Consider the following 144179-nt stretch of genomic DNA (forward strand, 5'->3'; position numbering starts at 1 on the left):
CACCCAGGACACGTACAGCACGGGGTTAGATACAGAGTAAGTCACTCTCTAAACTGTCCCCATCAAACTCTCCAAGGACAGGTAAATAATGGGGTTAGATGCAGAATAAAGCTCGCTCTAAACTGTCCCCATCAAACACTCCCACGACTGGTACAGCATGGTGTTAGATATAGAGGAAAGCTCCATCTACACTGTCCCCTTTAAACACTCCCAGGAAATGTACACGACGGGGTTAGATAGAGAGTAAATCTCCCTGTCCACTGTCCCCATCAAAACTCCCAGGACAGGTACAGCACGGGATTAGATAAAGAGTAAAACTCCCTCTACACCGACTCCATCAAACAATCACTGGACAGGTACAGCATGGTGTCAGATATAAAGGAAAGCTCCCTCTACACTGTCCCTGTTAAACAGTCAAAGGACAGGTACAGCACGGGGTTAGATACAAAATAAAGCTCCCTCTACACTGTCCTCATCAAACGTTCCCAGGACAGGTACAGCACGGGGTTAGATACAGAAAAAAGCTACCTCTACACTGTCCCCATTAAACACTCACAGGACAGGTACAGCACGGGGTTAGATACAGAATAAAGCTCCCTCTACACAGTCCCCATCAAACACTCCCAGGAAAGGTAGAGCACGGGGTTAGATACAGAGTAAATCTCCCTCTACACTGTCCCCATTTTACACTCCGAGGACAGGTAAAGCACAGGGTTCGATACAGGGTAAAGCTCCATCTACACAGTCCCAATAAAACAATCCTAGGGCAGGTACAGAATGGGTTTAGATACAGAGTAAATCTCCCTCTACACTGGCCTTATTAAACACTCCCAGGGCAGGTATATCACGGGGTTAGATACAGAGTAAAGCTCACTCTACACTGCCCCATCAAACACTTTCAGGATAGGGTCAGCACGGGGTTTGATACACAGTAAATCTCCCTCAACACTGGCACCATTAAACGCTCCCAGGAAAGGTACATCTCCGGGTTAGATAGACAGTAAAGCTCCCTCTACACTGTCCCCAACAAACACTCCCAGGACAGGTACAGCACGGTGTTAGATAGAGATTAATTCTCCCTCTACACTGTCCCCATCAAATACTCCCAGTCCAGGTACAGCACGGGGTTAGATACACAGTAAAGCTCTCTATACACTGTACACATCAAAAACTCCCAGGACAGGTACAGCACGGGGTTAGATACCAAGTAAAGCTCCCGCTATACTGTCCACATCAAACGCTACCAGGAAAGGTACTGCACGGGGTTAGATACAGAGTAAAGCTCCCTCTACACTGTCCCCATCCAAAACACCCAGGACACGTACAGCATGGGGTTAGATACAGAGTAAATCTCCCTCTAAACTGTCTCCATCAAACACTCCCAGGACAGGTACAACATGTGGTTCGATACAGACTAAAGCTCCCTCTACACTGTCCCTATCAAACAGCCCTATGACAGGTACAGCATGGTGTTAGATATAGAGGAAAGCTTCGTCTACACTGTCCCCTTTAAACACACACAGGACAGGTACAGGACGGCGTTAGTTAGAGAGTAAATCTCCCTGTCCACTGTCCCCATCAAAATTACCAGGACAGTTACAGCACCGGGTTAGATACAGAGTAAAGTCCCTCTACACTGTACCCATCAAAAACTCACAGGACAGGTACATCACGGGGTTAGATACAGAGTAATGCTCCCTCTACACAGTCACCATCAAACGCACCCATGACACTTACAGCACGGGATTACATACAGAATAATTCTCCCTCTAGGCTGAACCAATCAAACACTCCCTGGACAGGTACACCTCGGGGTTAGATACAGAATAAAGCTCCCTCTACACTGAGCCCATCAAACACACCAGGACAGGTACAGCACGGGGTTAAATTCAGAATAAGGTTCCATCTACAGTGTCCCCATCAAACACTCCCAGGACAGATACAGCACGGGGTTAGATACAGAGTAAAGCTCCCTCTAAGTGTCCCCGTCAAACAAAGCCAGGACAGGTAAAGCACGGGGTTAGGTACAGAGTAAAGCTCCCGCTATATGGTCCACATTAAACACTACCAGGAAAGATACAGCACGGGGTTAGATACAGAGTAAAGCTTCCTCTACACTGTCCCCATCGAAAACAACCAGCAAACCTACAGCACGGGGTTAGATACAGAGTAAATCACCCTCTAAACTGTCCCCATCAAACACTCCAAGGACAGGTAAATAACGGAGTTAGATACAGAATAAAGCTCCCTCGAAACTGTCCGCATCAAACACTCCCAGGACAGGTACAGCATGGTGTTAGATATAGAAGAAAGCTCCATCTGCACTGTCCCTATTAAACAGTCAAAGGACAGGTACAGCACGGGGTTAGATACAAAGTAAAGCTCCCTCTACACTGTCCTCATCAAACATTCCCAGGAAAGGTACAGCACGGGGTTAGATACAGAAAAAAGCTACCTCTACACTGTCCCCATTAAACACTCACAGGTCAGGTACAGCACGGGGTTCGATACAGAGTAAAGCTTCCTCTACACAGTCCCAATAAAATAATCCTAGGGCAGGTACAGAATGGGTTTAGATACAGAGTAAATCTCCCTCTACACTGGCCCTATTAAACACTCCCAGGACAGGTACATCACGGGGTTAGATATAGAGAAAAGCTCCCTCTAAACTGCCCCATCAAACACTTTCAGGACAAGGTCTGCAAGTGCCTTGATACACAGTAAATCTCCCTCCGCATTGGCATCATTAAACACTTTCAGGACAGGTACAGCACGGTGTTAGATAGAAAGTAAAGCTCCTTCTACACTGTCCCATTCAAACATTCCCAGTCCAGTTACAGCACGGCGTTAGAAACAGAATAAAGCTCCTTATACACTGTACCCATCAAAAACTCCCAGGACAGGTACAGCACGGTGTTAGATACAGAGTAAAGCTACCACTATACTGTCCACATCAAACACTACCAGGAAAGGTACAGCACGGGGTTAGATACAGAGTAAATCTCCCTCTAAACTCTCTCCATCAAACACTCCCACGACAGGTACATAACGGGGTTAGATAGAGATTAAAGCTCCCTCTCTACTGTCCACATCAAACACTCCCAGGACAGGGACACCATGTGGTTCGATACAGAGTAAAGCTCCCTCTAAACTGTCTCCATCAAACACTCCCACGACAGTTACAGCATGGTGTCAGATATAGAGGAACGCTCCCTCTACACTATCCCTATTAAACACTCAAAGGACAGGTACAGCACGGGGTTAGATACTGAGTAAAGCTCCCTCTACACTGTCCCCATCAAATATTCCCAGGACAGATACAGCACGGGGATAGATACAGAAAAAAGTTACCTCTACTCTGTCCCCATTAAACACTCACAGGACAGGTACAGCACGGGGTTAGATACAGAAAAAAGCTCCCTCTACACAGTCCAGATCAAACACTCCCCAGAAAGGTAGAGCACGGGGTTAGATACTGAGTAAATCTCCCTCTACACTATCCCCATTTTACAATCCGAGGACAGGAACAGCAGTGGGTTCGATACAGAGTAAAGTTCCATCTACACAGTCCCAATAAAACAATCCTAGGGCAGGTACAGAATGGGTTTAGATACAGAGTAAACCTCCCTCCGCACTGGCACCATTAAACACTCCCAGGACAGGTACAGCACAGGGTAAAATAGAGATTAAAGCTACCTCTACCCTGTCCCCATCAAACACTCCCAGGACAGATACAGCATGGGGTTAGATACAGAGTAAAGCTCCCTCTACACTGTACCCATCAAAAGCTCCCAGGACCGGTATAGCACGGGGTTAGATACAGATTAAATCTCCCTCTAAACTGTCCCCATCAAACACTCCCAGGACAGATACAGCACGGGGTTAGATACAGAGTAAAGCTCCCTCTAAGTGTCCCCGTCAAACAAAGCCAGGACAGGTAAAGCACGGGGTTAGATACAGAGTAAAGACCCCTCTACACTCGCCGCAACAAACACGCCCAGGACATGTCCAGCACCTGGTTAGATTCAGAATAACATTCCCACTACACTGTCCCCATCAAACAACAACAGCACAGTTACAGCACGAGGTTAGATACATAGCAAATCCCCTCTACACTGTCCCCATCAAACACTCACAGGACAAGTACAGCACGGGGTTCGATTCAGAATAAAGTTCCAACTACACAGTCCCCATCAAACACTCCCAGGACAGGTACAGCACGGGGTTAGATAAAGAGTAAAGCTCCCTCTACACCGACTCAATCAAACACTCACAGGACAGGTACAGCACGGTATTAGATACAGAAAAAAGCGCCCTCTACACCGTCCCCATCAAACACTCCCAAAAAAGGTGGAGCATGGGGTTAGATACAGAGTAAAGCTCATTCTGCACTGTCCCCATTATACACATCCAGGACATGTACAGCACAAGGATCGATACAGAGTAAATCTCCCTCTACACAGTCCCAATAAAACAATCCTAGGGCAGGTACAGAATGGGTTTAGATACAGAGTAAATCTCCCTCTACACTGGCCCAATTAAACACTCCCAGGACAAGTACATCACGGAGTTAGATACAGAGTAAAGTTCCCTCTACACTGCCCCATCAAACACTTTCAGGACAGGGTCAGCACGGGGTTTGATACAGAGTAAATCTCCATCCTCACTGTCCCCATCAAACACTCCAAGGACAAGTACAGCACAGGGTTAGATACAAAGTAAAGCTCCCTACACACCGTACCCATCAAAAACTCCCAGGACAGGTGCAGCACGGGGTTAGGTACAGAGTAAAGCTCCCGCTATATGGTCCACATTAAACACTACCAGGAAATATACAGCATGAGTTTAGATACAGAGTAAAGCTTCCTCTACACTGTCCCCATCGAAAACAACCAGGACGCGTACAGCACGGGGTTAGATACAGAGTAAATTACCCTCTAAACTGTCCCCATCAAACACTCCAAGGACAGGTAAATAACGGGGTTAGATACAGAATAAAGCTCCCTCTAAACTGTCCCCATTTTACAATCCGAGGACAGGTACGGCATGGTGTTAGATATAGAGGAAAGCTCCATCTACACTGTCCCTATTAAACAGTCAAAGTACAGGTACAGCACGGGGTTAGAAACAAAGTAAAGCTCCCTCTACACTGTCCTCATCAAACATTCCCTGGAAAGGTACAGCACGGGGTTAGATACAGAAAAAAGCTACCTCTACACTGTCTCCATTAAACACTCACAGGACAGGTACAGCACGGGGTTAGATACAGAATAAAGCTCCCTCTACACAGTCCCCATCAAGCACTCCCAGGAAAGGTAGAGCTCGGGGTTAGATACAGAGTAAATCTCCCTCTACACTGTCCCCATTTTACACTCCGAGGACAGGTACAGCACGGGGTTCGATACAGAGTAAAGCTCCCTCTACACAGTCCCAATAAAATAATCCTAGGGCAGGTACAGAATGGGTTTAGATACAGAGTAAATCTCCCTCTACACTGGCCCTATTAAACACTCCCAGGACAGCTACATCACGGGGTTAGATATAGAGAAAAGCTCCCTCTAAACTGCCCCATCCAACACTTTCAGGACAAGGTCTGCAAGTGCCTTGATACACAGTAAATCTCCCTCCGCATTGGCATCATTAAACACTCCCAGGACAGGTACAGCACGGTGTTAGATAGAAAGTAAAGCTCCTTCTACACTGTCCCCATCAAACATTCCCAGTCCAGTTACAGCACGGCGTTAGAAACAGAATAAAGCTCCTTATACACTGTACCCATCAAAAACTCCCAGGACAGGTACAGCACAGCGTTAGATACAGAGTAAAGCTCCCGCTATACTGTCCACATCAAACACTACCAGGAAAGGTACAGCACGGGGTTAGATACAGAGTAAATCTCCCTCTAAACTGTCTCCATCAAACACTCCCACGACAGGTACATAACGGGGTTAGATACAGAATAAAGCTCCCTCTCTACTGTCCACATCAAACACTCCCAGGACAGGGACACCATGTGGTTCGATACAGAGTAAAGCTCCCTCTAAACTGTCTCCATCAAACACTCCCACGACAGTTACAGCATGGTGTCAGATATAGAGGAACGCTCCCTCTACACTATCCTTATTAAACACTCAAAGGACAGGTACAGCACGGGGGTAGATACTGAGTAAAGCTCCCTCTACACTGTCCCCATCAAATATTCCCAGGACAGATACAGCACGGGGATAGATACAGAAAAAAGTTACCTCTACTCTGTCCCCATTAAACACTCACAGGACAGGTAAAGCACGGGGTTAGATACAGAAAAGAGCTCCCTCTACACAGTCCAGATCAAACACTCCCCAGAAAGGTAGAGCACGGGTTAGATACTGAGTAAATCTCCCTCTACGCTATCCCCATTTTACAATCCGAGGACAGGTACAGCAGTGGGTTCGATACAGAGTAAAGTTCCATCTACACAGTCCCAATAAAACAATCCTAGGGCAGGTACAGAACGGGTTTAGATACAGAGTAAACGTCCCTCCGCACTGGCACCATTAAACACTCCCAGGACAGGTACAGCACGGGGTAAAATAGAGATTAAAGCTACCTCTACCCTGTCCCCATCAAACACTCCCAGGACAGATACAGCATGGGGTTAGATACAGAGTAAAGCTCCCTCTACACTGTACCCATCAAAAACTCCCAGGACCGGTACAGCATGGGGTTAGATACAGATTAAATCTCCCTCTAAACTGTCCCCATCAAACACTCCCAGGACAGGTACAGCACGAGGTTAGATTCAGAATAAAGTTCACCCTCCACGGTCCCCATCAAACAATCTCAGGACAGGTACAGCACGGGGTTAGATATAGAGTAAAGCTCCCTCTACACTGTACCTATTAAAAACTCACAGGACAGGTACAGTAGAGGTTTAGATACAGAGCATATCTCCCTCTAAACTGTCCTCATCAAACACTCCCAGAACAGGTATGGCACGGGGTTAGATACAGAGTAAATCCCCTCTACACTGGCCCCATCAAACACTCCAGGACATGTACAGCACGGGCTTCGATTCAGAATGAAGTTCCCTCTACACTGTCCATATCAAACACTCACAGAAAAGGTCCAGCATGGGTTCAGATACAGAGTAAAGATCCCTTTACACTATCCCCGTCAAAAACACCTAGGACACGTACAGCACGGGTTTAGATACAGAGTAAATCTCCCTCTAAACTGTCTCCATCAAACAGTCACAGGACAGGTACAAAACATGGTTAGATACAGATTAAATCTCGCTCTCTACTGTCCCCATCAAACACATCCAGGACAGCTACAGCACGGGTTAGATACAGTTTAAAGCTCCCTCTACACTGTACCCATCAAAAACTCACAGGACAGGTACAGCACTGAATTAGATACAGAGTAAATCTCCCTCTACACTGGCCCCATTAAACACTCCCAGGACAGGTACTGCACGGGGTTAGATAAAGAGTAAAGCTCCATCTACACTGTACCTATCAGTAACACACAGGAGGTACAGAATGGGGTTAGATACAGAGTAAAGCTCACTCTACACTGCCCCATCAAACACTTTCAGGATAGGGACAGCACGGGGTTTGATACACAGTAAATCTCCCTCAACACTGGCACCATTAAACGCTCCCAGGAAAGGTACATCTCCGGGTTAGATAGACAGTAAAGCTCCCTCTACACTGTCCCCATCAAACACTCCCAGGAAAGGTACAGCACGGTGTTAGATAGAGATTAATTCTCCCTCTACACTGTCCCCATCAAATACTCCCAGTCCAGGTACAGCACGGGGTTATATACAAAGTAAAGCTCCCGCTATACTGTCCACATCAAACGCTACCAGGAAAGGTACTGCATGGGGTTAGATACAGGGTAAAGCTCCCTCTACACTGTCCCCATCCAAAACACCCAGGACACGTACAACACGGGGTTAGATACAGAGTAAATCTACCTCTAAACTGTCTCCATCAAACACCCCCAGGACAGGTACAAAACAGGGTTAGATACAGAATAAAGCTCCGTCTCTACTGTCCCCATCAAACACTCCCAAGACAGGTACAACATGTGGTTCGATACAGAGTAAAGCTCCCTCTACACTGTCCCTATCAAACAGCCCTACGACAGGTACAGCATGGTGTTAGATATAGAGGAAAGCTTCGTCTACACTGTCCCCTTTAAACACACACAGGACAGGTACAGGACGGTGTTAGTTAGAGAGTAAATCTCCCTGTCCACTGTCCCCATCAAAACTCCAAGGACAGTTACAGCACGGGGTTAGATACAGAGTAAAGTTCCCCTACACTGTACCCATCAAAAACTCACAGGACAGGTACATCACGGGGTTAGATACAGAGTAATGCTCCCTCTACACAGTCACCATCAAACGCACCCATGACACTTACAGCACGGGATTACATACAGAATAATTCTCCCTCTAGGCTGAACCAATCAAACACTCCCAGGACAGGTACACCTCGGGGTTAGATACAGAACAAAGCTCCCTCTACACTGTGCCCATCTAACACACCAGGACAGGTACAGCACGGGGTTCAATTCAGAATAAGGTTCCATCTACAGTGTCCCCATCAAACACTCCCAGGACAGATACAGCACGGGGTTAGATACAGAGTAAAGCTCCCTCTAAGTGTCCCCGTCAAACAAAGCCAGGACAGGTAAAGCACGGGGTTAGATACAGAGTAAAGTCCCCTCTACACTCGCCGCAACAAACACGCCCAGGACATGTCCAGCACCGGGTTAGATTCAGAATAACATTCCCACTACACTGTCCCCATCAAACAATCACTGCACAGTTACAGCACGGGGTTAGATACATAGCAAATCCACTCCACACTGTTCATATCAAACACTCCCAGAACAGGTAGAGCACGGGGTTCGATTCAGAATAAAGTTCCAACTACACAGTCCCCATCAAACACTCCCAGGACAGGTACAGCACGGGGTTAGATAAAGAGTAAAGCTCCCTCTACACCGACTCAATCAAACACTCACAGGACAGGTACAGCACGGTGTTAGATATAGAGGAAAGCTCCGTCTACAGTGTCCCAATTAAATACTCACAGGACAGGTACAGCACGGGGTTAGATAGAGAGTAAATCTCCCTCTACACTGTCCCCATTTTACACTCCGAGGACAGGTACAGCACAGTGTTAGATAGAGAGTAAAGCTCCCTCTACACAGTCCCAATAAAATAATCCTAGGGCAGGTACAGAATGGGTTTAGATACAGAGTAAATCTCCCTCTACACTGGCCCTATTAAACACTCCCAGGACCAGTACATCACGGGGTTAGATACAGAGTAAAGCTCCCTCTACACTGCCCCATCAAACACTTTCAGGACAGGGTCAGCACGGGCTTTGATACACAGTAAATCTCCCTCCGCACTGGCACCATTAAACACTCCCAGGACAGGTACAGCACAGGGTTAGATAGAGAGTAAAGCTCCCTCTACACTGTCCCCATCAAACACTCCCAGGATAAGTACAGCACAGTGTTAGATACAGAGTAAAGCTCCCTATACACTGTACCCATCAAAAACTCCCAGGACAGATGCAGCACGGGGTTAGATACAGAGTAAAGCTCCCTATACACTGTTCCCATCCAAAACACCCATGACACGTACAGCACGGGATTAGATACAGAGTAAATATAACTCTAAACTGCCTCCAACAAACACTCCCAGGACAGGTACAAAATGGGGTTAGATACAGAACAAAGCTCCCTCTCCATGTCCCCATCAAACACTCCCAAGACAGGTATAGCACGGGGTTAAATACAGAGTAAAGCACCCTCTACACCGTCCCCATAAACACTCCCAGCACAGGTAAAGCATGGGGTTAGATACACAGTAAAGCTACCTCTACACCTTCTCCATCAAACAATCACTGGACAGGTACAGCATGGTGTTAAATATAGAGGAAATCTCCCTCTACACTGTCCCCATCAAACACTCCTAGGACAGATACAGCAAGGGTTAGATACAGAATAAATCTCCCGCTATAACGTCCGCATCAAACACTACCACGAAAGGTACAGCATGGGGTTAGATACAGAATAAAGCTCCCTCTACGCTGTCCCCATCCAAAACACCCAGGACACGTACAGCATGGGGTTAGATAAAGAGTAAATGTCCCTCTACACTGTCCACATCTAACACTCACAGGACAGGCACAGCACGGAGTCATATACAGAGTAAATCTCCCTCTACACTGGCCCTATTAAACACTCCCAGGACAGGTACAGCACAGGGATAGATAGAGAGTAAAGCTCCCTCAACACTGCCCCCATCAAACACTTTCAGGACAGGGTCAGACCGTGGTTTGATACAGAGTAAATCTCCCTCAACACTGGCACCATTAAACACTCCCAGGACAGGTACAGCACGGGGTTAGATAGAGAGTAAAGCTCCCTCTACACTGTCCCAATCAAACACACCCAGGACAGGTACAACCCGGGTTTAGATACAGAGTAAAGCTCGCTCTACATCGTCCTCATCATACACTCCTAGGACAGGTACACCATGTGGTTCAATACAGAGTATAGCTCTCTCTACAAAGTCCCGATAAAACACTCCCAGGGCAGATACAGAACGGGTTTAGATACAGATTAAAGCTCCCTCCACGTTCTCCCCATCAAAAACTCCCCAGATAGGTACAGCACGAGGTTAGATACAGAGTGAAGCTCCAGCTACACTATCCCCATCAAACAATCACAGGACAGGTACAGCATGGTGTTAGATATAGAGGAAAGCTCAGTCTACATTGTCCCCATTGAACACTCACAGGACAGGTACATAACGGGGTTAGATAGAGAGTAAAGCTCCCTCTCCACTGTCCTCATCAAACACTCCCAGGACAGGTACAGCACGGGGTTAGATACAGAGTAAAGCTCCCTCCACACTGTCCCCATCAAACACTCCCAGGACAGGTAAAGCACAGGGATAGATAGAGAGTAAAGCTCCCTCTACACTGTCCGTATCAAAGATTTCAGGACAGGGACAGATCGGGGTTTGAAACAGAGCAAATCTCCCTCAACACTGGCACCATTAAACACTCCCAGGACACGTACAGCACAGGGATAGATAGAGAGTAAAGCTCCCTCTACACTGTCCGTATCAAAGATTTCAGGACAGGGACAGATCGGGGTTTGATACAGAACAAATCTCCCTCAACACTGGCACCATTAAACACTCCCAGGAAAGATACAGCAAGGGTTTAGATAGAGAGTAAATCTTCCTCTACACTGTCCCCATCAAACACTCCCAGAACAGGTACAACCCGGGTTTAGATACAGAGTAAAGCTCCCTCTACACCGTCCTCATCAAACACTCCTAGGACAGGTACACCATGTGGTTCAATAAAGAGAAAAGCTATCTCTACACAGTCCCAATAAAACACTCCCAGGGCAGATACAGAACGGGATGGAGATACAGATTAAAACTCCCTCAATGCTCTCCTCAGCAAAAACTCCCAAGATAGGTACAGCACGAGGTTAGATACAGAGTAAAGCGCTCTCTACACTGTCCCCATCAAACAGTCACAGGACAGGTACAGCATGGTGTTAGATATAGTGGAAAGCTCAGTCTATATTATCCCCATTGAACACTCACAGGACAGGTACAGCACGGGTTAGATACAGAGTAAAGCTCCCTCTCCTCTGTCCCCATCAAACACTCCCAGGACAGGTACAGCACAGGGTGACATACAGAGTAAAGCTCCCTCTACACTGTACCCATCAAAAACTCACAGGACAGGTACAGTACGGGTTAAGATACAGAGCGAATCTCCCTCTAAACTGTCCTCATCAAACACTCCCAGAACAGGTACAGCAAGTGGTTAGGTACAGAATAAAGCTCCCGCTACACTGTCCCCATCAAACACTCCCAAGACAGGTACAGCACGAGGTTAGATTCAGAGTAAAGCTCCCTCTACACTGTCCCCATCAAACACTCCCAGGACAGGGACAGCACAGGGTTTGATACAGAGTAAATATCCCTCCACACTGTCCCCATCAAACACTACCAGGACAAGTACAGCACGGGGTTAGAAACAGAGTAAAGCTCCCTCTACACAGTCCCAATAAAACACTCCCAGGAGGGGTACAGCACGGGTTAGATAAAGCTTAAAGCTCCCTCTACAATGTACCCAGCAAAAACTCACAGGACAGGTACAGCACAGAGTTAGATACAGAGTAAATCTCCCACTACACTGGCCCCATTAAACACTCCCAGGACAGTTGGAGCATGGTGTTAGATAAAGAGTAAAGCTACCTCTACACTGAACCCATCAGTAACACACAGGACAGGTAGAGTACGGGGATAGATAAAGAGTAAAGCTCCCTCTATACTGTACCCATCAGTAACACACAGGACAGGTACAGAATGAGGGTAGATACCGATTAAGTCTCCCTCTAAACAGTCCGCATCAAACACTCCCAGGACAGGGACAGCACGGGTTTTGATACAGAGGAAAGCTCCCTCTCCACAGACCCAATAAAACAATCCTAGGGCAGGTACAGAACGGGTTTAGATACAGAGTAAATCTGCCTCCACACAGGCCCCATTAAACACTCCCAGGACAGGTACAGCACGAGGTTAGATAGAGAGTAAAGCTCCCTCTACACTGCCCCATCAAACACTCCCAGGACAGATACAGCATGGGGTTAGATACGGAGTAAAGCTCCCTCTACACTGTACCCATCAAAAACTCCCAGGACCGGTACAGCCCTGGGTTAGATACAGATTAAATCTCCCTCTAAACTGTCCCCATCAAACACTCCCAGGTCGGTACAGCACGGGGTAAATTACAGAGTAAAGTTCCCTCTACACTGCCCCATCAAACATTTTCAGGACAGGGACAGCACGGGGTTTGATACAGAGTAAACCTCACTCCGCACTGGCACCATTAAACTCTCCCAGGACAGGTAAAGTACGGGGTAAAATAGAAAGTAAAGCTCATTCTACACTGTCCCCATCAAACACTCCCAGGACAGGGACAGCACGGGGTTTGATACAGAGTAAAGCTCCCTCTACACAGTCCCAATAAAACAATCCTAGGGCAGGTACAGAACGGGTTTAGATACAGAGTAAATCTCCCTCCACACTGGCATCATTTAACACTCCCAGGACAGTTACAGCAGGGGGTTAGATAGAGAGTAAAGCTCCCTCTACACTGTCCCCATCAAACACTCCCAGGACAGATACAGCACGGGGTTAGATACAGAGTAAAGCGCCCTCTACACTGTACCCATCAAAAACTCCCAGGACCGGTACAGCACGGGGTTAGATACAGAGTAAAGCTCCTACTATACTGTCGCCATTAAACAATACCAGGAAAGGTACAGCACGGGTTTAGATACAGAGTAAAGCTCCCTCTACACTGTCCCCATCCAAAACACCCAGGACACGTACAGCACGGGGTTAGATACAGAGTAAAGCTCCCGCTATACTGTCCCCATCAGACACTACCAGGAAAGGTACAGCATGAGGTTCGATACAAAATAAAGCTCCCTCTACAGTGTCCCCATCAAATACTCCCAGGACAGGGACAGCATGGGGTTTGATAGAGAGTAAATGTCCCTCTACACTGTCCCCGTCAAACACTACCAGGACAAGTACAGCACGGGTTTAGATACAGAGTAAATCACCCTCTACACTGTCCCCATCAAAAACTCACAGGACAGGTACAGCACGGAGTTAGATACAGAGTAAATCTCTCTATACACTGGCCCCATTAAACACTCCCCGGACAGGTTCAGCACAGGGATACATAGAGAATAAAGCTCCCTCTACACGTCCCCATCAAACAATCCCAGGACAGGTGCAGCACAGGATTAGATACATAGTAAATTCCCTCTACACTCTCCCCATCAAACACTCCCAGGACATGTACAGCATGGGCTTCGATTCAGAATAAAGTTCCCTCTACACTGTCCATATCAAACACATTCAGGACAGGGACAGATCGGGGATTGTTACAGAGTAAATCCCCCTCAACACTGGCACCATTAAACACTCCCAGGACAGGTACAGCATGGGGTTAGATACAGAGTAAATCTCCCTCTACACAGGCCCCATTAAACACTCCCAGGACGTGTACAGCACAGGGTTGGATACACAGTAAATCCCCTCTACACTGTCCCAATCAAACACTCCCAGGACATGTACAGCATGGGCTTCGATTCAGAATAAAGTTGCCATTACACTGTCCATATTAAACACTCACAGGAAAGGTCCAGCACGAGTTTAGATACAGAGTAAATTTACCTCTACACTGACCCGTCAAAAACACCCCGGACACGTACAGCACTCCCAACCTCCCAAGCTAGGTACAGCACGGAGTAAGATACAGAGTAAAGCTCCATCTACGCTGCCTCATCAAACAATCACACGACAGGTACAGGATGGTGTTAGATATAGAGGAAAGCTCCGCCTACACTGTCCCCATTAAATACTCACAGGACAGGTACAGAACGGGGTTAGATAGAGAGTAAAGATCCCTCCCCACTCTCCCAATCAAACACTCCCAGCACAAGTACAGCACGGGGTTTGATACAGAGTAAAGCTCCCTCCGCACTGGCACCATTAAACACTCCCAGGACAGGTACAGCACGGGGTTAGATAGAGAGTAAAGCTCCCTCTATACTGTCCCCATCAAACACTCCCAGGACAGATACAGCATGGGGTTAGATACAGAGGAAAGCTCCCTCTACACTGTACCCATCAAAAACTCCCAGGACCGGTATAGCATGGGTTAGATACAGAGTAAAGCTCCTGCTATACTGTCCCCATCAAACACTACCAGGAAAGGTACAGCATGAGGTTCGATACAGAGTAAAGCTCCCTCTACAGTGTCCCCATCAAACACTCCCAGGACAGGGACAGCATGGGGTTTGATAGAGAGTAAATGTCCCTCTACACTGCCCTCATCAAACACTACCAGGATAGGTACACCATATGGGTCAATACAGAGTAAAGTTCCCTCTACACTGTCCCAATAAAACACTCCCTGGGCAGGTACAGAACGGGTTTAGATACAGAGTAAAGCTCCCTCTATGCTGTCCCCAAAAAAAACTCCCAAGCTAGGTACAGCACGGGGTTAGATGCAGAGTAAAGCTCCCTCTATGCTGCCCCATCAAACAATCACACGACAGGTACAGCATGGTGCTAGATATAGAGGAAATCTCTGCCTACACTGTCCCCATTAAACACTCACAGGACAGGTACAGCACGGGGTTAGATAGGGAGTAAAGATCCCACCCCACTCTCCCAATCAAACACTCCCAGCACAAGTACAGCACAGGGTTTGATACAGAGTAAAGCTCCCTCTACAATGCCCCATCAAACACTTTCAGGACAGGGACAGCACGGGGTTTGATACAGAGTAAACCTCCCTCCGCACTGGCACAATTAAACACTCCCAGGACAGGTACAGCATGGGGTTAGATAAAGAGTAAAGCTACCTCTACACTGTACCCATCAAAAACTCACAGGACAGGTACAGCACTGAATTAGATACAGAGTAAATCTCCCTCTACACTGGCCCCATTAAACACTCCCAGGACAGGTACAGCACGGGGTTAGATAAAGAGTAAAGCTACCTCTACACTGTACCCATCAAAAACTCACAGGACAGGTACAGTATGGGTTTAGATATTGAGTAAAGCTTCCTCTATGCTGGCCCCATCAAACACTCCGAAGATAGGTACAGCAAGGGGTTAGATACAGATTAAAGCTCCCTCTATATAGTCCCAATAAAACACTCCCAGGACAGGTTAAGCAAGGGTTAAGATACAGAGTTAAGCTCCCTCTACAATGTGCCCATCAAAAATTCACAGGACAGGTAGAGCACGGGGTTAGATACAGAGTAATTCTCCTGCTACACTGCCCCATTAAACACTTTCAGGACAGGGACAGCAAGGGGTTTGATACAGAGTAAATGACCCACTACACTGGCCCATTTAAATACCCCAGGACAGGTACAGCACAGGGTTAGATAGAGAGTAAAGCTCCCTCTACACTGTCCCCATCAAACACTTTCAGGACAGGGACAGCACGGGGTTTGATACAGAGTAAACCTCACTCCGCACTGGCACCATTAAACACTCCCAGGACAGGGACAGGACTGGTTTTGATACAGAGGAAAGCTCCCTCTACAAAGTTCCAATAAAACAATCCTAGGGCAGGTACAGAACGGGTTAAGATACAGAGTAAATCTCCCTCTACACAGGCTCCATTAAACACTCCCAGGACAGGTACAGGACGGGGTTAGATAGAGAGTAAAGCTCCCTCTACACTGCCCCATCAAACACTTTCAGGGCAGGGACAGCACGGGGTTTGATACAGAGTAAACCTCACTCCGCACTGGCACCATTAAACACTCCCAGGACAGGGACAGGATGGGTTTTGATACAGAGGAAATCTCCCTCTACAAAGTCCCAATAAAACAATCCTAGGGCAGGTACAGAACGGGTTAACATACAGAGTAAATCTCCCTCTACACAGGCCCCATTAAACACTCCCAGGACATCTATAGCAGGGGGTTAGGTAGAGAGTAAAGCTCGCTCTACACTGCCCCACCAAACACTTTCAGGACAGGGACAGCACGGGGTTTGATACAGAGTAAACCTCACTCCGCACTGGCACCATTAAGCACTCCCAGGACAGGTACAGCACGGGGTAAAATAGAGAGTAAAGCTCATTCTACACTGTCCCCATCAAACACTCCCAGGACCGGTACAGCACGGGGTTAGGTACAGAATAAAGCTCCCTGTACACTGTCCCCATCAAACACTCCCAGGACAGGGACAGCACGGGGTTTGATACAGAGTAAATCTCAATCTACACAGTCCCAATAAAACAATCCTAGGCCAGGTACAGAATGGGTTTAGATACAGAGGAAAGCTCCCTCTACACAGTCCCAATAAAACAATCCTAGGGCAGGTACAGAACGGGTTTAGATGCAGAGTAAATCTCCTTCTACACAGGCCCCATTAAACACTCCCAGGACAGGTACAGCACGGGGTTAGATACAGAGTAAAGCTCCCGCTATACTGTCCACATCAAACACTACCAGGAAAGGTACTGCATAGGGTTAGATACAGAGTAAAGCTCCCTCTACACCGTCCCCATCCAAAACACCCAGGACACGTACAGCACGGGGTTAGATACAGAGTAAATCTCCCTCTAAACTGTCTCCATCAAACACTCCCAGGACAGGTACAAAACAGGGTTAGATACAGAATAAACCTCCGTCTCTACTGTCCCCATCAAACACTCCCAGGACAGGTAAAACATGTGGTTCGATACAGAATAAAGCTCCCTCTACACTGTCCCCATCGAAAAGACCCAGGACACGTACAGCACGGGGTTAGTTACATTGTAAGTCACTCTCTAAACTGTCCCCAGCAAACACTCCAAGGACAGGTAAATAACGGGGTTAGATACAGAATAAACCTCCCTCTTTACTGTCCCCATCAAACACTCCCAGGACAGGTACAGCATGGTGTTAGATATAGAGGAAAGCTCCATCTACACTGTCCCCATTAAACATTCCCAGGACAGGGACACGACGGGGTTAGATAGAGAGTAAATCTCCCTGTCCACTGTCCCCATCAAAACTCCAAGGACAGGTACAGCACGGGATTAGATAAAGAGTAAAGCTCCCACTACACCGACTCCATCAAACAATCACTGGACAGGTACAGCATGATGTCAGATATAAAGGAAAGCTCCCTCTACACTGTCCCTATTAAACAGTCAAAGGACAGGTACAGCACAGGGTTAGATACAAAGTAAAGCTCCCTTTACACTGTCCTCATCAAACATTCCCAGGACAGGTACAGCACGGGGTTAGATACAAAGTAAAGCTCCCTTTACACTGTCCTCATCAAACATTCCCAGGACAGGTACAGCACGGGGTTAGATACACAGTAAAGCTCCCTCTACACCTTCTCCATCAAACAATCACTGGACAGGTACAGCACGGTGTTAGATATAGAAGAAATCTCCCTCTACACTGTCCCCATCAAACACTCCCAAGACAGGTACAGAACGAGGTTAGATTTAGAATAAAGTTCCCTCTACACTGTCCCCATCAAACACTCCCAGAAGAGGTACAGCACGGGGTTAGATACAGAGTAAAGCTCCTCCAGCCTGTCCCCATCAAACAATCCCAGGACAGGGAGAGCACGGGGTTTGATACAGAGTAAAGCTCCCTCTAAACAGTCCCAATAAAACAATCCTAGGGCAGATACAGAACGGGTTTAGATACAGAGTAAAGCTCCCTCTTTACTGTCCCCATCAAACACTCCCAAGTGAGCTACAGCAAGGTGTTTGATAAAGAGTAAAGCTCCCTATTCACAGTCCCAATAAAACACTCCCAGGACAGCTACAGCACGGGGTTAGATACAGAGTAAAGCTCCCTCTACACTGTACCCATCAAACAATCACAGGACAGGTACAGCATGGTGTTAGATATAGAGGAAAGATCCGTCTACACTGTCCCCATTCAACACTCACAGGACATGTGCAGAACGGGGTTAGATACAGAGAAAAGCTCCCTCTACACTGTACCCATCAAAAACTCACAGGACAGGTACAGTACGGGGTTAGATACAGAGAAAAGCTCCCTCTACACTGTACCCATCAAAAACTCACAGGACAGCTACAGCACGGGGTTAGATACAGAGAAACGCTCCCTCTACACTGTACCCATCAAAAACTCCGAAGATAGGTACAGCAAGGGGTTAGATACAGATTAAAGCTCCCTCTATACAGTCCCAATAAAACACTCCCAGGACAGGTTAAGCAAGGGTTAAGATACAGAGTAAAGCTCCCTCTTCAATGTGCCCATCAAAAATTCACAGGACAGGTAGAGCACGGGGTTAGATACAGAGTAATTCTCCTGCTACACTGCCCCATTAAACACTTTCAGGACAGGGACAGCAAGGGGTTTGATACAGAGTAAATGACCCACTACACTGGCCCATTTAAATACCCCAGGACAGGTACAGCACAGGGTTAGATAGAGAGTAAAGCTCCCTCTACACTGTCCCCATCAAACACTTTCAGGACAGGGACAACACGGGGTTTGATACAGAGTAAATCCTCCTCAGCACTGGCATCATTGAACACTCCCAGGACAGGTACAACACAGGGTTAGATAGAGAGTAAAGCGCGCTCTACAATGTCCCCATCAAACACTCCCAGGACAGGTGCAACCCGGGTTTAGATACATAGTAAAGCCCCCTCTACACTGTCCTCATCAAACACTCACAGGACAGGTACACCATGTGGTTCAATACAGAGTAAAGCTCCCTCTGCACAGTCCTGATTAAACACTCCCAGGGCAGATACAGAACGGGTTTAGGTACATAGTAAAGCTCCCTCTACGCTGTCGCCATCAAAAACTCCCAAGATAGGTACAGCACGAGGATAGATACAGAGTAAAGCTCCCTCTACACTGTCCCCATCAAACAATCACAGGACAGGTACAGCATGGTGTTAGATATAGAGGAAAGCTCTGTCTACCCTGTCCCCATTAAACACTCACAGGACAGGTACAGCACTGGGTTAGATACAGAGTAAAGTACCCTCTCCAGCGTCCCCATCAAACACTCCCAGGACAGGTACAGCATGGGGTTAGATACAGAGTAATGCTCCCTCTACACTACACCCATCCAAAACTCACAGGACAGGTACAGTACGGGTTTAGATACCGAGTAAATCTAGCTCTAAACTGTCCCCATCAAACACTCCCAGGACAGGTACAGCATGGGGTTAGGTACAGAATAAATCTCCACCTACGTTGTCCCCATCAAACACTTCCAGGACAGGTACAGCACGAGGTTAGAATCGGAATAAAATTCCCTCTACACGGTCCCCATCAAACAAACCCAGGACAGGTACAGCACGGAGTTAGATACTAAGGAAATCCCCTCTACACTGTCACCATCAAACAGTCCCAGGACAGGTACAAAACGTGGTTAGATACAGATTAAAGCACCCTCTCCACTGTTCCCAGCAAACACTCCCAGGACAGGTACAGCACGGTGTTAGATACAGAGTAAAGCTCCCTCTACACAGTCCCAATAAAACACTCCTAGGGCAGGTACAGAACGGGTTTAGATACAGAGTAAAGCTCCCTCTACACTGTCCCCATCAAACACACTCAAGATAGATACAGCACGGGGTTAGATACGGAGTAAAGCTTCCTCTACACAGTCCCAATAAAACACTCCAAGGAAAGGTACAGCACGGGGTTTAGTACAGAAAAAAGCTCCCTCTACACTGTACCCATCAAAAACTCACAGGACAGGTACAGCACGGAGTTAGATACAGAGTAAATCTCCCTCAACACTGGCCCCATTCAACACTCCCAGGACAGGTACAGCACGGGGTTAAATAAAGATTAAAGCTCCCACTACACTGTACCCATCAGGAACACACAGAACAGGTACAGAATGGGGTTAGATACAGAGTAAATCTGCCTCTAAACTGTCCGCATCAAACATTCCCAGGACAGGTCCAGCACGGGGTCAGATACAGAGTAAAGCTTACTCTACGCTGTCCCCATCAAACACTCCCAGGACAGTTATAGCACGGAGTTAGATACAGAGTAAAGCATGATCCACACTGTCCCCATCAAACACTCCCAGGACAGGGACAGCACGGGTTTTGAGCCAGAGTAAAGCTCCCTCTACACAGTCCCAATAAAACAATCCTAAGGCAGGTACAGAACGGGTTTAGATACAGAGTAAATCTCCCTCTACACAGGCCCCATTAAACACTCCCAGGACAGGTACAGCACGGGGTAAAATAGAGAGTAAAGCTCCCTCTACACTGTCCCCATCAAACACTCCCAGGACACATACAGCACGGGGTTAGATACAGAGTAAAGCTCCCTCTATAATGTCCCCATCAAACACTACCAGGAAAGGTACAGCACGGGGTTAGATACAGAGTAAAACTCCCTCCACACTGTCCCCATCCAAAACACCCAGGACACGTACAGCACGGGGTTAGATACAGACTAAAGCTGCCTCTATATTGTCCCCATCAAACACTACCAGGACAAGTACAGCACGGGTTTAGATACAGAGTAAAGCTCCCTCTACACTGTCCTCATCAAACACTCCCAAGACAGGTACAGCACGAGTTAGATTCAAAGTAAAGCTCCCTCTACACTGTCCCCATCAAACACACCCAGGACAGGGACAGCACAGGGTTTGATACAGAGTAAATATCCCTCCACACTGTCCCCATCAAACACTACCAGGACAAGTACAGCACGGGGTTAGAAACAGAGTAAAGCTCCCTCTACACAGTCCTAATAAAACACTCCCATGACAGGTACAGCACGGGTTAGATAAAGCTTAAAGCTCCCTCTACAATGTACCCAACAAAAACTCACAGGACAGGTACAGCACAGAGTCAGATATAGAGTAAATCTCCCGCTACACTGGCCCCATTAAACACTCCCAGGACAGGTAGGGCATGGTGTTAGATAAAGCGTAAAGCTACCTCTACACTGAACCCATCAGTAACACACAGGACAGGTAGAGTACGGGGTTAGATAAAGAGTAAAGCTCCCTCTACACTGTACCCATCAGTAACACACAGGACAGGTACAGAATGGGGGTAGATACAGAGTAAATCTCCCTCTAAACGGTCCGCAGCAAACACTCCAAGGACAGGGACAGCACGGGATTTGATACAGAGGAAAGCTCCCTCTACACAGACCCAATAAAACAATCCTAGGGCTGGTACAGAACAGGTTTAGATACAGAGGAAATCTGCATCTACACAGGCCCCATTAAACACTCCCAGGACAGGTACAGCACGAGGTTAGATGCAGAGTAATGCTCCCTCTACACTGCCCCATCAAACACTCCCAGGACAGATACAGCATGGGGTTAGATACAGAGTAAAGCTCTCTCTACACTGTACCCATCAAAAACTCCCAGGACCGGTACAGCACGGGGTTAGATACAGATTAAATCTCCCTTTACACTGTCCCCATCAAACACTCCCAGGAGAAGTACAGTACGGGGTTAGGTACAGAATAAAGTTCCTCTTCACAGTTCCCATCAAACACTCCCTGGACAGGTACAGCACGGGGTTAGGTACAGAATAAGGCTCCCACTACACTGTCCCCATCAAACATACAAGGACAGGTACAGCACGAGGTTATTTTCAGAATAAAGTTCACTCTCCACGGGCCCCATCAAACAATCTCAGGACAGGTGCAGCACGGGATTCGATACAGAGTAAAGCTCCCGCTATACTGTCCCCATCAAACACTACCAGGAAAGGTACAGCACGGGGTTAGATACAGAGCAAATCTCCTGCTATACTGTCCCCATAAAACACTCCCAAGACAGGTACAGCACGAGGTTAGATTCAGAGTAAAGCTCCCTCTACACTGTCCCCATCAAACACACCCAGGACAGGGACAGCACAGGGTTTGTTACAGAGTAAATGTCACTCCACACTGTCCCCATCAAACACTACTAGGACAAGTACAGCACGGGATTAGAAACAGAGTAAAGCTCCCTCTACACAGTCCCAATAAAACACTCCCAGGAAAGGTACAGCACGGGTTAGATAAAGCTTAAAGCTCCCTCTACAATGTACCCATCAAAAACTCACAGGACAGGTACAGCACAGTGTTAGATACAGAGTAAATCTCCCTCTACACTGGCCCCATTAAACAATCCCAGGACAGGTACAGCACGGGGTTAGATAAAGAGTAAAGCTACCTCTACACTGAACCCATCAGTAACACACAGGACATGTACAGAATAGGGTTAGATACAGAGTAAATATCACTCTAAACTGTCGGCATCAAACTTTCCCAGGACAGGTACAGCACGGGGTTAGATACAGAGTAAAGCTTCCTCTACACTGTCCCCATCAAACACTCCCAGGACAGGTACAGCATGGGGTTAGATACAGAGTAAAGCATCCTCCACACTGTCCGCGTCAAACAGTCCCAGGACAGGGACAGCCCGGGTATTGATACAGAGTAAAGCTCACTCTACACAGTGCCAATAAAACAATCCTAGGGCAGGTACAGAACGGGTTTAGATACAGAGTAAATATCCCTCTACACTGTCCCCATCAAACAATTTCAGGACATGGACATCACGGGGTTTGATACAGAGTAAACTTCCCTCCGCACAGGCACCATTAAACACTCCCAGGACAGGTACAGCACGGGGTAAAATAGAGAGTAAAGCTCCCTCTACACTGTCCCCATCAAACACTCCCAGGACAGATACAGCACGGGATTAGATACAGAGTAAATCTCCCTCTACACTGTACCCATCAAAGACTCCCAGGACTGGTACAGCACGGGGTTAGATACAGATTAAATCTCCCTCTAAACTGTCCCCATCAAACACTCCCAGGACAGGTAGAGCACGCGGTTATGTACAGAATAAAACTCCCTCTACACTGTCCCCATCAAACATACCGAGGACAGGTACTGCACGAGGTTAGATTCAGAATAAAGTTCACTCTCCACGGTCCCCATCAAACAATCTCAGGACAGGTACAGCACGGGGTTAGATACAGAGTAAAGCTCACTCCACACTGTCCCCATCAAACACTCCCAGGACAGGGACAGCACGGGGTTTGATACAGAGTAAAGCTCCCTCTACACAGTTCCAAGAAAACAATCCTAGGGCAGGTACAGAACGGGTTTGGATACAGAGTAAATATCCCTCTACACAGGCCCCATTAAAAATTCCCAGGACAGGTACAGGACGGGGTTAGATACAGAGTAAAGCTCCCTCTACACTGCCCCATCTAACACTTTCAGGACAGGGAAAGCACGGGGTTTGACACAGAGTAAATCTCCCTCCACACTGGCACCATTAAACACTCCCAGGACAGGAATAGCAAGGGGTTAGATAGAGAATAAAGCTCCCTCTACACTGTCCCCATCAAACACTCCCCGGACAGAAACAGCACGGGGTTAGATAAAGAGTAAAGCTCCCTCCATACTGTCCCCATCAAACACTCCCAGGACAGGGAGAGCACGGGGTTAGATACAGAGTAAATGTCCCTCTACACTGTCCCCATCAAACACTACCAGGACAAGTACAGCACAGGTTTAGAGACAGAGTAAAGCTCCCTCCACAATGTACCCATCAAAAACTCACAGGACAGGTACAGCACGGAGTTAGATACAGAGTAAATTTCCCTCTACACTGGCCCCATTAAACACTCCCAGGACAGGTACAGCACGGGGATAGATAGAGAGTAAAGCTCCCTCTACACTGTCCGCATCAAAGACTTTCAGGAAAGGGACAGATCGGGGTTTGATAAAGAGTAAATCTCCCTCAACACTGGCACCATTAAACACTCCCAGGACATGTACAGCACGGGGTAAGATGGAGCGTAAAGCTCCTTCTACACTGTCCCCATCAAACACTCCCAAGACAGGTACAACCCGGGTTTAGATACAGAGTAAAGCACCCTCTACACCGTCCTCATCAAACACTCCTAGGACAGGTACACCATGTGGTTCAATAAAGAGTAAATCTCCCTCTACACATTCCCAATAAAACACTCCCAGGGCAGATACAGAACGAGTTTAGATACAGAGTAAAGCTCCCTCTAATTGTCCCTGTCAAACGAAACCAGGACAGGTACACCATGTGGTTAGATACAGAGTAAAGCTCCCTCTACAGTGTCCTCATCAAACACTCGTAGGACAGGTACAGCATGGGGTTAGATACAGATAAAGTTCCCTCTACAGTATCCTCATCAAGCACTCCAAGAACAGGTACAGCATGGGGTTAGATACAGAGTAAAGCTCCCTCCACAGTGTCCCCCTCAAACACTCCCAGGACAGTTACAGCACTATTGGAGGGTCAGTAATTGAGGGTGTGCTGCCCTATTGGAGTGTCAGTAAGTTATGGTGTGCAGCACTATTGGACTGTCAGTAATTGAGAGTGTGCTGCACTATTGGAGTGCCAGTAATTGAGGGTTCACTGCATTATTGGAGGCTCAGTAATTGAGGTCATACAGCACTTTTGGGGGGTCAGTAATTGAGAGTGTGCTGAACTATTGGAGCATCAGTAATTGATGTTGTTCTGCACCATTGGAGTGTCAGTAATTGAGGGTGTGCTGCATTATTGGAGTGTCAGTTATTGAGGGTGTGCTGTACTATTGCAGCGTCAGTAATTGAGAGTGTGCTGCACTATTGGTGTGTCAGAAATTGAGGGTATGCTGCACTATTGGAGTGTCAGTAATTGAGGGTGTGCTGCACCATTGAATGTTCAGTAATTGAGGTTGTGCGGCACTGTCGGAGAGTCAGTATTTGACAGTGTGCTGAACTATTAGATGCTCAATAATTGAGGATGTGCTGCACTGTTGGAGGGTCAGTAATTGAGGGTGTGCCACAGTATTGGAGGGTCAGTAATTGAGGGTGTGCTGCACTATTGGAGGGTCAGTAATAGAGGGTGTGCCGCACTATTGGAATGTCAGTAATGGATGGTGTGCTGCACTATTGGGGGGTCAGTACTTGAGGGTGTGCCGCCCAATTGGAGGGTCAGTAATTGAGGGTGTGCTGCACTATTGGAGGGTCAATTATCGACGATTTGCTGCAATGTTGGAGTGTCAGATATTGAGGATGTGTTGCACTATTTGTGTGTCAGTAATTGAGAGTGTGTTGCAATATTGGAGTGTTTGTAATTGAGGGTGTGCTACAGTATTGCAGGGTCAGGAATTGAGGGCCTGTTGCACTATTGGAGAGTCAGAATTGAGGGTTTGCTGCATTATTGATGTGTGAGTAATTGAGGGTGTGCTGCACTATTGCATTGTCTGTAAGTGAGGGTGAGCTGCATTATTGGAGTGTCAGTAATTGAGGGTGTGCTTCATGGTCGGAGTGTAAGTAATTGAGGGTTTGCTGCACAATTGGAGGGTCAGTAGTTGAGTGTGTGCTGCAGTGTCGGAGGGTCAGTAATCGAGGGTGTGCTGCAATATTGTAGGGTCAGTAATTGAAGGAGTGCTGCACTTTTGGTGGGCCAGTAATTAAGGGTGTGCTGCACAACTGCAGGGTCAGTAATTGAGGGTTTGCTGCACTATTGGAGTGTCAGTAATTGAGAGTATGCTGCACCATTGGGGTGTCAGAAATTGAGGGTGTGCTGCACTTTTGGAGTGTCAGTAATTGAGGATGTGCTGCACTATTGGAATGTCAGTAATTGAGGATGTGCCGATGATTAAAGTGTCATTAATTGACGGTGTGATGCATTATTGGAGGATCAGTAATTGAGGGCCTGTTGCACTATTGGAGAATCAGAATTGAGGGTTTGCTGCACTATTGGAGGGTCAGTAATTGAGGGTATGCTGCACCATTGGAGTGTCAGAAATTGAGGGTGTGCTGCACTCTTGGAGTTTCAGTAATTGACGTTGTTAAGCACTGATGGAGGGTCAGTAATTGAGGGTGTGCACACTATTGGATGGTCAGTATTTCAAGGTGGCTGCGCAGTCGGAGGGTCAGTAATTGTGAGTTTGCCGCAGTATTGGTGGGTCAATAATTGAGGGTGTGGTGCACTACTGGAGTGTTAGTATTTGAGGGTATGGTGCACTATTGGACTGTCAGTATGTGAGGGTGTGCTGAACTATTGGTGTGTCAGTAATTGAGGGTTTGCTGCACCATTGGACGGTCAGTAATTGAGGTTGTGCGGCACTGTCAGAGAGTCAGTATTTGACAGTGTTCTGCACTATTAGATGCTCAATACTTGAGGATGTGCTGCACTGTTGGGGGGTCAGTAATTGAGGGTGTGCCGCACTATTAGAGTGTCAGTAGTTGAGGCTGTGCTGCACTATTGGAGTGTTAGTATTTGAGGGTATGGTGCACCACTGGAGTGTCAGTATGTGAGGGTGTGCTGAACTATTGGTGTTTCAGTAATTGAGGGTTTGCTGCACCATTGGACGGTCAGTAATTGAGGTTGTGCGGCACTGTCAGAGAGTCAGTATTTGACAGTGTGCTGTACTATTAGATGCTCAATAATTGAGGATGTGCTGCACTGTTGGAGGGTCAGTGATTGAGGGTTTGCGCATTATTGGATGGTCAGTATTTGAGGGTGTGCTGCACCGTCGGAGGGTCAGTAATTGAGGGTGTGCCGCAGTATTGGAGGGTCAGTAATTGAGGGTGTGCTGCATGATTGGAGGGTAAGTAATTGAGGGTGTGCTGCATAATGGATTTTCGGTAACTGAGGGTGTGCCGCACTATTGGAGGGTCTGTAATTGAGGCTGTGCTGCACTTTTGGAGTGTCAGTAATTGAGGATGTGCTGTACTATTGGAATGTCAGTAATTGAGGATGTGCCGACGATTAGAGTGTCATTAATTGACGGTGTGATGCACTATTGGAGGGTCAGTAACTGAGGGTGTGCTGCACTTTTGGAGAGTCAGTAATTGAGGGTGTGCTGCACTACTGGAGCGTCAGTAATTGAGGGTGTGCTGCACTATTGGAGCGTCAGTAATTGAGGATGTGCTGCACTCTTGGAGTTTCAGTAATTGACGTTGTGCAGCACTGATGAAGGGTCAGAAATTGAGGGTGTGCACAGTATTGGATGGTCAGTATTTCAAGTTGTGCTGCACTCTCGGAGGGTCAGTAATTGTCGGTTTGTTGCAGTATTGGTGGGTCAGTAATTGAGGGTGTGCTGCACTATTGGAGTGTCAGTAATTGAGGGTGTGCTTCACTATTTGAGTGTCAGTAATTGAGGGCATGCTGGACTATTTGAGGGTCAGTAATTGAGGGTGTGCTGCACTATTGTAGTGTCAGTAATTAAGGGTGTGCTGCACTATTGGTGTATCAGTAATTGAGGGTGTGCGGCACGTTTGGAGTGTCAGTAATTGAGCATGTGCTGCACCATTGGACGGTCAGTAATTGAGGGTGTGCTGCGCTGTCGGAGAGTCAGTATTTGACAGTTTACTGCTCTATTGGATGATCAGTAATTTAAGATGTGCTGCACTGTTTGAGGATCAGTAATTAAGAGTGTGCTGGACTATTGGAGTGTCAGTAATTGAGTGTGTGCTGCACTACTGGAGTGTCAGTAATTGAGTGTGTGCTGCACTATTGGGGTTTCAGAAATTGAGGGTGTGCTGCACTATTGGAGTGTCAGTAATTGACGCTGTACTGCATTATTGAAGTATAAGTGATTGAGGGAAGTCTTCACTATTCGAGGGACAATAATTCAGGGTGTGCTGTACTATTGTAGTGTCAGTATTTGAGGATGTGATGCACTACTGGAGGGTCAGTAATTAAGGGTTTGCTGCACTATTGGTGTGTCAGTAATTGAAGGTGTGCTGCACTATTGGAGTGTCAGTAATTGAGGCTGTGCTACACGATTGGAGTGTCAGTAATTGAGAGTATACTGCACTATTGGAGTGCCAGTAATTGAAGGTTTGCTGCATTATTGGAGGCTCAGTAATTGAGTCTATACTGCACTTTAGCGGGGTCAGTAATTGAGAGTGTGCTGAACTATTGGAGTGTCAGTAATTGAGTGTGTGCTGCACTACTGGAGTGTCAGTAATTGAGTGTGTGCTGCACTATTGGGGTTTCAGAAATTGAGGGTGTGCTGCACTATTGGAGTGTCAGTAATTGACGCTGTACTGCATTATTGAAGTATAAGTGATTGAGGGAAGTCTTCACTATTCGAGGGACAATAATTCAGGGTGTGCTGTACTATTGTACTGTCAGTATTTGAGGATGTGAAGCACTACTGGAGGGTCAGTAATTAAGGGTTTGCTGCACTATTGGTGTGTCAGTAATTGAAGTTGTGCTGCACTATTGGAGTGTCAGTAATTGAGGCTGTGCTACACGATTGGAGTGTCAGTAATTGAGAGTATACTGCACTATTGGAGTGCCAGTAATTGAAGGTTTGCTGCATTATTGGAGGCTCAGTAATTGAGTCTATACTGCACTTTAGCGGGGTCAGTAATTGAGAGTGTGCTGAACTATTGGAGCGTCAGTAATTGAGGGTGTTCTGCACCATTGGAGTGTCAGTAATTGAGGGTGTGCTGCACCGTTGGAGTGTCAGTAATTGAGTGTGTGCTGCATTATTGGAGAGTCAGCTATTGAGGGTGTGCTGTACTATTGCAGAGTCAGTAATTGAGGGTGTGCTACACTATTGGTGTGTCAGAAATTGAGGGTGTGCTGCACTATTGGTGTGTCAATAATTGAGGGTGTGCTGCACTATTGGAGGGTCTGTACTTGAGGCTGTGCTGCACTTTTGGAACGTCAGTAATTGAGGATGTGCTGCGTTGTTGGAAGGTCAGTAATTCAGGATGTGCCGACTATTAGAGTGTCATTAATTGACGGTGTGATGAACTATTGGAGGGTCAGTAATTGAGGCTGTGCTGCACTTTTGGAGTGTCAGTAATTGAGGATGTGCTGCACTAATGGAATGTCAGTAATTGAGGATGTGCCGTCTATTAGAGTGTCATTAATTGACAGTGTGATGCACTATTGGAGGGTCAGTAATTGAGGGTGTGCTTCACTGTTGAAATGTCAGTAATTGAGCCTGTGCTGCACTATTGGAGTCTTAGTAACTGAGGGTGTGCTGCATTATTGGTGTGTCAGTAATTGAATATGTGCAGGACTGCAGAGCTTAGATTTGACCAGTTGGTTGTGGAATTGCCTAGCTCCATGTATTGCATGCTGCTTTCGCTGCTTGGCATGCAAGTAGTACTGTTTTGTAGCTTCACAAGGTTGACCTCATTTTTAAGTGTGTTGCTTCTGGCATGTCATACTGCACTCTTCATTAAACCAGGATTGATCCCCCAGCTTGATGGTAATGGTAGAGTCAGGCATATGCTGGGTCATGAGGTTACAGTTGTGGTTGTTCTGCTGCTGCTGATGGCCCACAATGCTTTATGGATTGTGTTGCTCAATCTGTTCGAAATCTACCCCATTTAGCATTGTGATAGTGCCATGCAACACAATAGAGGGTATCCTTAATGTGAAGATGGGACTTCATCTCCACAGGGACTATACAGCAATCACTGCAGCCAATACTGTCAATGGACAGATGCATCTGTGACAGGTAGATTGGTAAGGTCAGGCATGTTTTTACCTCTTGTTGGTTTCCTCACCACCTGCCGCAGACCCAGTCAAGCAACTATGTCCTTTAGGACTCAGTCAGCTTGGTCAGTAGTGGTGCTACCGAGCCCCTCTTGGTAATCGACATTGAAGTACACCACCCAGAGTATATTCTGTGCCCTTGCCAGCTTCAGTGCTTCCTCCAAGTGGAGTCATGATTCATCAGCTGAGAAGGGGGGCGCGGGGGGGTTTGTGGTTGGTGGTAACCAGCAGGTGGTTTCCTTGCCCATGTTTGACCTGATACCATGAGATTTTATGGAGCCTAGAGTGGATGTTGAGAGCTCCCAGGGGAACTCCCTCCCGAATGTGTACCACTGTGCCGCCACTCTGGTGGGTCAGTCCATGGTGATGGTGGTGTCTGGGACATTATCTGTAATGTTCCCGTGAGTATGATTATGTAAGGCTGTTGCTTGGCTAGCCTGTGAGACAGCTCTCCCAATTTTAGTACTCGCCCTCAGCTAGGAGGACCTAGCCCTCCAGTAAGGAAAATTTTGCAGGGTCGACAGGGCTGAATTTGCACTCTCATTTCTGGTTAGGTTAGTGCTGGTGATCTGTATGGTTCCATTCCTTTTTGTAGGCTTTGTTGTAGTTTTTTATATAACTGAGTGGCTTGCTAGGCCATTTCAGAGGGCATTTAGGAGTCAACAACATTGCTGTGAGTCTGGAGCCACATGTAGGCCAGAACAGGTAAGGACAGTACATTTCCTTCCCAAATGGCTACCTATGAACCAGATGGGTTTTTACAACAATGTTTTCATGGTCACTATTACCAAAACCAGCTTTTTAATTCCACCAGCTGCCACAAAAAACTCAGCAAGTTAACACAGTACCCACTTGACAGCAGAGTTTCAAATGGCTTTTCTCCAACTTCACTTACTTTACGTAGCAAGCTTATGCACAAATGACTGGAGGCTTCTAGAAGACTGTTTCGCACACTTTCTATCACTTTGCTAATGATCAAGAGCAGTAATTGGCTCAGTAGGATTTGTCCATTTTTGTGGATGGGGCATAGTCGAATCGAATTGGCTGAAGACTGGCATCTGTGATGCTGGGGTCCTCAGGAGGAGGCTGAGGTGGATCATCCACTCGGCACTTCTGGTAGAAGTTTATTCAGCCTTGACTTCTTGCACTGATGTGCTGGGCTCCCCCATTATTGCAGATGGGCATATTTGTGGAGCCTCCTCACCTGGTTAGTTGTTTAATTGTCCACCACCATTAAAGACTTGATCTTACATGGCCTTCCTTTCATAGCCTTTCATTCTCCTTTATATCTGTTTCTCTCTCTTTAATATGTAAATTCTATAGTTCCAAGTCTTTGAAACTGTATCTTCTTCATAATATAAAAACTTTCATGTTGCCAATATTGTCAGTAACCTTTGGAAAAATAAACGCACTTCTTAGCCTTGCTTATCTGGCTAGTTGTAAACAGACTAAGATCCCTTTGAAATCCAAACAATCCCTTCATTTATCTAAAAATGCAAATTCGCTCCACACTTTACATGCTAAGCCAGCATCCATGTTTACTCATTAGCATGTCAAGCACATTTCTACACCTAGCTTCTTATGATGATTTCAAGCTTGCAGTCTACTTGACTCCAAATGTAATTAAATCACACAGACAGACCCAACTATAATCACACCCATAAACCTACAGCACAATAAACCAGAAAAATATTATGAAAATTATTATACTTTCATCACATCATGGAGTAAACTTCTAGATAATTGATTTGACAGGTGGTTTCCTAGTCGTATACTGGAATGCTAGGCAGAGTGGTGTCACCTCACATTGTTGGTTCCCAGTCTCAGAAACAGACAACAAATAAAACTAGGTGATTTCCTGGAGGGAGGGGGGAAATATTAAGGGGAGAAACTACTGTGGGTTATTTTCAAACATCTCATAGCAGCATACTAGAGAGGACTGGCAGAGTTTCTGCCCTACTCTCTCTCCTACGAATAAGGTATGCATTTTAGATCCAGGTCCCATTCTAGAACTTGAGCAGACAAACTACACTACAGTAAGATGAAAGCAAAATACTGCGGATGCTGGAAATCTGAAACAAAAACAGAAAATGCTGGAAAAACCCAGCAGGTCTGGCAGCATCTATGGAGAGAGAAACAAAGTTAACGCTTTGACATATGGACTTTTGACTCTTCTTCAGTGTCTGACTGTTGCATGGTCAGGCTGTTAGCTTTCAATCAGTTGCTAAAACAGAACCCTATCTGGCTGTCCCTGAGGTCCTGATGCTAGATTCCATGGCATTATTTAAAGAGCAAGGAGTCCAATGTTCTTGGCCAACATTGCTCCCTCAACCAACATCATAATGTACAGATATAAACAGAGTTAACGTTTCGAGTCTGTATGAAGTTTCAGTCATTTGGACTCGAAATGTTAATTCTGTTACTCGTTATCCACAGATGTTGCCGGACCTGCTGGGTTTTTCCAGCATTTTCTGTTTTTATTTCAGATTTCCAGCATCCACAATATTTTGCTTTTATCATCATGTGCAAGCTAGCTGGTCATTCATCCAGCTGCTGTTTGTTTATGTTGTATTGTCCCTCACATTTATGTACATGAAGTCAATAATTGTATCTGCACCATTTAGGATATCATTTCAGCACCAAAAACATCAAGTCTTTTCAATTTCTTTTAAAAGGGATTTTATTTTTATCATAAATCAATTACAATTAAAAATATCTTGTGTTTAATTCTTAACATAAGATAAAATTTTTTTATATTGAACAATTGTACAACATGTCCTTAAAATAATGAAATGCAAAAAAAAACTTGGGACACTTCTGCAATCCAATTAGAGCAATGTTGGCAGCATTATTTCAAATGGTGAACTTTATATGCTAGGTTATCGTAAGCCTTTGTGTCTATAATTGTTTTGTATACTAATGTACCAGAGCAAATGTAAACACGGGATGCAATCATTGCTCGATGAATGGAATTTACCCTAGCTGTAATATTTGAAGATCAAGGGACATGCTTCCTCGACAATAGTTGGTGAGGTTGCCTCAGTCACACCCAGAAACCAAGTCTTAAGTTTTACAAAATGACCTTAACCATGAAGGATCACCTTGTAGCATTTGAAAAGCAAGAGAATAATGTCTAACATTTACATTGATGGATGTAGTAAGTTGATCAGAGATCTTTGTTTTGGCTAGAACCTTCCTTGTTTAGTTAGTTTCTCTCTTGCTGCCCTGATAACTTAGGTCGAACAATGAAATTGTACAAGCACAGGAAGAGACCATTTGTCTTTTATTTGTGCTGGCTCTTTGCTAGCACATTCAGAAGGCATCATGATAGACCTGTTGCTCCCTCTGCTCACCATATTTACCCACTTTTCCGTTAAAAGAAAAATAAAATGCCTAAATAATTTAAAAGCAATTTACCTATAACCTACAGATCGCCATTTCCTCTGAATGCTAAATGTTGAAAAGGGATTGTTTTTACATTGATAGCTTGCCAAGTGAAATTGTTGACCCAACCACACCCTGAGACCCAGAAATTTGTCTTCAAATTGATTTTTCAGATTGTCTTTCTCCTGCTCCTGAAGAAGTGTTTATGGTACAGATTCAGGGTGGAATCATCCCAAATTTGCACTAACTGTGGTAGCGGATGTGAAAAAAGTTGTTTTATCTGACGGCTGCAATGGCGTGTTTTCGCTCCACATTGCTCCATTCCCAACATGTTCACGGGCAACACTCTGGATCGCTGGCATAAGAGCTCATGTTTGTCTGCCATGCCGTGACCTCAGCACTTCCTCACTCCGGGTATCATATTTAATGTACACCAGAGCGCAGCCTACTTCATGCCCACTGACCAGAATTGCTCCAGGTGACAGATGGCCCAAAAGCAAAGAAGGCAGCAGCCTCCAAATTTAGTGATGCCTCTCTGGGGCACCTGCTGGATGCAGTGGAAGGCCGCCCACTGTCCTCTAGCCCCGCTCAGGCTGCAGGAGGTCCACCAGAGTCACCGATCCAGCCAGAAAGGCGGTGGTAGCTGCGGTCAGCACCACCAGAGCACAGAGGAGGTCATCATCCAGTGCAGGAAGAGGATCAATGTTCTCATCCATTCCACCAGGGTAAGTCAACCACCTCATCACTCTCAACTCACACACTCCCAAGCCTATCACACATCCACAGGGATCTCACACATCAAAGAACAACAGCACTGACTCTCTCACACTCTCACAGCTCCATCAGGCTCATATCATCTCAAGCTCACATACACATCCCGTCAATGGCTCCACTCACCACACAAACATTCCATGCAGTGCCATGCATCTTGCTCACATTCTCTCCATCTGTTTTCATGCAGGACCAGTAGGCTAACAACAGCAGGCAAAGGTCCCAGACCGAGGGTGGGGTGGCCGACATTAGGCCCCCCCCCCACTCACTATGAGGAGTGTGCCATCGAACTGACTGGTGAGGACATGGACCCTGCTTGTGGTGATGGTGAGGTCAGTGGCGAATACCCACATCAGGATCCTACACCACATCATCCCTCTCACAAAGCAACTGTGAGTGCTCTCTCTCCTGCATTTGACTCTGCTGCATGCACAAATCATCTCTACTTTGGTTCACAGGGAGCTGTGCCTAGCAACCGACTCCCTCAGCCAGCCAGTCCCTCAGCTCCATCCAAGTCCTCACCTCCAGTCAAGAGGACACCTCTGCTAGTGAAGAGCTGGACATAAGCAGCCTGGAAGTCCCATCACAGCGTTTACCCACACCCTCCACCAGCGCAGAGACACACACCTTGGTAGGACCTAGATCTAGAGCAGGCTCTGGTTCATAATCTGCTGGTCACTGCATGGGCATGTGTCCGTAGCAAGAGGAGCCAGGTTCAGCCGAGCTCCCCGGCACTTGGAGGACTGCTGGGGAAGAGGCATCTGTGAGGTCCGAGACAGATGATGAACACCTGGATTTGGCCTTCCAACTCATCATGCAGAGTCAGCAGAAAGTGGCGGAACATCACGTAGAGCTGTTGGAAACCCTCAAAACAGTGGCACGCGAGTTGGAGGAGTGTGTCCACCTGCTCTCTGATGGTGCCCACATATGCGTGTATGGAGGTCTCCATGGGAAGGATGGCAGATGCCATGGAGACCCTGGTCCAACAGAACGCGGAGATGTGCACAGACCTGCACTCCATCGCAATGTGGATGGAGTGCCATGGTTGAGTTCCTACACTGACAATGCGAGGGGAAGTGAGGCACCACGACATCCCTCCAGGTGCTCCTTCCCCTCAAGGAGTCAGGCCTTGGGCACCCGAAGGGAGGAGGAGTAGCAGCTGGACAACCATGGGTCATACACTCAGAAATCTCAGAGGCTGTCTGCTCCCCCTGAGTCCCTTTCGCCTGTGACTCCCTCAAACACATTTTCTGTCACCACAGAGGGAGCAGCTGGCCCACAGGAGGACAGGCAAAGCAAACTGGGGCCCTAAAGGCCTCAGTTCTCCAGAGGATCCACGCTGAAGTCATCAGAAGCAACGGAGCCAACCATTGCACAGGTTGTCTCCACCACTGCTGCGTATGTCAGGGCAGCACCGAGAAGAAGTAGGAGGCCTAGAGAAGTTAAGAAATTTTGATCACAGGTGGTTGTACGAGTGAACACATTTTGTCACTTTTTAATTTGAAAATTTATTCCCTTTCACTGAATAACCTGTAATGTAGTCTTTCAGCTGCATTGATGGGCATCGCGAGTCCTCCCCCTGCGTCCCTCCCCCCCTAGCAGTTCAACTCCACGCAGACGGACCACGAGTGATTCTGGAGGGACAAGTGTGTGTGTGTGTGTGTGGCACGGCCTTTCAGGGACTCATGCAAGCACTCCGCATGCAGAGCCTTCATTCATCACACTCATTTCACTGTCCCAGGCATTTTCAATGCTGCCTGCTGGGCTTCTCTTTCAGTTGTCCATCTGATCTGACTTGCATCTCTGCTCACCCACTGACTACACTCCCATGCAGCACCTGTGCCCGTCCAACGAGAGGAACTTTCAAACTTTCACTTTCAATTTCTGCAAAACCATAGTTGTCAAGTTTGTCATCAACTCCCTCATCCTTTCCCCTCCCCCAGTCACCCAAGCCCTTACTGTCGACCCCCCAGCATCACCTTCCACATCCCCACTGTCACCCACCAAGCCGAACCCTTATCTTTCCGAGATGTCCAGGTGAACGTGTGTGTTCCTTACCTTCCTGAGAATCCCACCCCCATCCACATTGACATCGCTGGCTTCCTCCTTTACACCCCCAGGGTCCGTATCTGCCTCCGAGTCACCACCAACCACCCTCGCTGTCCCTTTTACTACTACCGACGCACCCTCACCCTCCTACCCTACAGACTCCCTCTGCCTCTCTCATACTCACCATTCCCTCCTACCATGCTCACCCTCAGTTAGCTCCTCAGTAGGCAGCCATTTATTCCACAGACCCCCCTCTTGCATGTTCACCTGGACTTCCCCCCCCTCTTACTTCCTCCTCCACCCCTACTACCTCCTCTACCCTTTCTCCCTCCTCCCCCGGACACTTTCCTCTCCCCAGACATCTCCCCCCTTCTGAACTCCATGCGAGGCCCAGACACCTTCCACCCTCCAAATTCCCTCCTCCTCTCAGACAGCTTCTCCCCAAAGAACTCCTTCCCCACTCCAAATTCCTTCCCCTCTCTGAATTTCTCCCGCCCTCCGAACTTTCACCTTCCTCCCCACTTACACCTACCTCTCCACTTGCTGCATTCTCCCGTTACAGCCTCTGCACCTGTACTCCCTACTCCATCCTCCCAACATCACCCCCCTGATGCCTTCATCTCCCCCATTCCCAACTTCACCACCCTGACTTCTTCCTCCCCGTGCCCTCCCAACTACACCGCCACCACACCCCACCCCGCCCAGTTCACCTTCCTCTCCCAGTCCAAGCTTCCTCTCCCAACCACCCCCCCCCCCCCCCCCACCCTCACTGCCTGCCTGGTTATCCAGCAAGACAGCTAGACCTCCCTCTCACCCCTCCCCCTCACCGATCATCTGTGGCAGCCCCTGGCCAACACCGTGATGTTCCGAAGCAGATCCAAAGCATCAACACAGACCTCCCACCTTCCGTGAGCTGCTTCGTGGCGCAGCCATATCCATGAGAATCCACCCAGCATGCGATGCACATGTTCCTCCAGAGTCTGACAACTGCAGGGCTCCAGCATCATCTCTTCGGATGTCCGCCATCTAAACAACGCCCTAACGGTAACTCCCGACTTCTGCACGTCACACTTGTCCAGACGTGTTCTGAGTCAAGTATTTTCCCGCCGGCATAATGGAAAATTGGGCCTGGGGGAACGATTCCGGTCAGGCCTTACTTTGCATCCTATTATCGAGATGCAAATCAGGTTCATGCTGGCCTCCAACAGGTCCGTGATCTGCCACTGTGATTTCAGGCCAGCATGAAACCGATTTCTGCTCCTCACGTCGAATTGGCCCACCCCACCTGCTATGGCGCCTGAAGGTAACGGTGCTGGGAAATTCTGGCCTCAATCCAGAGTCAGGCACTGACCTAATCTTAGAACAAAGCAATATGAGACTCTCAGGAGCAGAAGGTACCACATTGGGCAGAATTTTTCCCTTAGGAAAATGACATGCGGTGATGTCAGGCGAGCGTCCCGGCGTCATGACGATATTTGGGAAGGCGGGCGTGCTATAAGTTAGGATGCGCACCCGCCATCAATTGACAGGCCAGCTAAGGCCCTTAAGGCAGCAATTGAATTCAATATTTCGCAGCCCGTGCGATCTTCAGGACATCGCATGGGTGCAACGGGCAGGCGGGTAGGAGACATTTGTATAAACCTCATCCACGGGCAGGATAAGAGGGGTGAGTGGGGTCGCCAATGTGATCTTTCAGCTATTTAAGTGTGAAAGTAATTTTTACTTGCCTGTGTGAGCAGGAAGACTTCAAAACTCATGTCAGCTACTTGGGCAGGAGCAAAAGCCTTGGTCAGGACTCTACAGTAGAAATCATTTCTGGGGCCTACAGCTTTCAGGAAGCCTTCCCTTAGCCTGGGAATGGGAGTTGTGCTCTCCACTGGAGGCACCTCCTGAGGCGGAAGGGAGAGCCAGAATGGGGAGGAGGCCAGGAGTCTGCCTTCAGCCTCCAGGGGAGCCACCTTTGGGAGGAGAGGTGCAGGCACAAGGGGCACAGGGCCAATTTGGGAGGGAGTGGCCAGTTCCTGAACTTGCACCTCCCCAGTTGTCACAGCTTCAACAGAAGCAACGTTGACTGGCAGAGGGGTAGAGGAGCTGCTGCCCTCATCCAGAGCGCCCCGAGAAGAGCTGCTACTGCTGCACCGAGATGAGGTCCAAATCTACCTCCCTGCTCACCGCCAATGCATGGGCACTGAGTGCTGGCGCTTGGTGTCCACAACATCTCCCACAATGGAAAATGCCACCTGTGGCCAGAACCACTGTGAGGGCCTGCCGGTCAGAGCGTAACCCAATCATAATTTGATCCATTTGGTGGAAGCTCCTCTCTATGAGAGTCACCAATCTCTTATTGAAGGAATCCTGATGCTCTGCCCTGAGGGTGGGTTCTTCACGCACACTCTGCCTAGACTCTTCCGTCGCAGAGAGCAACTGAACCATTCCCTCATGCACCCTGCCAGATGCAAATGCATTTCCTACCGCCTGTCCTGCAGCTGCTGCAATGGAGACAACTCCAGAGGCACCTCATCAGTGCTGGACTCAGCATGTGACTCATCCCCTGCAGCCCTCCGGCTGCTGGCACCATTGGCACTCTCTGCCCCTACCATCTCCTCCAACAATCGTGATGTACCCTCTCCACTGTGACCTGGGACACTAACCGAGGCTAAAGTCCCCACCGAGGTGTGTGTGTCTGTGCTGGTGCCTGGCTGGCTGAAATGATGTGCCTCAAGTTGCACTTGTTGGCCCTCAGGTGTGGAGGGGGTTCCGCCTCGTCTGTCCCCAAAATGTCCAGCCCCCTCATCCCGAGACTGTCCCTCCCCACCGGGTGTTTTAGATTCCCCGGGACCAGCTCGGGTACGATCTCTGGGCGTCCACCCTGTCGAACCACTCTTCAGAACCGCGTAGGTCCCGACCAGGTCGCCTCTCGGAGAATGCGAGCGCGGTTTAGGACAACCCCTACCTCCTCCGCTTCCCCCCGGGGACCTATTGAGTAATCCTTCCGCGTCGTCTTAGAAGTGGCTGGTGAGATAGTTGACATGTTGGTTTTAATTTTCCAAAATTCCCTAGATTTGGGGACGGTTCCATTAGATTGGAAAATGGTCAATGTAACTCAAATATTCAAAGGAACGGAGACAAAGCAGGAAACAAGCCAGTTAGAATAACATTTTTCATGTTTAGAAGCTTTATTAAGGATGTTATAGCAATATTCATGTTTAAACAATTTATTAGAGTTCGTTGAGGTTACAGTTGGACCAACCCGCCATCTTATTGAATGCAGCTGTTCCACTGGCATCTGCTGAACTGAACCTCCGCTCTGAAGTACCTCAGCTCGTCGACCTCAGCCCAGCCCAACCCAAAGGGGGAGGTTTCCGTTTTCCCCCTGCCGCCCTGCACAACCGAAGCATCTTGTGTTAACCCATCTGCTTTCTCTCTCCCTGCCAGACGCAGGTGCCTCAATTCAGCCACTTGACTTTGGAGACCAGCCTATGCTTGTCAGGAGTTGAGCACAGTTGGAGTGCTAGTGCAGGGCAGTTTATAATGTACAATAAAAGAAAGTATTTGAAGTCCTCAGTGTGGCACAGGGTCCGGCTACTCACATGGCCTGATCTGAATATGGAGGGCCGGGGGCGCGCAGAGGGCGGGGGCCGAGGGCGGGGGCGCGCAGGGGGCGGGGGCGCGCAGGGGGCGGGGGCGCGCAGGGGGCGGGCGCCGAGGGGCGGGGGCCGAGGGCGGGCGCGCCGAGGGCGGGGGCCGAGGGCGGGGGCGCGCAGAGGGCGGGGGCCGAGGGCGGGCGCGCAGAGGGCGGGGGCCGAGGGCGGGGGCGCGCAGAGGGCGGGGGCCGAGGGCGGGGGCGCGCAGAGGGCGGGGGGCCGAGGGCGGGGGCGCGGGCCGAGGGCGGGGGCCGAGGGCGAGGGCGGGGGCCGAGGGCGGGGCCGAGGGCGAGGGCGGGGGCCGAGGGCGGGGGCCGAGGGCGAGGGCGGGGGCCGAGGGCGGGGGCGCGCAGAGGGCGGGGGGCCGAGGGCGGGGGCGCGCAGAGGGCGGGGGCCGAGGGCGGGGGCGCGCAGAGGGGCGGGGGCCGAGGGCGGGGGGCGCGCAGAGGGCGGGGGGCCGAGGGCGGGGGCGCGCAGAGGGCGGGGGCCGAGGGCGGGGGCGCGCAGAGGGCGGGGGCCGAGGGCGGGGGCGCGCAGAGGGCGGGGGCCGAGGGCGGGGGCGCGCAGAGGGCGGGGGCCGAGGGCGGGGGCGCGCAGAGGGCGGGGGCCGAGGGCGGGGGCGCGCAGAGGGCGGGGGCCGAGGGCGGGGGCGCGCAGAGGGCGGGGGCCGAGGGCGGGGGCGCGCAGAGGGCGGGGGCCGAGGGCGGGCGCGCAGAGGGCGGGGGCCGAGGGCGGGCGCGCAGAGGGCGGGGGCGCAGAGGGCGGGGGCGCAGAGGGCGGGGGCCGAGGGCGGGCGCGCAGAGGGCGGGGGCCGAGGGCGGGGGCGCGGAGGGCGGGGGCCGAGGGGCGGGGGCGCGCAGAGGGCGGGGGCCGAGGGCGGGGGCGCGCAGAGGGCGGGGGGCCGAGGGCGGGGGCGCGCAGAGGGCGGGGGCCGAGGGCGGGGGCGCGCAGAGGGCGGGGGCCGAGGGGCGGGGGCGCGCAGAGGGCGGGGGCCGAGGGCGGGGGCGCGCAGAGGGCGGGGGGCCGGGGGGGGGGCGCGCTGGGGGGGGGGGCCGAGGGCGGGCGCGCCGAGGGCGGGGGCCGAGGGCGGGCGCGCAGAGGGCGGGGGCCGAGGGCGGGCGCGCAGAGGGCGGGGGCCGAGGGCGGGCGCGCAGAGGGCGGGGGCCGAGGGCGGGCGCGCAGAGGGCGGGGGCCGAGGGCGGGGGCGCGCAGAGGGCGGGGGCCGAGGGCGGGGGCGCGCAGAGGGCGGGGGCCGAGGGCGGGGGCGCGCAGAGGCCGGGGGCGCGCAGAGGGCGGGGGCGCGCAGAGGCCGGGGGCGCGCAGAGGCCGGGGGCGCGCAGAGGGCGGGGGCGCGCAGAGGCCGGGGGCCGGCAGAGGACGGGGGCCGGCAGAGGACGGGGGCCGGCAGAGGACGGGGGCCGGCAGAGGCCGGGGGCCGGCAGAGGCCGGGGGCCGGCAGAGGCCGGGGGCCGAGGGCGGGGGCGCGCAGAGGCCGGGGGCCGAGGGCGGGCGCGCGCAGAGGCCGGGGGCCGAGGGCGGGCGCGCGCAGAGGCCGGGGGCCGAGGGCGGGCGCGCGCAGAGGCCGGGGGCCGAGGGCGGGCGCGCGCAGAGGCCGGGGGCCGAGGGCGGGCGCGCGCAGAGGCCGGGGGCCGAGGGCGGGCGCGCGCAGAGGGCGGGGGCCGAGGGCGGGCGCGCGCAGAGGGCGGGGGCCGAGGGCGGGCGCGCGCAGAGGGCGGGGGCCGAGGGCGGGCGCGCGCAGAGGGCGATGATTGGAGTGCTAATCCTCACTCCCACTAACCCAACCCTCACTCAAACACGCACACCTTGCAAACTGTCCCCGTAACTAGCTAAACTAGCACTCCCCTAAAAACTGTGCATGCTGGAAATCCAAAACAAACAGAATTACCTGGAAAAACTCAGCAGGTCTGGCAGCATCAGCGGAGAAGAAAAGAATTGACGTTTCGAGTCCTCATGACCCTTCACTAGAACTGGGTGAATCCCAGGAGAGGGGCAGAACCAGTTTATATTCCACCCGTCTCCTTATATTCACCCAGTTCTGCTGAAGGGTCATGAGGACTCGAAACGTCAACTCTTTTCTTCTCCGCCGATGCTGCCAGACCTGCTGAGTTTTTCCAGGTAATTCTGTTTGTTTTGGATTTCCAGCATCCGCAGTTTTTTGTTTTTAGTGGAATGCTAGTTTAGCTAGTTATGGGGAGTTTGCAATGTGTGGTGTGTGTGAGGGTTGGGTTAGTGGGAGTCAGGATTAGTGGAGTGCTAGTTTAGCTAGTTATGGGGAGTTTGGAATGTGTGGTGTGTGTGAGGGTTGGGTTAGTGGGAGTCAGGATTAGTGGAGTGCTAGTTTAGCTAGTTATGCGGACAGTTTGGAAGGTGTGGTGTGTGTGGGTTGTGTTAGTGGGAGTCAGGATTAGTGGAGTGCTAGTTTAGCTAGTTATGCGGACAGTTTGGAAGGTGTGGTGTGTGTGGGTTGTGTTAGTGGGAGTCAGGATTAGTGGAGTGCTAGTTTAGCTAGTTATGCGGACAGTTTGGAAGGTGTGGTGTGTGTGAGGGTTGGGTTAGTGGGAGTCAGGATTAGTGGAGTGCTAGTTTAGCTAGTTATGTGTTATGGGGATAGTTTGGAAGGTGTGGTGTGGTGTGTGAGGGGTGGTGGGGGTTGGAAGGCAGCGGTCCCCGGGTTTACCTCGTACTCGGGTCCGGGCGGCGAGTGCTCGCTGCTGGAGCTCGATCCCATCCGGTCCACGGGCAGCGGGTCCTGGGACTCGCGGCGGACGTTCCGATGACTGATCGCGAGCGGGCGGCCGGGCTTTGCGCATTTTCTGTCTCTCTCCATCTCCCCCTCTCTGTCTGTCTCTCTCTGTCTCCCGGCTCCTTCCTACCGCTGCAGCACCGAAGGCCCCTCCAACCACAACAAGGACGACCATGACTGACCAACGGCGCTCCGCCCAGCTCCCGACTCCTCTTCCCTCTCCCTTCACCGCAAAGCAGCACCCAGCAAGCTGTATCAACAACTGCTCAACGGCACGACTAGGCCAGCCCACCCCGCCCCCCCCCCCTGCGTTTATAAAGGCCGGCGGAGCCCGGCCCCGCCCTCCCCATTGTTAGGTCACAAACCGATCAAGCCACTCATGGGAGGGATGGGAGAGGAGCTGTGTGGTGATTGGTTAAAGGGGTTGAGGGTGGGACCTGTCGCTCAGAGGGCGGTGTTTGGGGGTGGGGGGGAAGGGTAGCTGGCGATGACACGGACCCCGCTCCTTGAAACGTCACAAGGGGAGGTGGTGTTGGGGGCGGAAATTTTTTGGAGGCCCCACCCCCCTCCATCCCTCACTCATGAGGGAGGGGAGGTGGGGGTGTGGGAGTGGAGAGATTTGCAGTTTTCATTTGGTCGAGGGGGGGGTTCTCCTCCCCCTGCACCTCCCCCCCCACCACCACCATCCCATCACCGTCACTCACCCACATCGCCGTCCGGCGCGCCTACCGACCTCAACCACACCCGGGCCCCACGTTGGCGGCTGTGCGAGTTCCCATGGGTGGCAGGAGAGAGAGAGAGAGAGTTGGGGGAGGGGGGCATATGTCGGGGCGGGAAGAGACGGGCAGCAGGGTCATCCGACCTGGCCGGAGGGAGGGTTGCTGCACCGGGAACTCCAGAGGAATCCCACCTCCACGAGTGCCGCACTCCGTAACACAAGAATTAGGAGCGGGAGTAGGCCCTTCAGCCCCTCGAGCCTGCTCCACACCCCACCCCCACCCCCATTCGATAAGATCGTGGCTGATGTAATTGCGGCCTCGACTCCACTTTTCTGCCTGTCCCTCCCTCCCCTATAACCCTCAACTCCCCTCGTCGATCAAAACTCTGTCTAACTTGGCCTCGGATATATTCAGTGACCCAGCCTCTGCCGCTCTCTGGGGAGGAGAGAATCCCACAGACTGACCACCCTCTGAGAGAAGAAATTCCTCCTCGTCTCCCTCTTCAATGGGAGACCCCCATTATTTTTAAACTGTGCCCCCCCCCTCGTTCTAGATCCCCCACCCCCACATGGGGGGGAAACATTCTGTCAGCATCCACCCTATCACCTCCCAATCTCCCTCAGGATCTTATGTTTCAATAAGATCACCTCTCATTCTTCTAAACCCCAATGAGTACCGGCCCAACCTGCTCAACCTTTCCTCATAAGACAAACCCCCTTCATCCCAGGAATCAGCTGAGTGAACCTTCTCTGAATTGCTTCCAATGCAAGTATGTACCTCCTTAAGTAAGGAGTGCACTGTCGCTGGGTCAAAATCCTGGTACTCCCTAACAGCATTGTGGGTGCACCTACACCACAAGGAATGCACAAGAAGGCAGCTCACCACCACTTTTGTCATGAAAATATAATAATTTTCATAATACTATTGTAATTTAGTGTAAAGGTAAATTCACGGTGGGGTTCGGATTAGTTTCCCTGTGTGAGGTTGTGTGTGTGTGGGCTTTAATTGAATTATAGACAGCAAGTCTGGGTGCTTTGCGTTATCAGAATACAATCTAGGTTTGGAATGCTAAATACGTAAACATAGCTGAAGTTTTAGAATGGGAGGTGTTAAGAACATTCACATTTTTAGATAAACCCGGGTAGTGAATTTCAAAGAGATGGAAAGGTGTTACACCTAGCCAAATGAGGCTAAGCCAAACAGCATGTTTATTTTTCCCAAAGATTACTGATAATATGAGTGCTAAGAAAGATTTATATTATGGGAAAAGTAAAGTTGCAAAGGCATATTGAAACAATGGGATTTACTGTAAAAAGGGAGAAACATGTATAAAGGAAATGAGGCTATGTGTAAGGAAGAAGAAACTCTAAGGACTAACAAGTGTGAAAAGCCTCCAGCCTGCATGTATCAAGTTGCTGCCTATGGCAACCAAAGATAAGAGAATTCATCTTAAATATCACTGCCCAGGGTATTGTGCGCTTTGCTTGGGTTTGTTGAAATCTATGTTGTTTTACTGTTACCTTAACGGAGGTGTAACTGGGAATCAGATTTATTAGGGAAGCCAGGAGTTATCATTGTAATAATTTGTAGACCTATGTAGGTGCTTAAAATCATTTATTTTATGAATAAAGGTTCAACTTAGTTTTGTGAAAAAAACCTCTAAGGCTCAGTTGACTTATTACTACTGAATTCAAGGCACGCATCTCAAATTAAAAATACAAATTGCAAAAACCGTTGTGGCAGCTGTTTCAAGTTTCCCTCTGGGATTTGAGCAGCTCAGCATTTACCATCTGCTGTGCCATAACAAAATTGGAGGCTCCTTGAGGGGTATATTTGAAACCCCTCAATTGGCTTGGAGTTGGTGAATCTTAAGGTTGTGAGCACGAGAAGCACTTTGAATTCAGGAGTTGGCATGAGAGATTTTTAAAATGATGTGACTGCAAAAATGGCTGTATCTATAGCTAAAACCTTTATGGAAGTAGAGGATATAACACTGGTTGGGTTACAAAAAACATCTAAGGGTGAGTTGGCGGATAAGTTGCAGTTGGGGTTACCTGTAGGGGCAAAGAAAGCAGGCAGAGTTGACATGAGAGCACAGCATTTGAAATTTGAAGTGTTCCTGACATTAGTGAGCCACAGCTGGAGTTAGTGAGACTTCCGTTCGAAATAAAGAGGCTTGAAATTGAACAAGGAAAGGAACTGAGAAAACTTGAATTGGAGGCAAACAAAAAGGGAAAAAGGAGTGAAAATGAAAAAAAAACTTGAACTACAGGCAGCAGAAAAAGAAAGGGAATAGGAGAGATTATTTCAAAAAGAAATGGAAATCCGAAAACTTGGTCTCCAGAGGGAGAAGTTAGCAATGGAAGAGAGAACAAAGCAAAGAGACAGAGTATCGACTTAAAAAGCTGGATTTAAAAAAGGAGGCATCAGATTCTGAGGAAAGTTCTGATGAGGAGAAAACCTCTAACCTAAAATCCAGTGGGGAGATGTTTAAATTTGTACAAGCTCTTCCAAAGTTTGAGGGAAGGGATGTTGGAGAAAACCTCTAACCTAAAACCCAGTGGGGAGTTGTTTAAATTCGTACAAGCTCTTCCAAAGTTTGAGGGAAGGGATGTTGGAGAAAACCTCTAACCTAAAACCCAGTGGGGAGTTGTTTAAATTTGTACAAGCTCTTCCAAAGTTTGAGGAAAGGGATCTATCTGAGCAGATAGATAAATGGATGAAATGCCCACAGGAAAACTGGACGTTGTTGTTACAATCCAGGTTGGTTGGTGCAGCACTGCTTCACTGTCAGAAGAAATGTCGATGATCTATGATGTGGTTTAAAAAAAGGCTATTTTGAGTGCACATGAGTTGGTTCCTGAGGCACAGAGGCAGAAATTTAGGAATATGACAAAACAGCCTGGGCAAACTTGTATTGAGGTTTGAGAGAGTAAAACAAAGTAATTTTGACCGGGGGATACGGGCATTAAAGATAGAGATGACACATGAAGCTCTTTGAGAAGTAATTCTCTTGGAAGAATTTAAAGATTCATTTCCTTTGGTAGTGAGAACCCATGTGGAGGAACAGAGAGTTGAAACGGTAAGACAAGCAGCAGAGATAGCTGGCGATTATGAGTTAGTTCATAGAGCTAAATCTTCTTTTCATCATCCTTTTAAATCTGAGAAGGATAGAAAGTGGGAAGGTGAAAGGAAGGTGGGGAGTGAGGGAAGAGAAGGAGTAGGTGGAAATTCCCAGGAATTTTTTTTCTCAGAATAACAAGGAAGGTGCTGAGGGTAAAAGTGATACTCGAAAATTGAGGTGCTTTCATTGTAATAAAGTTGGACACACAAAATCAGTGTGTTAGCAATTGCAGGGAAAATCTGTTGGGGTTATTGGAGTACAGAAAAGTTCTGAAAATAAAGGTATTGTGGGCTCTGAGGTTTCGGCACAGGGGAAAATAAGCAGTGGTTTGTGTATAGGTGAAGCAGGAAGAATCAGTGATAGATAAAGAAGTGGGAATGCATTCACAATTTACCCAAGGGAGTTCTGGGGAGTAGGTTGCAGAAATGTTTAAAGATTTTGTATGTGAGGGGAAGTTTTTCCATGTGTACAGGGTGGAGTAGGTAAAGATATTAAAATTTTAAAGAGACACAGGGGCTAGTCAATCCTTAATGCTGTGGGATAGTGACATTTGTTGTTCAGAGGGAGTATTGCAGGAACAGGTGATGATAAGTGGGGTTCATGGAGGTGCTAAACCCATTAGATTGTGGAAGGTAAATTTAAAGAGTAAGTGGAAAACTGGTGGGGTGATTGTTGGAGTTGTGGGAGAATTTCCCAGTGCAGGGGTTCAATTTATTTTAGGTAATGGGTGATGCCTATGGTAGTTGAGCAGCCTGTAGAGGTGTCTTTGACAGAAGTATTACAGAGAGAGCATCCTGGGTTGTTCCCAGGTTGTGTGATAATGAGATCACAGGCTCACAGGTTGAAACAAGGAGAAGAGGGAGTTAAAAGGCAGGGAGAAGGTGTGGAAGTCCAATTACCTGACACTGCATTTGATGACATTGTTCAGGGAGAAAGAATGGCGAATGCAGCTGAGGTATTTAATTCAAGGCAGTCAGTAGAGTTACAGAAAATGGATCCACAAATAAGACAGTTATATCAGACAGCTTACTCAGAAACAGAGGCAGAACATATTCCAGAATGTTATTACTGTAAGGGTAAAGTTTTAATGAGAAAATGGCAGCCTTATCATGTTTCAGCAAATGAAAGCTGGAGGGAGGTGCATCAGGTTGTTATACCATTTGGATATAGAAATAAGATTCTGAGAACAGCTCATGAAATTCCAATGGGGGGATATTTAGGAATTAGAAGGACACAGGTGAAAATACAAAAAACATAGTTATTGGCCTGGATTGCGTAGGGATATAGTCAAATACTGTAGAACATGTCACACATGTCAGGTGATAGGGAAACCACAAGCAGTGATTAAGCCGGCACCTTTAATTCTAATTCCAGCATTTGAAGAACCTTTCTCTAGGGTCAAAATTGATTGTGTAGGACCTCCAGCCTAAGACTGAAAGTGGAAATCAGTACTTACTGACCATAATGGATCTGCCTACAAGGTTTCCTGAAGTGATAGCTTTGAGAAATAATACAACAAAGAGAATTGTTGAAGAGGTGGCTAAATTTTTTTACACTATGTGGTTTACCAAGGGAAATACAATCAGATCTAGGTTCAAATTTTCACGTCACAGCTGTTTAAGGAAGTAATGAGCAGCTTGGGGATAAAATAGTTGAAGTCAACAGCTTACCATCCTGAGTCACAAGGGGCTTTGGAAAGATGGCATCATACTCTAAAAACTATAATGAGGGCATATAGTCAGGATTATCCACAGGATTATGATAGGGGTTTTCCATTCCTGTTATTTGCTATTAGGGATGCTCCTAATGCATCAACTTGTTTTAGCCCTTTCAAACTAGTTTCTGGTCATGAAGTAAGGGGACCACTGAAATTGATTCTCGAGAAATTGGTGGGTCAAAATTCAGAAACAACTCTCCTGGAATTTGTACCAAACATTAGAGAAAGATTGGACAAAGCATGTGAGTTAGCCTGGGGACATTTAAAGATATCACAGTAAGTGATGAGAGTGAAGGCAGAAGGAAAGCTACAGCTCACAGTTTTGTTTCCCATTTGGGGAAAGGTGCTAGTTCTGTTACCAGTACTGGGTGACTCATTAAAGGCAAGGTTTAGCGGGCCTTACAGGATTCAAAAGAAACTGAGTGAAGTAAATTATTTAATAAATACTCCAGATAGAAGAAAGAAGCAAAGTGTGTGTCATGTAAATATGCTTAAAAAGTACTTTGACAGGGAAGAGGACCAAAAAGAGGTGTTTGTGGTGGTAGATAAAGGGAAAGAGGCAGAAATGCAGGATTCTGAAATTGATTTTCCTCTAATCAAACTGGATAATGGGAAGGGGTGGGGGTGGTACTTGAAAATTCAAATATATTATTGAGTTACCTTCCAGACAAGTGTCAAAGCGATTCAGAAAGGCTATTGCAGTCACACAAAGCTATTTGCGGGAGTAAGCCAGAGAGGACAGATTTAGCTATACAAGGTGTATGTGTAGAAGTTTCATCTTCAATAAGGCAACAAACATCCTTATAAATTAAATCCAGCAAAGTTACCACAGGTACAGAAAGGAATCAAATTCAAGCTTCAAAATGGTATCATTGGGCAGAGTTTTACGTTCATCGGGTGGGCAGGCAGGCGGCCGATTGCCGCTGAAGAAACGGGCCGTGCGCTATTTTCCGCGGGCGGGCCAATGAAGGTCCACCCAGCAGGTTAGCGACTCCTGTGGAGAACGGGAAAATAGTCCCGGGGTTGGGCAGCCTCAGACTGCAGGTTCCAATGGGGAGCCTGCAGCCTGTATAAAGGGTGGCCAGGCAGCCTGCTTGAGGCGGTGTACCATGGCCACTCGTGGAGAGAGGGAGGGAAGTCCGAGTGGACAGCAGCATGAGTAGGAGGAGGGGGGCAGGCTGCAGGAGAGGCCAGCGGGGGGAGGGGAGGCACTGTGGCCCCTGATTTTCCGATGCCTGCCTTGCTGTCCTCCTCCAAGCAGTGTCTATCCGTTGGCACCTTCTGTATCCGGAGGATGGGAGGAGGAGGGTCCCCCAAGTCACCAGCCAGGCGTGGGAGCAGGTGGGTGGCGCTGTAAGCACCCATGATGATGTGCAGCACACTGGCACCCAGTGCAGGAAACGTTTCAATGATTTGCTGCACACTGGGAGGGTGAGTACTGGGTCTGTCTTGGCCATTTGACCCAGAAGGCAGTCTTAGCCTTTGACCCCCTTCCACCATGTCCTGCTTCCGTTACTGCAGAGGGCAACTGTTGCATGCTGGGTGGGCAAATGGGGACTGACCATGCTTACATCAGCCTTAGTGGATGAGGTGAAGAAGGGTTCTTCCCACAGCATATGTTGGTGCTTGTGGCAATTGAGTAGTCTGGGGGCAACCTGCAGGGGAGGCCGCTGGACACATACTCAGAACTCCAACAGATGTCATATTGATGGTAATGAGATGGTGCAAGGGGTGCCTCAAGGTGTTTTGGGCAAGTGCCATCTGCTGGGATTGGCGCCGCACCTAGTTGATCCTCCTTGCCATGGGCGCTAAGACTTGTGTGCTATTCAAAGTGATGGACGCCGAATGTGTTCAAGGTGGCCATTGGGGGAGGGGGTTGGGATCAGCCGTAGTATCTTCTGGGGTCTAATCACCAGTAGTGTGGACAGGATCCGTTGGAGGCCTCAGATGGGCCACTGTGGTTGGAGTGCGGTGTGAGTGTGCAGAGTACATGAGGATCAGCCCTAATAAATCCTCTTCTCTGTTTTGCAGGCAAAAACTCACCACAATGCCCGGCAGTGCCAGAGGACTGGAGATGGGCGTGCCCTCCTGCAGCGCCTCACGCCTTTTGAAGAACAGGCCATGGAGCTGGGCAGGAGGCAGGAGGCCAGGGCGGCCGGGGGCGGTGAGGCTGGGATCCGGCGGGCAGGTATTTGAGGTCCACAGTCCCATCCACTCTGTGTCCCCACCATCCAAACCACTGATGGTTGCTGCAATCATTAATGCTGAAACAATGCTCATTCACAGACTGAGACACTCTGATGTGTGGGTCATACAGAAGGGACCTTCGTCCCCTTGAGGAATCGCGTCTCCACCACCTTCCAAAGTCACCTTATCCCATTTGTGACCACTATCACTCTCCCCACTCCTATGGTTCATAACATGCCACGTGGCATTCCTGAGGCCATCTGACCAGCCGGTCTGAATGTGCGTTTAATGGTTGGGCCGCCTCTTGACTCTTTTTCACCTCACCAATGTTCTTCTCCTTAGGGTCTTGAAGGGTGAGCAACTTATGAGGCTGGGGTGGGGTGAAAGGGATGAAAGGTTGAAGTGAATGTATGCTAACTGATGCATTGTCCTTGTTGTTAATTTCAGCATCACCACCAGAGCGACCTGCACCTCAACCCTGCGGCACCCCCTCCACACTTGAGGGCCAACAAGTGCAACTTGCGGCACATCATTTCAGCTAGCCAGGCACCAGCACAGACACACACACCTCGGTGGGGACTTTACCCTCGGTTAGTGTCCCAGGTCACATTGGAGAGGGTACATCACGATCGCTGGAGGAGATGGTAGGGGCAGAGAGTGCCAATGGTGCCAGCAGCCGGAGGGCTGCAGGGGATGAGGCACATGCTGAGTCCAGCACTGATGACGTGCCTCTGGAGTTGTCTCCATTGCAGCAGCTGCAGGACAGGTGGCAGGAAGTGCATTTGCATCTGGCAGGGTGCATGAGGGAATGGTTCAGTTGCTCTCTGCGACAGAAGAGTGCGCGTGAAGAACCCATCCTCAGGGCAGAGCATCAGGATTCCTTCAATAAGAGATTGGTGACTCTCATAGAGAGGAGCTTCCACCAAATGGATCAAATTATGAATGGGTTACGCTCTGACCGGCAGGCCCTCACAGTGGTTCTGGCCACAGGTGGCATTTTCCATTGTGGGAGATGTTGTGGACACCAAGCGCCAGCATTCAGTGCCCATGCATTGGCGGTGAGCAGGGAGGTAGATTTGGACCTCATCTCGGTGCAGCAGCAGCAGCTCCTCTCAGGGCGTTCCGGATGAGGGCAGCAGCTCCTCTGCCCCTCTGCCAGTCAACGTTGCTTCTGTTGAAGCTGCGACAACTGGGGAGGTGCCAGTTCAGGAACTGGCCACTCCCTCCCAGGCGGGGCCCAGCACAGGCTCCACAGGCCAAAGGACGTCCACCAAGGTCATTGAGGCCAACAGGACAGTAGAGTCAGCAGGCTGTCTCACAAGCCAGTCCTAGCGATGGGGCGGCACCTAGATGTAGCACCCGAAAACGTAAGCATAAGGCACCTTAGGCACACTACAGGTATGTCACTGGTGATTTTGTGTTGGCCTTAGAATAGGGACCTATAAATTTGTGATCACTAACAAGTGGTGTGTGTTTTTGTTTTGGACAGAATAAAGTCCACCTTTGTAACCATGGCTGAGGGTCTTTTGTTTGTGGTGCATTTTTCTTTTTCCCATATTTATCATGCATATTTGAGTGGACACTGATGTTTCTGTACTAAGCACTTATTTGCAGCTGAACAGGTGGAAGATGGAGCACCTAAGTGCCATGTGTGGAAGTTCCAGGCAATGCTGCTCCTGCTGATTCATGTGTGTGGAGCTAGCTGAAGGTTCTTTGGATTAAATTGTCCCGGGTGTCCCTGCCTCCTTGGTGTAGTAGCGGGTCGGCTTGCTGCCCCTCATCATCACCCTGTGCTTCCCCATCCTCTGAGGCACTGCTGGATTCATCATGTGCAGCCTCATCCAGGGCATCAAGGTTTTCATCGTCAACTGCATCCCCCCTTTCCAGCGCAAGATTGTGCAGGGCGCTGCAGACTATCACTATCAGAGAGACGCGATCTGGGGGGTACTGGAGTGCGCCCCCCTGAGCAGTCCAGGCATTGGAAGTGCATCTTGAGAAGACCGATGGCTCTCTCCACCACAGCCCTTGTGATGCCCTGGTTCCTATTGTACAGCTGCTCAGCTTCTGTTCTTGGACGGCAGAGAGGCGTCATGAGCCATCTTCACAGGGGATAGCCCTTGTCACCCAGCAGACAACCATCCAGTCGGGCTGGAGCACTGAAGAGCACCAGCACTTAGGAGTGTCTGAGGATGTAGGCGTCGTGGGAGCTGACTGGGTACCTTGCACAGACTTGTAGAATTAGCATCCTGTGATCACACACTATCTGCATGTTCATGGAGTGGAAGCTGTTCCTGTTGACAAAGGCACTGGGCTCACCTGCTGGTGCCTGGATGGCCACATGTGTACAGTCTATTGCACACTGGACGCGGGGGAAGCCAGCAATGGCCGCAAAGCCTCTGGCTCACTATGTCTGGCTTGCCTGGCCGCTGCAGAAGTGAATGAAGGTGGATACCCGTCTGAACAGAGCATCTGTAACCTGCTTGACACAAGTGTGGACAGCTGATTGGAAAACACGGCAAAGATCACCCATCGAGCCCTGGAAGGAGCCAATGGCATAGAAGTGGAGGGCAACTGTGACCTTCAGAGCCAATGGCATGGGGTGTCCACCCACACAGTTAGGGGAGATCTCAGGGCCAATCATCTGACAGATATAGTTGACTGTCTCCCTTGACAGTCGGAGCCTCCTTCAGCCCTGCACCTCAGACATATTGAGGTAGCTGCTTCGCCGCCTGTATACCCTGGCAGCAGGATAGTGGCAAATTGCACCCTGGGCTACCGCTTGGCCCTGCTCCCCTTGTGCCTGCGCCTGGCCCTCCAAAGGTGGCTCCCTTGGAGGCTGATTGTCCAGTCCTGGTCTCCTGATTCTATCTCTCCCTTCCTCCTCAGGGGATCTGCCTCCACTGGAGAGGTCAGAGCTCATAGCCCCAGGCTAAATGGAGGTCTCCGGAAAGCTGCAAGGCTGAAAAAGAATGCTGTCTGCAGAAAGCTTTCACTTCACACAAAAGCCTCTTGGACATCGATGGGAACTACTAACATTCACACAGGCAAGTTTTAAATACTTTCATCAAATATAACTTTGTGAAAAACATGAACAACCCCTCTGAGTCCACATATCCCGATATTGCAAATGCTTTCTTAACTAATCTGCTACCCGCCTGCCCGTTGGGCCCGTGCGCTGACCCGAAGTTCACGCGGGCCCCTCCAAATCGTAGGCACTTGGCAAGTTAAGGGGCTTAACGAGCCCTTTAATTAATGGCGGGCGAACTGAGCGCGCCCGGCCCACTGAAATATCGCGATGTGCTGGTCCCCAAACCAGGTGGAACACAAAGTCTATGGGCAGAATTTTGCCCTCGGATGGGAGGGCAGGGCCGCCGCTATTTTGAGTGGGCGGGCAAATTAAGGCCAGTCCAGCGGCCTTCCCGACGGGAAGCGCTATGTACTTCCTGTTCAAGGGGGGGCTGTGGAGGGAATCTCCATCTGTCAAAGTGCACTCTTCCTGGCATGCGCGCGAAAGAGCGCTCTGCTCCGTGAGACTAAGTCCTGTCTCAGGGAGATCAGTGGGAGGTAAGTAAAGCCTAAAAATAGAGAAATATTAAAATTATTAACCTGTCCCCCTCATATGACAACGTCACACGAGATGGGACATGTTAATAATAAACACTTAAAATTTATTACATTCTTTAAATCCCGCCAGTGGATTAGGTTTGATGAATAATCTGGAGCCCGCTGGGGCTCCTGGCCTGCCCGCAGCCTTAAGCTTGGACGGGCAGGGTCTTTAATTATCTTAATGACCCTGTCAATGGCCTCAATTGGCCATTGACAGGTCGGCGGGCGGACAGCTGATTTCCCTGTCCGCCCGCCTTCCTGAAAATTTAAAGGGACCAGGATGACGTCGGGGATTCCTCCCGGTGTCATCCCATGTCATTTTCCCCTTGGCAAGCTGGCCCCGCCCCCAAATCACTGAGGGAAATATCCTGGCCTATGTGTGGACTATCAAAAGGTGAACGCAGTGACAAAAGCGGATTTAGATCCCATATCACAGTCGGAAAATTGCATTGAGAAAGTGGGGCAATCAATACTTATCATAAAGACTGCCTTCTTAAGAGAATATTGGCAAGTACCATTATCGGAGAGAGCAAAGGAAATATCGGCTTTTGTGAAGCAAGATGGACTATATCAGTTTAATGTCATGCCTTTTGGCATGAAAAATGCACCTGCAACATTTCAAAGACTGACAAACAAAGCAATCGCAGGACTGAGCAATTGTGCTGTTTATATTGGCGACTTGATAGTTTTCAGTCAAACGTGGGAGGAGCATTTACAACATCTGGAAGAATTATTTAATCAATTGCAAGAAGCTAATTTGGTGATGAACTTGGCTAAAAGTGAATTTGCAAAAGCGCAAGTTACATACCTAGGCCATACCATTGGACATGGTAAGGTGGCTCCAAGAGATGTGAAAGCCAAGGCTATGGTGGATTTCCCTGTGCCTACAACAAAATGCGAAGTTTTGAGGTTTCTGGGCATGAGTAGGTTTTACCAGAATTTTGTACCAAATTTTAGCTGTGTGGTTGCTCCATTGACTGAACTATTAAAAAAGAATAAGGGTTTACAATGGACACAGGAGTGTGGGAAGGCATTTGATAGTTTGAAAACTGTATTGACTATGACGCCAATTTTGGCAGTACCCAATCACGTCAAGCAATTTAAGTTGGCCGTTGACGCAAATGATATAGGCATTGGGGCAGTATTGTTGCAAAAAGCTGACACTGGAGTTGAGAAACCAATGGAGTGTTTTTCATGGAAACTGTATGTACAGCTGTAGGTACAACAATATTCAATGATCGAAAAGGAGACTTATGGACAGAATTTTGCTGTCGCCGAGCAGGGGCAGGGCCCGCTCGCCAACGCACAAAATGACGCGGGATGACGCCGGGCGGAACCCCCGCCCCATTTAAATTTTCAGGAAGGCAGGGGCGCAGCAAAATCTGCTGCGGGCCCGCTGTCCTGTCAATGGCCAATTGAGGCCACTGACAGGATCATTTATACAATTAAAGGACCTGCCCGTCCAACCTTAAGGTTGGCGGGTCGGCCGGGAGTCCCGGTGGGGAATAGAGACAACATGAAACCTCATCCACCGGTGGGATGGGTTTTCATGTAGGGTTTTAAAAAGTTTAATAAACTTATCACGTAAATTATGAACATGTCCCATCTCAAGAGGGGGACATGTTCGGGATATTTTTTCTTTCTATTTTTAATAGTTTTAAAAGTATCAACAATCTCCCTGAGGCTGCACTTAGCCTCAGGGAGATGTGCGCTCTTTTGTGTGCATGCGCGAAAGAGCGCACTCTCACTTTTGGGGAATTCCCACCCCCCCGACCCCCCCCCCACCACCCGCACAGGACATCACGCTGGGTGGGCCTTAATTGGCCCTCCCACATAAAATGGGGGTGGGGCCCTGCTTCTCCAGCGGGGACTGGCTCCCCACCTGCTGGAGACTGGGTCAGGCCCGTCCACCCGACAGGCAGAGAATTCTGCCCTTTGTGTCTGGTGTTAGTGTTGCAGCATTTTGAGATGTATGTGGCAAACAATTCATCAGAAACAATTGTTTATGCAGACTCCAATCCTTTAAAGCTTCTGCACAAATTTTGAGACAAAAGTGCCGATTCAGATGGACTTTATCATTGCAACCATTTTACTCAGAGAATATACATGCGGCTGGTCGGGAAAATCTGATGGCAGATGCATTGTCAAGAGTTTGAAGCTAAAAGGGAAAATAGGACATTTAAAAAATGGGTTAAGGAAATGAAGCCATCGTTTTAAATTATGACGGTTAATTTTCCAGTAAGGAGGGGGTGTCATGAAAATAATATAATTTTCATAATGTTATTGTAATTTTTCATAATGTTGGTTAATAGTGGGGTTTGGATTAGTTTCCCTCTGTGTAGGTGTGAGTTTGTGGGCTTTAATGGAATTATAGACAGCTAGTCTGGGTGCTTTGATGTATCAGATGGGAAACTAGGTTTGGAATGCTAAATATGTAAACCTGGCTGAAGTTTTAGAATGGGAGGTGTGAAGAATATTTGCATTTTTAGATAAAACTGAGTCGTAAATTTTAAAGAGTTGGTAAGGTGTTACACCTGGCCAACAGAGGCTAAGCCAAACAGTGTGTTTATTTTTCCCAAAGATTACTGATAATATGAATGCTATGAAAGATTTACATTATGGAAAATGTAAAGTTGCAAAAGACATATTGGAGCAATGGGATTTAGCTTAGAAAGGGAGAAACATGTATAAAGGAGATGAGGCTATGTGTAAGGAAGAAGAAACTCTGAGATCTAACAAGTGTGAAAAACCTCCAGCCTCTATGTACCAAGCTGCTGCTTATAGGAACCGAAGCTAAGAGAATTCATTTTAAATATCATTGTCCAGGGTATTGTGTACTTTGCTTGGGTCTGTTGAAATCTATGTTGTTTTACTGTTGCCTTAACTGAAGTATTACTGGGAGTAAGATTAATTAGGGGAGCTATGAGTTATTATAGCAGTAATTTGTAGACTAATGTTTAATTTAGTTTTGTAAAAAAAACCTCTAGGACTCTGTGGAGTTATTACTACTGAATTCAAGGTACACATTGCGAAATAAAAATACAAATTGCAAAACAGTTGTGGTGGCTGTCTCAAGTTTGCCCCGGGATTTGAGCAGCTCAGCATTTACCAGCCGCTGTGCCCTAGCACTTTCTCAAGGGACAATTAGGGATGGGTAATAAATGCTGGGCCTAGCCAGCGACGCTCACACCCCATGAAAGGATTTTTTAAAAAACACTGGCTACGGTCTGTGGCCCTGTACAGTTGTAGCAACGCTTCCTTACTTTCATACTCAAATTCCCTTCACAATAAATGCCAACATTTTCTTACACTTCCGAATCCACTGCAAACTCATCCTTCACAGGGTTCCGAGGCTTTGATCTGAGCCACCAAGGCAGGGCAGACCTGTGCGAACGTTGCGTCAATAAAGGTGCAGCATTCTCCCCAGCGCTTTCCGCAGCATGACCCAAGAGGGTCAGCCTAGCTCAGCCATTCAAATCAGTAAAAGGAGAGATACAGGTTAACAAAAAAAGGCCATTAACAATAGTCCTTCGGTAGCACAGAACTTGAGAGCTGCTGAAAAAAGAGACGCATCAAAGCTTTTTGTCTTGCACTCATCAGGATACTTTGCAAGGATACCAATATAAGGAGAAAACTGCCGCACTCGCTCTTTTTGCCGTGTATCAATCCCAAACTAATCCCAACACCCTGCTCTCTCCCCATAGTCCTGTATCAATCCCAAACTAATGCACTGCACTGCCTATGCCCCCTAGCCCTGCATCGATTCCAAACTAATCCCATTGGCCCACTCTCTCCCCATAGCCATGTATCAATCCCAAACTAATCCCTCTAGTCCGCTCTCTCCCCATAACCCTGTATCAATCCCAATCTCATCTCACTGCCCCGCATTCTCCACCTATCCCTGCATCAGTCCAAAACAAATCTGACTTCCGCGGTCCCTCTTTTTGGCCTGTATCAGTCCCAAACTAATCCCTCCGGGACACCCTGGTCCACTCCTCCATCACCCCCTACTCCTCAACCCCCTCCTATGGCACCACCCCATGCCCACGCAAAAGATGCAACTGCCCCTTCACTTCCTCTCTCCTCATCGTCCAAGGACCCAAACACTCCTTTCAAGTGAAGCAGCATTTCACTTGCATTTCCCCCAACTTAGTCTACTGCATTCATTGCTCCCAATGTGGTCTCCTCTACATTGGAGAGACCAAACGTAAACTGGGCGACCGCTTTGCAGAATACCTGCGGTCTGTCCGCAAGAATGACCCAAACCTCCCTGTCACTTGCCATTTTAACACTCCACCCTGCTCTCTTGCCCACATGTCTGTCCTTGGCTTGCTGCATTGTTCCAGTGAAGCCCAACGCAAACTGGAGGAACAACACCTCATCTTCCGACTAGGGACTTTACAGCCTTCCGGACTGAATATTGAATTCAACAACTTTAGGCCGTGAGCTCCCTCCCCCATCCCCACCCCCTTTCTGTTTACCGCTTCCTTTTTTTTCCAATAAATTATAAAGATTTTCCTTTTCCCACCTATTTCCATTATATATAAAAAAACCCCACTAGAGCTATACCTTGAGTGCCCTACCATCCATTCTTAATTAGCACATTCGTTTAGATAATATCACCAACTTTAACTTTAACACCTATGTGTTCTATTGTACTATTGTCGTTGACATCTTTTCATGATCTGCTTCTATCACTGCTTGTTTGTCCCTACAACCACACCCCCCCCTCCACCTCTCTCTCTCTATCTCTCCGCCCCCCCACACACACACCTTAAACCAGCTTATATTTCAACTCTTTCTTGGACTTGAACTCAAGTTCTGTCGAAGGGTCATGAGGACTCGAAACGTCAACTCTTTTCTTCTCCGCCGATGCTGCCAGACCTGCTGAGTTTTTCCAGGTAATTCTGTTTTTGTTTTGGATTTCCAGCATCCGCAGTTTTTTTGTTTTTATCTCTGTGTTTAATTGACTGCCACTGCTCTTCAAGAAATGCCTACCTCCTTGAAGAAGTTCTGTTCCTCTCTGCGACAAGATTTCCGTATCTCTCTGTTGTCTTGCTCACCTTCCTTGCTTTCCATTTCCCTCCTAGTGTTTGACAAGGTGTTTACTAAAACCCATTTTCACAGCCATATCTCCTTTCTCAGTGACTGTCTACGTCTCCGACTTACCCCACGTGGATTTCAACTGAAATTCCACCCCTCATGTTTCGAACCCACCCAGGATTACAGGTATCTCCGGGACATAAAACGTTTCTCGGACTGCTGTTCCCGTCACATTCTGAAATCCACACTCAGTGCCATGCGCCGCCATATGAACACACTCGACCTCTCCCTCCAGCAGTACCGCCGTACGCTTTTTCAAAGCTGCGCGTGCCCCCAGTTTCATTTTATCCTTCAGCTCATCCGACGCCTCAACAAGAAACTTTTTCTCTTTCTCTCAAGTGCTAAGGAACGCAAGCTCCAACAACTCATCGACACCAACACCCATCTAGGACCCTCCACCCCTGCCTGTCCCTCCGTCCCCACCCTTTCTTCCAATCCCAACCCCAGCCGTGTATTCGCTATACCCCCTGACCTTCCCCTCTCCGATGCTGAACGTTCAGTGCTCAGCAAAGGACTTAGTTTCATACCCTTACGCCCTCACCTCAATGAATTTCGGGCTCGGCATGATACTGAACTCTTCTTCCGCCGTCTTCGTCTCCGGGCTCACTTCTTTGGGCAGGAGTCCTCTCCCAGTTCAACGGATCCTTTTACCCATCTCCAATATTCTCCCTCCACCTGGACCCCTCCCTCTGGATTCTTACCTTCTCTCGATCTTTTCATTGAGAACTGTTGGCGCGACATTAGTCGTCTCAATTTCTCTGCTCCTCTCACCCATTCTAACCTGTCTCTCTCTGAACTTACTGCACTCCATTCTCTCAGGTCCAACCCTGACATTGTCATCAAACCCGCTGACAAGGGTGGTGCTGTTGTTTTCTGGCGCACTGACCTCTACCTCGCGGAGGCTGAGCGTCAACTCGCAGACACTTCCTCCTACCTCTCCCTGGACCATGACCCCACCACTGAACATCAAGCCATTGTTTCCAGGACTGTCACTGACCTCATCTCCTCTGGGGATCTCCCTCCCACAGCTTCCAACCTGATAGTCGCCCAACCTCAGACGGCCTGCTTCTATCTCCTACCCAAAATCCACAAACAGAACTGCCCCGGTAGACCGATCGTCTCAGCTTGCTCCTGCCCCACAGAACTCATTTCTCGTTATCTTGACTCCCTTCTCTCTCCCCTTGTCCAGTCCCCTCCCACCTACATCCGTGATTCCTCTGACACCTTACGTCACATCAACAATTTCCAGTTCCCTGGCCCCAACCGCTTCCTCTTCACCATGGACGTCCAATCCCTCTACACCTCCATCCCCCACCAGGATGGTCTGAGGGCCCTTAGCTTCTTCCTCGAACAGAGGCCCGAACAATCCCCATCCACCACTATTCTCCTCCATCTGGCTGAACTTGTTCTCACACTGAACAATTTCTCCTTCAACTCCTCTCACTTCCTCCAAATAAAAGGTGTGGCTATGGGTACCCGCATGGGCCCCAGCTATGCCTGTCTCTTTATGGGGTATGTGGAACATTCCTTGTTGCAGTCCTACTCCGGCCCCCTTCCACAACTCTTTCTCCGGTACACCGATGATTACTTCGGTGCCGCTTCATGCTCTCGTCGGGACTTGGAAAAATTTATTAATTTTGCTTCCAATCTCCACCCCTCCATCATTTTCACGTGGTCCATCTCTGACACTTCCCTTCCCTTCCTTGACCTCTCTGTCTCAATCTCTGGTGATAGACTGTCCACTAATATCCATTACAAACCCACCGACTCCCACAGCTATCTCGACTACAGCTCCTCACACCCTGCTTCCTGTAAGGACTCCATCCCATTCTCTCAGTTCCTTCGCCTCCGTCACATCTGTTCCGATGATGCTACATTTAAAAACAGTTCCTCTGATATGTCCTCCTTCTTCCTTAACCGAGGTTTTCCACCCACGGTCGTTGACAGGGCCATCAACCGTGTCCGGCCCATCTCCCGCGCATCCGCCCTCACGCCTTCTCCTCCCTCCCAGAAACATGATAGGGTCCCCCTTGTCCTCACTTATCACCCCACCAGCCTCTGCATTCAAAGGATCATCCTCCGCCATTTCCGCCAACTCCAGCATGTTGCCACCACCAAACACATCTTCCCTTCACCCCCCTTATCGGCATTCCGTAGGGATCGCTCCCTCCAGGACACCCTGGTCCACTCCTCCATCACCCCCTACTCCTCAAACCCCTCCTATGGCACCACCCCATGCCCATGCAAAAGATGCAACACCTGCCCCTTCACTTCCTCTCTCCTCACCGTCCAAGGACCCAAACACTCCTTTCAAATGAAGCAGCATTTCACTTGCATTTCCCCCAACTTAGTCTACTGCATTCGTTGCTCCCAATGTGGTCTCCTCTACATTGTAGAGACCAAACGTAAACTGGGCGACCACTTTGCAGAACACCTGCGGTCTGTCCGCAAGAATGACCCAAACCTCCCTGTCACTTGCCATTTTAACACTCCACCCTGCTCTCTTGTCCACATGTCTGTCCTTGGCTTGCTGCATTGTTCCAGTGAAGCCCAACGCAAACTGGAGGAACAACACCTCATCTTCCGACTAGGGACTTTACAGCCTTCCGGACTGAATATTGAATTCAACAACTTTAGGTCGTGAGCTCCCTCCCCCATCCCCACCCCCTTTCTGTTTCCCCCTTCCTTTTTTTTCCAATAAATTATAAAGATTTTCCTTTTCCCACCTATTTCCATTATATAAAAAAAAACCCCACTAGAGCTATACCTTGAGTGCCCTACCATCCATTCTTAATTAGCACATTCGTTTAGATAATATCACCAACTTTAACTTTAACATGTGTTCTATTGTACTATTGTCGTTGACATCTTTTCATGATCTGCTTCTATCACTGCTTGTTTGTCCCTACAACCACAGCCCCCCCTCCACCTCTCTCTCTCTCTCTATCACTCCGCCCCCCACACACACACCTGAAACCAGATTAGCTTTCAACTCTTTCTTGGACTCGAACTCAAGTTCTGTCGAAGGGTCATGAGGACTCGAAACGTCAACTCTTTTCTTCTCCGCCGATGCTGCCAGACCTGCTGAGTTTTTCCAGGTAATTCTGTTTTTGTTTTGGATTTCCAGCATCCGCAGTTGTTTTGTTTTTACCAAACTAATCGCACTGCTCCGCACTCTCACCATAGCCAAGTATCAATCCCAAACTAATCCCACTGCCGCACTCCTTCTTTTTGGCCTGTATCAATCACAAACTAATCCCACTGCTCCGCTCTCTCCCCATAGCCAAGTATCAATCCCAAACTAGTCCTACTGCCCCGCTCTCTCCCCATTGCCTTAAATCAATCCCAAACTAATCCCACTGCCGCACTCCCTCTTTTTGGCCTGTATCAATCGCAAAGTAATCTCACTGCCCTACTCTCTCACGATACCCTGTATCAATCGCAAACAAATCCCACTTCCCCACTCGCTCTCCAGAGCACTGCATGAGTCCCAAACTAATCCCACTGCTCCGCTCTCTCCCCATAGCCGTGTATCAATCCAAAACTAATCTCACTGCCGCACTCCCTCTTTATACCCTGTATAAATTCGAAACTAATCCCACTGCCTTGCTCTCTCCCCATAGCCCTGTATCAATACCAAACTAATCCCACAACCCTGCTCTCTCCCCATAGCCCTGTATCCATCCCAAACTAATCCCACTTCCCCACTCGCTCTCCATACCACTGTGTCAATCCCAAACTAATCCCACTACTCCGCTCTCTCCCCATAGCCCTGTATCAATCCCAAACTAAACCCACTGGTCCGCTCTCTCCCCATAGCGCTGTATCAATCCCAAACTAATCGCACTGCCCCGCATTCTCCGCATATCCCTGCATCAGTCCAAAACAAATCCCACTTCCGCACTCCCTCTTTTTGGACTGTATCAATCACAAACTAATCCCACTGCTCCGCTCTCTCCCCATAGCCAAGTATCAATCCCAAACTAGTCCTACTGCCCCGCTCTCTCCCCATTGCCTTAAATCAATCCCAAACTAATCCCACTGCCGCACTCCCTCTTTTTGGCCTGTATCAATCGCAAAGTAATCTCACTGCCCTACTCTCTCACGATACCCTGTATCAATCGCAAACAAATCCCACTTCCCCACTCGCTCACCAGAGCACTGCATGAGTCCCAAACTAATCCCACTGCTCCGCTCTCTCCCCATAGCCGTGTATCAATCCAAAACTAATCTCACTGCCGCACTCCCTCTTTATACCCTGTATAAATTCGAAACTAATCCCACTGCCTTGCTCTCTCCCCATAGCCCTGTATCAATACCAAACTAATCCCACAACCCTGCTCTCTCCCCATAGCCCTGTATCCATCCCAAACTAATCCCACTTCCCCACTCGCTCTCCATACCACTGTGTCAATCCCAAACTAATCCCACTACTCCGCTCTCTCCCCATAGCCCTGTATCAATCCCAAACTAAACCCACTGGTCCGCTCTCTCCCCATAGCGCTGTATCAATCCCAAACTAATCGCACTGCCCCGCATTCTCCGCATATCCCTGCATCAGTCCAAAACAAATCCCACTTCCGCACTCCCTCTTTTTGGACTGTATCAATCACAAACTAATCCCACTGCTCCGCTCTCTCCCCATAGCCAAGTATCAATCCCAAACTAGTCCTACTGCCCCGCTCTCTCCCCATTGCCTTAAATCAATCCCAAACTAATCCCACTGCCGCACTCCCTCTTTTTGGCCTGTATCAATCGCAAAGTAATCTCACTGCCCTACTCTCTCACGATACCCTGTATCAATCCCAAACAAATCCAACTGCCCCGCTCTCTCCCCATAGCCCTGTATCAATCCCATAGTAATCCCACTGCCCTGCACTATCCCCATTACCCTGTATCAATCAAAAACTAGACCCGCTGCCCCGCTCTCTCCCCATTGCCCTGTACCAATCCCAAACCAATCCCACTGCCGCACTCCCTCTTTTTGGCCTGTATCAATCCCAAACTAATGCCACTGCCCCGCTCTCTCCCCCTAGCACTGTATCAATCCCAAACTAATGCCACTGCCCCGCTCTCTCCCCATAGCCCTCTATCTATCCCAAACTAATCCCAATTCCACATTCGCTCTCCATCGCACTGTATCAATCCCAAACTACTCCCACTGCTCCGCTCTCTCCCCATAGCCGTGTATCAATCCCAAACTAATCCCACTGCCAATATCACTCTTTTTGGTATGTATCAGTCCCAAATTAATCCCACTTCCCCACTCCCTCTCCATAGCACTGCATCAGTCCCAAACTAATCCCACTGCCCCGCTCTCTCACCATTGCCGTGTATCAATCCCAAACTAATACCACTGCCCTGCTCTCTCACTATAGCCCTGTATCAATACCAAACTAATCCCACAACCCTGCTCTCTCCCCATAGCCCTGTATCCATCCCACACTAATGCCACTTCCCCGCTTGCTCTCCATACCACTGGAACAGTCCCAAACGAATCTCACTACCCCGCTCTTTTTCCCTGCCTGAATCATTCGCAAACTACTCCCTCTCCATAGCCCAGTATCAATCCCAAACTAGTGCCACTGCCCCGCTCCCTCCCCATAGACCTGTATCTATCCCAAACTAATCCCAATTCCCCACTCGCTCTCCATATCCCTGTATCAATCCCAAACTAATCAAACTGCCCCGCTCTTTCCCCCTAACCCTGTATCGATCCCAAACTAATCCCATTGGCCCGCTCTCTCCCCATAGCCATGTATCAATCCTAAACTAATCCCACCGCCCCACAATCTCCATATAGCCCTGTATCAATCCAAAATTAGTCCCACTGCCCCGCTCGCTCCCCATTGCCCTGCATCAATCCGAAACTAATCTAACTGCCGCACTCCCTCTCCATAGCCCTGTATCCAGCACAAACTAATCTCACTGCCGCACTCCATCTTTATACACTGTATCAATCCCAAACTAATCCCACTGCCCTGCTCTCTCCCCACAGACTTGTATCAATACCAAACTAATCCCACAACCCTGCTCTCTCCCCATAGCCCTGTATCCATCCCACACTAATCCCACTTCCCCACTCACTCTCCATAGCACTGTATCAATCCCAAACTAATCCCACTATCCCGCTCTCTGCCCCTAGCCCTGTATCAATTCCAAACTAATCCCACTGGCCCGCTCACTCCCCATAGCCATGAATCAATCCCAAACTAATCCCACTGCCCTCACTCTCCCCATAGCCCTGTATCAATCCAAAACTAGTCCACTGCCCCGCTCGCTCCCCACTGCCCTGTATCAATCCCAAACTAATCCCACTGCCCTGCTCTCTCCCCACAGACTTGTATCAATACCAAACTAATCCCACAACCCTGCTCTCTCCCCATAGCCCTGTATCCATCCCACACTAATCCCACTTCCCCACTCACTCTCCATAGCACTGTATCAATCCCAAACTAATCCCACTATCCCGCTCTCTGCCCCTAGCCCTGTATCAATTCCAAACTAATCCCACTGGCCCGCTCACTCCCCATAGCCATGAATCAATCCCAAACTAATCCCACTGCCCTCACTCTCCCCATAGCCCTGTATCAATCCAAAACTAGTCCACTGCCCCGCTCGCTCCCCACTGCCCTGTATCAATACCAAACTAATCCCACTGCCAATATCGCTCTTTTTGGCCTGTATCAATCCCAAACTAATCCCACTTCCCCACTTGTTCTCCATAGCACTACATCAATCTCAAACTAATCCTACTGCCCCGCTCTCTCCCCATATCCGTGTATCAGTCCCAAACTAATCTCACTGCCGCACTCCATCTTTATACCCTGTATCAATACCAAACTAATCGCACTGCCCCGCATTCTCCGCATATCCCTGCATCAGTCCAAAACAAATCCCACTTCCGCACTCTCTCTTTTTGGCCTGTATCAATCCTAAACTAATCCCACTACTCCACTCTCTTCCCATAGCCAAGTATCAATCCCAAACTAGTCCTTCCGCCCCGCTCACTCTCCAGTGCCCTGAATCAATCCCAAACTAATCTCACTGCCGCACTCCCTCTTTTCGGCCTGTATGAATCGCAAAGTAATCCCACTGCCCTGCTCTCTCCCCATAGCCCTGTATCAATCCAAAACTAATGGCACTGCCCCGCTCTCTCCCCATAGCCCTGTATCAATCCCAAAGTAATCCCACTGCCCCGCACTCTCCCCATTACCCTGTATCAATCCATAACTAGTCCCACTGCCCCACTCTCTCCCCATTGCCCTGTATCAATCCCAAACTAATCCCACTGCCGCACTCGCACTTTTTGCCCTGTATCAATACCAAACTAATCCCACAATCCTGCTCTCTCCCCATAGCCCTGTATCAATCCCAAACTAATCGCACTGCCCCGCATTCTCCGCATATCCCTGCATCAGTCCAAAACAAGTCCCATTTCCGCACTCCCTCTATTTGGACTGTATTAATCACAAACTAATCCCACTGCTCCGCTCTCTCCCCATAGCCAAGTATCAATCCCAAACTAGTCCTACTGCCCCGCTCTCTCCCCATTGCCCTAAATCAATTCAAACTAATCCTACTGCCGCACTCCCTCTTTTTGGCCTGTATCAATCGCAAAGTAATCCCACTGCCTTGCTCTCTCACCATACCCTGTATCAATCCCAAACAAATCCCACTGCCCCGCTCTCTCCCCATAGACCTGTATCAATCCCATAGTAATCCCACTGCCCCGCACTATCCCCATTACCTTGTATCAATCAAAAACTAGAACCACTGCCCCGCTCTCTCCCCATTGCCCTGTACCAATCCCAAACTAATCCCACTGCCGCGCTCCCTCTTTTTGGCCTGTATTAATCCCAAACTAATGCCACTGCCCCGCTCTCGCCCCATAGCCCTCTATCTATCCCAAACTAATCCCACTGCCCTCACTCTCCCCATAGCCCTGTATCAATCCAAAACTAGTCCACTGCCCCGCTCGCTCCCCAATGCCCTGTATCAATCCCAAACTAATCCCACTGCCGATATCACTCTTTTTGGCCTGTATCAATCCCAAATTAATCCCACTTCCCCACTCGCTCTCCATAGCACTGCATCAGTCCCAAACTAATCCCACTGCCCCGCTCTCTCACCATTGCCGTGTATCAATCCCAAACTAATACCACTGCCCTGCTCTCTCACCATAGCCCTGTATCAATACCAAACTAATCCCACAACCCTGCTCTCTCCCCATAGCCCTGTATCTATCCCACACTAATGCCACTTCCCTGCTCGCTCTCCATACCACTGGATCAGTCCCAAACGAATTTCACTGCTCCGCTCTTTTTCCCTGCCTGAATCATTCGCTAACTACTCCCTCTCCATAGCCCTGTATCAATCCCAAACTAGTGCCACTGCCCCGCGCTCTCCCCATAGACCTGTATCTATCCCAAACTAATCCCAATTCCCCACTTGCTCTCCATATCCCTGTATCAATCCCAAACTAATCAAACTGCCCCGCTCTTTCCCCCTAACCCTGTATCGATCCCAAACTAATCCCATTGGCCCGCTCTCTCCCCATAGCCATGTATCAATCCTAAACTAATCCCACCGCCCCACAATCTCCATATAGCCCTGTATCAATCCAAAATTAGTCCCACTGCCCCGCTCGCTCCCCATTGCCCTGCATCAATCCGAAACTAATCTAACTGCCGCACTCCCTCTCCATAGCCCTGTATCCATCCCAAACTGATCTCACTGCCACACTCCATCTTTATACCCTGTATCAATCCCAAACTAATCCCACTGCCCTGCTCTCTCCCCACAGCCTTGTATCAATACCAAACTAATCCCACAACCCTGCCCTCTCCCCATAGCCCTGTATCCATCCCACACTAATCCCACTTCGCCACTCGCTCTCCATACCACTGTATTAGTCCCAAACCAATCTCGCTGCCCCGCTCTCTCTCCCTGCCTGCATCATTCTCAAACTACTCCCTCTCCATAGCCGTGTATCAATCCCAAACTAGTGCCACTGCCCCGCTCTCTCCCCATAGACTTGTATCTATCCCAAACTAATCCCAATTCCCCACTTGCTCTCCATAGCCTTGTATCAATCCCAAAGTAATCCCACTGCCCCGCACTCTCCCCATTACCCTGTATCAATCCAAAACTAGTCCCACTGCCCCGCTCCCTCCCCATTGCCTTGTATCAATCCAAAACTAATCACATTGCCCTGCTCTCTCCCCATAGCCCTGTATCAATACCAAACTAATCGCACTGCCCCGCATTCTCCGCATATCCCTGCATCAGTCCTAAACAAATCCCACTTCTGCACTCCCTCTTTTTGGCCTGTATCAATCCTAAACTAATCCCACTACTCCGCTCTCTTCCCATAGCCAAGTATCAATCCCAAACTAGTCCCACTGCCGCACTCCCTCTTTTCGGCCTGTATGAATCGCAAAGTAATCCCACTGCCCTGCTCTCTCCCCATAGCCCTGTGTCAATCCAAAACTAATGGCACTGCCCCGCTCTCTCCCCATAGCCCTGTATCAATCCCAAAGTAATCCCACTGCCCCGCACTCTCCCCATTACCCTGTATCAATCCATAACTAGTCCCACTGCCCCGCTCTCTCCCCATTGCCCTGAATCAATCCCAGACTAAACCCACTGCCGCACTCGCACTTTTTGCCCTGTATCAATCCCAAACTAATCCCACTGCTCCACTCTTTCCCCATAGCCAAGTATCAATCCCAAACTAGTCCTACTGCCCCGCTCTCTCCCCATTGCCCTAAATCAATCCCAAACTAATCCTACTGCCGCAATCCCTCTTTTTGGCCTGTACCAATCGCAAAGTAATCCCACTGCCCTGCTCTCTCCCCATTGCCTGTATCAATCCCAAACTAATCCCACTGCCCCGCTCTCTCCCCATAGCCCTGTATCAATACCAAATTAATCCCACAACCCTGCTCTCTCCCCATAGCCCTGTATCAATCCCAAAGTAATCCCACTGACCCGCACTATCCCCATTGCCCTGTATCAATCAAAAACTAGTCCCACTGCCCCGCTCTCTCCCCATTGCCCTGTACCAATCCCAAACTAATCCCACTGCCGCACTCCCTCTTTTTGGCCTGTATCAATCCCAAACTAATGCCACTGCGCCGCTCTCACCCCATAGCCCTGTATCTATCCCAAACTAATCCCAATTCCACATTCGCTCCCCATAGCACTGTATCAATCCCAAACTACTCCCACTGCTCTGTTCTCTCCCCATAGCCGTGTATCAGTTCCAAACTAATCTCACTGCTGCACTCGCACTTTATGCCCTATATCAATAACAAACTAATCCCACTGGCCTGCTCTCTGCCCATAGCTCTGTATCCATTCCAAACTAATCCCACTTCCCCACTCACTCTCCATAGCACTGTATCAATCCCAAACTAATCCTACTGTCCCGCTCTCTCCCCCTAGCCCTGTATCAATTCCAAACTAATCCCACTGGCCCGCTCACTCCCCATAGCCATGTATCAATCCCAAACAAATCCCACTGCCCTCACTCTCCCCATAGCGCTGTATCAATCCAAAACTAGTCCACTGCCCCGCTTGCTCCCCACTGCCCTGTATCAATACCAAACTAATCCCACTGCCACTATCGCTCTTTTTGGCCTGTATCAATCCCAAACTAATCCCACTTCCCCACTTGCACTGCATAGCACTACATCAATCCCAAACTAATCCTACTGCCCCGCTCTCTCCCCATATCCGTGTATCAGTCCCAAACTAATCTCACTGCCGCACTCCATCTTTATACCCTGTATCAATACCAAACTAATCGCACTGCCCCGCATTCTCCGCATATCCCTGCATCAGTCCAAAACAAATCCCACTTCCGCACTCTCTCTTTTTGGCCTGTATCAATCCTAAACTAATCCCACTACTCCGCTCTCTTCCCATAGCCAAGTATCAATCCCAAACTAGTCCTACTGCCCCACTCTCTCCCCAGTGCCCTGAATCAATCCCAAACTAATCTCACTGCCGCACTCCCTCTTTTCGGCCTGTATGAATCACAAAGTAATCCCACCGCCCTGCTCTCTCCCCATAGCCCTCTATCTATCCCAAACTAATCCCAATTCCACATTCGCTCTCCGTCGCACTGTATCAATCCCAAACTACTCCCACTGCTCCGCTCTCTCCCCATAGCCGGATATCAATCCCAAACTAATCCCACTGCCGATATCACTCTTTTTGGCCTGTATCAATCCCAAATTAATCACACTTCCCCACTCGCTCTCCATAGCACTGCATCATTCCCAAACTAATCCCACTGCCCCGCTCTCTCACTATTGCCCTGTATCAATACCAAACTAATCCCACTGCCGATATCGCTCTTTTTGGCCTGTATCAATCCCAAACTAATCCCACTTCCCCACTCGCACTCCATAGCACTACATCAATCCCAAACTAATGCTACTGCCCCGCTCTTTCCCCATAGCCGTGTATCAGTCCCAAACTAATCTCACTGCCGCACTCCATCTTTATACCCTGTATCAATACCAAACTAATCGCACTGCCCCGCATTCTCCGCATATCCCTGCATCAGTCCAAAACAAATCCCACTTCCGCACTCCCTCTTTTTGGCCTGTATCAATCCTAAACTAATCCCACTCCTCCGCTCTCTTCCCATAGCCAAGTATTAATCCCAAACTAGTCCTACTGCCCCGCTCTCTCCCCATTGCCCAGAATCAATCCCAAACTAATCTCACTGCCGCAATCCGTCTTTTCAGCCTGTAAGAATCGCAAAGTAATCCAACTGCCCTGCTCTCTCCCCATAGCCCTGTATCAATCCAAAACTAATCGCACTGCCCCACTCTCTCCCCATAGCCCTGTATCAATCCCAAAGTAATCCCGCTGCCTTGCACTCTCCCCATTACCCTGTATCAATCCATAACTAGTCCCACTGCCCCGCTCTCTCCCCATTACCCTGTATCAATCCCAAGCTAATCCTACTACCGTACTTGCACTTTTTGCCCTGTATCAATACCAATCTAATCCCACAATCCTGCTCTCTCCCCATAGCCCTGTATCCATCCCAAACTAGTCCCACTTCCCCACTCACTCTCCATACCACTGTGTCAATCCCAATCTAATCCCACTGCCCCACTCTCTCCCCCTAGCCCTGTATCAATCCCAAACTAATCCCACTGCTCCGATCTCTCCCCATAGCCCTGTATCAATCCAAACTAATCGCCCTGCCCCGCAGTCTCGACATATCCCTGCATCAGTCCAAAACAAATCCCACTTCCACACTCCATCTTTTTAGACTGTATCAATCCCAAACTAATCCCACTGCCGCACTCTCTCTTTTTGGCCTGTACCAATCGCAAAGTAATCCCACTGCCCTGCTCTCTCCCCATAGCCTGTATCAATCCCAAACTAATCCCACTGCCCCGCTCTCTCCCCATAGCCCTGTATCAATACCAAATTAATCCCACAACCCTGCTCTCTCCCCATAGCCCTGTATCAATCCCAAAGTAATCCCACTGACCCGCACTATCCCCATTGCCCTGTATCAATCAAAAACTAGTCCCACTGCCCCGCTCTCTCCCCATTGCCCTGTACCAATCCCAAACTAATCCCACTGCCGCACTCCCTCTTTTTGGCCTGTATCAATCCCAAACTAATGCCACTGCCCCGCTCTCTCCCCATAGACCTGTATCTATCCCAAACTAATCCCAATTCCACATTCGCTCTCCATAGCACTGTATCAATCCCAAACTACTCTCACTGCTCCGCTCTCTCCCCATAGCCGTGTATCAGTACCAAACTAATCCCATAACCCTGCTCTCTCCCCATAGCCCTGTATCCATCCTACGCTAATCCCACTTCCCCATACGCTCTCCATACCACTGTATCAGTCCCAAACCAATCTCACTGCCCTGATCTCTCTCCCTGCCTGCATCAGTCTCAAACTACTCCCTCTCCATAGGCCTGTATCAATCCCAAACTAATGCCACTGCCCCGCTCTCACCCCATAGCCCTGTATCTGTCCCAAACTAATCCCAATTCCACATTCGCTCCCCATAGCACTGTATCAATCCCAAACTACTCCACTGCTCCGCTCTCTCCCCATAGGCGTGTATCAGTACCAAACTAATCTCACTGCCGCACTCGCACTTTACGCCCTATATCAATAACAAACTAATCCCACTGGCCTGCTCTCTGCCCATAGCTCTGTATCCATCCCAAACTAATCCCACTTCCCCACTCACTCTCCATAGCACTGTATCAATCCCAAACTAATCCCACTGTCCCGCTCTCACCCCTAGCCCTGTATCAATTCCAAACTAATCCCACTGGCCCGCTCTCTCCCCATAGCCATGTATCAATCCCAAACTAATCCCACTGCCCTCACTCTCCCCATAGCCCTGTATCAATACCAAACTAATCCCACACCCTGCTCTCTCTCCATAGCCCTGTATCCATCCCACACTAATCCCACTTCCCCACACGCTCTCCATACCACTGTATCAGTTCCAAACCAATCTCACTGCCCCGCTCTCTCTCCCTGCCTGCATCATTCCCAAACTACTCCCTCTCCATAGCCCTGTATCAATCCCAAACTAGTGCCATTGTCCCGCTCTCTCCCCATAGCCGTGTATCAGTCCCAAACTAATCTCACTGCCGCACTCCCTCTTTATACCCTGTATCAATCACAAACTAATCCCACTGCCCTGCTCTCTCCCCATAGCCCTGTATCAATACCAAACTAATCCCACAACCCTGCTCTCTCCCCATAGCCCTATATCCATCCCACACTAATCACACTTCCCCATTCACTCCCCATACCATTGTATCAGTCCCAAACCAATCTCACTGCCCCGCTCTCTCTCCCTGCCTGCATCATTCTCAAACTACTCCCTCTCCATAGCCCTGTATCAATCACAAACTAGTGCCACTGGCCCGCTCTCTCCCCATAGCCCTGTACCTATCCCAAACTAATCCCAATTCCCCACTCGCTCTCCATAGCCCTGTACCAATCCCAAACTAATCCCACTACCCCGCTCTTTCCCCCAACCCTGTATCGATCCCAAACTAATCCCAATTACACATTCGCTCCCCATAGCACTGTATCAATCCCAAACTACTCTCACTGCTCCGCTCTCTCCCCATAGCCGTGTATCAGTACCAAACTAATCTCAATGCCGCACTCACACTTTACGCCCTATATCAATAACAAACTAATCCCACTGGCCTGCTCTCTGCCCATAGCTCTGTATCCATCCCAAACTAATCCCACTTCCCCACTCACTCTCCACAGCACTGTATCAATCCCAAACTAATCCCACTGTCCCGCTCTCTCCCCCTAGCCCTGTATAAATTCCAAACTAATCCCACTGGCCCGCTCACTCCCCATAGCCATGTATCAATCCCAAACAAATCCCACTGCCCTCACTCTCCCCATAGCGCTGTATCAATCCAAAACTAGTCCACTGCCCCGCTCGCTCCCCACTGCCCTGTATCAATACCAAACTAATCCCACTGCCGATATCACTCTTTTTGGCCTGTATCAATCCCAAACTAATCCCACTTCCCCACTCGCACTCCATAGCAATACATCAATCCCAAACTAATCCTACTGCCCCGCTCTCTCCCCATATCCGTGTATCAGTCCCAAACTAATCTCACTGCCGCACTCCATCTTTATACCCTGTATCAATACCAAACTAATCGCACTGCCCCGCATTCTCCGCATATCCCTGCATCAGTCCAAAACAAATCCCACTTCCGCACTCTCTCTTTTTCGCCTGTACCAATCCTAAACTAATCCCACTACTCCACTCTCTTCCCATAGCCAAGTATCAATCCCAAACTAGTCCTTCTGCCCCGCTCTCTCCCCAGTGCCCTGAATCAATCCCAAACTAATCTCACTGCCGCACTCCCTCTTTTCGGCCTGTAAGAATCGCAAAGTAATCCCACTGCCCTGCTCTCTCCCGATAGCCCTGTATCAATCCAAAACTAATGGCACTGCCCCGCTCTCTCCCCATAGCCCTGTATCAATCCCAAAGTAATCCCACTGCCCCGCACTCTCCCCATTACCCTGTATCAATCCATAACTAGTCCCACTGCCCCACCCTCTCCCCATTGCCCTGTATCAATCCCAAACTAATCCCACTGCCGCACTCGCACTTTTAGCCCTGCATCAATACCAAACTAATCTCACAATCCTGCTCTCTCCCCATAGCCCTGTATCCATCCTAAACTTATCCCACTTCCCCACTCGCTCTCCATACCACTGTGCCAATCCCAATCTAATCCCACTGCCCCACTCTCTACCCCTAGCCCTGTATCAATCCCAAACTAATCCCACTGCTCCGCTCTCTCCCCATAGCTCTGTATCAATCCCAAACTAATCGCCCTGCCCCGCATTCTCCGCATATCCCTGCATCAGTCCAAAACAAATCCCACTTCCGCACTCCCTCTTTTTGGACTGTATTAATCACAAACTAATCCCACTGCTCCGCTCTCTCCCCATAGCCAAGTATCAATCCCAAACTAGTCCTACTGCCCCGCTCTCTCCCCATTGCCCTAAATCAATCCCAAACTAATCCTACTGCCGCACTCCCTCTTTTTGGCCTGTATCAATCGCAAAGTAATCCCACTGCCCCGCTCTCTCCCCATAGCCCTGTATCAATCCCATAGTAATCCCACTGCCCCGCACTATCCCCATTACCCTGTATCAATCAAAAACTAGACCCACTGCCCTGCTCGCTCCCCATTGCCCTGTACCAATCCCAAACTAATCCCACTGCCGCACTCCCTCTTTTTGGCCTGTATCAATCCCAAACTAATGCCACTGCCCCGCTTTCTCCCCATAGCCCTCTATCTATCCCAAACTAATCCCAATTCCACATTCACTCTCCTTCGCACTGTATCAATCCCAAACTACTCCCACTGCTCCGCTCTCTCCCCATAGCCGTGTATCAATCCCAAACTAATCCCACTGCCGATATCACTCTTTTTGGCCTGTATCAATCCCAAATTAATCACACTTCCCCACTCGCTCTCCATAGCACTGCATCATTCCCAAACTAATCCCACTGCCCCGCTCTCTCACTATTGCCCTGTATCAATACCAAACTAATCCCACAACCCTGCTCTCTCCCCATAGCCCTGTAGCCATCCCACACTAATGCCACTTCCCCGCTCGCTCTCCATACCACTGGATCAGTCCCAAACGAATCTCACTGCTCCGCTCTTTTTCCCTGCCTGAATCATTCGCAAACTACTCTATCTCCATAGCCCTGTATCAATCCCAAACTAGTCCCACTGCCCCGCTCTCTCCCCATTGCCCTGTATCAATCCCAAACTAATCCCACTGCCGCACTCGCACTTTTTGCCCTATATCAATACCAAACTAATCCCACAATCCTGCTCTCTCCCCATAGCCCTGTATCCATCCCAAACTAGTCCCACTTCCCCACTCGCTCTCCATACCACTGTGACAATCCAAATCTAATCCCACTGCCCCACTCTCTCCCCCTAGCCCTGTATCAATCCCAAACTAATCCCACTGCCCCGCAGTCTCGGCATATCCCTGCATCGGTCCAAAACAAATCCCACTTCCACACTCCATCTTTTTAGACTGTATCAATCCCAAACAAATCCCACTGCTCCACTCTTTCCCCATAGCCAAGTATCAATCCCAAACTAGTCCTACTGCCCCGCTCTCTCCCCATTGCCCTAAATCAATCACAAACTAATCCCACTGCCGCACTCTCTCTTTTTGGCCTGTACCAATCGCAAAGTAATCCCACTGCCCTGCTCTCTCCCCATACCCTGTATCAATCCCAAACTAATCCCACTGCCCCGCACTCTCCCCATAGCCCTGTATCAATCCCAAAGTAATCCCACTGCCCCGCACTATCCCCATTGCCCTGTATCAATCAAAAACTAGTCCCACTGCCCCGCTCTCTCCCCATTGCCCTGTACCAATCCCAAACTAATTACACTGCCGCACTCCCACTTTTTGGCCTGTATCAATTCCAAACTAATGCCACTGCCCCACTCTCACCCCATAGCCCTGTATCTGTCCCAAACTAATCCCAATTCCACATTCGCTCCCCATAGCACTGTATCAATCCCAAACTACTCTCACTGCTCCGCTCTCTCCCCATAGCCGTGTATCAGTACCAAACTAATCTCACTGCCGCACTCGCACTTTACGCCCTATATCAATACCAAACTAATCCCACTGGCCTGCTCTCTGCCTTTAGGTCTGTATCCATCCCAAACTAATCCCACTTCCCTACTCACTCTCCATAGCACTGTATCAATCCCAAACTAATCCCACTGTCCCGCTCTCTCCCCCTAGCCCTGTATCAATTCCAAATTAATCCCACTGGCCCGCTCACTCCCCATAGCCATGTATCAATCCCAAACAAATCCCACTGACCTCACTCTCCCCATAGCGCTGTATCAATCCAAAACTAGTCCACTGCCCCGCTCGCTCCCCACTGCCCTGTATCAATACCAAACTAATCCCACTGCCGATATCACTCTTTTTGGCCTGTATCAATCCCAAACTAATCCCACTTCCCCACTCGCACTCCATAGCACTACATCAATCCCAAACTAATGCTACTGCCCCGCTCTCTCCCCATAGCCGTGTATCAGTCCCAAACTAATCTAACTGCCGCACTCCAACTTTATACCCTGTATCAATACCAAACTAATCGCACTGCCCCGCATTCTCCGCATATCCCTGCATCAGTCCAAAACAAATCCCACTTCCGCACTCCCTCTTTTTGGCCTGTATCAATCCCAAACTAATCCCACTTCCCCACTCGCACTCCATAGCACTACATCAATCCCAAACTAATGCTACTGCCCCGCTCTCTCCCCATAGCCGTGTATCAGTCCCAAACTAATCTAACTGCCGCACTCCAACTTTATACCCTGTATCAATACCAAACTAATCGCACTGCCCCGCATTCTCCGCATATCCCTGCATCAGTCCAAAACAAATCCCACTTCCGCACTCCCTCTTTTTGGCCTGTATCAATCCTAAACTAATCCCACTCCTCCGCTCTCTTCCCATAGCCAAGAATCAATCCCAAACTAGTCCTACTGCCCCGCTCTCTCCCCAGTGCCCTGAATCATTCTCAAACTAATCTCACTGCCGCACTCCCTCTTTTCGGCCTGTAAGAATCGCAAAGTAATCCCACTGCCCTGCTCTCTCCCCATAGTCCTGTATCAATCCAAAACTAATCGCACTGCTCCGCTCTTTCCCCATAACCCTGTATCAATCCCAAAGTAATCCCACTGCCCTGCACTCTCCCCATTACCCTTTATCAATCCATAACTAGTCCCACTGCCCTGATCTCTCCCCATTGCCCTGTATCAGTCCCAAACTAATCCCACTGCCGCACTTGCACTTTTTGCCCTGTATCAATACCAAACTAATCCCATAACCCTGCTCTCTCCCCATAGCCCTGTATCCATCCCACGCTAATCCCACTTCCCCATACGCTCTCCATACCACTGTATCAGTCCCAAACCAATCTCACTGCCCTGATCTCTCTCCCTGCCTGCATCAGTCTCAAACTACTCCCTCTCCATAGGCCTGTATCAATCCCAAACTAATGCCACTGCCCCGCTCTCACCCCATAGCACTGTATCTGTCCCAAACTAATCCCAATTCCACATTCGCTCCCCATAGCACTGTATCAATCCCAAACTACTCCCACTGCTCCGCTCTCTCCCCATAGCCGTGTATCAGTACCAAACTAATCCCATAACCCTGCTCTCTCCCCATAGCCCTGTATCCATCCCACGCTAATCCCACTTCCCCATACGCTCTCCATACCACTGTATCAGTCCCAAACCAATCTCACTGCCCTGATCTCTCTCCCTGCCTGCATCAGTCTCAAACTACTCCCTCTCCATAGGCCTGTATCAATCCCAAACTAATGCCACTGCCCCGCTCTCACCCCATAGCCCTGTATCTGTCCCAAACTAATCCCAATTCCACATTCGCTCCCCATAGCACTGTATCAATCCCAAACTACTCCCACTGCTCCGCTCTCTCCCCATAGCCGTGTATCAGTACCAAACTAATCTCACTGCCGCACTCGCACTTTACGCCCTATATCAATAACAAACTAATCCCACTGGCCTGCTCTCTGCCCATAGCTCTGTATCCATCCCAAACTAATCCCACTTCCCCACTCACTCTCCATAGCACTGTATCAATCCCAAACTAATCCCACTGTCCCGCTCTCACCCCTAGCCCTGTATCAATTCCAAACTAATCCCACTGGCCCGCTCTCTCCCCATAGCCACGTATCAATCCCAAACTAATCCCACTGCCCTCACTCTCCCCATAGCCCTGTATCAATACCAAACTAATCCCACACCCTGCTCTCTCTCCATAGCCCTGTATCCATCCCACACTAATCCCACTTCCCCACACGCTCTCCATACCACTGTATCAGTTCCAAACCAATCTCACTGCCCCGCTCTCTCTCCCTGCCTGCATCATTCCCAAACTACTCCCTCTCCATAGCCCTGTATCAATCCCAAACTAGTGCCATTGTCCCGCTCTCTCCCCATAGCCGTGTATCAGTCCCAAACTAATCTCACTGCCGCACTCCCTCTTTATACCCTGTATCAATCACAAACTAATCCCACTGCCCTGCTCTCTCCCCATAGCCCTGTATCAATCACAAACTAGTGCCACTGGCCCGCTCTCTCCCCATAGCCCTGTACCTATCTCAAACTAATCCCAATTCCCCACTCGCTCTCCATAGCCCTGTACCAATCCCAAACTAATCCCAATGCCCTCACTCTCCCCATAGCGCTGTATCAATCCAAAACTAGTCCCACTGCCCCACTCGCTCCCCACTGCCCTGTATCAATACCAAACTAAGCCCACTGCCGATATCACTCTTTCTGGCCTGTATCAATCCTAAACTAATCCCACTACCCCACTCGCTCTCCATAGCACTGCATCAGTCCCAAACTAATCCTACTGCCCCGATCTCTCCCCATAGCCGTGAATCAGTCCCAAACTAATCTCACTGCCGCGCTCCCTCTTTATACCCTGTATCAATCACAAACTAATCCCACTGCCCTGCTCTCTCCCCACAGCACTGTATCAATACCAAACTAATCCCACTACCCTGCTCTCTCCCCATAGCCCTGTATCCATCCCACACTAATCCCACTTCGCCACTCGCTCTCCATACCACTGTATCCGTCCCAAACCAATCTCACTGCCCCACTCTCTCTCCCTAGCCCTGCATCATTCCCAAACTACTCCCTCTCCATAACAAAAACAGAATTACCTGGAAAAACTCAGCAGGTCTGGCAGCATCAGCGGAGAAGAAAAGAGTTGACTTTTCGAGTCCTCATGACCCTTCGACAGAAATTGAGTTCGAGTCCAAGAAAGAGTTGAAATATAAGCTGGTTTAAGGTGTGTGTGTGGGGGGTGGAGAGATAGAGAGAGAGAGAGGTGGAGGGGGGGGTGTGATTGTAGGGACAAACAAGCAGTGATAGAAGCAGATCATCAAAAGATGTCAACGACAATAGTACAATAGAACACATAGGTGTTAAAGTTAAAGTTGGTGATATTATCTAAACGAATGTGCTAATTAAGAATGGATGGTAGGGCACTCAAGGTATAGCTCTAGTGGGGGTTTTTTTTAATAATGGAAATAGGTGGGAAAAGGAAAATCTTTATAATTTATTGGTAAAAAAAGGAAGGGGGAAACAGAAAGGGGGTGGGGATGGGGGAGGGAGCTCACGACCTAAAGTTGTTGAATTCAATATTCAGTCCGGAAGGCTGTAAAGTCCCTAGTCGGAAGATGAGGTGTTGTTCCTCCAATTTGCGTTGGGCTTCACTGGAACAATGCAGCAAGCCAAGGACAGACATGTGGGCAAGAGAGCAGGGTGGAGTGTTAAAATGGCAAGCGACAGAGAGGTTTGGGTCATTCTTGCGGACAGACCGCAGGTGTTCTGCAAAGCGGTCACCCAGTTTACGTTTGGTCTCTCCAATGTAGAGGAGACCACATTGGGAGCAACGAATGCAGTAGACTAAGTTGGGGGAAATGCAAGTGAAATGCTGCTTCATTTGAAAGGAGTGTTTGGGTCCTTGGACGGTGAGGAGAGAGGAAGTGAAGGGGCAGGTGTTGCATCTTTTGCGTGGGCATGGGGTGGTGTCATAGGAGGGGGTTGAGGAGTAGGGGGTGATGGAGGAGTGGACCAGGGTGTCCCGGAGGGAGCGATCCCTACGGAATGCCGATAAGGGGGGTGAAGGGAAGACGTGTTTGGTGGTGGCATCATGCTGGAGTTGGCGGAAATGGCAGAGGATGATCCTTTGAATGCGGAGGCTGGTGGGGTGATAAGTGAGGACAAGGGGGACCCTATCATGTTTCTGGGAGGGAGGAGAAGGCGTGAGGGCGGATGCGCGGGAGATGGGCTGGACACAGTTGAGGGCCCTGTCAACGACCGTGGGTGGAAAACCTCGGTTAAGGAAGAAGGAGGACATGTCAGAGGAACTGTTTTTAAATGTAGCATCATCAGAACAGATGCGACGGAGGCGAAGGAACTGAGAGAATGGGATGGAGTCCTTACAGGAAGCAGGGTGTGAGGAGCTGTAGTCGAGATAGCTGTGGGAGTCGGTGGGTTTGTAATGGATATTGGTGGACAGTCTATCACCAGAGATTGAGACAGAGAGGTCAAGGAAGGGAAGGGAAGTGTCAGCGATGGACCACGTGAAAATGATGGAGGGGTGGAGATTGGAAGCAAAATTAATAAATTTTTCCAAGTCCCGACGAGAGCATGAAGCGGCACCGAAGTAATCATCGATGTACCGGAGAAAGAGTTGTGGAAGGGGGCCGGAGTAGGACTGCAACAAGGAATGTTCCACATACCCCATAAAGAGACAGGCATAGCTGGGGCCCATGTGGGTACCCATAGCCACACCTCTTATTTGGAGGAAGTGAGAGGAGTTGAAGGAGAAATTGTTCAGCGTGAGAACAAGTTCAGCCAGACGGAGGAGAATAGTGGTGGATGGGGACTGTTCGGGCCTCTGTTCGAGGAAGAAGCTAAGGGCCCTCAGACCATCCTGGTGGGGGATGGAGGTGTAGAGGGATTGGACGTCCATGGTGAAGAGGAAGCGGTTGGGGCCAGGGAACTGGAAATTGTTGATGTGACGTAAGGTGTCAGAGGAATCACAGATGTAGGTGGGAGGGGACTGGACAAGGGGAGAGAGAAGGGAGTCAAGATAACGAGAAATGAGTTCTGTGGGGCAGGAGCAAGCTGAGACGGTCGGTCTACCGGGGCAGTTCTGTTTGTGGATTTTGGGTAGGAGATAGAAGCAGGCCGTCTGAGGTTGGGCGACTATCAGGTTGGAAGCTGTGGGAGGGAGATCCCCAGAGGAGATGAGGTCAGTGACAGTCCTGGAAACGATGGCTTGATGTTCAGTGGTGGGGTCATGGTCCAGGGAGAGGTAGGAGGAAGTGTCTGCGAGTTGACGCTCAGCCTCCGCGAGGTAGAGGTCAGTGCGCCAGAAAACAACAGCACCACCCTTGTCAGCGGGTTTGATGACAATGTCAGGGTTGGACCTGAGAGAATGGAGTGCAGTAAGTTCAGAGAGAGACAGGTTAGAATGGGTGAGAGGAGCAGAGAAATTGAGACGACTAATGTCGCACCAACAGTTCTCAATGAAAAGATCGAGAGAAGGTAAGAATCCAGAGGGAGGGGTCCAGGTGGAGGGAGAATATTGGAGATGGGTAAAAGGATCCGTTGAACTGGGAGAGGACTCCTGCCCAAAGAAGTGAGCCCAGAGACGAAGACGGCGGAAGAAGAGTTCAGTATCATGCCGAGCCCGAAATTCATTGAGGTGAGGGCGTAAGGGTATGAAACTAAGTCCTTTGCTGAGCACTGAACGTTCAGAATCAGAGTGGGGTAGGTCAGGGGGTATAGTGAATACACGGCTGGGGTTGGGATTGGAAGAAAGGGTGGGGACGGAGGGACAGGCAGGGGTGGAGGGTCCTAGATGGGTGTTGGTGTTGATGAGTTGTTGGAGCTTGCATTCCTTAGCACTTGAGAGAAAGAGAAAAAGTTTCTTGTTGAGGCATCGGATGAGCCAAAGGATAAAATGAAACTGGGGGCACGCGCAGCTTTGAAAAAGCGTACGGCGGTGCTGCTGGAGGGAGAGGTCGAGTGTGTTCATATGGCGGCGCATGGCACTGAGTGTGCCTCTCCATAGCCCTGTATCAATCCCAAACTAGTGCCACTGCCCCGGTCTCTCCGCATAGCCATGTATCTATCCCAAATCACTCCCAATTCCCCACTCGCTCTCCATAGCACTGTATCAATCCCAAACTAAACCCACTGCTCCGCTCTCTCCCCATAGCCGTGTATCAATCCCAAACTAATATCACTGCTGCACTCGCTCTTTTTGGCCTGTATCAATCGCAAAGTAATCCCACTGCCCCATTCTCTCCTCATAGCCCTGTATCAATCCCAAACTAATCCCAATTCCACATTCGCTCTCCTTAGCCCTGTATCAATCCCAAACTAATCCCACTGCCCCACTCCCTCTCCATAGCCTTGCATCCATCCCAAACAAATCCCACTGCCCCGCTCTCCCCAACGCACTGTATCAATCCCAAATTAATTCCTCTGCTCCACTCCCTCTCCATAGAACTGTATCAATCCCAAACTAACCCCACTGGCCCACTCTCTCCCCATTGCCCTGTATCAATCCGTACTCATCCCACTGCCCCGCACTTACCCCATAGCCCTGTATCAATCCCAAAGTAGTGCCACTGCCCTGCTCTCTCCCCATAGTCCTGTATCAATCCCAAACTAGTCTCACTGCCCCGTTCTTTCCCCATAGCCCTGTATCAATCCCAAACTAATCTCACTGCTCTGCTCTCTCTCCATAGCCCTATATAAATACCCAAGCTAATCCCACTGCCCCGCTTTCTTCCCATAGCCCTCTATCATTCCCAAACAATCCCACTGCCTCACTCCCTCTCCATAGCCCTGCATCAATCCCAAACTAGTGCCACTGCCCTGCTCTCTCCCCATTGCTCTGTGTCAATCCCAAACTAATCCCACTGCCCTGCTCTCTCCCCATAGCCCTGTATCAATCCCAAACTAATCCCACTCTCCCGCTCTCTCCCCATTGCCCTGTATCAATACCAAACTAATCCCACTGCCCCACTCTCTCCCCATAGCCCTGTATTTATCCCAAACTAAGCCCACTGCCCCACTCACCCTCCATAGCCCTGTATCAATTCCAAACTAATCCCACTGCCTCGCTCTCTCCCCATAGCCCTGTATCATTCTCGAACTAATCCCACTGCCCCACTCCCTGTCCATAGCCCTGTATGAATCAGCAGTTCACCAAGGCTCCTTTGACAGGGCCTTCCAAAACTCGTGACATCTACCCCCTAGAAGGACAACGGCAGCCGATGCATGGAAACACCACTCCAAGTCACACACCATCCTGACTTGGAAATGTAGCGTTGTTTCTTCACTGTTGCTGGGTCAAAATCCTTAAACTCCCTCCCTAACAGCTCTGTGGGTGTATCTACAACACATGGACCGCAGCTCCTTCTCAAGGGCAGTTAGGTATGGGTAATAAAAGAAGGCTGGCCTAACCAAGGACGCCCACATCCTATGTAAGAATTTTTAAAAAGCCAGCATATATTGCGCTGGAGAAGGTCACGGTGAGCAGCCTTCTTGAACTGCAGTCCATGCGGTGTAGTACATGCACAGAGCTCTTGGCGGATGGGGGAGGGGGGAGGGTGGTGGAGGGGGGTTGGGAGAGAGAGAGAGAGAAGTGTACCAGCGTTTTGATCTAGCGACAATGAAGGAACAGCGATATATTTCCAAATCAGGATAGTGTGTGATTTGAAGGGGCACTTGCATGTGCCTCCTACCTTTATTCATCTAGGTGGTACAAGTTGGGGCTTTGTAAGGTACTGTCAAAGAAGCTTTGGCAAGTTGCTGCATTGAATCTTGTAGATGGTACACACTAGAGTCATGAAGGGAGTAAATTTTTAAGGCAACAGTGGGAACAGAGCAGTGTCATTAGCCATCATCTTTGGGGCACTACTGATGTGCTTGTGCCAGGTGGGGAGCCCTGAAATCCACTCCACCGTATCAGTCTGGGCAGCTCCAGGGACCACACATAATTATACAGCACATGGAATCAGCTACAGATAAAGCTGTGTTTAAGATCCTGAAGGCGGGAAGTTTGGCTAAGCATACAATTGGCATCAAAGGAGAGAATCAAAGACAAATTTTATGCATACATAATTTATAGATTGCCCCATACTTTAGCCATGTGCAATAATATTTACATTTAATTGGACCTTTTAAAAATATCCCAAAGCACTTTGCACAATGAATTTCTATTGAGGTGCAATGATATCCCACAAACAACAAATGAATAAGCAACCCATGAATCTGTTTTGTATTATGAGCATGTCATGTTGGCCACAATACCAGGGGAAACTCTTTGTTCTACTTTGACGAGAATAGTGCCAAAGACTGCCTTACATGCACTTAGAACAACTGATATAACAGGGATAGGGCCTTGGTTTCACACCTCATTGCCAATTCCATCAATGCAACACTCTAGTATTGCATTATTGTCATACATACATACAAACTAGGATCTCTGCCATTCAATGAGATCATGGCTGATCTGACAGTAGACTGCTCCCCATCACCTTTCATCCCCTTGTTAATCAAGAATCTATCTAGCTCTGCCTTTAAAATATTCAGAGACACTGCTTCCACTGCCGTTTGAAGGAGAGACTTTGAAAAACTCGTGACCCTTTGACAGAAAAATTTTCTGTACATCTTAGTTTTAATGAGCGACCTCTTATTTTTAAACCATGACCCCCTATTTCTAGTTTCTCCCGCAAGAGGAAACATCTTTTCCACATCCACTCTGTTGAGACCTTAATCTTAAAGATTTCAATCAAGTTACCTCTTACTCTTCTAAACTCCAGTGGATACAAGCCTAACATGTCCAATGTCCAACCTTTCCACATAAGACAACCCACCCATTCCTGGTATTAGCCTAGTAAATCTTCTCTGAACTGCTTCTACCGCATTTACATCTTTCCTTAAATAGGGAGACCAATACTGTACACAGTACTCCAGATGTGATCTCACAGTGCCCTGTACAACTGAAGCATAACCTCCTCACTGCACTGAGTGCTGTCTTGGGCTACATTTGGATGCTTCAGTTGGAGTTTGGTGAGACAGTGAGTGAGTGAATGAGTTTGCTGAAAGGGGAAGGAGGTCATCCTTTCATATTCTATTGTTCCTCAGAAGGAAGAGCAGAGGCCTTGGTAATTAGGATTTGGTGAGTATTTCTACTGTCCTTAATATTCTCTAAACTAGAGAAAGTAAAAGTAAAGGGAATAATTTATGGCAGGGCAGCTCGTCACGTGGAATGCTCCTTTTGTGCAGGAAGTGTCTCCAGCTGCAGCTACTTGAAATCTGCCTTTCGGGTCTGGAACAGCGGCTGGAGTTGTTATGGAGCATCTGCAAGGCTGAGAGCTTCATTGTAAGGCATATACAGTGAGGTGGTCACACTCCAGGTGAAGAGTGCACAGGAAGAAAGGGAATGGGTGACCACCAGACAGAGTAAAAGCACTAGGCAAGTAGCGGAGTCCCCTGGGTCAATCTCTGTCTCTAACAGATTTTCCATTTTGGATACTACTGGGAGAGATGGTTTCTCAGGGGAATGCAGTGAGAGCCAAGTCCATAGCTTCATGAGTGGCTCAGCTGCACGGGATGGGGAGAAAAGAGTGGGAGAGCAATAGTGATAGGGGGTTCTATCATAAGGGAAACAGGTAGATGTTTCTGTCCTCAGATGTGACATCAGATATTGCCTCCCTGGTGCCAGGGTCAAGGATGATACTGAGCGGCTGCAGGACATTCTGAAGGGGGAGGTGAACAGCCAGAGGTCATGGTCCAAATTGGTACTAGCGACATAGGTAAAAAGAGCGATGAGGTCCTGTGAGCAGAATATAGGGAGATAGGAAATAAATCTACAGAGCAGGACCTCAAAGGTAGTAGCCTTAGGATTACTCCCAGCGCCACATGCTAGTGAGATCAGGAATAGGAGAATAGACTGGATGAATGTGTGGCTGGAGAGATGGTGTAGGGGGGAGGGATTTAGATTCCTGAGGCATCGGGACTGATTCTGGGAAGATGGGACCTGTACAAGCTAGATGGGTTGCACCCCAGCAGGAGCAGGACCAATATCCTCACAGAGGTATTCGCTAGAAAGAAAGAATATACTTGCCGTAGAGGGAGTGCAGTGAAGGTTCACCAAACTGTTTTCTGGGATGGCAGGATTGTCGTATGAGAAGAGATTGGGCCGACTAGGCCTGTATTCACTGGAGTTTAGAAGAATGGGTGGGATCTCAATGGAATATATAAAATTCTGACAGGGCTGGACAGACAGGATGCAGGGATGATGTTTCCTCTGGTTGGGGGCTCTAGAAGAAGGGGTCACAATCTCAGGATACGGGTTAGGCCATTTAGGACTGAGATAAGGAGAAACTTTTTCACTCAGAGGGTGGTGAATCTGTGGAATTCTCTACCACAGAAGGCTTTGGAGGCCAAGTCACTGAATATATTTAAGGAGGAAATAGATAGGTTTCTAGACTCTAAAGGTATGGGGAGAGAGTGAGAGTATGGCTTTGAGATAGGGGATCAGCCATGATCATACTGAATGGCACAGCAGGCTCAAAGGGCCAAATGACCTACTCCTGTTTCTATTTTCAATATATTCAATTACTCTCACAACAAATGACAACATTTTATTAATTTTTTTAATTACTTGCTGTATCTGCAAACTAACCTTTTGTGATTCATGCACTGGCACCCAGATCCACTGAATCTCAGACCTCTACAATCTCTCACTATTTAGGTAATATGCTTTTTTTTTATTCTTCCTACCAAAATGGACAATTTCACATTTGCCCACATTTTACTCTATTTGCCAGGTCTTTGCCCACTCACTTAACCTATCTATGTCTCTTTGTAGCCTCCTTATGTCCTCTTCACAATTTACTTTCCTATCTATCTTTGTGTTGTCAGCAAATTTAGCAACCATTCCCTCAGCCCCTTCATCCAAGTCATTACATAAATTGTAAAAAGTTGAGGCCCCAACACTGATCCCTGTGACACACCATTCATCACATCCCGCCAACCAGAAAAAGACCCATTTATGGCAACCCTCTGTTTCCTGTTAGCTTGCCAATCTTCTAGCCATGCCAATATATTACCCCCTACACCACGAGCTTTTATTTTCCACAATAACCTTTGATGTGGCACTTATCAAATGCCTTCTGGAAATCTAAGCTTCACGAACTTAAGTCTTTGAGCAGAGGCATTCAAACTCACAAGTTTCTGGCCTAGAGGTGAAAACACTAACAAACTGATATCATAGAGATTAAATCTAAAATATGATTTTCAGCAAAAGGTGATGCTTCATTATAAAAAGGGAGATGTAGTTAGCTAAACAATAAAAATAGGATACATCACCCCATCTTGTACTATGTCTATTTTGTCCTACCTCTTATGCTGGACCTATATCAAATGTAATTGATAAATAAAAATGTTGTACACTGATTCTGGATGTAATGTATATCAATTTCTTAACTGAATTATTACTCAACCTTAGCTTGCAGATTATCCTCAATGATGTCCATGTTACAGTTTAGCTTTCTAGATCAAATCAGAAAGTCACTGTCACCCTTAACTGGTGGATATATTTCTGCATTTGGATAACAAGCTGATTTAGGTGAGAATCCAAAGTGTCAAACAAATTCATAGAAATCCAAAGTGTTATCATGACTGGTAATTAAAGTGCTCCAGAATTTTCTGACTTCATCTCTAGTGATTATTGGGTGAATGTCAAATCTGTGTAAAACAATACAGACAATGTGAGCAATTTACAAGTGGAAAAAAATACTCTTTGTAACTATGAATTGCAATTCCATTAATTTTAATAGGAAAAGCAGGAAACATTTCCTTAACTGCTTCAGTAGCTGATACATTGACTCAGGAGAAAATCGTCCGGTGTTCATTTTATCAAGTTTATTAAAGCTTTGTTCTACCATTTCTTCACAAGATCCTGTATAATATTTGAGATCTAGAATGAAATAAGTGATTTATAAGTGACAGTGAAATAACATGGTGAAATATTGTTACATCCAACACTCTTTATTCATATGCTGCCAAAATCAGCTTCCATTGGAAAGCATGTGTTCTCTTCTTGATAGCCAGTGGGTGAAGGAAGAAACCAGAGCCAAACTTTACTTGGTATAGATTTATTCACAGAGTATGTACCTCCTAGCTTGACTCACCCCCTCTGCCAGTAGGTATCCCTTTATATTGTTCAAGTAACCAATCAATGCTGCCCAGCTGTAGATACTTAACCACAATTGATACAATTAACAGCCCACACTTCCCATTAACCAGTCATTAACCTTTTGCCTTAAATACTGAGGTTGGCATTGTCATAGGAACAGTCCAACCTAGTTTTAGGATGTGCATCAGAAATAAAGTATTTTATCAATGCATGCTCAAGATTTCTCAAACTGACTGAAAACTTCAAGCAAAACTAAGTAGATTAGCAGATTAAATAGCTAACAATATTTCACTTAATTTGATATTATCACTTCTCTTCAATAACTCTCAACCTCAGTCAATTTTCTGAAGGCACATTCCTACTGCACACCTTCATTCAACAGGACCGCATACTGGAAAATTGTGTGCAGATCCCCTATAAACTTCCACCCATTAATAGTTTATGGATCTTACCTAACTAATAAATTAACTTGGATACTGGCCTATCAGTCATAATAAACATGTCAAATAAGCTCTGACTCCACCCAAGTCCTTCTATCTGAAGAAGATAATAAGAAAAACTGGTACATCACATCAAATACAAACATTTCAGACAGAAAACAACGGCTATAAATCTTTACCTGATCTGTTGGTCTGTCTAAATTATGCTCTTTGTTTGTTGAATGTTCATTGCTGACAGACTTGTCACACAAAAGACTTTTTGCACCTTTACTATTAAGCAATCAAGACAAATGTCACTTAGTACTTGATCTGTTACTGCATTTTAAATATTAGTGATAATTATATACATTTATATAATATTCTTACTAATCTTGGAATCAGAATTATTTCTGTTTGTCGTTTTCTCCCTATCAGTTTTCATCCTTTCCTGAGACTATTACCTCCTGCAGTGAAACAGCGCTAATGGTATCAGGTGTCCCAAACAAAGGCTAAACTTAATGTTAGCAGACAGTAGGGGGCACTCGTGCACTTACATCAAAGGTTGCTGAATAGCAGTCAGGATTGGGAAACCATATTAATATTCCACTCCTATCCCAGGTTAGCTAAGAATACTTGTAGCAGATGTACCATCAATCAGGATGAAAGTAGATAACTCAGTACAGACTAGAGATTGAACAGTTTCAAGTTTTGCAGCTAATCAGTGCCTTAACCAGCTGAGCTCTTCAGGAAGTTTGCACGATGGACTAATCAAAGAAAAATATATACAATGAGGACAATAAAATACTAAAGGAAAGACCTAACAACTCAGGAGTGGTGAAGTAATCAGTGAGTTATGATAGCCATCTAAATGAGTTAAATTGTGTTATGAGCAGTGGCTCTCATATCACCCTATATAATTTATCACTATCCACAAAGTAGTAATGACTAGTAATGACAAAATTCCACTCTAATTCATTCAGCTTATCGTAAAAACTGTAAACATGACAAAGCATGACCTCAGGCAACTAATTGCCCAACCGTTGTGAAATTAAGATATGGCTTCCGGGGCCGGCTAGATGCTGGGCTTGGCCACCGCCTCCTCATAAAATCGCGGCCTTGGTGTGTGAGAGTGGTAACAATTAAAATACACATTTAGACTGATTTCTGTATCTACCAATTATTCTATAGTATGGCGAGTGAGCCATCCTATTATAGGAGATAGGAATGATGCACAGGAATTTAATGACTCTTCACACTTGGAAAAGGAAAATCTGGTGACATCTGGTGAAAGAGATTGGCACTAAGTTAAAATGCTCAGAGAGCCACTACAGACATGATGGACTGAATGGCCTCGTTCTGCACTATAACAATTCAGTGATTCTGTGATGACATAGATTGAAATCTGCGAGACAGTTTTCCTATAATCTATATGTTAACAATCATGATGAGCATATCTGAACAGTGAATACATTTGGTCAATAAACCAACAGTGCTTAAATTAAAATATTATTGAAAACAAACTAGATCTGAACTTGTATTTCTTTTTAATTTAGACTCTGCAGACTAAAATGGATTTATGGAATGTTGAAATTCAGTAAATGTTGCAGGCCTGGTTCTTTGTGGAGATCCACCAGTCTGTGCAAAAGGTCAGGGTTTTGCCCTTGTCGGGCGGGCTCGACGGGGGTAGGTGGGAGCGGTCGGGAAGCCGACCGCTGCCCGCAATCGGGGGCCGACCGTGATTTCACGCTGGTGGGCCAATTAAAGTCCACTCAGCGTGAAACGCGCACTGCAGTGCTCAGTGATGCCTCTGGCCGGGGGGGGGGGGGGGTCGGTGGGGGGGCGGCGGGGGACAGAGCTGCCTCTGGCGGGGGGGTGGGGGCGGGTGGACAGAGCTGCCTCTGGGAGATGAAGAATTTAAGAATTAAAAATAAGAAATTTTAAATTGTTAAAAAAACATGTCCCCTCATGTGATTCTGTCACACGAGCAGGAACATGTTATTAATGAAATATTTAAATTTTTATTTAATTTTTAATAGCTGATGGAAACGTCATTCCGCTCGTGGATGAGGTTTCCTAAAAAATCCAAAGGCCACTTGGCTTTTCTGCCTGCCCGCCAACTGTAAGGTTGGGTGGCAGCAAAAAATTTAACTCAATTGTGACTTTAATGTCCTTAATGGACCTGTTAATTGTCAGCGGGCTTGCTGCTGACCAACATATTGCGTGCGTGTGCAATGATGTCGGGACGCCTTGCCCAATGTCATCACGCATCATTTTACACTCATTTGGGTCGGGCATATGCCCACCTGACGAGCTAAAAATTCAGGCCAAATATACATTCACAAACTCAATTGTCATAGGGCTATCTTGCGACTAGTGGGATACTATTCACGGTTTATAACTCGAAATGGACCAGGACCCAGCATTCCACGCATAATTATATTCTCTATTGCCGAGGTTTCCAAACCTTGGATTGTGACCCCGTCCCCTCCCCCCAGTGGGGCATGGATGAGGTTTTGGGGTTGCAAGGCCCGAGATTGTAATGGTAGCTGTAGGACGGTCTAATGGAACTCTTGTAATGGGTCACTTTGGTAGAAGTATAACTCCCCAGCATGCGCCGTGGCAAGAGTCCGGCTGGTTATGGCGACATCTGCTGGAGGTGCCCTCTGTTTTGCTGCCTTAAGTTTGATCCAGCAGTGTGCACTATGCTGCCCTCGGGCCACAGGTCTTCCCTGTGGCCCACTTGCCATTTCTCCTGCTCCCTCAATCGCTTCCACCCATCTCGGCGTCCCTCTCCTGAAGCCTCACCCTCCTCCACCCACCACCAGCGCACCTCCTCCCCCCACCCCACCACTCTCAACTCGCCACTCCCAACCCTCACACTGGGGTCATGTCAGTTTAAAAGCATTAAAACGGGTCACAGTGGGACACTGGTCTGTTGTTCTTGTTAAAAAAAAATCCTTTCACCAGAATTAGATGAGTGCAGATATCTCAGAGGATTGTGAAGATAGAGGAAATGACAGATATAGGGAAGGATCAGACCATGGAGAGGTTTGAAAACAAGGATCAATCATATTTAAGGATATTTTAAAATGTTACAAAATAGAAGCTGTTAGTAATGTATTAAACTATTCTGGGATAGCACAGTCTTGCTTATAATTCTGCTCTTTAATTCTCAATTTATTCTATTAATATCTAAGGTAAGAAGTAAAGCTTCAAATCAGTAACTAGTGGTAATATTAATATTAAGAAATCTCTCTTTCTTGGTTATGAGACATGGCTATCAATTTTACAGAATGTAATTCATTATTCAGCCAAATGGTGGCAGGGCTCCTCATCTGTACAACTGTAGAATAAAATGTTCCGTAATGGTAGAAACTTGAAACCGGCTAATTGCTAAAAAGAATTTCTATCATGATGATACTGCGAATGCTGGAAATCTGAAACAAAGACAAAAATAGCTGGAAAAACTCAGCAGGTCTGACAGCATCTGCAGAGAGGAACACAGTTAACGTTTCGAGTCCGAATGACTCTTCATCAGATGAGTTTGACAACACCTCATAAAAAGAATGAGTATGTCAGACTCCATCCAAGGAAGGTCACTTGCACTTATTAAGCTAAGTGCTACGTCATTGTCCTGCAGACATTTACCTTTGTCATATTATAAAACAACTTGTATGACATTTTGTTATTAAACATATCATACTCTAGTTTTGTCTATTTTGCATTCATATAATAGTATTTTTATTATTTGTGACTAAATCAATTTTATATAGTATGGGTTAAAGCTTTGGATTTCTGGTTTAAAATGCAGTTCATCTGCAATAAGATGAATAATGAGGCATTGTACAAAATGACTGCTAATTTTAATTTTTTTTGCCAGTTGCAGATTTGATGTCAGTTATTTCCATCCAGCATATTAAACTATAATTACTCTGAGATCCAATGTCTACAGAGATTATATTTGATGTAAAGTTTTCAAGTTTTTGTTAGTTTTCTTAGGATGAAAGTTGCTTGGATTTTGTGGTAAGAATAACAGTAAGGCTAATAGTGCTCACCATTATTATGAAGTAAATTGGAAAACAACTTCTGATGTCCACACGTGCACAGTTAAACAAAGAAATCCTTTAGTTGCTGCCAAAGACCCCAATCCTACACAAGCTGCACTAAACTGGAACCTCGCCAGTAGACATGGGGCAGAATTTTGCCGTCAGCGAGCAGGGGGTAGGGCCCATACGCCGACGCATAAAATGATGCAGGATGATGTCAGGCGGAATCCCTGACGTCATCCCGCCCCATTTAAATCTTCAGGAAGGCAGGGACACAGCAAAATCAGCTGCGGGCCCGCCGTCCTGCCAATAGTCAATTGAGGCCATTGACAGGATCATTTAACCAATTAAAGGACCTGCCCATCCAACCTTAAGGTTGGCGAGCAGGCCAGGAGCCCTGGCAGGCAATAGGAAAAATATGAAACCTCATCCAGCGGCGGGATGAGGTTTCATGCAGGGTTTTAAAAATTTTAATAAAGTTGTTCTGCAAATTATGAACATGTCCCATCTCATGTGACATTGTCACATGAGAGGGACATGTTAGGACATTTTTTTTCTGTTTTTTAATATTTTTCAAAGTGAAAGCGATCTCCCTGAAGCAGCACTTAGCCTCAGGGAGATGTGCTCTCTTTTGTGAGCATGCGCGAAAGAGCGCACTCTTGCTTTTAATTGGCCCACCCACGTAAAATGGAGGTGGGGCCCACTTCACTGGTGGGGATCGGCTCCCCGCCCACCCGAGGTTGGGTCGGGCCCGCCCATCCGACAGGCAGAAAACTCTGCCCATGATGTTGAAATCTATGCAGGGGCAAGATGTTGCTGCATACACCCACTAAACACCCAAGAAACATTTTGGGCTAGACTATTCAGGTATAAGTGATTTTTTTAATGGAATGACAAGTTTCACTTACCTCTGAACAACCTCTCTGGGATTAAATTTTTAATTTGATAACTGTGGAGTCTCTTCCCTTCAGATTTTAATTATTGTTGGAGAGTTAATGAAGATTAAAAATGAAAACATTTGTCTTTATTCTCTTGTTCTATTTTATATCTCTTTCTCTAATCCTGTCTTTCTTTCTGTAAAGTCTGTAAATATTCTGAATGGTGAGTGTCATTCCATGGCCATTTACCACAAAATCCAGGTGATTATATCACTCTTTCATTCATCAAAGCAGCTGTAGTGAATGAAAAGGCAACTTTATTGCATTATTCTGTTCTCCAATCTCTTGGAATGCACACTTTATATACCTAGCCACCAATAGAGATGGTGAGCATCTCCATAACAAGGAAAACATCTATTTTATGAATATCCATATGTGTGATGCCATAAAATGATTATGAATGCCAATTAATGTTACAATCTCAGTGACTTATTCATCCTTGTCAAATTAGAGCTAGGCAGGTCTTTGATAGAAGAATTGATTGATAGCTGTTAGGAACCACATTATCTGAGGGTGTTTGTTTTTTTCATCATACACCTTTGGCCTCAAATTGGAATGCATCTGACCTATAATAAAGAGCTACTTACTAACTGTCAAACATGGACATGAACTCGAGGTATTTTACATTGCCTTGGGCGTCAAGTGGTATCCGGTCCTTCGGGTAATTCACTTCTTCATCAGACATGTTAATGCCAAATCTTGCAGGGTAAACAAGAAAAAACCCAGAAAATAACTAGGCAATATTAAACACAAGGTGCAATTTCATCTTCTTTAGAAAAAGTTAAATTCAGAAGAATATTGCAAACAAAGAAATTAGTTTACAAGCACAATGTGTCACTATGTAGTGCAGAATACCAACTCCACTGGAGTACTTCTCCTACCTGTGCACTAAGAAAATGTGTCAAAATAATTAGCACATTCTCTGTTGACCTAGTTTACAACATTTCAGAACAGTTTTGGCTTACGCATAAAAGTCTTTTTTTTTGCTTCAACATAATGTAGAAAATTTCATCCGGCAATCCTTAATATGCTCAAAGAGCATGTCCGTTTCTAGAATGGGAAGCTCATTATGTACCATCCTAGAAATCAAAAATATATATATAACCTTGAGGGTTATATTTTTTTCTGTGTGAGGATTTTCCTAATCTTCTCAAGAATTCCTCCTTTTTTCATAAGATCCTGTGCATGTTATTGTCACACTATCCCACAGCCACCTGGTACTCTGACTCAATCAAAGGAGGAGAGATAGGGTAGTTTACCTGATGATGAATAAAAACAGCTTAACAATCTGGACAATAAATATAAAAAGAAAGACAACTATCAAAATATACCAATATCAAACAAGGAATTATTTCTCTAAAACACTGATGCAGTAGATGACTTTCTTGTTAAACTTTTTTCATTTGAACTTCTAAAATTGTTCTGGATGTAATTTCTATCAGCAAAATGGCGCTAGCAATTGTAATGAGAACCTGCGTCTAATTGAAGCAGATTGCTGGTTTTAGAAATTGTGCATACAATATGTTAAATCAAAACAATTTCCTCAGAATCAAATTGCGTTTTAAGAAAAAAAATCAAAGAAGATAGGAATATTTTACTTCAAACTGTTTTACTTTCTTATTATTACAAGGATGACTATTATTCACAGATGCAGAAGCTTCTTTACTGCTTGATTCCTTCATTCATTCTTCCAAACCAGCTCAGCAATGCCCTCATTAATGGCTCTCAAACTGTTGTGTAATTAGGATGAAGGATGCAGCACACATTAGATCTCATTTTTGAGCAGTGCATTCTCATGTGTCTGAAGATTGGCTATTTATACTGTTACATCTGCCCTCCTTTTTTTTAGAAAAATGTACTAGCCCCCAAATCCTTGAGGGGCCTATATGTTTTTCAAATTAACTGTCCTATGGGCTCAGAGTGAGGCTACAATAAATGAGTTCATGGGTATTATTTTAAACTGTAGGCTTTGGCCTATAAATTGTTTTGAGATAATCCTGACTCATTGGCCCTGATATTTGCAGGAAGGTGGTGAGATCTGCGGTTCACGTAGGCCTGCAATTCAACACCCGCAATACCACCAAGATCCAGTGTCCTCCCGATGTCATCCACATCCCTCAATCTATTCCCTAACCAGCCCCCCACCATGTCCTTCTTGGTCCCAGCTCAAGGAAATGGCCAGTCAGCATTAATGCTGGAACAGAGAGAAAAGTCTGAGGCATGCAACATCTGTAAGATATTTAAATGCGCAATTCGCCTTCTGGAAATGGGTCCTCTGTTCCATCTCCATTAAAACTGGCAGTGGGCAGGGCCATTGCATGTATAGATCCCTTTCCATAAAGTTTACGGAAAACAAAATTCCACATTATTATATATATTACTGCCAACTTAGCATCACAAATGTTTGCCTGTATTGTCTATAATCTTACAAAAACTGTAAACCATCCATGCGAGAATTGAAAAAATGTACCTGCTTTTTAGGATTGTCCAAAAGTCTTGTTGGCTGATCACATCTCATTTCTGCTTGTCAATTTTACTGCAAATCAAGATAATAGCAAAGTGATATCTATTTATAATGCTACATGTTGCATATGCTTCTAATGAATGTACATGTAATGTATGTGACATTGTGCAGATTTATGACATCACATTACTCAGCCGCTGACCTTTCCTCAACTCATCTACTGATGAAATCGTCATTTACACTTTTGTTACATCCAGAGATGACTAATCCAATTCTCTCCTGGCTGATTTCCCATCTTCCATTCTCTCTGCCTCGCTTCCTCTTTTAGAATGATCCTAAAAGCATACTGCTTTCATCCAAGCTTTTGGTCAGCATTCCTGATCATGGCTCGGTGTCAAGAATGGCAAAAATGTTATTGTCCTTGCTAAATGCTTTGGGACGTTTTGCAATGTTTTATATGCACTTTATAAATGTAAGTTCTTGTTGAGTCAGAAGACTGTAATATAGACTTACAATTCAGCGCAGAATTAATGGGGTGTTGCATTGTCAGAGGATTCCATCTGTTGGTTGAAATGTTGCACTAACCTGTCCAATCAGATGACCGGCAGCTCTTCAGTGCCACTGCGAGGTCCCTCTGCTGAGTTTGCAAGGAGAATGAGAGGAGGCCTCCATTCTGAGGTTCAGTTATAGGGGAGGAAAACACTTAATTTTTCTGCTGGGGTCAAGCAAGCAGTCCACGGCATTCATTGAGGAAACTCCCCTGGTAATGGAGTTGGGGATGCCATTGCTGCCAGTGGCACCCTCCTTGCTTAGGCATTGGTGCCTCCCCCATTGAGAGGCTGCAGAGAGGCCGCCACCATGCAACTATTGGCCTTCGCATGTGGAAGAGGGCCACTCTGTCCTGCTGCCAGCTAAATGCTGCTAGCCCAGTAAGTCAGCCCTGGGCCTTTAATAGGCTAAATTGGTTGCCCACTTCTGGTCAGAGAGCAGTCCTGCCGCTGCTGTTCCTGCTACTGGGAAACTTCCCCAGTAACATCACTGCATTGAAGAGCTGTCCCAACATGGTTCCCTGGCATTTCACTGGGCACCCCCCCCCCAACACAATTCTATGCCCAGCACCTGAGGGGCAGTAAAGTCTCACCCAAAGGGTGCCTCCTGCCTGCAGTATTTGCCTATAACAACATTGATTATACTTCAAAAGTTACTAATTCATGTTCTAAGTACAACATTTTTTTTCTTTATTATCAGTTCACGATAATTATCAGGCACATAAAATTGAATATATCACTTACTGGAAATTTCCTAAAAGAGAAAGAAACTCATTATGCAACAGTTCCATTAGTTTTGCCTCCAAAGCAGTCACTGAAGATTGAGAACCAAAGCTTCTGACTTTGTTAAATCTGTGCAGGACAATGAAGAACTATTAAAAACATTAAAGACAGAATTCATCCTGAAATAATTTTACAGCAAACATACACTGCATTATTTCTATAGTCTGAACAATTCCTGTAGCACCAGTTCTCTACCACAGGTACTAAGCAGAGAAATACTTCAAAAACAAAATACCTACTGCTGTTTGGCTTCATCGTCAGCTACTCACCTGTGATTTTCATCAGTTATAATTCTGTGAGGAACTCCGCTTCCACTTCTATCTTGAAAATTGTGAAGAAATTCCATGTAGCTTATATTTGCTACATCTTCTTGAAGACCACAACGTGCAAGGAAAGTATTTAGCTGGTCTCCTTTAAGTCAAAGGTTGTACTTTTTCAGAACATGTAAGAAGTTTTCTCTGGTTATCTTCATGTAAAGTAAAATCCCAGAAGTGGTTTAGCTAGGTTTTGGTGCTGACACTCTTTTAGCACAAGGTAAATTCTTACTTTTGTTAATTGGTGAATGGACTTACCAAGGTGACTGACAATATGTTTACACCTCAAACCAGTTGATATCAACATTTATCCTGTAATATACAGTTTGCCATTGTGTTAGTATTCACCCCTGCCCTTTCACATTTTTAGTTATTGTATAAATGGTTAAGTATTTTAAGCTTGCCCTATCATGCTCTGCAGCAGAGTGCTCTGCAACTGTCTGGCGAAGGTCATCACACATACACCTTGTTGACACAATTGAATGCAACAATGTGCATCATAACTGGAACTCTCTGTTCAACACCTCTCCCCTGGCTTCCTGTCCTCACACACATCACTCTGCCACATATCAGCCGACTGACGAAAACCCACAAGCTGGCTGAAACCATCCATGCTGCACCTCACTTACTACTCCATGATGACCTGTTCAACCCAGCTGCTGCCCACCTTCCATCTCAGCACCCCATATGGAGCAACCTTCCTGAGCAAGATCTACCAGTAGATATCCTTTGGATCAAGGAATGGGAAACATGGGAAGCCATGAACAAGTTGCTTGTGACAAACCCCATCTGTTGAATGGCAGGCTGTGGCCCTTGCTAAATAGGTTCTGGACAGGCCAGGGCCCCTGTACAGTCAGCCTCCACCACAGGGGCCTCAGTACAAACCCCTTATGGACTTGTGGAAATACACAAACCATGCTGCACATTACCGAGGAGTGTCCGCTTTACAGACTAATTGGTGTACTAATCACCTTAAACTCAGCAAATTAGGTGGCTATCACTTAACTTTGGGCATTTGCATTCACTAAATGAAAAATATTTTAAAATGTTACCAGCTGACTTTAATGAAAAGTCAAATCAGGCAGAGTGTAAAATGAGCACCCAATCCAATCCTGTTAATTTTCCACTAGACAAGTTTGGTTAAAATTACCCCATTAACTTTTGGACATAACTTCTATTCTAGTATTTAACTCTAAAGAAACCCCCAAATAGAGGTCATTATTTTGATGCAGTTCACTTTTTGAAAAGACTTAAATTCCACTTTTCTAATATTACTGAGAACAATGCCTTTGACAGCATGCATTTCTCTAAAATAAATTAGACAATGGATCAGACACGACACAGATGCTTCCCTCCAGTGTGCTGGCATGCACCCTCACCCCAAGTTTTTGCAAAGGACATTAATAGCACCACTACAGCAACTCACCAAGGCTCCTTTGACAGCACCTTCCAAACCCGTGACCACTACCACCTAGAAGGGCATAGGCAGCAGATGCATGGGAACACCACTCCAAGTCACACACCTTTTTGGAACTACATCACCATTCCTTCAGTGTTGCTGGGTCAAAATCCTGAAACTCCCTGCACTGTGGACTAACACCACATGGACTGGAGCAGTTCGAGAAGGCAGCGCACCACCACCTTCTCGAGGGCAATTAAGGATGGGCAATAAATACTGACCTAGCCATCGATGGCCACATCCCAAAACGAATATAAAAAATTGCCACTACTCCACTCACCAGACTCATTGACTTTGTGGACTGTCAAAGCTGAATCATTAAATTGGTGTTTAATATCTGGAAGTGTATTTACATTGTGGATTAATTATACTGGGAACTGAGTCAAGGCTCCACGGAATTATTTACTGTTAAAACTGTATCCCTTCAGTCTAGGCTGGATTCCAGCCCAGTTTCCATTGTGTCACTCTGTCCCTTAATTTGGTAATATAAATATTCTCTTTTCAAAATTGGACTTTCTTCAAATAGCAAAAATACACTGTCTTTATAAAAAAAATCATATCACACACAAATCATATGACAATAAGTTCCAACGCATGCTGTATGCTTTCAAGAAAATAAAAAATTGTTTACCTAACACTATTATGAAGATAGTGCCCCTTAATTGTCTCCACCATATAACTCTATGCAGTTACTCTATTAAGTCTACAGTCTGTTCCAAATGTTACTTGAAAGTTGGCACATTCCCCAAAGAACTGAATAGGAGCCTGGACAAAGGCAAACTTGTTTTGCACACTGGAATATTGAGGCTTTTCAGCTCCTCCTGCTCCATACTGACGCACATAATTCCTTCTGACTAGAACAGACAAACGCAAACAGAGGTTGAAAACCGCCTGAGAATAGAATGTAACTTTGAGCAATCAGTGCAGCTTTATGAACATTTAATATCAATAGGTCTGAAGGACACTGTTACCTTTCCAGAATTGCCTTGGTCATAGTAATAGAAATCAGCCAGCATACACTTGAAACCCTCCCTAAACTTTTCCTTTAACCAGTTTTCTATGTCCAATGTCAGATTTCTCTCCACGTCTGCTTTGAACCATAGAACCATAGAACACTACAGCACAGAAAAAAACAGGCCATTTGGCCCTTCTAGTCTGTGACGAAATATTATTCCGCTAGTCCCATTGACCTGCACCTAGTCCATAACCCTCCAGACTTCTCCCATCCATGTATCTATCTAATTTATTCTTAAGACTTAAGAGTGAGCCTGCACTTACCACGTCAGATGGTAGCTCTTTCCACACTCTCACCACTCTCTGAGTGAAGAAGTTCCCCCTAATGTTGCCCCTAAACCTTTCCCCTTTTACCCTAAAGCCATGTCCTCTCGTGTTTATTTCTCCTAATCTAAGTGGAAAGAACCTACTCACATTTACTCTGTCTATACCCCTCATAATTTTGTAAACTTCTATCATATCTCCCCTCATTCTTCTATGCTCCAAGGAATAAAGTCCTAACGTGTTTAATCTTTCTCTGTAACTCAACTCCTTAAGACCCGGCAACATCCTAGTAAATCTTCTCTGCACTCTCTCAATCTTACTGATATCCTTCCTGTAGTTAGGCAACCAGAACTGCACACAATACTCCAAAGTTGGCCTCACCAATGTCTTATACAACCTCACCATAACATCCCAACTCCTATACTCAATACTTTGATTTATGAAGGCCAGTATGCCAAAAGCTTTCTTTACAACCTTGTCTACCTGTGACGCCACTTTCAGGGAACTATGTATCTGAACTCCCAGATCCCTTTGTTCCTCTGCACTCCTCAGTGCCCTACCATTTACTGTGTATGTCCTACCTTTGTTTGACCTTCCAAAATGTAACACCTCACACTTTTCCGCATTAAATTCCATCTGCCATTTTCTGGCCCATTTTTCCAGTTGGTCCAGATCTCTCTGCAAACTTTGAAAGCCTTCCTCGCTGTCCACAATGCCTCCAATCTTAGTGTCATCAGCATACTTGCTGATCCAGTTCACCACATTATCATCCAAATCATTGATATAGACAACAAACAACAATGGTCCCAGCACAGATCCCTGAGGCACACCACTAGTCACAGACATCCAGTCTAAGAAACAATCATCCACTACCACTCTCTGTCTTCTCCCACACAGCCAATTTTGAATCCAGTTTATAACCTCTCCATGGATACCAACTGTCTGAACCTTCTGAACTAACCTCCCATGTGGAACCTTGTCAAAGGCCTTCCTAAAGTCCATGTAGACAACATCCACAGCCTTTTCTTTCTTGAATAAAGGTAACCTCCTTGAAAAACTCTACAAGATTCGTTAAACACGACCTACCACGCACAAAGCCATGCTGACTATCCTTAATCAGCCCTTAGCTGTCCAAATAATTATATAACCGATCTCTCAGAACACCTTCCAATAATTTACCTACTACTGATGTCAGGCTCACTGGCCTGTAATTACCTGGTTTACTTTTGGATTCTTTTTTAAACAACAGAACAACATGAACTACCCTCCAATCCTCCGGCACCTCACCCGTGGCTAAGGACATTTTAAATATTTCTGCCAGGGCCCCTGCAATTTCTACACTAGTCTCCCTCAAGGTCCAAGGGAATATCATGTCAGGCCCGGGAGACTTATCTACCTTTATTCGCTGTAAGGCAGCAAGAACCTCCTCCTCTTTAATCTCTATATGTTCCATGAAACTACTGCTTGTTTCCCTTCCTTCCTTATACACTATGCCAGTTTCCTGAGTAAATACTGATGCAAAAAAACAGTTTAAGATCTCCCCCATCTCATGAGGCTCCACACATAGACGACCATTCTGATCTTCAAGGGGACAAATTGTGTCCCTTACTATCCTTTTACTTTTAATATACTTGTAGAAACCCTTCAGGTTTATCTTCACATTATCTGCCAAAGCAACCTCATGTCTTCTTTTTGCCTTTTGCTTTTTGGTTTGGTTTCTTCCTGGGGATCCTGCATTTGAATATGAAAGTTATCCACTAATGTAAAAGTAAACAAAATCTAGCTGGGGAAAGAAGCTGAATCTCTTAAATTTGATGCATTCGTCAGTTCATATTGAAACCCGTGCAAAACATGTGCACCTTAAATTATGCCACAATTTTTAACCAGCAGAAAATGTATGGCAGGTTATTAAATGGTACTAGTTTTAGTTACTGGTTTATGGGCTGGATAAAAAATGAAGGGATGCTAATTTCACTTTATTTTTGGATTTCACATCGAGCAAAGCTCCCAGCCTCCAAGTCCCCCTATGTGTTCTTACACATGCACACAACCAAAAATCTGTTCCAATTTTGTGGTACTTGAGTGCAATTTTATAGTGTGCATTATTGTTACTTCCAATTCTCATTTGGGGGAGACTTGAGCTCCAACTGTGTGGCAGAAACTAAGCAGTAGCTGAATTGGAGGTGCCGATCTTTCTGCCCCATTCTATGTTGCCCTATTTCCCTGGGCCTTCCACCAGGTGGGGAGGCACCTTCTTGTATCAGGTTGAAGCTTAATTTACCCAAGTCGTGAGGAGGAAGAGCACACCTCCAGGTTCCACAAGAATAATGTGGGCCGCAGCCACCCTGGGCTCTCACAGTTTTAACTGCAAAAACCCCTCCCCACAAGCCTATCTTTTTCCCACACTGGAGCTGGAAAACAGCCTCGCGACACCCACCTGCTGCCTGCAGCTCACCGCATATATATTAGCAAGGCCTAACCCTCAGAATATACTGGGCACTATGGAACAGCCAGCCCCGCACTCCACCAGTCACCGCTTTAATACTTAAAGTCCACCATGAGTCTCACGAAGGGTAGAGAAAGCATCCATACATACTTGGCTGATCTTCTGATAATTGGAATCTGGTTATCTTGCCAAGCGCTGATGGAACTGATCCCCATCCTTCCCTGTTATCACTTTTCGTTTGGAAATTCAATGCCCTCATTAAGCTATCGGCTTTAACAATTCCAAGGTCACCTGGGTCATACCTGGAAATGGTATTGATAAAGGATAGAGGAGCTCAGAAGAGGTTTAACATGGAAAGGAGATACAAATCAATTGTATATGAAATCAAAGTACAGGAGCTAAAGTTCTATATAATTGTGTGAGGAGGACCTGCTTTCTTTTAAAAAAAGTGGCTTAAAACAATTTAACTGCAAATGTAATGTTGTGTATTAACATTCTCATCATGGAAGCATTATACCTAATGGTGGGAAGACCCCTCCTTTGTACAGATTTGTTGCGTAGATGGGCCACAGTATATTTACAAACAGCACAAACTCAACTGGGGCTGTTCCTGAACAAAGAAATTATGATCAAGAATAACCATGAGGTGAATGGTTTTCTGAATCTTGCATCCTCTCACCAATCTGCTGCACAATCACATCAATCTTTTGTGAAAATGATTTTCCAAAAATATTGTGGGCAACTAATATCTGTATTTTCATTGATGCTTTCATTGGCCAATTAACTACACAACTGTACTGAGGTATCTACAGGTATACTTATATTCCAGCTAATGATCCAAGACTGTTGCTGGAATGTTGGTTCCAGCCAAATACTACCTTATTTACACTGCCTGCTCCTGGAATTCTTCTGTCCTGGAGCAAACTCTGGTTCTGCTTTCCCAAATGCTGCACCCAGTGGTTCACACTTAAATGTTCAGAGAATGCAGGCACAAGCATCCACATTCTCCAAGCATTTAAAACAACTCAGGATGCCTTTCGAAAGTATGAACAAGGTCTAACAGGTGCCCAAGGACTTAGTAAACCAGACTTGATAATAGGCTGGAACAGAATGGACTCAAACTGCTTTTGTCCAAGGGTTAGATTGCAATCCCATTGCAACTTTTCCATTGTTACAAAGCACGTCCTAAGAAAACCCCTTCGCTGAGAAGTTAATACTCAGTTGAATGTAGTGTTACATGGGTTTCTTACAAAGCAGGACTATGTATAATTGTACTATGCAGTACTGTATAATTAGTTAATTCAACTTGTGAATGTTTCCCAGCTCTAAGTACCAACTTGAGGTAAAAAGAGTTAAAAATATGAGGCTCAGTTTTCCTCTCAATGTAAAGGTGTCACTACTTTCATGTGCCAATATACTGTTCACATCCAAGAATGCCCACATAAGATCAATCTGTCAAATGCCAGTTTACATGACTATATTTTCCCCACCATCTTTAATGTAAGGAGCTAAAAACATTAATAAGCAGGAACCAACATTTAGCCACAAAATTTGGCTGCATAGTGCCCTTATTTCTGGCAGCATAGTTGTTCTCTTGGGTCTGAAATGGTGGCTGTGCCACACTTCTGGTGCAGGTGCTACCCGTGCTCCATGCTGGGTAGTCTGTTAGTGTGGGGCACTAGCAACACCTGCTGAAGTATGCAGAATAGGCAGATCATGATGTCATTAAGCGTGTAATGCTGATTTGTCACTAGCCATGTTTGATTTCAATACTAAAGTTAACATCCTCTTGTAATCTCACACAGCCAAATATGTGTTCAGAAGCTGGGAGGAGCCCCAACCAGTGCTTTTTAAAGGTATCTTCAATAATTTTCAGTTAGTTGCAGACTGATTTCTACTGGCTGTTGCTGAGTTAGAAGAAGGGCTTGAAAGTTTGTATTTCTAATTAAAGTTGGTGAAGTTTACAGGAAATGGTGTTGCACATGGTGACAGCCTTGGTTCTCACTTCAAAGTTTCTGTTCAGGCCAATTGATCTCAGTCATGGGTTCCATAATTTTTATTCTCCTTGGCCTGCAAGATGACAGGGGAAATAGGAAATGGACAGAGGTGACAAAAAAATGATAAACTGCTAGAAGAGGGAGGAGTTAGAAGGGGAGGAGGGGGAGAAGGGCTCGCAGCAGGAGGCCACAGTCACCCAAGGCAAGAGAGCAATTCTCCCTCTGCTCCATCAGCGTGGAGCTGCCATGGAAACCCAGAGGATAGTTAGGTAAAGAATGGCTATCTGCTGAACACATGGTTTATGACTCTGCGCAACCCATGGGCAACATACAATATGAGCCATGCTCTCACATGAAATGTCATCGAGCAGACCATTGTGGTGCTTAAGCAAAGTTTTGCTGCCTGGACCACTCTGCAGCAGCCCTGCAGTATTGCCAAAGTGTGTGTCACAATTCATCATGATCTTTGCATCATGTGAGCACAGCCCTTGCCACCAGGTGCACAGCAACTAGCTGAGGAAAAGGAGGAGAAGAAGGAAGCAACCAACATAGTCCCTTTCCAGCTGGGCTGTCTGTGGTCACCAGTTCCAACTGCAGTATCGGTGAACACTACCCCAATTCCCCATTCACCAACAGTTCCAGTCCTTACCTTGCTTCTGTTACTGACTATCACAGCATCCTCTTACCAAGAATTCTGAAATAAAGGCCATGACAAAAAAAATTCCAGACCAGATAATCAAACCAAACTATCCAATACTTCACACAAATATCAACAAATAAAATTAGTGCCTGTCATTTGTGTACCTTTATTTGACCTAGTGCTCCTACACAATACTACCCCAGTGGCTGCTGGTGGAAGGCTGCTGGCTTTTAGTGGAATTTACTGCAGATGGCCTTGCAGGTTGACCTAAACCAGCTCTGGGCCGAGAAGGCCTGGATTCAAACTACGTCACCTTGGCATGGGCAGCAGGAGTCTGGCTGGCTGGCCAACAGGTAGCAGCAAGGGCACTGGAGGAGTGGAAGAGGTGGGAAGACAAATGCTGTAATCCTGAGGGAGCACAGCAGGTCTGTGCTCTATGGAGCCACTGCCACTATGCTGATGGCACTTCAGAAATCCTAGTAACCTGTTGGAGGACTGCACCTGCACTCATGATGGCAGCAGTTTGAGCCTGTGTGATAACAAACTGGGCTTGGATGGCAACAAACATGGATCGCTTGACATCCATCTGAGCCCCCGCTATAGCACTGTATATTATGAGGCTTCTAGTGTGCTGCCATGGAAGTTCAGCCACTAGTCTGCATCATGTTTGGGTCCACAATTGTTCTCATGGAGTTGACTGCCTCAGGAACACTGGAATGGATGGACTTCAAGCTCTGAGAAAAGCCATGTACAAGATTGGTGAGGGCTTCTCCATCCTCCTTGACATGAACCGCAGACTTTCTGGATTCCCTATGCACCAAACTTTTCACTGTGCATACCCATCAGCTTTTTTCTGTATGTCAACCCATCAAAATCCTCATCTGAGTCCCCTGAAGCTGAACCCTCCGGTGAACTGATTCCTGGGCTGCTGTTTTTCCCTGACCTGGATGCAAGTCACTCATGCCCAGTATCTCACCACATGCAGATCCCTCCTCCAAATTATCCTCTAAAGTAGGCAATTGTGTGTTTCTTCATCATCATTCCCTTTTTCCTCTTCGACTTCATGCTCCTGCACCACTACCTGGCCAGTCTGAAGTTCTTGAGTATCTGAATAGAAGAAAGTCACAGGGATAGAGTTGCAGTGAAAAGGGGGTGTTGAGGGGGAGGTGGGAAGCAAGAGGTGCACCTTTAAACCATCTGAAGCTTGTAAATCAGACAGAGATTGTGGGATGAAGGGGATGTGGGATGTGAAAAGAAGGCTTGGATCTGAGTATACCACTATCTTCGATCCTTTCAGCTCCACTGCTGGCTACAGCCTCATCCGTGGATGCTCCAACAGTGGTGAGCACTGTCTCCTCCAGTGGAGCAAGCACACGCAGCTATGTCTGTTCCCTACCGATTAGCTGCCGCTACCTGCAGCTGTGCGACACCTTGCCCTGCAAGGGAGAGGAAAGTGTGTCAGTGAGTGTGGTGTAATAACTTTCGATGATATAAATGTTGAATAGCTGGCAGCGTGTGTGAGCTATGAGATGTGACTTTGAAGGTTGCAGCAGTGCTAAGTGTGTGAGAGAGATGATGCTACTAATATGAGGTATAAGTAACTGTTTACAGAGATTGAGTGAAGAGAGATCGGTGAATTGAGCAGTGTGTGTGTGAGAATAGTGGTTCAGATGTAAGAATATGGCATTTGAAAATATATTCATAGACCTTGACTACTCGGGTGAGGTCAATGAACTTTTTGGTGCACTGCATCCATGTCATCGGGGCTATACTGCTGGCATTGACCGCGATGATTAGTTGTCCCTACTGCCTTCACAGTGTCTGTCTGGAAAGCCTCCTAGAGCCCCTCTCTCTTCTCCATCTCCTGCACCATGGTCTCCAGTGCTGCAATAGAGACTTGCTCTGTATCATGTTGTGCTATTTGTTTGTCTTTACCAGGTCAAACTAACTCTTGGAATGACATCCAGCACCCAATGCAGTCAAAATAAACCTCTTCTTTAAGAAGGACAAGCTGGCTTTAACCAGTGCAGGTGAATATGAACTTGTCCGAGCCTCTCACGATTTTGTCCAGGCATGCAGCCACTCAGTGGCAAGCCTATTGCTGGTTGCATGTTGCAATCACATAAATGGCAGGAATTTTGCATAATGCCTGTATTGGAACTAATGGGCACAGGTCAATCGTGCATCACGATGCCAAGCCTGTCTTTGGGAGCTGTCTGATTTTGCCCCCTTGGTATGTAATTACAAAGTTCTATCTTTTTTTAAATGGAACATGTGTTCAAACAGATTGTTATCACTTCCCTTTGTCAACCATCTTAATGGAGATATTAGCCTGCTTATTTTAAATGTGTTAATACCTCCACCAAAATACTAGACAAAGAAATATCATAAGCCTGCTAATATCGCCAACAATAATTTCTGGGCTTTAATCACATTGGAGGGAAAAACTAACCAAGTCCTCTGTACTGTAATCATGCCATCAAAGCATTTGTACAAATCATTTCATGATTAATATTGCAGTCATTAATAATATTCTGTACCTTTTCAACAGTTTTCTGAATTCTTCTTGTTCCATTTCTATTCCTAGTTGATGCAAAACATTTTGAAATGTGCTTGGAAGCATTCTGCCATTATTCATCTTTGTAAATAGATCTCTCATTTCCAGCGACCTGGAATTAAGGCAAAATGTGTATAATGCAAATTTACACATTTGGATGTTAAAATAAAGATTTTCTTTAAAATAGAGCAAAATGTGACAGGGTGCTGAAACACACAACAAACTGAGATGATGGGTTGCAGGTTTGACCCTACGTTGCTGCTGGATTTCCATTCCGAGCCACACTGTGGCCCAGAAGCCTGCTGCATTAGAAGGAGAATAATTGCATAGCCCCCATTATAAATATCCAAACAATCAGCTAATTGCTGGCATTGACTATGGCCTTGAAATTGACCAGCATCTTCTCAGCTTCAGAAATGCACGGCTTAGAAAGAACTCTGTGGGGGGTGGGGTTGGGGGTTGGTGGAGGAGATGGAGGAATTATCCAAGGTGCATACTCTGCCCCTATCAAATTTCAATACCATTTGCATTTAAATTGAATGCACTTAATCTCTTCTTTATAAGAAACAGCAAGAAAATCAATGTTTATACTTTATTAATGTATCATATTACATCATGAAAAATATTAATTGCTTTTACAAAATTAACGGCTTGTGCACCTTAGATATCTAGTTTAATGACAGTATGATGGATGAGCTATCAATGGATGCAAATGATTGCTTTTGCAACATTTTTGACATAATACAAGCAACCTTCTGCTTGTTTATGAAAGCACAATTATTTTAACTCACAGAGTAGAATATTACCACATGTTCAGGAGATGCGTTGCTCTGTTTCAGTTTGTGTCCAATTATTCTACGGCTTCCAACAAAATCATAGCAACCTCAAAACATTGAATTGAAGTGATCCTTTGAGTCTAGCAACTTTTGCAGGAACACCGATAAGTTAAGCTGATCACCAATGACACCAAGGCAGAATTGGCAGAGTCCATCAAACAGCCCTAGAGAAATTGAAGTCAATGGGAATCAGGGGAAAACCCACCACTGGAGAGGCCAACCATATCAGCACCATGACATTGCTGCAAGAGTTCCTCAGGATAGTGACCTAAGGCCAACTATCTTCAGTTGCTTCATCATTGACCTTCCCTCCTTCATCAGGTCTGAAGTGGGGATGCTCTGTACCATTCACAACTCTGTCGCTGAAACAGTTCCGGCCCATTTGTGGCAACAACTGGAGAACATTCAGTCTTGGGCTGATAAGTGGCAAGTAACATTCATGCCATAAAAGTGCCAGGCAATCACCATCTCCAACAAGAGAGAATCTAACCATCTGCCCTTGATGTTCAATGGCATTACCATCAGTCTATCATTCAACAACAACAACAACCTGGGGGTTACCATTGGCCAGAAACTTAACTAAATCAACCATATAAATACTGTGTCTACAAGACCAAGTCAGAGACTGGGAATTCTGCAATATGTAACTCACCTCCTGACTCCCCTGTCCACTATTTACAAGGCACACATCAGGAGTGTGATAGAATGTTCTCTACTTGCCTGGATGAGTACAGCTTCAACAACACTCAAGATATTCGACATCATCCAGGACAAAGCAGCCTGCTTGATCAGCATCTCATCCACTACCTTAAACATTCACTCCCTTCTCAATCTCTACTGCATAGAGAAAGAAGGGCAGAAGACTCATGGGAACACCAACACCTGTAAGTTTTCCTCCAAGTCATACAGCATCCTGACTTGGAAATATATCACTATACCCTCATTGTCACTGGGTCTAAGTCCTGGAGCTCTTTACCCATCAGTATGGTTGGTGTACTTACATCAAATGGACTGCAGCAATTCAAGAAGGTTGCTCACCACCTCACTCTCAAGGACAATTAGGGATGGGCAATACCCATCCTTGCCAGCAACACTCACATCCCATAAACAAATAAAAGAAAACAAAAGGAGGAAGCAAAAAGCATTAACACAAGAGAAGATGTAATTTTTCAAGTATCAATGATGACTTCCTAAAGATTTTGCATATTGTGAGTTCAACGCCCTATAATACCGTGTCATGTCACTTTACAGTGTGGCGTGTACATTTGTCTGACAGAACCCGTTGGACAGTGATATAAGTATATGCAGTCTTACCATATATGGGCTATGAAAGTTATATACACACACCAATTAAACATCTCACTGCCTCTTAGAAGTAGACACAGCAGAAGAGGAACTTATCATTAATGAGAAATACACTTTATTTAAGATAACAGACAAAAATATTTTCTTCAAGTTTAAAGAAAATAATTAAAAAGCCCTAAATAAAAACAGAAAATGCTGGAAAAACTCAGCAGGTCTGACAGCATCTGTGGAGAGAGAAACAGAGTTAATGTTTTGAGTCCATGTGACCCTTCTTCAGAAGCCTTACTTTTATTTTTTGTAAAGACATAGACATTACCTCTCCCTAATCATTGCTTTCAGTTGTATATGAACTTGCATTGCACTTATCCTTTTGCTTTCTTGAGACCTTTTTACAGGATCCATCCAAGTTGGATAACCCTTTGGTTCTTGATCTTTGAAGTGCGAATAAAAATTTTCAAATGTAATGATGGAGTTTGAGTTAAGTTTAAGCCTGTAAAAATACAATTGATAAATATTGAACAGTACAGGTCAGTTAAAAAAGCTGAACAATATGTTAGTGGGTCATGTAGTGGACATGAACACTGCTACTTGAATTCCAACTACAGCTTTTTTTCCATGTCTTAGGCTTCCTATTGAAAGTATGTTGGCAAAACAGTGCAAATTAATCAGACAATGTGTGAATTGGAGGTGAGGTACGTGAACAAAAAGAGGGCACAAATCACTATGGTACCCACATTGAGCTGCGATTCTCAGAACGACCTGTTCCAAGATATTTCTTCAACATCTGTCATGATGGTAGTCTAAATTTTTATATTTGCTGTCTCACTATAAGTATCACATATACATTTTTAAAATCACTATGGGGGGAGAAATCTCAAGCAACAAGATTCTACTTCTTCGTGGAAGATGCCAATATGGAGATTAACATGCTATTGATGAGAAAAATCAAATTAGCTCCATGGAAAATTATTAAAATACCTATGGCTGATGTCCATACTTACTAAATTGAATCTTACTAGCAGAATTTTTAAGATGGCAAGTGAGGTATCTTCTGCAAATCCAATAGCCTAAGCTAAAATTAAGTTTAATACAGTTTTTAAAAAAGCTATTCTAGTATCATATTTTGTATCAAACATGATATATAAATAACAATGATAATAAGTGACTGAATATAGGGCTCTTTTTGACTAATCTTGTCACAGCACGAGTGAAAATATGGAAAATCTCATCCTCCAAAAACACCACCGGCTGACAGCTAACGAAACACTCCCATTGACGCAGGACCTCAAAGATAATGCATACATTCATCTGAAATCCTATAACTGGAACACACTTCACACTCTACAAACTAATGACAGCCCCACCTCTCAATGATGCACCTCCTGATTGACTCCAAACATCACCAACCACAACCTGGTAACTGATCAAGTGGTGAAGTCCCAGGTTCAATCTCCACAAAAAATCTGGACAACCCTCAGTTGCTTGAGGATGGGTCAGGGAAGATGTGGCTACCTGGTTCCTCTAGTGGAACATGAGGAATGGCTCAAATTGTAACCATGGCCATCTAAGTCAGACCATCACCCACATACTGAAACTTCTGCCCTGAGAGGTCGATCCCTGGTGGCATCTCAACCATTCACAGTGCATCAGCATTGAAAGCATTGAATCGATTGTTAACCTCAATATGAAACTATAACTGCTTCCCCAGCCATATGAATAAATAATAAACTCACTAATAAAATAAAACCTGTATATAACAGCCCAACATTGAGCATCCTCTATGAAATAAAATGTCCAATATCTGATGTACCACTTAGTCATTCAAAGTATATTTTAGAACATACTTGAGTAAAAGATGATGGAACTGCCTTGCAGCAATGTACCTTCTCAGAAATCTTGTTAGAATCGTCAATAATACTTCCCTGCAGTATAAAAAAAGTGATAAAAAACATTGTTCCGTTTATGCATTGAACCAATTGTGGTCCTACATTTTCACTCAAATATAATGCTGAATTGTATTGAGTTACACATCTCTGTACTAAGCTAGCCATTATTGTGTGTTTTGTTCCATTTATCTTATTCAAATGAATGTAGGATGTGCCAGAAATTGCTGCAGTGGTGGGTCTGGTGATCTTTTATGCTCATCATTTACAATCACAATCTTTTTTGTGGTGCAAATTACCAGGATTTTGATCTGATAATAGCACAGCAACATCAATGTCATATCAGGGACCTCATGAATGTTGTTCTGATACATTATCTTCTTGACCAATGAAAGAAAAGGCATGAGAAAGAAACAATGTGAAAGATGGAGAAAGAAACAAGGTGAATTTGAAAAAGGAATAAAGAGGGAAAGAAAAATAGTGGATTAAGAGATGAGAGACAAGAGAGACAGGGAGTAAAAGTAAGAAAAACATGTAAAAGAGAAAGCAGAAGATGAGGGCATTGTAACCCAGTTGTGTTTGGCCATTCTTATATTGATCCTTGATGAGTGACAGCCTGCTTAGATGTATGAAATGTGAAAACATTGAAGGATAGAACCAGAAGATCAGGAAACATAGAATATTCAGTGGGTACTGTTTTCATGGGAACAAAGGAATTGATAGACAAAGATGAAGATCAATCTCATTTGCCTTATAATACCCTGATAGTCACACGAAACATTAATAATGGATTTGTTGACTAATCATAGCAATCAGTCTCTATCAATTAGTCTACAACTGACATAGAAATTACATGAGGAAATCTCCTGTGGTGGAGAGCTTTGGGGACAGCAACTCCTAAATCAGCTCCTTCCTCTCAAGCATGCGGCACTTACCACAACCCCCAAGTTACTTGCATATTCATTCTCTGAAAGAAATTAATTTAATTATCATTCAAATGAGTGACCCACTTGTGAATGTGGAAACAACTTTGGCCATGAAAATGATTTCTTTCTGATATTAACAAGAGTGTGGATGCCAAAGCTGGCACAAAAGTACTGGCAAGGCAGATAAAGTGTATTTAAAAACCTCCAGGAGCAATTCATTACCTGCTAGAGTGAGATTCCACAGCTTCACTGGTCCTTTCATGGGCTACAAAGGACATTCAATGTCATGTCAGAACCAAAAATTACATCATCAACAGGGCCCTCCAGAACATCAACTACCAGCTTTAAATGATTGCAGCAGGAATAATGTTTAATCATGTATTAGGTTCAATGGGGAGCCTAATAATGAGATAGGGCTTCTATTGGCTTTGATGAGGTGAACAGGAAACATTTCAGTAATTTGCAAGGAAACAAAACTCATAGCATATCTCGTTTACTCTGTGAATTGCTGGATTTTTAGCAAATTAATAGTGCCAAGTGCTGTTAATGTGTCATTCCAATGATATGAGTATCCAGCAATTTTTGTCCCAATGCATGTTTTCTAATAATTGTGAAATCTTGAAGTGCAAGCAAGAATTTTCTGAATGACTAAAACTCAATAAATTTAAATGAACCTTTCTTACCTCCAACCACTCAGAAACAATTTAATGTGCATAAGTGCATTGGTGTAGTGTGCTATTAAGTCATACCAATCAAGACCTTAGACAAGGACAAAGAATTGGATTCGGATATTTGGGGAAATTCTTGGGCTTACAGCAAGGGAGAGAAGGGAACCTAGGCTAATCCAAAAAAATTGAAGGGGAGCACGTTCCCTATGTTTGCATCTATGAGTCACCTAAAGAACCTTGTTTAGTATGTATAAAATCCAATTTTTATCAATGTGGGCATTTAATAAAATATATCTATTTAACTTCTTATCATTTTCTCAGTTCTTGCAAACCCTGGTTGAATATTGCTCTTTGCTGAATTAATTGATCCTAGCAAGTTAGGTTGATGAAAACACCACAAATGGACTCAATATTCTGAGCAAAGAAAGAGAACCCAGTCTTGATCATTGTCCAGTGACCTCTATGGGAATTTTCTTACTATACATTACCTTTTATATGCCTTAAAGGAACATATGTGATCTGTTGCACTTAGCATATTGCATTCATGAATGATTGGAAATTACAAGCAATATAAAATGACTCCTTCCCTACCACCCCCGCCCATTTCAGCATTATAATGAAGCTTGCTGATGAAAGCTCTGTGCTTCTGTTTACTTGGCCCTGGAAATGAATTTAATGTCCACAATAAGCAGGATCTCAGTATAACTCATCAAGTTCACAGTCCTTAAACTCTGATTTACACCTGTTAATAAGCCAAAGACTAACAGAAAATCCGCGTTTTCCATTTATGAATCCTGACAGTCCTACCAGGGGAATGCAAAAGGGCCTGCCTCATCTTCATGAGGAAGGCTGTCACTGAATTAAGCCATCTCATTGACACGAACCTGTAGACAAATCCTACTGCAGGGCACACACAACTCTGCCTGTGGGTGTGAAGGTCTGTACTGTGCTACTGGGGAGGGAAAAACATAAAGTGCAGACTATCTAAATAAAACTGAAAGTTATATTGAGGTTCATGCTGCTTGTCATCAGAAATCAGGCAGATTTTTTACCATACAAAGCAGTAGGCTGTGCGTTAGATGAGCAGGTTTCAGCATCTGATGTTATTTCATGCATTCCCAGCCATTGAGTTTCCACGTTACCATTGAAGCCTCACAAAATGTACCTTTAGTTATATAAACAACGTCTGGCTCAAGTTATTAAAGTTATACCACACTAACATTTGCCTAAATTTTAAAACAATTCAGTAAAGAAAAAGGCTTTGTTCTTCACCTTGTCACAAGACCTCTACCAGTTGGGTTATGGGCCTGGAAAAGCTGTTTTAGAGTGTAGAATACACCGGATTTGAGTTTTTCATGAAGAAGAAATTGAAGCTGGAAAACCAATGAGGAGAAATACATCAAATCGTACAAAATGCGATATGTAAGCCTTATTCTGTAGTATACTGTTACAGTTTAGGCTTTCTCCCCACACTCTCGCAGCTGTAAGTAAATCCACATTACCTATGATGTCAAACTTCCTCATACCATTAATGCGAGCATGTGATGCAGAAATGCCAGTTATACTTTTAATAGTGTTAAGCATTGAAGTCCGCTTAGCATCCCGTTCACTCTAGGAATCAGAAAAGACCGCATTATCTGAATGTACTATTCAGACTAAAACTAAAAGATAATTTAATTTCTGAAGAGTCCATACTGGACTCGAAACATTAACCCTGTTTCTCCCTCCACAGATTCTGCCAGACCTGCTGAGCTTTTCCAGCACTTTCTGTTTTTATTATAGCTAATTTGAGGGCTGTGATTACACAAAAGAAAAGTTTCCAGCAAATAACCACCAATTGTACTACTTGATCTGCACAATGCTTAAACTGTTACAAAATGAAATAAGAGTCCAGGATGTCGGTGCTTTGCAGGGTTTGCATGTTATAAATGTTTTTTTATTTATTCTTTCACAGAATGTCACTGGCTAGGCTAGCATTTATTGCTCATCCCTAATTGACCTTGAGGTGGCGTTAGTGAGCCACCTTCATGAACCACTGCATTCCATGTGGTGTAGGTACACCTGCCATGCTGTTGGGGAGGGACTTCCAGGATTTTGACCCAGCGAAAGTGAAGGAATGGCAATATATTTCCAAGTCAAAATGGTGTGTGACTTGGAGGGGAACTTGCAGGTGGTGGTGTTCCCATGCATCTGCTGTCCTTGTCCTTCTAGGTGGTGGAGGTCACAGGTTTGGAAGGTACTGTCGAAGGAGTCTTGGTGATTTGCTGCAGTGCATCTTGTGGATGGTGCACATTGCTGCCACTGTGCATTTGTGGTGGGGGGAGTGACTGCTTAAGGTGGTGGATGGGGTGCCAATCAAGCAGGCTGCTTTGTCCTGGATGGTATCAAGCTTCTTGAGTACTGTTGGAACTGCACTCATCCAGGCAAGCGGAGAGTATTTCATCACACATCTGATTGTACTTTGTGGATGGTGGACAGGCTTTGGGGAGTCAGGTGAGTTATTTGCAGCAGAATTCCCAGCCTCTGACTTGCTCTTGTAGCCACAGTATTTATATGGCTAGTCCAGATCAGTTTCTGACCAATGGTAAACTCCAGGATGTTGATAGTGGGGGATTCAGCGATGGTAATGCCATTGAGTGCCAAGGGGAGATGATTAGATTTTCTCTTGTCGGAGATTGTCATATGGCATGAATGTTACTTGCCACTTATCAGCCCAAGCCTGAAACTTGTCCAGCTCTTGCTCCATCGGGACACAGACTGCTTCAGCATATGAGGAGTCACGAATGGTGCTATTCATCAGTGAACATCCCCACTTCTGTCCTTATGATGGAGGCAAGGTCGTTGATGAAGCAGCTGAAGATGGTTTGGCCTAGGACACTACCCTGAGGAACTCCTGCAACACTGAGATGACTGATCTCCAACAACCACCACCACCTTCCTTCATGCTAGGTATGACTCCTATCAGTGGAGAGCTTTCCCCTACCCTCCTGACACCCACTCCAAACCCCCACCCCCAATTCTCATTGATTTCAATTTTGCTAGGGCTCCTTGATGTCAAGGGTGGTCAGTCTCACCTCACCTTTTGAGTTCAGCTCTTTTGTCCATGTTTGGACCAAGGTTGTAATGAGGTCAGGAGCTCAGTGGCCCTGGCAGAACTCAAACTGAACGTCAGTGAGCAGGTTATTGCTGCGTAAGTGCCACTTGATAGAACTATCGATAACCTCTTCCATTACTTTACTGATGATGGAGAGTAGACTGATGGGGCAGTAATTGGCCGGGTTGGATTTGTCCTGCTTTTTGTGTACAGGACATACCTGGGCAATTTTCCACATTGTCGGATAGATGCCAGTGTTGTAGCTGTACTGAAACAGCTTGGCCAGGGGCACGACAAGTCCTGGAGCACAAGTCTGCAGTACTACTGCTGCAGCCTTTCCAGTATCCAGTGCCTTCAGTCTTTTCCTAATGTCACTTGGAATGAATTGTGTTGGCTGAACACTGACATCTGTGAAGCTGGGGGCCTCAAGAGGAGGCTTGGTTTGATCATCTATTTGCACTTCTGGCTGAAGATGTTTGAAAATGTTTGAGCCTTGTCTTTTGCACTGATGTGCTGGGCTCCCCCATCATTGAGAATGGGGATATTTGTGGAGCCTTCACCTCTGATACGTTGTTAAATTGTCCACCACCATCACGACTGGATGTGGCAAGGCTACAGTGCTTTGAACTGATGTGTTGGTTGTGGGATCACTTGGCTCTGTCTGTCGCATGCTGTTTACTCTTTTTGATGCGCAAGTGGTCCTGTGTTGCAGGTTCCCCAGGTTGACACCTAATTTTCAGGTACATCAGTTGCTGTTCCTGGAATGTCCTCCTGCACTCTTTATTGAACCAGGATTGGTCTCCTGGCTTGATGGTAACGTTAGAGTGGGGGATATTCCAGGTTATGAGTTTACAAATTGCAGTTGAATACAATTCTGCTGTTGTTGATGGCCATGACGCCTCATGGATGCCCAGTTTTGAGCTGCTAGATCTGTTTGAAATCCATGCCATTTAGTACAGTGGTAGCACCACACAAGGCGATGGAGGGTATCATCATTGTGAAGACAGGACTTTGTCTCCACAAGGACTGTGTGATAGTCACTCATACTGATACAGTCATGGACAGATGCATTTGTGACACGTAGATTGATGAGGATGAGGTCAAGTAGGTTTTTCGCTCTTGTTGGTTCCCTCACCATCTGCTGCAGATGCCGTCTAGCAGCTATGTTCTTTAGGACTTGGCCTGTAGTGGTGTTACTGAGCCACCCTCAGTGACAGACATTGAAATCCCCAACCCAGCGTACATTCCGTGCCCTTGCCACCTTCGTACATTCTATCTGTTTGTGTGTTATGGGGGTTTATGGTTTTTGCAATTCACTGATTTATCAGTAACTGTTGAAATGGTTACATTTTCTGAGCTGTTGCTATGCCTGAATATTGGACATTTGATCGAGCTATCAAATTAGATTAAAAACCAGATGCACCAGGTTCAAATAATTGCTTTCAGCTTACATAATGTGAGTTTATATTCACAAACAGAATATTGTTATGAAAACTATACTTCACTCATAGAGAGTGGAGGTCGGGAACTTCAATTCCCAATGATCACAGAGCTTTTGCGCATGAGCGGACTGCACATGCACAGTTCAGCAATTTTTTCGTTCTGTGGGCCCAATGCGCCTGTGCAGAAAGAGAAACAGTGCAAAAGCCTGGATCAGGTGGCCAGGAGCTGAGCGCCATGGAAGACAAGCATCCCAGGCAGGGGACAGGGAGAGGTTCCAGAGTCCCAGAGAAGGGAGGGGATGGGGACAGGTCCCAGTTCAGTTAAAAAGGGGGAGCAGAGAAACAGGCTCCAAACAGGAAAAGGAATGTGGAGAGCAGACGTTAGGTGAAGAAGGCAGCCAAAGGTTGGTGACTCCTTGCTGCAGGCCACTGAGGCAAAGGTACCCCTTTGGAACAATAGTGTTCTGCTCGGCTTGGCCGAAGAGCTGAAGTTGTGCTTGTGAGTTGGTGTTTGGGGTGTATACTTGGAAATTCAGAGGAACGGAATTTCGGGAGATGAAACTGAAACCCTGTGAGGTGGGCCATCATTGATGCCCTCCAAGTCTGGTATTGAAGAGGGCTCAGGAGAAGCCAAGAAATCCAAGAAGGCAGCCAAAGGTTGGTGACCCCAAGCTGCAGGCCACTGGAGCAAAGGTACCCCTTTGGGGCAGTGGCTCAGCCGAAAATCTGAAGTTGTGTTTGTGAGCTGGTGCTTGAATGCATATTCAGGCGAGGTGGGCCGTTGTTGATGGTGTCTGAGTTGGAGCAACTTTTGGAGAGAATTCCAAGGTTAGACCTTCAATGGTGAAGATGGGAGGGTTTCAGTGAAATTGGTTGAATCACAGTGTTTTTAGACATCTGGGTGGGTTGTTGAGAAATCCATGGACTCAGTCTTGCTCACATCTGTCATTTATTGTGCAATGGGGTGTTTTTGACCAGATTTTGCCTGTTAATTCACATGTATTCATATTAACCTTGAACATTAGTGTAAAAGGTAGAGATTGTAACTTGTTTTACCTTTCTGACCTTGCAGTAAAAATAGTAAAATCTATTTTTGTTTGTTCAAAACCTATGGAATCTTGTGGCTTCATTCATTTAGTTTCTTGAATCTCAAACATTGTCTAGTTTAAAAACGTTATTTGCCCCTAACCAGATCTTACCAAAAACTTGGGGTCTGACTTAGGATCATAGGAATATGCAAATCTGAATTAAGCAAATTCCTGAGATAAACAAGCAAATAATTATAAATCATCAGTCTGTTCCTAGTATCATTGATATAGTTAGTCCTATGGCACCAACATTTTATCAGTCCCAAATTGTTCCAAGTCATAATTCAATGTATTTAGAGACAATATGGAACCATAATAATAGTACTGGTTTCATATTCAGATGGTCGTGGCTTTGAACCATAAAGTTGCCTATCAGTTAAATGCATCTGCTATCAAAATCTCTGTGGAGTTATCCTTTGGAGTTCCTTTGGAGTTATCACAGTGCCCTGAGATAGCCGTACTACTGTACTGTTGAGTAAGAACAACTGAGATCTCAGTTCCACATAGCTCCCTGTCGTTAGTACTAGAATAAGATTTGTACCAAAAAAGTCCAAGCTCCATTTTGCAGAAGAGGCATCAGCTCCCCTGATGGCTTAAGTGTGTAAATGTACAGTGTGGTATCAAGGTATATAGTGACAACACAGATTCAATCGTGATTTTTCATGATCTCAAGTGGAGCAGCAGTGCAAAGCTGCTTTTGGCTTCAGTGATCCTAAGCTGTAGAGGGGAAAGAAATCAGTCGGAGTCCCTGCTCTTGATTGATATGCAATGATCCCTCTTGGAAATAAATGTGACAAAGCTGGAAATCTGAAATAAAAATAGAAATGTAGGTAATTCATTGCCAAAGCCATAGCTCTCTTTTCTCTCAATAGACGGGATTAGATCCAACAAATGTGGAGGCTGAATCAGATTATATATGGAAGAAAAGATGAGTAAATGGAGCAGGAGCAGTGACACAGTAAATCAAGTACATTATTGAAAAGAAAATCTGTCCAGGGATTCTGAAAAAAGAGTGTAATGAATATTTACAAAGAACCTATTAATTCACAGCTCATCATCACATTGTCACAGATAGTCTAGCATGTATCAAAAGCATTAGAATCTCATCTATTATGAATATGTAACTGGTTTAACTCAGTAAGAAATTTATTTATAAGGATCATTAAAATCAGCAGGAAACATGTAATTGATTATTTTTTCGGTTGATTTCAGTTCACCTACAAAGAAGGGTATAATAATGCCCATTATATGCCTGAGACTCTTGACTGAAATACCATGAATAAAAGTTATGCGCTTTCTGACACCCTAAATTTAAAAATCCTTTTGCAGTTCAGTTATTTTAAGTGAAAGGTTCTCTTTTTGAACTATGTTGTAGTAATCAATATGGTGTTCAATCCTTCTGAAATCAAATAATATCTTGCTGCCATTCTTAATTAAATTCTGATTTTTTTGCATCACAGTAGCACTGGGGGGGACATATTAGATGCAGTTATCAATTTTCTGTGATTTGAAATCTCTCCAGAAAGTTTTCTTCTGATAGTGCTGATTGAAGTAGCAGCTGATCAAGGATGGGCATCCATGATTATTGAGTTTTCACAGAGGAGAATATTGGTGAATAGATTGAATTCTGTTCATGATTTTCCAGGCATTTAGATTAAAGTCACATTATCATAGTTTGCCTGTGACACTCATATTGCTTTTTCAGCAGGAATCTCTTCCAGATCATTGGGACACAACATCTTTTCAATGGCCCGAATTTTTTGGTCAATGGTCAAACAAGGGCACTTGCAGCTGACCTTGAAGAAATCCTGGCTGAGAGATCTAGCAATGTTATGGTGTTTCTAACAGCAATACTGGAAACAAAAAGAAGCAGTTCTCATCGAATCAATTGATTTCACAAATTTCTGGTTCGGGTTGAGGGGGTTACTGGGGAAAGTGGACACAGTGCAGCCTGTGGTGGTGCAGTGAATTATAGATTGTGATTTCAGGATTGTGCTAAATCCTGAAGTTGCTGGTCAGATTCAGAGGGATAATAATGACAAACACTGATTGTTCACCATCAAAAAGCTCTGCAAATTCTAGGCCAATGTATTTTTCAGATATTAAAATGAAAATCAAACCAAGAATACGCAAAGACACTATTCGAAAAGCTTGGATAGAAGATTCTTAGTTGTGTTATTTGATTGAGAATCTCATGAAATGAATCTCTGCTTGAGTTTCTGGTCTCACCTACTATTATTATGCTGCCCAAACTTTTCCCTAGTGCTCCTTTAAGTACACCTGCCTCTGTATTGGATGGACCCAGAACAAAATTCTAAACTTAGTGTCATCATTAGGTTTTTAAATAAAATTCAAATCGTGCAGTGACTATATGTTTTAGCTTTCCGTAAACATTCAAAATTTTTTATTTATTATTGCGGCAATTTTTCTTTTACATCTGATTGAGAATGCAATAGCAGCGCAATAAATACATATAATATTAAAAACTGCAGCTTCTAAATTCCTCACTTCATCAATTTGCAGTCTCAGCTGTGTCCCAGGTCTTGATGAGATAATTGTCTCAGCGTCCTGATCGGCCATTCTGGGGTCACGGGCCCACCGTTTTCCTAATTTATAAAAAACACTGTCATTATCAGAAGATTACAGAATTATGAGCTCAATTCCTCCCTTATCCAATAAAATTAAAATTTATAATAAAATTGAAAATTTAAAGTTCATAATTATGGCTACCCTCTTGTGTAGATTTTTTTCCTTAATTAATTGTCATTTTCATCTAACATTTGAAAAATATCTGTTTGTTTTTCAAGACTCCCCGATAAATCATTCATTCTTGATCCAAAGGGTGCATAGGTAACTAATCAATAACTCACTCTGTCAGCATCCATTAAAGGTATACAAGGATGGCTCGTGATGAATCACCTTATGCAGGAACCAATGCTTCCTTGGAGCATCTGAAAACTTGACATTGCAGGCTGAATTTCAATGCTTTCCTGATTCATATCTTCTGAGACACTATCCCCTCTGTCTCATGCATTCTTTGAATTACTATATGGTATATAGTTGAAAGACTTAGCTGAGCATATTCACTTTACTGATGCTTAATCCAAGTTATCTATGAATAAACATTTAAAGTGGCACTTACTGAGATTTATCCAATGATCCAGCTTTCTCCACGTGTCCAATTGTCCCTTTTTGTGCTCTTCAAGTGCATTTTCTAAAGCAGAAATGTATTCACTCCTTCCGGTGCTATTTTTCGATGTTATCCCATTATTTGTTAGTTCCTGAGAAGCAGACCTTTCACTACACAGTCCTCCGCTTGACAGTCTGGATTCTCCCTGAACTGAAAGGGTTTCAGGATTGCCCAGCCTTTGCAAAGGATGTTGCACTTCAGGAAACCTGGGTGGTAACCCCGAATGTGAAGCTGGTCTAGTAATGCTTACCTGAGCCATTTTGGTTATCTTCAGCTGAACAAATACTAAGTTGCCATGATTAGAAAAGCAGTGCTCTCCTTGCAGCAAATGGGAACTCGAGTCACAGCAACAACTTTGTGTTGCTACAGGCAACCTCAATTCTATTCCTCTGAAAGGAATTAGCTGCAGGGGAGCTCTGATTGAATGGCTGTCTCTTAAAGGTTTCCACTAAATTAAATAAAAACAAAAAAACTGCGGATGCTGGAAATCCAAAACAAAAACAAAAACAGAATTACCTGGAAAAACTCAGCAGGTCTGGCAGCATCGGCGGAGAAGAAAAGAGTTGACGTTTCGAGTCCTCATGACCCTTTGACAGAACTTGAGTTCGAGTCCAAGAAAGAGTTGAAATATAAGCTGGTTTAAGGTGTGTGTGTGGGGGGCGGAGAGAGAGAGAGAGAAGTGGAGTGGGGGGTGTGGTTGTAGGGACAAACAAGCAGTGATAGAAGCAGATCATCAAAAGATGTCAACATAGGCACTTTACAGCCTTCCGGACTGAATATTGAATTCAACAACTTTAGGTCGTGAGCTCCCTCCCCCATCCCCACCCCCTTTCTGTTTCCCCCTTCCTCTTTTTTTCCCAATAAATTATATAGATTTTCCTTTTCCCACCTATTTCCATTATTTTTAAAAAAAAATTTTTAAATCTTTTATGCTCTCCCCACCCCCACTAGAGCTATACATTGAGTGCCCTACCATCCATTCTTAATTAGCACATTCGTTTAGATAATATCACCAACTTTAACTTTAACACCTATGTGTTCTTTTGTATTATTGTTGTTGACATCTTTTGATGATCTGCTTCTATCACTGCTTGTTTGTCCCTACAACCACACCCCCCACTCCACTTCTCTCTCTCTCTCTCTCTGCCCCCCACACTTCTGTCGAAGGGTCATGAGGACTCGAAACGTCAACTCTTTTCTTCTCCGCCGATGCTGCCAGACCTGCTGAGTTTTTCCAGGGAATTCTGTTTTTGTTTTTGTTCCACTAAATTAAACATAGTCCTGCTATTATTGAATCAATAGTGTGTCATTAATACTGAACTCAGTAGTTAGGGTCTGTGTCACACCTTTGACATTCTTTGAACAATAGCATTTGCTTATTAATTACTCATCTCTTTTGTATTTGAGTTCTATGGTTTCTGCTATTTTTATAAATCTACACTGTAGTAATGATTTTAAGCCCATTTTTAATTGTTCCTTCTTGTGTATTTACCTACCATTAATATTACTCTTGAAAAAGCACCACAGCATCTTATGAGGCAAAACATTGCTGTGTGTATCCTATCCCACACAAAGTGCTGCTCAACCATCAACCCTTTGTTTGCCAACCTATATTGAGTCCCTGTTTCCCAATGCCTCAAATTAAATTCCCTCTATGCCTTTCCTTATCTCTGTAACTTCCTTCGGCCCTCTAACTCTCCCAACTCACACTGTGGATCCCCACTCCCTTTTCCACATCACTGGTGGTCGTGTCTTCAGCTGTCTAAGGCCTATGTTCCAGGATACCCACCCTAAACCTCTCCATTTCCTCATAACCACCTCCTGCTTTAAGGTCATGCTTAAAACATACGTCTTTACCCAAGCATTTTGGCCCTCCTAATATTTCCTTCTTCAGCTTGTTGTCCATTTTTCCCTGATTACACTTCTGCAAAGGCACCTTGTGGTATTTTTCTATGTTAATGATGCTAAACAAATGCAAATGTTTTTTTTAGTTGCTCAACCCTTGTGACCTTTTCATTAAATGTCAGTTCAATGACACAGTACTGTTCTATTTGAGGATATTCAAGTTTTCACAGAACAGCTTCAGAAAAGCACAATTTGTGCATTTGTGGCTTTGGCTTCTCTTTTTCATGTTGCTTTAGCTTCTGTATATTGCAAGTAACAAAGCACAAAATCAGAAGTAATTATGTATACCAATCATGGCTTCCAGGATTGATCACTGATATTGTAATTTATTATCATAATAAATAATAGCAGAAGAAAATACCATAACATTTCAGCTTGTTCAGCTTTTATCAAAATGTTAAGAAAAATACCTTTTCACAACAGGTATAGGGAAAGCTTCTGGTGACTAGTTTCCAAGTGTGCAAAGTTTGGACAGACAAATTTAAGAATGTATTTTAGTTTTAGGTAGCAGCTGCAGGATTTGTTTTCAGCCAAGCACAGTACTCCATTTACCTTGCCTGGCTAGATACATATTTGTATTCTTAAACAAATGCACAGAAGGCCTCATTTAATAGTTACTTTTAAAATGCTTAGACAGTGCTGATGGCAGTGGCCACTTGCCTAAACCGTTAAAATAATTGCAGGTTGGTTTAAAAGTGATTGAAGTCCAACTCCATACACTGAACTACATACAGTGTCAAACAGAAACAATGGGGAGAATTATCCCCATGTCGGGCGGACCATGTGGGAGCGGGTGCAGGCAGGCACAGACCCGATCGCCGCCAGCGATCAGGTCCGCAATGCCATTTTAAGCCGGCGGGCCAATTAAGGCCTGCCCAGCATAGTTCACGGCTCCCGTGCATAGTGGGAGTGTGAGGGCAGCGGTGGGCACGCTGAGACCGCCGGGTCCAATGGCAACCCAGCAGCCTGTTTAAATGAAGGCCTGGCAGCCTTGGAAAGATGGTCACAATGGCTGGGAAAAGAGCACATCAGAGGGGCAATGTGCCTGGCGCAAGTCCAGAGGACAGGCCGTCAGGGCAGAACAGGACGGAGGGTAGGCCAGTGGGGCAGTGTGCCCCTCTTTTTTCTGATCAGTGTCTAGCTGCCCTGCTGGAGGAGATGGCAGTGCAGCGGGATGTCCTGATTGCGAGGGATGGGAGGCAAAGGCCTCCACGCCTGACCAAACATGCGTGGGAGGAGGTGGCCGAGAGTATTAGCTCCCATGATGCAGTGCATCACACATGGCTCCAGTGTCGCAAAATATTCAATGATCTCCTGCGCTCAGGAAGGGTGAGTACCATGTTGCCTCAAGTCACTTAATACAGCTGTCATCCATCATAGTGCTGGAACTGTGAAGCATGTCAAAGTCAGGGTGCTAACATGCTGGGAGGGGAGCTTCCAGTTGGCGGGGCACCAATCCATCTGCTGGTCTTTGCGCTCCACATGCTTGTACTTCCTCGTGGTGCCACATGTGAAGGAGGCAGCATTTGGGCAATGGTGTGGGGGGGGTCAGCCCTGGCTTGTTTGGATGAGTATGCGGCAGCTGCGGGGTGAAGAAGAACTGGAATCCTTAAATGTCCCACTCTGGCTGGGTTGGCAGGGATGCGATGGAAATCCAGGTGCAGGCTGGACTAATCAATGCTCCTCTCTCCTTTTCAGGAAAAGACTGCGCACAATGCGTCGGAACAAATGCGGACTGGCGGAGGACAGGCCCAGTTGGCCATCCTAATGGCTTACGAGCAGCAGGCCATGTATCTGGAGAGGAGCTATGACCCCAGGTCCACCGGTGGCAATGAGACTGAGGTGCCGTGGGGAGGTATGTTTGGCGAGCACTCAGGTCACCATGTGTGTCACAGAAGTCATGGGACTGCTGAATGCTCCATGATTAAAGTTTGCAACGTGGGTTTACCATTGATTATGGAAAAATGAGTGCATAATGATCCGGAGGAGCGACATGCAAGTTGACATTGTCTGCACTAATTAAATGTCCTTTATTTTCCTCTTAGCATCACCGGAGCAGGAAGCAGAGGAGCCACATCTCACACCTGAGGGCCCAAAGCAAATCCATTCACCAGCGTTACATCATCTCAGCCAGGCAGGGACCAGCGCAGATACTAGCACCTCGTGGGAATTAGATATTCAGCTAGTGTCCCGGGGCACAGCGGTGAGGACACTTCACACTCACTTGAGCTGAGGGCAGAGACAGAGAGTGCCCAGGGCACTAGCAGTCGGTGGACTGCTGGGGAACAGGTACTTGCTCAGTTGGTGGCTGATGCTGTGCCTCTGGAGTCATCCATGAGGCAGTGAATGCTGGAAGTGCAGCAGGATATGCGGGACGATCTGGTGGAGATACATGCGGCTAGGCGTGGCATGGTGTCCGTGCTGGAAGAGTCCATGCAGAGCATCACCGATGCAATGGGCCTCATGGCTAAGTGCCATGATTCCTCCATGGAGAGAGTGATGGCTTTCGTGGAGAGGCTCCTCCAGGAGAACAATCAGGGCCTCCTGGGGTTGCGCTCGAACCTGTAAGCCCTCACAGCGGCATTGGCCTCAGCTGGTCATTGCCCACGTGGGAAATTGTTTGGGCACCAAGTATCCCAGCTCAGTGCCCATCCATCTAGGATGAGCAGGGAGGTCCGAAGCAACCTCACGTCGGCGCAGCAGCTGCGTGTCGCCTCTGCGGGCTCCTCTCAGGGCGCTCTGAATGAGGGCAGCAGCTCCTCCGCCCCTCTGCCAGTGACCGTAGCATCCAATGAGGCTGCAGCGACTGGGGAGAAGCCAGCTGTGGAACTGGCCGCTCCCTCTCAGGCGGGGACATCAAATGCTCTGCAGGCCAGAGGACGTCTGCCAAGGTCATCGAGGCCAACAGGACAGCACAGTGAGCAGGCTGTCTCAGATGTCAGTGCCAGTGAGGGGGCAGCACCTAGACATAGCACCCGTAAGTGTAAATTTAAGGCACCTTAGGCACACTACAGGTTTCTCACCGATGATTTTATGTCGACCCATAGTACTTTGTGGAAGACATGGTGTGACGTCCAACACCGTTCTTGTTTTGCTTTATCAAGTTACATTTGTTCACTCAATAAATGTTGACATGTTGCCATGCCTCAGGGTGATTCCTTACTTCTGCAAGTGGACGGGAAGCCATGATGTTATGAGCGAGTTGTTTGCCATTGAGCTTTAGTGACAAGAGCCTTAGTTAATGTTATTATCCAGGCTGATTTAGCACTCAGGTATCGAGTGTGGAGTCTGCAGCCCTGGCGTGTGTTGAAGCTCCATCTGTGGTGGGCTAGCTGAAGGTTCTTTGGATTAAAGCCTCCCAGGTGTCCCTGCCTCCCTGCAGTATGCTCGGTTCAGCATCTACCCCCCCCAGCTTTATTCCTGAGCATGCTCATCCTCGGACTCACTGCTGGACTCATCGTGTGCATCAGGAGCAACTGCGTCCATGTCTCCCTCATCCACTGTGTCGCCCCTTTCCAGCGCCAGATTGTGGAGAGCGCAGCATGCAACCACTATCAGCGACACATGATCTGAGGGCTACTGGAATGCACCACCTGAAAGGTCAAGCCATTGGAAGCGCATCTTGAGGAGACCGATGGTTCTCTCCATCACAGCCCTTGTGGAGGTGTGGCTCCTATTGTACCGCTGCTCAGCCTCTGTTCTTGGATGGCGGAGGGGCGTCATGAGCCACCATCTGAGGGGAAAGCCCTTGTCACCCAGCAGCCATCCAAACAGCCGGGCTGGAGCACTGAAGAGCCCCGGCACCTGGGAGTGTCTGAGAATGTAGGCGTCATGGGAGTTGCCAGGGTACCTTGCACAGACTTGTAGAATCAGCATCCTGTGATCACACAGTATCTGCACGTTCATGGAGTGGAAGCCCGTCCTGTTGATGAAGGCACTGGGTTCACCTGCTGGCACCTTGATGGCCACATGTGTGCAGCCTATAGCACCCTGGACATGGGGAAAGCCAGCAATGGCCGCGAAGCCTTTGGCTCACTGTATCTGGCTGGTATCGTCCCAGCGGTAATGGATGAGGGTCAATGTATGCCTGAATAGAGCGTCTGTAACCTCTTGACACAAGTGTGGACAGCTGATTGGGACACTCCACAGAGATTACCCCTGACCCCTGGAAAGAGCTGGAGGCATAGAAGTTGAGGGCAGCTGTGACCTTCAGAGCCACTGACATGGGGTGCCCACCCACACAATTTGCAGAGATCTCAGGGCCTATCATCCAACAAATGGAAGTGACTGTCTCCCTTGAGAGATGGAGCCTCCTTCAGCGCTGGATCTCAGACATATTGAGGTAGCTGCTTCGCCACCTGTATACCCTGGCAGCAGGATATTGGGGTCTTCTGCGGTCCCTTCCGCCTTGCACTTCCCTATTGGCCCTGCGCCCCTTGTGCCTGCACCTCTCCTCCCAAAGGTGGCTCCCCTGGAGGCTGAATGCAGACTCCTGGCCTCCTCCCCATTCTGGCTCTCCCTTCCGCCTCAGAGGAGGTGCCTCCAGTGGAGAGCACAACTCCCATTCCCAGGCTAAGGGAAGGCTTCCTGAAAGCTGTAGGCCCCAGAAATGATTTCTACTGTAGAGTCCTGACCAAGGCTTTTGCTCCTGCCCAAGTAGCTGGCATGAGTTTTGAAGTCTTCCTGCTCACACAGGCAAGTAAAAATTACTTTCACACTTAAATACCTGAAAGATCACATTGGCGACCCCACTCACCCCTCTTATCCTGCCCGTGGATGAGGTTTATACAAATGTCTCCTATCCGCCTGCCCGTTGCACCCATGCGACGTCCTGAAGATCGCACGGGCTGTGAAATATTGAATTCAATTTCTGCCTTAAGGGCTTTAGCTGGCCTGTCAATTGATGGCGGGTGCGCATCCTAACTTATAGCACGCCCGCCTTCCCAAATATCGCCATGACGCCGGGACGCTCGCCTGACATCACTGCATGTCATTTTCCTAAGGGAAAAATTCTGCCCAGTGTGGTACCTTCTGCTCCTGAGAGTCTCATATTGCTTTGTTCTAAGATTAGGTCAGTGCCTGACTCTGGATTGAGGCCAGAATTTCCCAGCACCGTTACCTTTAGGCGCCATAGCAGGCGGGGTGGGCCAATTCGACGTGAGGAGCAGAAATCGGTTTCATGCTGGCCTGAAATCACAACGACGGATCACAGACCTGCTGGAGGCCAGCATGAACCTGATTTGGATCCCGATAATAGGATGCAAAGTAAGGCCTGACCGGAATCGTTCCCCCAGGCCCAATTTTCCATTATGCCGGCGGGAAAATACTTGACTCAGAACACGTCTGGACAAGTGTGACATGCAGAAGTTGGGAGTTACCGTTAGGGCGTTGTTTAGATGGTGAACATCCGAAGAGATGATGCTGGAGCCCTGCAGTTGTCAGACTCTGGAGGAACATGTGCATCGCATGCTGGGTGGATTCTCATGGACATGGCTCCGCCACGAAGCAGCTCACGGAAGGTGGGAGGTCTGTGTTGATGCTTTGGATCTGCTTCAGAACATCACAGTCTTGGCCAGGGGCTGCCACAGATGATCGGTGAGGGGGAGGGGTGAGAGGGAGGTCTAGCTGTCTTGCTGGATAACCAGGCAGGCAGTGGGGGTAGGGGGAGTGGTTGGGAGAGGAAGCTTGGACTGGGAGAGGAAGGTGAACTGGGCAGGGTGGGGGGGGTGGTGTGGTGGCGGTGAAGTTGGGAGGGCACGGGGAAGAAGGAGTCAGGGTGGTGAAGATGGGAATAGGGGAGATGAAGGTGTCAGGGGGGTGATGTTGGGAGGATGGAGTAGGGAGTACAGGTGCAGAGGCTGTAACAGGGGAGAATGCAGCAAGTCAAGAGGTAGGTGTAAGTGGGGAGGAAGGTGAAAGTTCGGAGGGTGGGAGAAATTCAGAGAGGGGAAGGAATTTGGAGTGGGGAAGGAGTTCGGTGGGGAGAAGCTGTCAGAGAGGAGGAGGGAATTCGGAGAGTGGAAGGTGTCTGGGCCTAGCATGGAGTTCAGAATGGGGGAGATATCTGGGGAGAGGGAAGTGTCTGGGGAAGGAGGGAGTAAGGGTAGAGGAGGGAGTAGGGGTGGAGGAGGAAGTAAGTGGGGGGGGAAGTCCAGGTGAACATGCAAGAGGGGGGTCTGTGGAATAAATGGCTGCCTACTGAGGAGCTAACTGAGGGTGAGCATGGTAGGAGGGAATGGTGAGTATGAGAGAGGCAGAGGGAGTCTGTAGGGTGGGAGGGTGAGGGTGCGTCGGTAGTAGTAGAAGGGACAGCGAGGGTGGTTGGTGGTGACTCGGAGGCAGATACAGACCCTGGGGTGGAAAGGAGGAAGCCAGGTTTGTCAGTGTGGATGGGGGTGGGATTCTCAGGAAGGTAAGGAACACACACGTTCACCTGGACTCCCGGAACGACAAAGGTTCGGCTTGGTGGGTGACAGTGGGGATGTGGAAAGTGATGCTGGGGGGTCGACAGTAAGGGCTTGGGTGACTGGGGGAGGGGAAAGGATGAGGGAGCTGATGACAAACTTGACAACTACGGTTTCACAGAACTTGAAAGTGAAAGTATGAAAGTTCCTCTCGTTGGACGGGCACAGGTGTTGCATGGGAGTGTAGTCAGTGGGTGAGCAGAGATGCAAGTCACATCAGATGGACAACTGAAAGAGAAGCCCAGCAGGTAGCATTGAAAATGCCTGGGACAGTGAAATGAGTGTGATGAATGAAGGCTCTGCATGCGGAGTGCTTGCATGAGTCCCTGAAAGGCCGTGCCACACACACACACACTTCTCTCTCCAGAATCACTCGTGGTCCATCTGCGTGGAGTTGAACTGCTAGGGGGGGAGGGACGCAGGGGGAGGACTCACGATGCCCATCAATGCAGCTGAAAGACTACATTACAGGTTATTCAGTGAAAGGGAATAAATTTTCAAATTAAAAAGTGACAAAATGTGTTCACTCGTACAACCACCTGTGATCAAAATTTCTTAACTTCTCTTGGCCTCCCACTTCTTCTAGGTGCTGCCCTGACATATACAGCAGTGGTAGAGACAGCCTGTGCAATGGTTGGCCCCGTTGCTTCTGATGACTTCAGCGTGGATCCTCTGGAGAACTGAGGCCTTTAGGGCCCCAGCTTGCTTTGCCTGTCCTCCTGTGGGCCAGCTGCTCCCTCTGTGGTGACAGAAACCGAGTTTGAGGGAGTCACAGGTGAAAGGGACTCAGGGGGAGCAGACAGCCTCTGAGATTTCTGAATGTATGACCCATGGTTGTCCAGCTGCTACTCCTCCTCCCTTCGGGTGCCCAAGGACTGACTCCTTGAGGGGAAGGAGCACCTGGAGGGATGTCGTGGTGCCTCACTTCCCCTCGCATTGTCAGTGTAGGAACTCAACCATGGCACTCCATCCACATTGCGATGGAGTGCAGGTCTGTGCACATATCCGCGTTCTGTTGGACCAGGGTCTCCATGGCATCTGCCATCCTTCCCATGGAGACCTCCATACACGCATATGTGGGCACCATCAGAGAGCAGGTGGACACACTCCTCCAACTCGTGTGCCACTGTTTTGAGGGTTTCCAACAGCTCTACGTGATGTTCCGCCACTTTCTGCTGACTCTGCATGATGAGTTGGAAGGCCAAATCCAGGTGTTCATCATCTGTCTCGGACCTCACAGATGCCTCTTCCCCAGCAGTCCTCCAAGTGCCGGGGAGCTCGGCTGAACCTGTCTCCTCTTGCTGCGGACACATGCCCATGCAGTGACCAGCAGATTATGAACCCGAGCCTGCTCTAGATCTAGGTCCTACCAAGGTGTGTGTCTCTGCGCTGGTGGAGGGTGTGGGTAAACGCTGTGATGGGACTTCCAGGCTGCTTATGTCCAGCTCTTCACTAGAAGAGGTGTCCTCTTGACTGGAGGCGAGGACCTGGATGGAGCTGAGGGACTGGCTGGCTGAGGGAGTCGGTTGCTAGGCACAGCTCCCTGTGAACCAAAGTAGAGATGATTTGTGCATGCAGCAGAGTCAAATGCAGGAGAGAGAGCACTCACAGTTGCTTTGTGAAAGGGATGATGTGGTATAGGATCCTGATGTGGGTATTCGCCACTGACCTCACCATCACCACAAGCAGGGTCTATGTCCTCACCAGTCAGTTCGATGGCACACTCCTCATAGTGAGTCGGGGGGGGCCTAATGCCGGCCACCCACCCCCGGTCTGGGACCTTTGCCTGCTGTTGTTAGCCTACTGGTCCTGCATGAAAACAGACAGAGAGAATGTGAGCAAGATGCATGGCACTGCATGGAATGTTTGTGTGGTGAGTGGAGCCATGGACGGGATGTGTATGTGAGCTTGAGATGATATGAGCCTGATGAAGCTGTGAGAGTGTGAGAGTGTCAGTGCTGTTGTTCTTTCACGTGTGAGATCCCTGTGGATGTGTGATAGGCTTGGGAGTGTATGAGTTGAGAGTGATGAGCTGGTTGACTTACCCTGGTGGAATGGATGAGAACATTGATCCTCTTCCTGCACTGGATGATGACCTCCTCTGTGCTCTGGTGGTGCTGACCGCAGCTACCACCGCCTCTCAGGCTGGATCGGTGACTCTGGTGGACCTCCTGCAGCCTGAGCGGGGCTAGAGGACAGTGGGCGGCCTTCCACTGCATCCAGCAGGCGCCCCAGAGAGGCATCACTAAATTTGGGGGCTGCTGCCTTCTTTGCTTTTGGGGCCATCTGTCACCTGGAGCAATTCTGGTCAGTGGGCATGAAGTAGGCTGCGCTCTGGTGTACATTAAATATGATACCCGGAGTGAGGAAGCGCTGAGGTCATGGCATGGCAGACAAACATGAGCTCTTATGCCAGCGATCCAGAGTATTGCCCATGAACATGTTGGGAATGGAGCAATGTGGAGTGAAAACACGCCATTGCAGCCGTTAGGTAAAACAACTTTTTTCATGTCCGCTACCACACTTAGTGCAAATTTGGGATGATTCCGCCCTGAATCTGTACCATAAACACTTCTTCAGGAGCAGGAGAAAGACAATCTGAAAAATCAATTTGAAGACAAATTTCTGGGTCTCAGGGCGTGGGTGGGTCAACTATTTCACTTGGCAAGCTATCAATGTGAAAACAATCCCTTTTCAACATCTCTGATCAACTTACTACATCCATCAATGTAAATGTAAGACATTATTCTCTTGCTTTTCAAATGCTAAAAGGTGATCCTTCATGGTTAAGGTCATGTTGTAAAACTTAAGACTTGGTTTCTGGGTATAACTGAGGCAACCTCACCAACTATTGTCGAGGAAGCATGTTCCTTGATCTTCAAATATTATAGCTAGGGTAAATTCCATTCATCGAGCAATGATTATATCCTGTGTTTACATTTGCTCTGGTACATTAGTATACAAAGCAATTAAAGACACAAAGGCTTACGATAACCTAGCATATAAATTTCACCATTTGAAATAATGCTGCCAACATTGCTCTAATTGGATTGCAGAAGTGTCCCAAATTATTTTTGCATTTCATTATTTTAAGGACATGTTGTACAATTGTTCAATATGAAAAAGTTTTATTCTGTTATAAGTTATGAATTAAACACAAGATATTTTTAATTGTAATTGACTTATTATAAAAAATAATATCCCTTTTTAAAAGAAATTGAAAAGACTTGATGTTTTTGGTGCTGAAATGATATCGTAAATGGTGCAGATACAATTATTGACTTCATGTACATAAATGTGAGGGACAATACAACATAAACAAACAGCAGCTGGATGAATGACCAGCTAGCCTGCAAATGATGATAAAAGCAAAATACTGTGGATGCTGGAAATCTGAAATAAAAACAGAAAATGCTGGAAAAACCCAGCAGGTCTGGCAGCATCTGTGGATAACAAGAAACAGAATTAACATTTCGAGTCCAAACGACTGAAGCTTCATATAGACTCGAAACGTTAACTCTGTTTATGTCTGTACATTATGATGTTGATTGAGGGAGGAATGTTGGCCAAGAACATTGGACTACTTGCTCTTTAAATAATGCCATGGAATCTAACATCAGGACCTCAGGAACAGCCAGATAGGGTTCTGTTTTAGCAACTGATTGAAAGCTAACACCCTGACAATGCAACAGTCAGACACTGAAGAAGAGTCATATGTCCATATGTCAAAGCGTTAACGTTGTTTCTCTCTCCACAGATGCTGCCAGACCTGCTGGGTTTTTCCAACATTTTCTATTTTTGTTTCAGATTTCCAGCATCTGCAGTATTTTGCTTTCATCTTACTATAGTGTAGTTTGTCTGCTCAAGTTCTAGAATGGAACCTGGATCTAAAATGCATACCTTATTCCTAGGAGAGAGAGTAGGGCAGAAACTCTGCCAGTCCTCTCTAGTATGTTGCTATGAGATGTTTGAGAATAACCCACAGTAGTTTCTCCCCTTAATCTTTCCCCCCTCCCTCCAGGAAATCACCTAGTTTTATTTGTTGTCTGTTTCTGAGACTGGGAACCGACAATGTGGGGTGACACCACTCTGCCTAGCATTCCAATATACGACTAGGAAACCACCTGTCAAATCAATTATCTAGAAGTTTACTCCATGATGTGCTGAAAGTATAATAATTTTCATAATATTTTTCTGGTTTATTGTGCTGTAGATTTATGGGTGTGATTATAGTTGGGTCTGTTTGTGTGATTTAATTACATTTGGAGTCAAGTAGACTGCAAGCTTGAAATCATCATAAGAAGCCAGGTGTAGAAATGTGCTTGACATGCTAATGAGTAAACATGGATGCTGGCTTAGCATGTAAAGTGTGGAGCGAATTTGCATTTTTAGATAAATGAAGGGATTGTTTGGATTTCAAAGGGATCTTAGTCTGTTTACAACTAGCCAGATAAGCAAGGCTAAGAAGTGCGTTTATTTTTCCAAAGGTTACTGACAATATTGGCAACATGAAAGTTTTTATATTATGAGGAAGATACAGTTTCAAAGACACTTGGAACAATAGAATTTACATATTAAAGAGAGAGAAACATATATAAAGGAGAATGAAAGGCTATGTAGGGAAAGCCATGTAAGATCAAGTCATTAATGGTGGTGGACAATTAACCAACTAACTAGGTAAGGAGGCTCCACAAATATGCCCATGCGCAATAATGGGGGAGCCCAGCACATCAGTGCAAGAAGTCAAGGCTGAATAATCTTCTACCAGAAGTGCCGAGTGGATGATCCACCTCAACCTCCTCCTAAGCACCCCAGTATCACAGGTGCCAGTCTTCAGCCAATTCAATTCGATTATGCCCCATCCACAAAAATGGACAAATCCTACCAAGCCAATTACTGCCCCATCAGTCTACGCTTGATCATCAGCAAAGTGTTAGAAAGTGTGCGAAACAGCCTTCAAGAAGCCTCCAGTCATTTGTGCATAAGCTTGCTACGTAAAGTAACTGAAGTTGGAGAAAAGCCATTTGAAACTCTGCTGTCAACTGGGAACTGTGTTAATTTGCTGCGTTTTTTGTGGCAGCTGGTGGAATTAAAAAGCTGGTTTTGGTAATAGTGACCATGAAACCATTGTTGTAAAAACCCATCTGGTTCAGAGGTGGCCATTTGGGAAGGAAATATACTGTCCTTACCTGTTCTGGCCTACATGTGGCTCCAGACTCACAACAATGTGGTTGACTCTTAAATGCCCTCTGAAATGGCCTAGCAAGCCACTCAGTTATATAAAAAACTACAACAAAGCCTACAAAAAGGAATGGAACCATACAGATCACCAGCACTAACCTAACCAGAAATGAGAGTGCAAATTCAGCCCTGTCGACCCTGCAAAATCTTCCTTACTGGAGGGGTAGGTCCTCCTAGCTGAGGGCGAGTACTAAAATTGAGAGAGCTGTCTCACAGACTAGCCAAGCAACAGCCTGACATAATCATACTCACAGAAACATTATAGATAATGTCCCAGATACCACCATCACCATGGACTGACCCACCAGAGTGGCGGCACAGCGGTACACATTCGGGAGGGAGTTCCCCTGGGAGCTCTCAACATCCACTCTGGGCTCCATAAAATCTCATGGTATCAGGTCAAACATGGGCAAGGAAACCACCTGCTGGTTACCACCAACCACAAACCCCCCCGCGCCCCCCTCCTCAGCTGATGAATCACGACTCCACTTGGAGGAAGCACTGAAGCTGGCAAGGGCACAGAATATACTCTGGGTGGGGTACTTCAATGTCAATTACCAAGAGGGGCTCAGTAGCACCACTACTGACCAAGCTGACTGAGTCCTAAAGGACATTGTTGCTTGACTGGGTCTGCGGCGGGTGGTGAGGAAACCAACAAGAGGTAAAAACATGCTTGACCTTACCAACCTACCTGTCACAGATGCATCTGTCCATGACAGTATTGGCAGCAGTGATCGCTGTATAGTCCCTGTGGAGATGAAGTCCCATCTTCACATTAAGGATACCCTCCATTGTGTTGCATGGCACTATCACAATGCTAAATGGGGTAGCTTTCGAACAGATTGAGCAACACAATCCATAAAGCATTGTGGGCCATCAGCAGCAGCAGAACAACCACAATGTATAACCTCATGACCCAGCATATCCCCGACGTTACCATCAAGCTGGGGGATCAATCCTGGTTTAATGAAGAGTGCAGGAGGACATGCCAGAAGCAGCACACCTAAAAATGAGGTGTCAACCTTGTGAAGCTACAAAACAGTACTACTTGCGTGCCAAACAGCAAAAGCAGCATGCAATAGGTAGAGCTAGGCAATCCCACAACCAACTGATCAAATCTAAGCTCTGCAGTCCTGCCACATCAAGTCATTAATGGTGGTGGACAATTAAACAACTAACCAGGTGAGGAGGCTCCACAAATATGCCCATGCGCAATAATGGGGGAGCCCAGCACATCAGTACAAGAACTCAAGGCTGAATAATCTTCTACCAGAAGTGCCGAGTGGATGATCCACCTCAGCCTCCTCCTGAGGACCCCAGTATCACAGATGCCAGTCTTCAGCCAATTCGATTCGATTATGCCCTGTCCACAACAATGGACAAATCCTACTGAGCCACTTACTGCCCCATCAGTCTATCTTGATCATCAGCAAAGTGATAGTAAGTGTTGTCGACAGCGCTATCAAGCGGCACTCACTCAGCAATAACCAGCTCACTGACATTTAGTTTGGGTTCTGCCAGGGCCACTCAGGTTCTGACATCATTACAGCCTTAGTCCAAACATGGACAAAAGAGCTGAACTCCCAAGGTGAGGTGAGAGTGGCTCCCCTTGACATCTAGGAAGCGTTTAACCGAGTGTGGCACCAAGGAGCCCTAGCAAAACAGGGGTCAGTGGGATTCAGGGGCAAAATTTTCCACTGGTTAGAGTCATACCTATCAGGAAGGAAGATGGTTGCGGTTGTTGGAGGTCAATCATCTCAGCTCCAGAACCGCAGGAGTTCCTTAGGGTAGTGCCTTGTGCCCAACTATCTTCAGCTACTTCCTCAATGACCTTCCTTCCATCATAAGGTCAGAAGTGGGGATGACTGCACAATGTTCAGCACCATTCACAACTCCTCAGATATTGAAGCAGTCCATGCCCAAATGCAGCAAAAACTGGACAACACTCAGGCTTGGGCTGATGAGTGGCAAGTAACTTTTGCGCCACACAAATGCTAGGCAATGACCGCCTCCAACAAGAGAGAATCTAACCATCTCACCTTGACGTTCAATGACATTACCATTGCTGAATCCCCCACTATCAACATCCACCATCGGCCAGAAACTGTGGCAGGTCAGAGGCTGGGAAATCTGCGGAAGGTTCTCACCTCCTGACTCTCCAAAGTCTGTCCACCATCTACAAGGCACATGTCAGGAGTGTGATTGAATACTCGCCACTTTCCTGGATAGGTGCACCTCCAACAACACTCAAGAAGCTCAACACCATCCAGGACAAAGCAGCCAGCTTGGTTGGCACCCCAACCACCACCTTAAGCATTCATTCCCTCCACCACGAATGCACAGTGGCAGCAGTGTGCACCATCTACAAGATGCACTGCAGGAATTCATCAAGGCTTCTTCGACAGCATCTTCCAAACCCGCAAACACTACCACCTAGGAGGATAAGGGCAGCAGATGGGAACACCATCACCTGCAAGTTCCCCTCCAAATCACACACCATCCTGAATTGGAAATATATCACTGTCCTTTCACAATTGCTGGATCAAAATCCTGGAATTCACTCCCTAACAGCACTGGGGGTGTATCTGCACCACAGGAACTGCAGCAGTTGAAGAAGGCAGCTCACCACAACCCTCTCAAGGGCAATTAGGAATGGGCAATAAGTGCTGCACTAGCCAGCGACCTCCACATCCCCTGAAAGAATATTTTTAAAAGGCCATTTGATCCATCAACCCTTAGCTCTTCTTTGAAGGAACTGATGATCCTCCTTCTAGCTGCCTTGCTTTTCTCAGGTGACACTGGTGTGGCCACCCCTCTGTGAAATGAAAAATGTTGTGACATAGCAAACACATTTAATAAAGAGATTTTTCAAAACAAAAATAAAGCAAGAAACAGTCTAAGACTCACCTCCAACTTCCATCTCACAACCTAAGGTAAGTTAAATTCAATTTATGTTTTTGCTTTGTAGTTGTCTTCATTCCCATGTTGGAACATAGAAACAGACTCAAAATTTGGGGACTCTCAATGTTCTGCAAATGTTCACACCCATTACAATCAGTAAATAATTGTATTTCAAAAAACACCTAAGTCTTTGTCTCAATTGTCTTCCTTAGGAGATAGCTCCCAGTTAAAATATTTAAAGGGTAGCCACAACCAAAACAAGAAACAATTTTTACAAATTATGTTCGAATGAGACAGCCAAAGTCTATATAGGTGAGAGGCCTACGCTTCAGCTATTTTTAATATATGAAACCAACAAAAGCCTAAGTTCACAATGCTCACAGTGATGCAAGGTACAAGACACAGAATATATTTGAGATCTGAATACAATGCCACCTTAACTGAGACTAACCAGCAGGGGGTGCTCAATGCTGCAATATATATTCCAAATGAAACCTAAATAGTGGCTCTGGTATATGTCAGCTTCACAAGTTGTATTAAACACCAGTTACTGCATTATGATAGCAATCTTGCTTGTCATAAGCTACTATGCTCTGGAATTTAAAGTGCTGCTGCATGGTGGCTAGTTTATTTTTAAATCCCAATTAAAAGCTATGCTGTTTGAGAGTTTAATAAATTGTTTTAAGAGGCTATTGGATTTATGAGCAAATCTTGTTCACAGGCAGAACTTTTTGCTGAGCAGGCAGGCGTGTGCCTGACCCGCTCGAGAGTAAATTGATATGTGATCACGTCCGGCGAGTGGCCCAACATCATCGCGTGATATTTCGCTCAGTGGGCAGGCGCGGGAGTTGGAGCTGTGCCCGCCATTAATTAACAGGCCAGTTAATGCCCTTGACAACCCAACTGACAACAATTGTTCACTCATTGCATGGACAAAACGGGCAGACGCCACAATTTGCAAAACCTCATCCAAGGGCAGGATAAAAAGAGTCAGCAGCATTGTCAATGTGAGTAGAGAGGAGTTTTGGAGATAACTTGCTGCTGGTGGCTTATTGAGAGTTGGAGCTTATTCTCTGATCAGGGCTTCATTCTCAGCATTTCCAAGCTTCATTTCTGAACTCATTGGTGTCTTCCAGGCCCCCTGAGGATTCAGACCATGTGGACCCTTCCAGGTATCAGGCAGCCTTCCCTTACCCCGGTAACATGGATTGTGGTCTCTGCTGGAGGCACCTTCTCTGAGGAGAAAGAGAGAGGCAGAAGGGAGAGGAGGCCAGGTATCCCAATGCAGCTTCCAGGGGAGAGACCTGTGGGAGGAGATACGCAGGCACAAGCGGCACAGGGCCAGCAGGAAGTCCAAGGCTGAAGGAGCCGCAGAAGATGCCACTATCCTGCTGCCAGGGTTTACAAGCGGCATTGCAGCTACTTCAACATGTCCAAGGTACAATGCCAAAGGAAGCTCTGCCTCTCAAGGGAGATTGTGATCTCCATTTGTCAGATGATCGGGCCTGAGATCAGCTCCAACTGTGTGGGTGGACACCCCATGCCAGTAGCTCTGAAGATTACAGTGGCCCTCAAACTCTATGCCTCTGGCTCATTCCATGGCTCAGTGGAGGATCTATGTGGAGTTTCCCAAAAGGTTGTCCACAGTTGCGTCAAACTGGTGACAGAAGCTCTGTTCAGGTGGGTATTGACTTTCATTAATTTCCATACGGACAAGGCCAGGAAGGCTGAGTGAGCCAGAGGCTTTGCAGTGATTGCTGGGTTCCCCCACATCCAGGATGCCATCGAAAGCACACATATGCCCATCAAGGCGCCAGCGGGTCAGCCGGGTGCCTTTGTCAACAGGAAGGGATTCCACTCTATGAACGTGCACATAGTTTGTGACCATAGGATGCATATTCTGCAAGTCTGTGCAAGATACCCTGGCAGCTTCCATGACACTTACATCCTCAGACACTCGCAAGTGCCAAGGCTGTTCCATGCTCCAGCTCAAGTGGATGGATAGATGTTGGGTGACAAGGGTTATCCCTTGAAAAGGTACTCATGATGCCTCTCCACCACCCAAAAACAGAGGTGGAGCCATGCTCCACAAGGGCAGTGGTAGAGAGAACCATTGGTCTTCTCAAGATGTGCTTCAGATGCTTGGACCATTCAGGGGGCCAACTGCAATACCCCCAGAATGCATATCACTGATAGTGGTTGTACGCTGCACTCTCCACATTCTGGCACTGGCAAGCAGAGACCCACTGGAGAAAGAGGATCTTGGTGCAGATGCTCAGGTCCCAGAGGATGAATCCAGTAATGAGTCAGAAGAGGAGCATGGTGAGGAGAATGCTGAGGGTGTGGAGCCCAGACCTCGGTAACCTCCAGGGAGGCAGGGACACCAGGGATGCCTTCATCCAATCCTCCTTCAGCTAGGCTGCCAAATAAGAACTCCCACCTCATGCCAGGGCTGCCGCCTCCATCCTGGGTCACGGAAATGACCCTTTCCTTTGCCCCCAAGATACACTCTGTGCCTGTGCAATAAAGTTTCGAGCCACACACATCCAGCATTACATACTGGTGTACCTGTACCTACAAAATAAATGAAGCATAACTCAGGCCATAACACAAAAGCAAATGTAATTTAATGTTGGAACTCACATAGTCTTGAACGGAACAACATCCACTGTTGGTAGTCACACCATTAAAAAAAATAATGGGGAACAAAAGATCACCTGTGACCAGACCCTCTTGTGCTTAAGGTGCTTTAAACTCACGTTTACGGCTGCTATGTCTAGGTGCTACCCCCTCGCTGGCACTGGCATTGTAGACAGCCTGCTGACTCTACTGTTCTGTTGGCCTTGATGACATTGGTGGTTGTCCTCTGACCAGTAGACCTGTGCTGGCCCCGTCTGGGTGGGAGCGGCCAGTGCCACAGGTGGCATCTCCCCAGTCGGTGCAGCCCCATCAGATGCGACAGTCACTGGCAGAGGGGTGGAGGAGCTGTTGCCGTCATCCAGAGTCCCCTGAGAGGAGCCCACAGAGACGACAAGCAGCTCGTGAGCCAACGTGAGGTCATTCTGGACCTCCCTGCTCGCCATTGATGGACTGACACCTAGCTGGGATAATGGGTACCCCATCCATCTCACACAGGGACACTGACCAGCTGAGGTCATTGCCTGTGTGAGGGATTGCAGGTCCGAGCAGAACCCCAGGAACCCGATTCTGTTCCTGGAGCAGCCTCTCCATGAGAGTCACCACTCTCTCCAGGGAGAAGGCAGTGGACTCATCCGTGAGCATCAACACAGTGCTCATGCTCCGCAGGGACTCCTCCACAATGGAGACCACGGCACGCATACCGTCTTGGATCTCCACGAGTTCCTCCTTCACACCCCGCTGGACGTCCAGCATCTCTTGCTGAATGGACGATCCCAGAACCTCATCATCTGCCTTCATCTGAGCATCATCCTGGTCTTCAGCCGTCCTCCAAATGCTGGCGACCTGGACACTCTCTGCCTCCACTTGCACCTCAAGCAAGTGTGAAGTGCTTTCACCATTATGTACTGAGGTAAAAGCTGCTGAACTAATGCCTGCCAAGGTGATGGTATCTGCATTGGTGCCTGGTTCAGAGAATGGGTGTGATGCAGGTGCAAATGATGTCCAGTAGTCCTCCGGTGTCAGGGGTGGCCCTTCAGGGTCCGGAAAGCGAGCGCCTGCTGGCGAACCTAAAAGGGAGAAGAAGGACATGTCATTAGTTAAAGTCATCACAATGTTACTGTGCATCCCAGGAACCCTGGTGAGACAACAGAGATCTACATCATGGTGCCATCATCTTTCGATGATCAATGGGGGCTCCAGGTTTGAGGTTCACATCAATGAAGAGACTACAGTAGTATGGTTGCACAAGCCGAAATTCTCATCTCAGTGCACTGTACTCTTACCTTCGCCTGACACACCAGCCTTACCATGGCCACTTGACCAAGGTGCATGGTGCCTCTTGAGCTCCAAGGCCTCCTGCTCTTAGCTGGGGAAAATGAGGTGGTGTGTGGTCCTCCACCAGTCCACAACCTCTCAATATTGTTATGGGATGTCTTCTCCTGAAAGGACAGAGGAGCATTGATTAGTCCACCCTGTACCTGCAGCACCATTGTAGCCTGGCCAACCCTGGTTGAGGAGCACCTTGCGGGGCACATTGGGTCATAGCCCTCGAGCCACAAGGCACTCAGTCAAAGCAGCCAGGGCTCACCCCTTGGCCAGTTTGGCGTGACTGATAGTTGGCACTTGGACTCTAACACCCCTGAGCTCCACGGGGGGATGGCCTGCCCAAAACAATTCAACACATTGACCCATGTCAACACAGTACTCACCCTTCCTGAGCGCAGGTCATTGAAGTGCTTCCAACACTGCACCCAGGTGTGTTGCACCATGTCATGGCTGCTCAAACGGGCTTCCACCTTCTCCCATGCCCTCTTTGTGAGGTGCAGTGGCATCCTCCTCCCACCTCTGGGGACAAAGGTGTTCCTTCTGGTAGCCACCTCCTCCAGGAGGACAGCGAGGCACTCATCGGAAAAACTGGGGGGGTCGAGAGCCCACCCAACCTGCTCTCCCACCTGACATTTGCTGCCATACTCGAGTCCATCTTTACAACGGCAGACAGACATCCTTCCCTGGCAGCCTTTCAGGAGCTGCCTGGGCTGTTTTTAAACAGGCTGTCAAGTCGCCATTGGACCCGACAGCCGCAGGCCCCCACTCAGCCCTTCCCGGCCAGTG

The sequence above is a fragment of the Carcharodon carcharias genome, chromosome 17 (assembly GCF_017639515.1).
Source record: "Carcharodon carcharias isolate sCarCar2 chromosome 17, sCarCar2.pri, whole genome shotgun sequence".
Taxonomy (NCBI): Eukaryota; Metazoa; Chordata; class Chondrichthyes; order Lamniformes; family Lamnidae; genus Carcharodon; species Carcharodon carcharias.